The 140,111-nt window shown below is 40.0% G+C and overlaps 1 protein-coding gene, 1 long non-coding RNA gene and 2 pseudogenes across 3 annotated transcripts; 2 read left to right on the top strand and 2 right to left on the bottom strand.

Annotated features, from left to right (window-relative positions):
• Positions 1 to 27,237: 27,237 nt before the first annotated feature.
• LOC101974981 (stathmin pseudogene) lies at positions 27,238 to 30,596 on the bottom strand (annotated as a pseudogene).
• A 6,258-nt stretch (positions 30,597 to 36,854) lies between these two features.
• On the bottom strand, positions 36,855 to 37,943 carry LOC144368969 (uncharacterized). Its single transcript, XR_013428375.1, has 3 exons — positions 37,883 to 37,943; positions 37,209 to 37,274; positions 36,855 to 37,001 (listed from the first exon to the last, which is right to left on the bottom strand). It is a non-coding gene; the product is annotated as an uncharacterized LOC144368969 (long non-coding RNA).
• A 68-nt stretch (positions 37,944 to 38,011) lies between these two features.
• On the top strand, positions 38,012 to 86,800 carry LOC101974706 (uncharacterized). Of its 2 annotated transcripts, XM_040270676.2 has the most exons (4): positions 38,012 to 38,192; positions 73,956 to 74,082; positions 76,547 to 76,624; positions 80,621 to 86,800. In XM_040270676.2, exons 1-4 carry the CDS (start codon positions 38,190 to 38,192, stop codon positions 82,573 to 82,575), a joined length of 2,163 nt encoding a protein of 720 aa, XP_040126610.1. In that variant the 5' UTR covers positions 38,012 to 38,189; the 3' UTR covers positions 82,576 to 86,800. The 2 variants fall into 2 exon arrangements, with proteins under 2 accessions (XP_040126610.1, XP_005338519.1); XM_005338462.5 differs by lacking the exon at positions 76,547 to 76,624 and having other exon boundaries at positions 38,014 to 38,192.
• Positions 86,801 to 110,326: 23,526 nt separating this feature from the next.
• LOC120885107 (5S ribosomal RNA) lies at positions 110,327 to 110,445 on the top strand (annotated as a pseudogene).
• Positions 110,446 to 140,111: the final 29,666 nt, after the last annotated feature.

Raw genomic sequence — 140,111 nt, 5'->3', positions numbered from 1 at the left:
AAAATTACTAATGAAGCATATGTACTTTTGGAACCATATCCCTAAACTCACTGGATTTTAACCTTCTAGGATATCTTATTTTGCAGCAAACACATTTCAGATATGACTATTATAGGCCCCCTGTTTTCTGAAACATAAAGAGCCTGGTCCCCTGTTTTTTATGCCAGAGATGACAAACACAGTTCCTTAATAATATTTCTCCTCAGACCCAACATCCCAGGGAGACAGTACCCTGAGTGAGAACAGGGAAGTGTCCAAAGCAGGTCACTCTTTCCCACTAGAAGATTGTCACAGCTCCATTCCCATTGCAGCTATAAGACAGCAAACAAAGGAAAATGGGGTCCCAGGAAGTGGAGGACACATGTCTTCAGATATGTCCACAGGCTTGACTCTATTGTTTCAAACATGAAATGAATACTTCTTATTTGGCAATTTGGCCTTAGACCTAATGGCCAGGCTATGATGTCTGTTTCATCCTGTGGTCAAAGCCCCACAGCTAATTAGCAGCTGGACTGGGACTCAGCATGAGCTGTACCTTATTCCAAAGCCAAAACCCCTCCACCAAACCAAAGGACTCATGCAACATTGCTTATTCTCATAAGATTTGGAATGTGACAATTATTTTGTAAAGCAGCATTTGTGATTATATGTATAGAATACAGTACCATGTATTTCATATCAAAACACAAACAAAACTGTTATGAGGAACCACTTCAGAATACACTCTAAATTCAAATTCAAATCAAAGAGAGCATTATTTACCTGACCAGGGACTGTCACCCACCCATAGAGACTAAAGCTCTGTGGGAGAACAGCAATTTCCTGGTCTGTGTCTTGGAAATTTAAGGATAAAAACCACAGCTTAGGGGCTTCTCTCAGTGTCATGCAAGCAAGCCAATAATAAGAGGGACCTAAGCAGGACTGGAATTTTCCAGTTAGCAAGCAAGCAAGTTACAGAAGCTAAAAACAGCAGATAGCTTAATCACATCCGGGCTGAACAAGTGTTAGACAACTGTATCCTGAGTTTCAGCTGAGTTGGGGGAGATAATCTATTTTAAAGTCCCATAGACCCATAAATGTACTTAAACTCAGGATGTAGCTCACCACAACTACCATTATATCTTGAGTTGGATACATTCTGTGGGGTACAAAGTACAGAAAAATAATTTTGTTTAAAAGGAGACAGCTTTCATTTTTGTTTCTCAGAAATGGGTACTGCAGTTCCCTTTCACAGGAGCAGTAATAGGAGAACAAAGATGGATTCTAAAATAGCTATGGTGGAGTCCCTATGGCCACACTTGTGTTTGTATAGCCACAGTGACTCCACTGCAGTTATCCCAGTACTAGAAACTTATTTGATTATTGCAATTGTACTCATCATTTTAGTACTGATATCTATAAGCCATATGTCTAACATGATCAAACTAATACAATTATTCACAATTATATAGATTTCACCTTGTCTATATCTATATTAACCTATCAGCATTTATTTATCTATAACTATGCAGGCATATTGACTTATCACCATTCACTGTTCCATATCTTTTTCCTCTGGCTTAAATCCTATGTGTTACAGTTACATGATTTTATTACTATTACTTAGGCTTACTCCTGATGAACTTATCTATGAACTTATGTCTTACTGTTGCTTATCTATGTTACACTACCTAATTCCTATAATCTATGACCTATGTCTATGATTTATTGATTATATTGACGAGTTCACACCACAACAAAGATTTCTCATATACCTGAGTCATCATGAGACCCCCAATTCAGGATCTAGGGAATCTTGGCTCAGTTTACATCAAGGGCAAACATCATCTAGAAGTAATCTCAACTCTCTTTTGCAAATAAAAATGTAGGCTGATTTTTAAAATGTGGTAGGTTTAATCAGGGTTTATAAATTATTCATCAGGCTTCTCTAGAGGGATATAAAGGACCACTGAGTCCTATGATTTCAAATACAGATAAACATAGGCTATAGAGAAATGTAGCAAATAACTTCTTTATTGTAGACATAAAATAAGAGGAGGACAAAGAGGGACCTGTGATTATTGGCAGTGCCATGAATCATCTGATATAGGAATCTATCAGACCAGGAAGATTCAAAATGTTGTATTTGAGCATGTGGATGGCATCAGTGCCTGTGGGAAAAGGTTATAATAAACTTTCAAAAGAAAACTGGTGTGAGTGGCAGATAGTGGCTAAACAATTAGTATCTCCAAGATGTCTTCCAGGGTTTTGTCAGTGCTGGAGCCACAGCACATATGTGTTTAATAGCCTCCATGAGGATCTTCATCGACTGAGTCCTCCAAGAACATCCTCAATACAGGGAAAACGTAGGCTTCTACATATCAAATGGCTTCTTGGCAGTATGTATCCCAACTGAGAACTGCCCAGACAGGACTGTATGAAATTCCTTCAAACCTGCTCCTGTAGGGAGAAAACCTCTCTCCTCCTAGAGAAAATATTCCAGGACTTAAGAGACACAATTTCTTGTCCTTTGTTTTGTTTTGTTTTGGCAGGTCTTTAGAAACAAAGCTATTAACCACTTGTTCCTCCTAGGGCCAAATGCTTATAGACTACAGAATAAAATAAATAAATAAATAATTCTTTTTTTTTTTTTTTCTTTTTAAAGCACATCACAGGACTCAGAATCTGAATCAGGGAATAACAACCTTAAATGACCAAGAATCAACTTGAAAGATGACTCAAGCTGATCAACTGAAAAATTAAAAATGAATGGAACAGGGCTGGGGATGTGGCTCAATGAGTAGTGTGCTTGCCTGGAATGCGTGCGGCCCGGGTTCAATCCTCAGCACTACATACAAACAAAATGTTGTGTCTGCCGATAACTAAAAACTAAATATTAAAATTAAAAAAAAATGAATGGAACAGTGTGACTTTATTTGCCACATAGATGAAAGAACAGCCAAAAAAAAAAAAAATGCCAACACCCAGGAAATACTGGCTTCAGAGAAGCGGCTACAGTCAGAGATTTCTGGTGGCAGTCTAAGAGCTGCAGCTTCAATGTGACCATGCTCTGCCTGTAGCTACTTCAATGTTACATGTGCATATTCTTTCAATCAGTATTTCATTTCCTCAGATTCTATCCTCATTAGGAAACCAGTTTGTTATCAGATAAATTGTGTCCCTTCCCCAAATCTCATGTTGATGTTCTAAATACCCAGTGCCTCAGACTGTGACTCTATTTGCACATATGTTGCTTACAGACAAAACTAGTGTTAATCCCAAGTATTTGGTGTGGGGCCTAATCCATAAAGCCACTTGGTCCACTTATAGGAAGTGAAAATAAGGACACAAATAAGCATAGAAAAATGTTGTGCAAACATAGAGAGAGAAGATGGCAATCTACATGTCAAAGAATGGGCCTCTGGGCTGGGGATGTGGCTCAAGCGGTAGCGCACTCGCCTGGCATACGTGGGGCACTGGGTTCCATCCTCAGCACCACATAAAAATAAAAAATAAAGATGTTGTGTCCACTGAAAACTAAATAAATAAATAAATAAATATTAAAAAAATTCTCTCTGTCTCTCAAAAAAAAAAAAAAAAAAAAAAAAGAGTGGGCCTCAAAAGAAATCACTCCAGCAAGCATGTTGATGTATAGCCTCTAGAATTAGGACAAAATTAATTTCTGTCCTAAAGCCCACAATTGCAGCAGTGTCTTATGACAGCCCTCTGAAACAGATGTAGCCCTCTAGAACACACATACACTGTCCCTGCAGCAGGGCTGAGTGAAGGTACAATTGGATCACATCACCTTCCACCAACATTGAAAGGCTGAACTGCTGCAAGAAATGGCATTTCTTTCTGGAATATTCTGAAGGCAGGTGAGAAATCAGCTCCTTACCTGGTGGAACCATAGTGATATTGCTGTGGGCCTGCTATACGGGCAATGACCAAACAGACTCCATTTACCCTAAGACTCCATATCATGTAAGAAATCCTTCTCCCATTGGAAAAACCTGTCTCTGTACCCATTAATAGTTACCTAGCACAGCATACTTGGCAACACAAAATGGCAATTCTTATACAATGTAAAATTGTTCTCTTTGGTTCCTATTTTTCTTGGGCAATGTACCTTCAGAGATTGATTATCTAGATGTTAATAAAAATTTTCTAACTTGTATGCAACTAGGGTCATTCTGACCCACTTGCCTTCTGCTTGCTTGCTGCCATGCCAACCTGGAAAGTCCCTTGGGGAATACCAGTGTACCTATTGCATTGTTTTGCTAACTGCTCGATTCAGCTTCTGTTCACCTGCTTGCTGCTATATCAGCCCGGATGGGGTTTTTGTGGTTTTTCCTTTAAATACCCTAAAGTGCTGAAGCTCTAGGCTATTTTCTGCAGAGATGACTTGGTTCCGTAAAAAACAGCCCCAGCCAGTTGGAATAAAGACTCTTCAATTTGGACAAAAGTGGAACTTCTGAGTGACCTGCCTCACAGCAATATATTTTGTGATAGGGTATAGTTCCAAAAAATATGTAGCAGAATTTAACTTCCTTTGTGTAATACTCATGACTCTTCATGTAAATACTTTCCTGGTAAGACTGTTTTTTTTTGTTGTTGTTGTTGTTTTGTTTTGTTTTTTTGTCTTGTAGAAAGACTAGAAGAACAATGTAGTCAACTGCTACATGGGCTACCTTGGGACCAAAACTAAAGCAAAAACCAGTAACAGTAAAAAAATACCCATTGCCCAGTACAAATTTAAAATGATGCCAAATGCTTTCTCTGGTATTTCTACAAGTATGTAATCTGGAGCTTTATTCCTACTAGGTTTCAAGAGGTAGTAAATACAGTCCAAATACTTTTGGGAATGATTATGTAGATCATTCAAATGGTAAAGTGCTAGAACAGAGCTTAGAGCAGTTGCTATACTTGGGTATTTGTACTGGCTCTATCCTGACAATCTGAAGTACTTGGCTATAGAAACCCTTATGTGGTGCATTTCATTTTTTTCTCAAGGAGACACACTTAATAAATGGCTTCCTGATGATTTGCATGAAACTCTGCAAAGAGATCACCTGATATTCAGTACAACATATAACTCTGACCACCCTAGCTGGTACCATGGGGATGCTTCCATTCAAAAATTGTATACCCAGATGTGAAATATATAAAATAAATATAGACCTCCATCCAGGGGTAACACCAGATTACAGAGTAAGATCCCTGGATAAATAACTCAGTAGAAAAATTATGATCCAAAGCCTAAATATCCCCCCTGGCCAGCCATGCCCAGTGGTATTAATATGAAAGACTGCCAGAGTTCTAACATCTAGTAATATCCTCCCATCATTGCAGGTCCCCTACAATTCCCCTCTACACACCCCCACATAAATGTAAGGGGAAGGTGAAAGACTTCTCACATGTGCTCACAGAAAGGGCTTTTCTGGATTGATTTTTCTGGACTGCCATCTTTTACCTGTGGGTGCTTCCTGATGAATGGACATAGGGTCTGATGTTTGGCTTTGTCAACATCTATAAATGCTCCCACTCTGAACATTTTTTGTGGCTACAACCTTGGAGCTTTTGGACACATCAAGAAACAGATTTCTCTCTTGAGTATCTTCCTTCAAGTGAATTGGATAAGGGACAGTTTCTAGAATGTGTGCCTGGTTAAAAGATTTCTAATGCCAAAAACTTTAGGCCACATCTTCAAAATTTATTTCAGTGAACCTCTTCCAATAATTAGGCCTCCCCAAGTACTCCTGGGGATACTGACTTTTCATCTTCTCAACTGTATAAAAGTATGCAAACAAAGATGGCCTTTCAAATTCTTTGGGTAGCCATCAAGGCAGCCAAGGGCCTTAGTTTAAGAAGACAGATTTGGCTTCAGAATTTACATTTTATTACCATTCCTGTGACCCTAGAGAAGTGATCATGCTTTTCAGGCTTTACACACCCACACACGATGGGGATCACATTGGCATCTACTTCCTATAAGATCATAAGTGTAAATTAGACCAAACCCATGCAATTTACATTTTGGTGTCGACCATAGAAAACCCTGAAACTTTGACATGAGAATAACAATGGGTGAGAGACACCAGAGGACAACCTCTAGGAGACCTGAATTCCAGCAGATCTTGTGCAGGTCCTTCTCTTCTGGGACTAACTGCACTCTGCATCAGCAACATGCTTGTTGAAATCAAATGAACCTCACATGTGGTTCGTTTCTGATAATAAACCTTGCCCTGTTATCCTGCTATGTTTAGAATTAGATAGATGTGTGGCCCGGCACACACAGTGGGTCCCAACACTAGGCAGTTAGTGACTCTATTCTTAACAATAGCGTGCAATAAAATTGAAGGAATGCTGCTTCTCTATCAGAAAATACAGTTCACTGCAACACAGTTTCCTAGGCTAGGTGGCTTAAGAACAACATCAATTTATTTTTAACAATTCTTGAGCATGGAGGGGGTCCATTTGATGTGTTCCATGACTAAAACACTCAGGGTCACCCTAGGTGAACTAGGCTGCACAAAATAATCACACAAGAGACAAATATTCCTTTTTCTTTGGGTCCTATGATGGCTCCTCTGACCTTTGAGGTCCATGGAGAGAGAGATATTACATGCTGATCTCTATTTTATTAAGGAGAAGCCATTCACATGAGGCAAGGGGTCAGATTTCAGGGGGTTGAGTGTAGCTTCATGATGTCTGGTGTCAGCAGATTGACTGACATCTAGGGAGGCCATGCCTATCTCATGAACTGAGTGGGGATCATGGCAGAGTAAGTGAAAAGACCAGAGCAAGGAGCACCCAAACAGAGGGGCAACAGTGGTTCCATCCACCCTGTGAGGTCAGTACCCATAGTTCACACACACACAGCCCATGCTGGCTTGCCACATCTCCACACTCTCATCACTCAAGGTTAAAGGGTGCTCAGTTCCTGTGTGGCAGCTCCTGACATATTTCCCCTTTCTTAATATAAAAAAAAAGGCAACTGGGGAATTATATCTTTCAGTCACTGGATTCTTTTTTTTTTTATTGTTGGTCGTTCAAAACATTACATAGTTCTTAATATAAAGTCACTGGATTCTTGATCTGAGATCATCATGATCTATTATTGAAATGCAAAAAAAATTAGTGGAAAACATATCACTTTAATAACATAATCAACTTGGAAGACCCAGGTTATTATTATTACTCTGCCAAACACTCATCAGAAGATTCTTAATCTTTTCCCAATTTTATTGGAAAGCATTGTGTTTGGTCATAGAAATATAAACATTTTTATTTGGCATGGCATTTAAGCCTTTCCACACCATAGAGCAGAGGGCTCATTTACAATATTTATTACAGTGGCTTCTTAGAGCATTTTAACTTAGTTCCAATCCTTTCATCAGCACTTATTGACTATGAAGGATCTTGGAAATAATTTAAGTCCATTTTTAAGAAAATCCATATATTTTAAGTTTTAAGACATAGCTACAAGGCTGTAATTGTAGAAGCATGGAATAATATTTAAAGAACTCACGTCAAGGATCATGACACTAGGAGTTGCCTAGGTCTAGTTAATTGGCTTGCACTTATTTCAAAGCCTGAACATTAATTTCAGCATATTATAGCTCTGAAATATTAACTGGCAATAGCTAGTAATATAATAAGATAAGTTGTATTTTACATGCTACAGGATATTCATCATCCTTCCTCTTAATTCTCACATATAAGGACTTTATTAGGTCTGTAAGTAATGTAAATATTCTGAAGGTAGAAGTCAAACATCAAAACATCCTTTTGGGTGCCATCTTGCTGAGGGTTAGGGTATTACCAATAAACCTCCAGGTGTCATGGCATCCTTGCATAATCATCTTTGTCAATTCTGGGAGACAAATCTAAAATATTCCCATTATTTCTAGATATCTTAAGTAGTACTGGAAAGACATTTGCATAATCTATCCACTTAGAAAAGGTATTAATTTCTATTATAGAATTATTAGGGCAATAATACATTGGTGGATATTTTATGTAAATAACTGGCCTGAATAGGAAAAATCTATTTTAATAATCTTTCTGACTATTGTACAGATAAGTAAATTTAATCTTAATCTTTAAGGACCAGCATGATTGACTGGTTTAGGTTTCTTATATGCTGTCTTTTTCTCAAAAGATATTACCAGACAGCCTGTTTACCATAGAATCAACCTATAGGTATAACTGACAATTGTAGTCAGTACAATTAATCTAGTTTCATGGGTGGACTTTCCAGTCCACACTAAAGACATATTAAACGTGGATCTGAGAAATGGGTTCATAGAAGTTTGTTCATAAATTTTTACTTAACCTGACAAGCTCATGTAACTGCATGGCTATAAACTCTGCAGTTGGGAGATTTACCTTCCTGTGTTGGGTTTTTTCAGTCATTTTTACAGTGACTGGTTTAAACTCTCCTTTGAAATGTGATGGTCATCATTATAAAAAATTTATGTATGAAGACTTAAATTGGGTGTCAACATACCTTATATACAAACAGAGATATGAAAAATTGTGATATATATGTGTAGTATATACCTTAAAGATTAAGACTAAATTTACTTATCTGTACAATAGTCCTTTTATTGTAATGCAAAAAAAAGTACATGTATAATGGCATAAATTAGCGTGAACATACTTTATATACACAGATATGAAAAATTGTGGTCTATATGTGTAATAAGGATTATAATGCATTCCACTGTTGTTGTGTATTTAAGAAAATAATAAAATAAATGAAAATAAATAAATAAATAAAATAAGATAACTGAGGTAAGGAAGTTGAGGTTCTAGATTAATGTCCAACAATTGTGACTGGGGGAACTGGGCTCTAGACTAAAAATTACCCTAATATGAAACACTGCACTTTATTTTCTAAATACTCTAAATTAAGAAAAAAGTAAACTCTCCTTTGAAATCTGAGTTAATTTATTGAATCATGTTCAGCAGCAGTGAGATTCTCAATATTATAATTAAGGAAAAAAATTAAATACTTTGCAAGCCTCTGGGGTCCTGTTTTCCTACTTTTCTTTTCTTTTTTTAAATATTTTTATTAGTTGTTGATGAACCTTTATTTTATTTACTTATTTTTATGTGGTGCTGAGAATTAAACCCAGTGCCTCACACATGGTAGGCAAGTGTTCTACCACTGAGCCACCCTCCCCTTTTCTTTATTTAATAAAATTGAGTAAAGGCTTGGCATAAGCCATAGTATCATCAGTTTAAGTTATAAATAGTACAAGTATTTGAATTATAAAAAAGATTAACCTTTTATTGATTATTGTAATTTCCCAATACAATTTAAAAAGAACCCTCAATCTCTTTTTGAGAGAAGGTCTTAAAATATCTCTATATTTCAGATTTTATCCTTTAAATATTATTCTTTAAATAATATTAGTTATCTTTTAGAAAATATTATTAAGGTTACTTCTCAATGTAGGGAGTAATATATAAATCTTATCATATTTTTATGGATAATAGGTCCAGAGAACTTATATAATACCAATGAATTTCCAACAAGGTTTTCAACTTTTATTATTCAAAACTAGTATTCAACTTTAATTTGGAGAACTTCAGTCCGAATAAAATGTTCTCCTAAATCTCATAATTATCCAACAAACAAAAGTAATATGCAAGAATCAGCAGTGTCTTTGAATCAATCAAATTTAATTTCCAAGGAGAATTGTCAAAATTGGGATCTAAGGGAGCAGTTTAATATATTTAGTGTTTAATCAAGGATATGAACTTATTCACCCAAATTAATCCTTGCCTTAAACAGTAAGAATCATTATTCAATAAAGACCTTCCTTAAAGGAAATAAACTTAACATCTTAATAGGTCTTTATCATGTCAAAATATGGACAAAATCTTAGCTCATACTAGCATAGTAAAATCAGGAAAATAGCCTGAAATATCCTTGAATTAATCAGTTAAAATTTTTAAAGTCAGTTTAGTACATACAATCTTTTTCTCAATTGTTTTAATTTTCTATATCACCTGTTTAGATAATGATATAAAGATCTCTCTATTTAGGAAAATACTTTTATCATTAAAATATAGAATATAAAGATATTTTTTACCCAAAGATGATTTCTTTCTTCTTCTTAGGACCTCCAATGTGTGTTTTCTCTCTGTTGAAGCATCTTCTTTTCCTTTCAGAATTCTTCCGGGTTATACTTTAGAATAATCTCTGAAAACCTTAGAATCTAAATATCTTAATGAAAATATAGTTAAAGCTCTTGGATATTCCTGTAGATAGAATTATATTTGTTTATCATTTTATAGAGTTTGTACAATAATTTGAGATTACTTGATTATCTTTTGAAAGTAAATTTATAGTAAACTACATTTATCTCAGATATCTGTAACTAAAAGGCGTAGCATCAGATAAATTCATATTAATTAAACAATTAGACATATGTGCTAATTATTTTATGTATAAACAACAATAGGTTATCCAAATACCTAGAAAAATATATATTAAGAAAAAGCACATAACTTATAATTGTAGTAACTTTATGTAACCACGTGGATTTTAAGATATTTGGATCCATTTCAATTTATTTTTAACTAGGAGTGCACTCTTATATGTGACGTCACATGATGTAGCTAAAATAAGATCTTGGTGTACACATTTATTCATTTCTTATAATTATATAATCAGGAATGAGGAAAGGATTTCTTGATTATCACAGGAATATTGCCAGCTTTTGTTCCTGTGACAAGCAAATGCATCCTCATAACCTTCAAAATTAAAAGCAAAATATAAAGAAGCATATGTATTTCTTATAATTGTTATATTACCTCTGCAATTTCTCTTAATAATACAGCTATAAAGAAAAAAGATTATTTAGCTTTGAAAATAAGTCAGGCTCAGGGCTGCAACTTAGAAACTTGTGGAATTATATTTTGTCTGAAAAAAATATTTCATTAGCATTTACAGGAGGGCATTCTTAAAAATGCAGGCTCTGTGTAGTTTCAGCAGCACATCTGTATGGAACAGGAAGTACAGGCTAGCAGCTGGAAGGCAGGACCAGATGTCTTGACTGAGTTACAGTGGAAGGACCAGTGGGAAGCCCATGAAAATGCAGGGGGCAGGACTAGGAAGCCTGCTCTGGCCAGGCTTCAGGTGTTTACCATGGTGATGGAAACAGCATGAAGCTGGCTGCCCAGCACTGTGGCAAAGGCCCCCTGAGCTTCCCTAGCCAGATGCATTCTGGCGGTGACTTATGAACAAAGCACCAAGCAGCCCGCCCCCGCAAAAGAAACATCAATCAGGCGCCCACGGAAACGCCTGTCAATCAGCGGGATGTCCTGGTCAATCCTGAAGTTCAGCCAGTTCCCCTGACCAACTCCAGTGGGACAAAGAATACTAAAAATCCCTTTTTCTGTCCCAAGCCCTTCCCTTCCTACCATAAGCCCCATAAAATCACAGTCTAGTTGAGCCCCCACGCAGTTTCTCTTCAGACCCTCCTCCTGTCCACTCAGTCGGACTGATAGAGTTCTGCCCGGGAGTGAGTCTCCATAAAGCCTCATTCAGAGGTCTTTTAAAATCTGCCTCCTTTGGTTGCCGCTTGTTGCCTGACCTCACAGTGCCAACCTTAGAAGTTGTGCAGGTGTTCTTTATATATATGCACACACATGTATGTTTGTGTGCCCATGAGTGGGTAAGAAGTGAAAAATGACTCATATGAAGAGATACAGGGAAGGAATTTGCAGAATAATAGGTATTATCATTCCAAAATAAACATTATGGGAGGGGGCAGAACCCTACTGAACTCTGCTCACCTGTGGGCTAGACCAGTCCCTTTCTATGTCTGGGCCTCAGTCTCCTAAAAATGCAATGAGAAGTTCCATGTGAACCAGCATATGTATGTACTGAATGGGGACATAGTTTTGAGCTCCATAAATATTGCACAAGGTACCAATGTGGGTCAGGCTTGCATGTGAAGTTTTACCGACTTTCTGATATGGCTTCTGCAGATGTACATGAGGCTTGGAACAGCCAGATTTTTGTTACAGAACCATACATTTATGCACAATACACAAAGGTCTTAGCCCTTAGGGCAATCCCCATGCATTTACTCCACATCCAGACTCCTCCTGCTGTGAATAATAAGCAATAATTTGTAAGAAAAACCCAGGCAACTCACAGTGGGGAGGAAATGAATGAGTATCTCACTAGCCATTTCAAAAAAAGGTACCAAATGACCCCCATGTATATGAAAATGTGCTCCACAATATTAATAATAAAACTCAATTTTAAATTGCAATGCAGGGCTTGGGGTTTGGCTTAGGTTGCAAAGCTCTTTTTTTGATATATGTAAGGTCCATTTCAATTCTCAGTGCCAGACTCATTTAAAAGACAGACCACAATGCGATACAAATAGGCAATAGCTTAAGACCACTGATGAGAGTTATAAGGATGTAGAGCAAGTGAAATATTACACATAGATATGAATTTAAATGGTCACAACCACTTCCCAAAACTCTATGATGGCCTTTTTTGAGATGAAAATAGACTGTAGCTATTTCTCAGAGATCCTACTCTAAGACATACACCCAGTGGATGTGTTCTCATGCCAACCTGTGTTCTCCATGTGAAAGAACATTTACCTCAGCATTATGTACAAACTGGAAACCATTCAAGTATGTATCAGCAATGATAGGATAAATAAAATGGTCTAGATTAGTTTTAAGTAGGATTCCAAACAGAAATTAAAATAAAATATCACCAAAAGTATGTAATAATTGTTATTCTCATTGTGGATCTCATTGATTCATAATGACAGGATTGGGTGAGGTCCAAATATCCTATATCCCAGGCCACTAGTTAACTCCACAGTTAGTGCATGGCATAGGATCCTTTTATCCTGGATTGATCCATTAAATTTTATTAATTTTTGCCTGATTATTTGTGAACTTGCAGGAAGAATAGTGATTGACTACATAATAATCTCTGATTGTTCTTTTAAAAGACTCTTGTGGCTAGATAGCCATGCAGACTCAGGTTTAACTTTCTCTAAAAAAACCTATAAACAATTTAAATATGACATCATTGCACACCTTGGTAATAAATATAAAGTTTCAAATTGTATCCTGTTATGAGGAGAAACACATGCTTTTTGGATTTATGTAAATCAATGCATACCACTGAAATAATAATTATGAATAATTTTCCAATCTTAGATAGATCAAAGATGGACTTCAGGTAAATATTTCACTTTTGTTCACAAAAGCATACCTGTTAGAATAGTTTTCTTTATTGTTTGAAGCATTATTTTTAGTTTTCAATGGATCTTTATTTTTTTAAAATTTATTTTTATGTGGTACTGAGAATTGAACCCAGTGCCTCACACCTGCTAGGAAACCACTCTACCACTGAACCACAACCCCAGCCCAGAACAGTTTTCATTTGTGTAAATTACTCAAGGCAAGCCAACTTTATAAAGAGAAGGGGCTTACATAGCTCACAATTTTGAAGATTCAACAGCATGGCACCTGGACCACCTCAGCTCTCTCTCCAGTGATTTTGGAGATTGAAGCAGAAGGATCACATATTCTTTTTTTTATTTTTTTATTAGTTGTTCAAAACATTACAATGCTCTTGACATATCATATTTCATACATTTGATTCAAATGGGTTATGAACTCCCATTTTTACCCCGTATACAGATTGCAGAATCACATCGATTAAGGATCACATATTCCAGGCCATCCTCAGCAACTTAGCAAGGCACTAAGCAACTTAGATATACTCTATCTCAAAATTAAAAAAAAATTAAAAGGGCTGGGGATGTGGCTCAATGTGCCCCTGGGTTCAATCCCCAGAACCAGAAATAAATAAATAAATAAATAAATAAGAAATTTAGACGGATTATTTAACCTTGCATTTCAATACCCTTGGCATCAATACTGTTTTGAACAAACGCAGATGAGGCCCAGGAAAAGCATCCTGTCCCAGCTCAAGGATTGCTGTTTGAGGTGGGCAGGGATGGGTTTTCCACCAGAATTATCTTCTCAGTTTGGCAGCAAACAATGATGAAGTTCAGAAAGTGGGCACTTGGGGGCAGTGGAGTCCCACTAAACAAAAAGCATCTCTCAGCACAGCCCAGCTTTGGAAGGCCCTTCAGGTCCGTTTCATCATCTATTCTAAGGATTTCCCAGGCGGCCATGGGAACTGGGTAAAAGCCTCTCTGGGACCAGGGACCCGGTTCTGGCGCCAATTCTCTCATTCTTTGGCTAGGATCTGAGGGAAGTGCACACCACTCCTGCTCTCTCCCTGACCTCTCCTCTCCTCTGAGAAAGGACTCACAACCAGGAGTGGGCCAGGGTCCTAAGTGGCCAAGGCTGTGACAGCACCTAACTGCAGAGCCAGGGGTGGGATGATCCCAATGAGCCAGGCTGAGGAGCAGCCTCCAGCCAGGCCAGGAGGAAAGAGTGGTGGAGATGGCTGGTAGGACCTGGCCTGCGAAGGGCGCACCAGCTGGTAGCTAGCAAGGGCCTGCAGAATCTGAACCAGCCAAAGGGCAACTTTGGCCTCGCCCACGCAAAGCCACGCCCCCTGCCCGCTTTGCCCCAGCTGGTTGGGGAGATGCTGGGAATGGAATCCAGGACTCGCACAGGCTGGGCTAGTACCCACCCCACACCCCAACCCCGTCCTTGCCCAGTTCCTCCAGAGTCAGTTTCAAACCCAGAACCTGATTGAGGAGGCCGCAACTGCAGAAGGAGGAATCCTGACTGCGACCCCAGGGCTGAAAAACCTCCAGGGTATAGTGAACTTGGAAGACTAGGCAGAGTCTCTGGACATTCAATTACTCACGCATTTCTTTCTCAGCATAGGGCCGGAACGACGTGGAGGCTCCCAGGGCACCTGCAAGTGGGGACAAGTGTCAAGACCCCTACTTCGCTAGAGCATTTAGGGGCTGCCTATAAAGAGCCTGAGTTCTGGCCAGAGCAGGTCTGCTGAGCATTGTGCCTTCTCAGTGGCCCTTCCCCAGATCCTAAATGCACTTTCAGAGTAGAGACCCTTGGAAGTTGGACTAATATTTACAATTACTTCAATTACAGCCATTTGAATCAGTGTATCTCAAAGTGTTTTCAGTTTGCTTTTCCAAGTTGACCAGTGATGTGGATCACCTTTCATATGCTTAATAGGCATTTATACATGTTCTTTGGTGAAATGTTTACTTTGCCCTCATATTAAGGGTGCTTTCCTTGATTCTTCTCTCATGACTGAGTTGAATTTTTTTTTTTTTTTTGTACTAAGGATTGAACTCAGGAATGCTCTTCCACTGAGCCACATCCCCAGCCCTTTTTATTTTGGGATAGGGTCTCACTGAGTTGCAGAGGCTGGCTTTGGACTTGTGATCCTTCTGCCTCAACCTCCCAAGTCACTGGGATTACAGGTGTGCCACTGCACCCAGCCTGAATCTTTTATATATTCTAGAAACAAGTCCATATCACATATGTGATGTGCAAACACTTGTCCCTGTCTGTAGCTTACCTGTTTATTTTTTAAATAATTCCTTTTGCAGATAAAAGAGGTCTTTAATTTTGATGAAGCTCAAATTTTTTTAGATCATTTTTTTGGTATCCGTCCTAAAAATTCTTGCCTAATGCCAGATCATGAAAAGGTTTTTGCCTATGTTTTCTTCTAAAAGTTTTATAGTTTGACTTTATACATTTGTAACTATACTCAACAATGTTTTACCACTAAATTCTATTACATCACAAAGAACTATGCAACTGTATATTTATTGCATTTAAATTCACTCAACAGCTGGATGTGGTGGCTGTTAGGTACAGGACAGGCTGAATTAAGTTGTATGCAGGGCATGCCAAACAAAGTTAGCTGCAGAGTGACCTGGCCACTCAAACCCTCTGTCTGGTTCTTTATCACCTGTTTGCTTCAAGCCCAAACGCCCAAGCCCCCCGCTCAAGGCTGAACATTTAACCCCCCTTGTGCCAACAAAGCAGCTTGCAGACCCAGAGACCCCATTAGATTTGGGCTATAAAAACTCCCTCCTGCCGGGCCCCTCTCTCTCTTGCTCGCTTGCTCTTGCTCTCTCTGTCTCTCTTGCTCTTGCTCTCTCTGTCTCCCTCTCTTGCTTTTGCTCTCCCTGGCTCTCTCTTTCTTCTCTCTCTCTCTCTCTCTCTCTCTCTCTCTCTCTCTCTCTCTCTCTCCCCTCTTTCTCTCTTCCTCTCTCTCTTTTTCTCCTCTTTTGCACTGCTGCAATAAAGATCTCTTGGTCACTCTGAGTGTTGTGGTCACTTTCTTTTCAGTGGCCATACCTGTAATCCCAGTGGCTCAGGAGGCTGAAGCAGGAGAATCAGGAGTTCATAGTTGGCCTCAGCAACTTAGGGAGACCTTAAGTAACTTAGCAAGGCCCTGTCTCAAAATGAAAAATGGAAGGGGCTGGGGATGTGGCTCAGTGGTTGAGTGCCCCTTGAGTTCAATTCCCCATACCAAACAACAACAACAACAACAACAACAAAACATGAACTCTAGTGGTGGACACCACTGCTCAAGAAGCACAAGGAGAAGATGCTACCTTCTACATGCAAGGATAGCACAGGTGCTCCTTGACAATGAGGCTCCATCACTAAAATACATTAAAGCTGAGTAGATCCCAAGTCCAATATGCATAGAACACCCCAATTAGCTGCATACCAGTAGCTGAGCCCAGCCTGCCTGAAACAGGCTCAGATCACCTTGCTAGCCTACAGAGGCAAGGTCACCTAGCAAAAAGTGAGTTTTGTAATCAAGGGTTGGCCCTCACCTGTGATATGTGAACACCTTTTTTCCAAAACCACCAGCTGTGCTGTGTCCTCTGTGGTCACATGGGATCTGAGGCTTGTGCCTCTGCCCGGCTGAGAACCTGTGGCTGCCTCTCCTGTCCTGTCCAGCTTCCCTCACTTCCTGACAGGTTCTTTTGGGAGTTCTACCTCAACAATTCATAGACACAAGAACTCCAAGGGCTGTTTTGAGGGATTCTGGCCTAAAACAGCATCCTTTTGCATAGGTTAATTATATGTGATTATCCCTGTGCTGGCTTATTTAAAACTGTCAATTTCCTCCTTGTTCAAGAATGGTATTTTTATGGGGTATGCACTTTTAGACTGGTATTTATTAGACTTTTTTTAGAATGGAAGTTTATTTCCTCTTAGATGTTACTATATTTGGAGCTGGAGTGTCTCCCAAAGGCCAGGTATCATACATGTTGAGGTAGGCATTGTAGATGGTGCAGTGAGGCCCCTTGTGAGGTCTTTAAGGAACTACAGTGCCACCACAGAAGTCACACCTGGAGAAGCACACACAATTAAAGTGCTGATTGTTCTCACAGGTCCTAGCACAGCATGCACAGATGGCTACCCAGTCATCTGAAAGAGCCTGGCCAAGGCAGGTGGAGGGACAGCACAAGGGCTGGTGGTCTTCACAGAGGGTCATTGGTAGGGAACTTGTGGCCAAAAAAAAAGCATTCTTGCTGGGCTTTTTTTTTTGTTGTACTGAGGATTGAACCCATGGGCGCTTAACCACTGAGCCATATCCCCAGCCCTTTTTTATATTTTATTTAGAGATAGGGTCTTGCTGAATTGCAAAGTGCCTTGCCAAATTGGGTTTTTTTTATACAGCTCTAACAAAACTCCTAAGACTGGATCATATAACAGCAGAAATTAGTTTTCTCACACTTCTGGAACTGGGCCATCCATGTTTAAGATGCTGGCAGGGCCAGTATCTGTTGAGGGTTGGTCTCTGTCTCAGAGAGGATGCCTTTTGCTTCATTCTCCATGGGGATACATGTCTAGGGACAAGAGCATAGAGTACTGCATACATGGCATACGTTAAAGGCACTTGAGTGGCAGGTCATTCCCCTAGTGCTAGGCACATGAGCAGCAGGCCACTTACCCCATAGGCATGGCACTGGGTGTGAGGCCACATGTTGCAGTTCCTGTGCTTGCTCCTCATCCCTATCCTCAAATGGTTGCCACAAGGACAGTTAGCAAGAAATTGCATTGGTGGCCGCCTGTAATCTGCTTAGCTCCTGCCCGAGTATATATACATGATAACTGCACAATATAATCAGACCTGATTCCACCTTGGTCTCTGCAGCCACATTTTCCTCTACCCTGTTCCATGGACCTCCTCACCGGATGAGAAAAAGCCCATGCAGATGCAAACACTGTCCCCCTGTGGCAAGGGGATGGGAAGGCAGAGGGAAGGGGCCTACACTGTTTCCCTAATTCCCTAATGGAGAGAGTGTTAATCTGTTCAAGAGGCTCCACTTCCTGGAGGTCCCACTTTTAATACCACCATGGGGCATTAAATTTCAAAGCATGAATTTTAGAGGAAACTCACAGCACAGTATGGGGGAAAGGATGAACCCCCCTACGTTAGGGCTGAACCCTCAGAAATGCACAGTGACCAAGTGGAAGTCCAAAATGTGTCACAGAATCCACAAAGAGCAGCATAGGTCACATACACTTAAGCCAGAGAATGGACAGGTGAGCTGTGGTAGGTCCTTGCAATGGGGTATTATTGGGCAATGACATCAAGCACTGATCCATGCTGCTATAGGAGGAAACACATTGTGCCAAAGAAAAGGAGTCAGTCAGCAAAGACTGCCTGTGGCTGATGTCATTTATAGAAAGAGCTCCCAACAGGTGGATCTGTAGAGACAGAGAGCAGAGGAGTGGCTGCGGGGGGCTGGAGGCAGGAGGCAGGAGGGCTGATAGGGAGTGACAGGTAAAGGGAAGGGGTGCCTGTGGTTCCTGCTGCTATTTGGAGTAATATGCAGGGGGAGGAAGGTGTATTGAAAGAAGGACAGGGTTTTTATTTGTTCTCATTAGTTATTCATGACAGTAGAATGCACTTTGACACACCATACATAAATGGAGTATAACTTCACAGTCTTCTCGTTGTTCATGAGGTAGAATCACAGTGGTCATGTAGTCTTATATGCACATAGGGTAATAATGTCCAATTCATTTTACTGTTCTTCCTATGCTCTCTTCTCCCTTCACTCCCCTCTGCCTAATCTTGAGTATTTCTATTCTTCCCTAGCCCACCTCCCTCCTTATTGTAAGTTAGCATTCACAGATCAGACAAAACATTCAGATTTTGTTTTTTTGGGGGAAATTGGCTTACTTTGCTTAACATGATAATCTCCAGCTTCATCATTTACCAGCAAATGTCATCATTTCATTCTTTTTTTAATGCTGAGTAATATTTCATTGTGTATGTGTACCACATTTTCTTTATCTATTCATCTGTTAAAGGGCATCTGGGTTGGCTCCATAGTTTAGCTATTGTGAGCTGAGCTGCTATAAACATTGATGTGGCTGTATCACTGTAATATGCTGACTTTAAGTCCTTTGGATACAAACTAAGGAGTGAGATAGCTGGGTCAAATTGTGGTTCCATTCCAAGTTTTCTTTTTTTAAATATTTTTTTGGTTGTAGATGGACACAATACCTTTATTTTTATTTATTTATTTTTATGTGATGCTGAGAATTGAACCCAGTGCCTCACACATGCTAGGCAAGTGCTCTACCACTGAGCTACAACCCCAGCCCCCATTCCAAGTTTTCTGAGGAATCTCCATACTGCTTTCCATACGGTTGCATCAATTTGCAGTCCCACCAGCACTGTATGAATGCACCTCTTTCCCTACATCCTTGCCAACATTTATTGCTGTCTATTCTTGATAACTGCCATTCTGACTGAAATGAGATGAAATCTTAGTTTTGTGTTCATTTGTATTTCTCTAATCTCTAGAGATGTTAAACTTATTTTCATATATTGCTGATTGATTGTATTTCTTCTTCTGTGAAGTGTCTGTTCAATTCCTTAGCCTATTTATTGATTAGTTTTGTTTTTGTTTTGTGTTAAGTCTTTTGAGTTCTTCATGTATCCTGTGTATATATGAAGGTTGGCTGCATATATATATTAGTGCTCTATCTGAGATGCATGTAGTAAAGATTTTCTTCCATTTTGTAGGCTCTCTCTTTATGTTATTGATTTTTTTCAGTTTTATTGATTTTATTTTTTTAAATACACGACAGCAGAATGCATTACAATTCTTATTACATGCTATTGATTTTTTTTCTTTTGCTGAGAAGCTTTTTAGTTTGAATCCTTTCCATTTACTGATTCTTGATTTTACTTCTTGTGCTTTAGAAGTCTTGTTAAGTAAGTCAGATCCTAATTCAATATGGTGAAGATTCGGGCAAGGAAGGACTCTTTTTTTTTTACAGGAAACTGAGGCGGTAGTACATGACTATAATCTCAGCAGCTTTAAGAGGCTCAGATAGGAGGATGAGAGTTAAAAGCAAGCCTCATCAATTTAGCAAGGCCCTAAGCAACTTTGAAAGACTCTGTATCAAAAAGTATAAATAAATAAATAAATAAATAAATAAATAAATAAATAAACAGGGATGTAGTTCAGTGGTTAAGTACCTCTGGGTTCAATCCCAGGTCCCCAAAATAAAAAGGGGCCAGAGGCAGGGCATCCTGATCTGGAGTGCTCTGTCTCTCTGGAGAGCTCTGTCTCCCTAGAGGCACACTGTACTAAAGTCAGGAAGTGACTTCTGGGCACCATCAGAAGCATCTGGTCTATTAAGATCTCAGCCAGCCCTGGGTGCAGAGCATGTGCTCAGTGTGTGTGGAGCCCATGCATTCAACCCCAGCACCCCTCAAATGTTAGAAAGATCACCAGAGGCAGCTGGCCCCTGACTTGTGTTCTCCAGGAGTATGAAAGTGCAACATGTACCCTACACAACAACTGGGTGCTCCTTTTCAGTCCGCGTTCACACCCTGAGTGATACAGTAAGTACTTTGAGAGCTGGGGAGACGCTCAGTGGTAGAGTACACTTAGCCTGCACCAGGGCCTTGGTTCCATCCCCAGCACAGAAACTAAGACACTTAGTACTGCAGTGAAAGGTTGGCTGTGTTACTGACTGCCCTAATGCAGCCTGCCGTGGGTGTTCTCAGGCAGGCTGGGACAGGCTATGGAGGTCATTATGTTAGAAATGTGATATCCATTTTGCACTCATGATAGATATGTGTGTGTGTGGCTGGGGATACACCCAGGGCTGCACCCAGGCTAGTCAAGCCTTCTATCACGAAGCTTCATCAGCGGCCCTTTTTTTGGTTTTATCTCTATTTATTTGCTTATATTTTGTGGTGCTGGATTGAAGCCAGGGGTGCTTAACCTATGAGCTACAATCCCAGCCCTTTTTATTTTTCAGTTTGAGCCAGGGCCCAGCTGTCCTTAGCCCACAAACTTTATTCTCTCCCTAGAAACCTCATACTCAACAGAGACCCTCAAAAGGAAGGCCATTTGGGGGCTCCTGGAAGTCTGATTTTTGGGGTTCCAGGTCCCTGGAGCCCATGGCTCTCACACAGGCATGCCAGGCCTGGGTCACTGCCCTCCTGCAGACTGCTGTGGGCCCTTCTGTTTGTACAGCCTCTTTCTCCTGCAAAGGCTGAAGGCAATGTTAGGCTGTGCAGGGAGCTGAGCTTCTTAAGTGAGTTGGGTGGGCATCTAGAACAACTCATTCTCCCCCACCAGTCCCATACTCAACCAGTGAGTTGGGGGTGCCTCCCAGGCTTGATATCCTCTGTATCCACCATCTGAGACCCTAGCTGTGCCCACTGCTGAGGGCCAGACTCAGTTCCTGAAGGCCCAACAGCAGGCCTGGAATATTCATAAATGCCTAGGTCTTCCAGCCTTGGGCTGTGGAAACCTGAGAGCTCCTGGCACGTGCCCATCACTGCCTTTCTCTCCCAGACTCCATGAGCTTCTGGGCACTCTCCCAAGCCTCCCTCCTGTGTCCCAATTATCTCAGTTTCCCAGTGTTGCCACATGCTGTGCATATGTTGCCAGTGTTCCCAGTGTTGCCACATGCTGGGTTACCATTTACGTTTGCAAATTTAATCTCCAAAGATCTGGCCATACTATGTCATGTTGAAACCAGAGGCAAACACATCTGTGTCCAACATGGGCTAGTGGACAGTCATCTCTTTTTCTGTTTATGATCATTTTTCTTTCTTTCTTTCTTTCTTTTTCTAGTACTGAGCATTGAACCCAGGGTGCTTAATCTCTTGGCAATATCCCAGCCCCTCTTTTTTTACTGATGTTTTATTTTGAGACAGGGTCTCACTAAGTTGCTTAGAGCCTTGCTAAATTGCTGAGGCTGACTTTGAACTTATGATCCTCCTGCCTCAGCCTCTTGAGTTTCTGGGATTACGGGTGTGTGCCACTGCACCTAGGTTATATCCATCTATCTTGATCAAATATTTTTATGTCTCTTCAGTTACATTTCAAACCAGGAAAAGCAATACATATTTTCAATTGGAAAGAGGGGAAAGGCCATCATTTCCTTCTCAGGTGGTCAGGAGGAACTATGGAGCCAGGATGACTGTATTTGAATACCTATCCCAAGTGATACTGGGCAAGTCATTCAACCTCTTGGTGCCTTCAAGTTTTCATGGGCAAATAAAGTTAAAACCATCCATCCTTCAGAGGGTTGTGGGAACTGAGTTACTCTACATAAATCAATAGCCCTTAATTAATGCTTGTTCAAATGGCTTGCTACTCGGGAGGCTGAAACACAAGGATCACTTGTTCAAGGCCGTCTGGGCAACTTAGTGAGACCCTGTCTCAAGCTAAAGTTTAAAAGGGCTGGGGATGTAGCTCAGTTGTAGAGAACCCCTGGGTTCAATCCCCAGAACTGGGGGGGGGGCGGAAGAAGGTAGGAGTTTTTATTAGTGGTAGAGTCTGGACTTAGCCCTATGCTCAAGTTTTCTTTCTTCCTTCATTCTTTCTTTTCCTTTCCTTTCCTTTCCTTTCCTTTCCTTTCCTTTCCTTTCCTTTCCCTTTCCCTTTCCCTTTCCCTTTCCCTTTCCCTTTCCCTTTCCCTTTCTTTCTTTCTTTCTTTCTTTCTTTCTTTCTTTCTTTCTTTCTTTCTTTCTTTCTTTCTTTCTCTCTCTCTCTCTCTCTCTCTCTCTCTCTCTCTCTCTCTCTCTCTCTCTCTTTCTTTCTTGTTAAATAAAATAAAGTTCAGCTTAGCTTCCTGGGAAAGGCAGTTGGAGGGTCACAGTGTCCATGGAGGGCTCTGCCTTGGTCAAGGCTGCTCCCTTCTCTCCTAACCAACGTCTGGTCCCCTCTCTCCAAGGCTCAGATGTCAGAATTTGTGCTGGTTCTGATTTCTGCTCCAAGCTATTGGCCTAGAACATGGCCCAAGTCCTAGGTAGGTCCAATGAACTTTCAGCCACTCTCTCCTCTGTGAGTTCTTTCTTAGGACAGGATGCCCACACCACAGCTGCCCTCCCAGGGTTGCTGAGTCCCTCTCTCTCCCTCATAAGCCACCATGGGGCAGTAGGACTGCCCAGTGCCCAGCCCTGACTGCAGTCTCTGGTGCTCCAGCAGCCCAGTCAGGTCTCCAGCCGACCAGCTGTACTGAACCTTCACCAAGGGACAATGACCAAGGATCAAGTCCCAATCTCTTAAAGCCTTTCCTGGCCAGTGAACCTGAGGTTCCCTCTTGAGGAAACCTGTCCTCCCAGCTGTGCTCTTCTTCTCTTGGGACAGAGACAAACCTAAGGGTTCTGGAGGATTTGCACATCACTAGATAAGGTCTCTGTGGGGCTCAGGCTGCAGAGACTGGTTTGTGGAGACCAGGGATCAGGTCTGTGGGCAGAGCTGGGGGAAAGGATGGAAATGTGGAGTGGTACGGGGTATTTCTAATGGAAGAAGAGGCAGGGTGAGGGTTACATAAGGCTGGGGCTGGGAGCAGGACAGTAAGCAGAGAGAAGGTGGGTGGGGTTCTTCCTCACAGTGCTTTGTGCCTGAGCATCAAGGATGGTCCACAGGTGGAATCTACAAGCAGCTTCTGTTTGGCAAGTATCTCCAGACAGTTACCAGCCTCATCTATGACATGGCACCCTAGCAACTTCCTCCAAGATCTATTGGCAATCCCAGGATATGATGAGGTGGCTTCAGAGTGCTCAGCATGTGCCTGACATGGTAAGTGGCTGTTTACAGCCCTGGGTCACTCTTGGTTGTGAGTCCCTTCTCAGGGGAGGGAATAGGTCGGGGGGAGCAGAAGTGGTGCACTCTTCCCTCAGATCTCACAGCCCGTGAATGTGAGAGGTGGCATCAGAACCTGGCCTCTGGTCCCAGACACACTTTTACCCAATTTCCATTGACCACCTGCCAAATCCCTTAAACAGACATGAAGGACCTTCCAAAGCCGGGCAGGGATTCGCTTTTCCTTTCATGGGACTCCACTGCCCCCAAGTGGCAAATCCTTGAACATCATTCTTGTTTGCTCCCAAACTGTGAAGACCTTGCTCTGGTGGAAAACCAAACCCTGCCCACCTCAGACAACAATCTGTGAGCTGGGACAGGATTCTTGTCCTCTTGGGCCTCACCTGAATTCTTTTAAAAAATGAGATAATTCCAGGTGAATTGAAATGTGAGATTAAATAACCAATTTATTTTTTTCTCGTCCTGAGGATTGAACCCAGGAGTACTTAACCACTGACCCACATCCCTAGCCCTATTTATTTATTTGTTTTTGAGATGGGGGTCTCTCTATAAGTTTCTTAGTGCCTTACTAAGTTGATAAGAATGGCCTTGAACTTGAGACCCTCCTACTTCACCCTCTGGAATCAGTGGAATGAGAGGCTTGTACCACTGCATCCAGCTCATCTATGTTTTCTGATTGAATTAATAATGGCCTATAAATGTTAGCTCTGATTCTGTCAGTCTCAGACCCTTTCTGCCTAAAGTGGGTGGCATTAATGTCCCCTTATCTTTGCCTTAATGAATCAAAGGAAGCTGCAAATGCTAGGAAGGGTGCCCAGCACCAGGCCACAGACCTGGAGCCATGCTCTGCACACCATATGACCTAGAAGGTGTGAGGGTAGAAGAGCTGGCTTTGCTGAGATGAGAGTGGTCTGGCCCTGCATGCTCCCTGCTCAGACTCAAAATCCTCTAGAAGGAGCATCCCTCATTTTACAAGGGTCTGCTGCCATTAAAGCTGGAAGTACAGAGTCAATTTCTCATGGTGGGGTCATGGGTGTGGATGCTCCCTCAGACCCCTTTTTCATGGACAGGAGCATGTGCCTACTACATGTGAAGCTTCCAGGTACCAACATGGACATATCCCTGCTCATTGACAGCCAGCTGGCACTCACAGGGCAGGTGCAAGGCTCAAAGTTGAGCTGGGCCAAACTCAGGTGGAGGACTGGGCCTGCTTTGGGATTTGTCCCCAGGTCTGGTGCTTCCCAGGCCTGGTCCTGTGTCACCAGAGCAGCCTGTTAACAGCATGGAAGTGCTTCATGTTGCTGATCCCATCTCACAAAAAAATGAGGAGAGCAAGTCCCTTCCCTGCACACTCTGCTCTGAACACCCCCTCCCTGCACCCCTCCCTTAATACCCTCCCTGCACACCTCCTCCCTGCACATTCTGCTCTGCACATCCCATTCTGCACACCCTCTCCCTGTACACTCCGCCCTGCACACCCCATCACTGCCGAGCATGTCTTCGACCACAAATGCAAGTGGAGGCATCTCAGGGTCTGTTGCCTCTGGTTCCCAGGAATGAGTCTGCTTGTCATCTTGAGGACAGAGGATGTACTGCAAGGTCAGGGTGGCAGGGGAATGTTGGGTAAATTTCCAGAGTTCCAGTGTCCCTCATGGAGGAAGGCTTCTTGCCTTGGAAACTGACATAAATTTCCTGACAACACTGGTTTTGTTTTAGAGATTGGTGGATTTATTTTATAATTCTATCTTCTGCTAGATAGAGAACAAGAAAGTTTGTTGGATAGTATTTCTATCATCTCTTGTGCCTGGCAATGTGTGTTTGTGGAAGCTTATGGGCTTGTCTTCTTGAGTTCTGACTTAGAGGGACTCAGACTTTGGCTGAGAGTCTCACCAGTTAATGGAATGATGGCCAGCATCTCATTGGGGTTTTTTTCCTCCTGCTAAGGAGGAAAGCTTAAAATCTAAAATAATAAGTGAAGAACAAAAGACAAAGAGTCAGAAATATATTACAAAAGCAGAGCCCCTGATACATCCAGTCTAAACAAGAGCTGGAACTAGACAAAAGAAAAATGGCTCTGGTTTATTTAAGGGAATACATCAAAGGCAGGAATAAAGTTTCAAGGGTGGAATCTTGCTTTGTGATGTCTTGCAGTCAGCATGTTGATTGGCATTTTGGTAGGTCACACCCATTTCAGGTGCTATTTGGAACATGGCAGAGTTGGATATACTTCACACTGTCCCTAGCATTTGACCAAATAAAATGTGTCTGGTCATTCCCAGACACCAGATGTTTCTGTTCACTAGGCTTTGATGTGCAGTGACCAACCCACAACCCATGGACGGCTCATGAATACCAGTATGTCTGACTTTGTTAAAGTCAGGGGTGTTGTAACTTGCTTATGTTTCCTGCTATGTCAGCTGTAGTTTTTCTCAATGAGATTTAACATAGAAGTGTTTTTAAAGTAGATTTAACATAGAAGTATTTTTAAAGTAAAATAATATGACTTTCATATTATTACAGCTTGGCTCAGAATGAGGTTTGGACTTGGAAATGTGTGTTACTGTATCCATTTTTATGGATGAGAAATGTCTGTGTCATTGGTGAGCACCATAGGCAGAACTGCTTGCCTAGTTTGTGACAGAAATTTGCAAGACAGGGCTGGGGTTTTGGCTCAGGGGTAGAACCACAGCACGTGTGGGGAAATCCTCAACACCACATTAAAAAATAAAATAAAGGTATTGTGTCCAACTACAACTAAAACAAAATATTAAGGAAAAAAGAAATTTGCAAGACATGTCAAAGTTCAGAACGATCTCTGTCTCTATATTTCTACACACACACCAAAATAAAAACTAAAGTTATTATTGATGGATGAAGTAAACATGAGGGTTTTGGGCCAAATAATTGGAACACTTACACTGAAAGTGTAAGTTTGCAGAAAGATTATGAATCACACATCTCCTATCAACCTACTGTTTTATTTCTTTGTACAAGAGCAGTTTTCTGTGTAATAGAATCTACTGAAGACTCCCATATTTGTTTAGTGCTTGACAGATTCAAAGAGAATTAGCATACTATTATCTTATTTATCATCATATTTAAAGCAAAATAGGGATGTGATTTTATTTTTCAAGTTTTAGATTACTTCGTTTCAGTTGGATAAAATCAGGCCAAGGAGTATAGTTCCCTAATTTACTTTATTCCTTGTTTCTGTCTTTTGTTGTAGAAATTTAACTTGTGTAACAATATATTTAGCATACATAAAAAGAGAAAAATTAGTGCCATAGGTAAACAAAGTATGCATCAGACAGTATGTTAGGTATTCACAATGGTATTAGTATCAGTCACAAACAAAAAATGAAATCCTGTAATTTTCAGCAAAATAGATGGATCTGGATGATGTAATGCTAAAAGATGAAAGACAGACACAGAAGAAAATGTACCACAAGCTACTATCTATTATATATGGCAGGTAAAATAAAATTAATGTGAAAGCAGAATATTGACTCTGGCCACGAAGGATTCTGGGCATCAAGAGTGGAAGAAGTGGGGAATTGAATATTATCAGTACATGTGCATGCATATATGAAAATATCACACCAAATTTCATTACTATGTATAGTGAATATGTCAGAATAAAATCCATCATCACACATATTTATTGATTCTGCAGTAAGAATACCTAAAATTCTACTCTTTGGAATTTCTAGTATATGATGCAAGGATTATTAACTAATTTTCTCTAATAACCACTGTTCTCTATACATGCAAATGTTTTTGCCCAGATTACACACATAGAGTACGCAATAGATTTCTTTCTGTGTCTGGATCATTTCCCTTACCATGAAGTCTCCAGCTTCAGCCATTTATTTATTTTTTTAACAGCTTTGTGTAGTTTTGTTAACCATTCAAGTTCAGTAGCATCTATAATGATTTGCACAGAACAGGGATTGAAAAGTAAACAGATATTCAGCATCTAAGAGTTTGAAAGAAGCCACTACATACTCTTCATAAAGATGTTTTTACAGAGCCAATATGGTACCTGCCATTTACTCAGTACACCAAGTGCACTGAAGTAGAAAATATGCAAAAATAAAAACAGCTACACCAAAAAGACTAACACTTTAGAAACAGATTAAATCACTTTCAGTTTCTCCCCCTTTATCCCCTAAAACAACACCTTATAGTCTGGATCTACATAAGCAGTCCTACATCAGCTTCTAGAATATTTGTGAGTAGGGAAAAAATAAAATGACAATGGCCGGTACAATCTAAGGATATTTAGGAAGGGAAGGAGAGAAAGTCAGTTCTTAGAACAAATTAGTCAGCTTCCGTCTCATCAGCAGGGTCTTTGGATTCTTTGTTCTTCTGTACCTCTTCAATGTGCTTATTTCTCTCACTAATGCTCCAGTATGGCAGCCATTTGTGCATCTCAGTTCTCTTTGTTAGTCAGTTTCTCTTCCTCCATTTTATTGAGGTTGTTGTTTTTTTCTATGGCTTTCTGAAGCACTTCTTTCTCATGCTCTTGACCTCAGCTTCACAGGACTTAATCTTTCTTCTACACTTCTAATTTCTTTTGAATTTCCTCCAAGGAAAGATGCTTATTTTTAGAGGGGAAAGGGGTAATCTAGGACAGATTATTTTGACAGAGAGCTTAGAATCAGCTCAAAAGCCTGGCCTGAGTCACATTTCCAGTTCTTTCATCTGAATATCAGAGGCAGCCACGGTGAAAAGAAGATAGGAGACTGGCAGTGTATTCTACACAATCCATAGGTAAGGAGAGCACTGCTGACTCCAAGCCCCCTGGCCACACCCTTATCCATGTTATTTTAAATGGCAACATATTCTTTTCTTTCTGGGGTTTGAACCTAGGGTTGCTTAGCCACTTACATGTATCCCCAGTCATTTTTATTTTTACTTAGCACCTTTGCTAAATTGATGATGCTGACCTTGGACTTTTGCCCACTTCCACCTCTAGCATCCTTAGAAGTGACTGGGACAACCCACAAAGCCTTTTTTTTTTTTCAGTGTTTCACTTCTATTATGAATGATACTTTAAACTGTAATATTCAAAAAGTGAGCATGCATCCTGGAACATGAAGTAATTAACTACATGTATTCGATTTTGGCTATGCTCTTATCCACACTCATGGTGAGTGTGGAGAATGACTTAACTTCTAATCTCTGCTTCAGATCAGTGAGTGGCCAAAAGCAGGATTCCCTTTGGACCCTGAAATCATTCTGCCATGTCCTAAGCCACTTTGGTCTGCTGGAGTCCAGTCCCTCCTTCAGCTGCCTGTATGGAGTGAGGATGTAGATTTGGACCCACAGTTGCTGAACAGTGATGGGTTACAATCTGGCAGGTCAGGAGCCCTGCCTCTTCTCCTGGCATCTCTCACCAAGTGCCCCAGGAAGAGGCTTTCAGAGCAATCCTTAGCCTTCCTCCCAGGCTTTGTACATATAATCAGCCACCTGATTCTTCTTCTTTAGAATGGGCCCCAAAATCTATTCTCTCTAGCCCCAGGGAATAAGATAGAGAGTAAAATGGTCAGGCTGTCAGGATAACGGCCCCCCCGATTTAAGTTTTGTTGCTATTGTTGTTTGTTTGTTTGTTTGTTTTGTTTTGTTTCTTTTCCCCCTAATGCAAAAAAAAAAAAAAAACCCAAACCAAACCAAACCAAACCAAACCAAACCAAACCAAAACAAAAACACCACCACTCCATGAAGTCAGCCTATAGAAGCAGTCCAAATATTAACAGCCAAGCCTCTATCCCAGAGCAAGGGAAAAATGAAAGTAGGGGCAGATTCAAATGGAGGTTATAGGTAAGTTCAAACTAAAAGGGCACAACCAATAGCCTTGATGCTTTTCCAATACCTGTTTAACACAGAGTTTAACCAACAGCCATGGTAATTTTACAATATGTATCTGTTTAGCACAGATTCTGATCAGTTTCCCTACCCAGAAGGGACATAAGCCCCTAGATTAGTACATGTAAGTGGAAACCTACTGCCAGATTCCCTTCAGCCCTGCAAGACTTCTCTTTTTCTTTTCACTGAATAAATCCTACTCCTTTCACTCTTGCCTTCCATTATTATCCAAGGATCTCCTTCATATTCGTGAGAAAAGAAGACCCCAGAAAGAAATTGGCAGTCAGCTGCTAGGGCCCACAATTAAGAGCTGGAATGTGCCACTCCACTTAAAGGAATCCCCATATCTATCACAACCCTGTCGTCAAATTGGTCTAGAAAGAAACACAGACGAATGAGTCCATCACGCAGCCTCTCTGGACAAGGACGCCTCCTTCACTGACTACACAGAGAGGCCCAACCCATCCTTGCCACAGGTACCTTCACTGCCTCATTGATCACTTGGACTTTGTGCAATGGGCAGAACTTTGGAATCAGATTTCTGAAGAAGGCCAGTGGTTCAGTGGTGCTCCAGGGCTCACAGGAACCTGCGGGGTCAGGGGGCGTGTCAGAGAAGCGCAGATGGAGAAAGACAAGAGCCAAACTGGGGGCGGCTGAGTGATCAGCCATATCCTTCCCATATGCACCTGGGAAGGAATATCTCCAAACTGCACAAACCGCTGTTCCCAGCGCCCCTCACCCCGGGAAGGTCCAGGCTGTTCCTCTCAGGCCCCACTGGGGCTGGGAACGTGGAGTCCCAGTCCGCTCCACCACACAGGAGTGCACGTGCAGCAGCTCTGGGGTCAGTGACCAAGCTCAACCCAGCACAGCCTGCTAAGGGCAAGAGGTCACGGAGAGCAGGGTGGTCCGGCGTGTTCCTGACCTTCTCCAATCTGCCAGGAGGAGCTTTTGGCGCGCTAGGCTACGTGGGTGCAGCGGGCTATTGCCTAGCAATCCACGCGAGCCCAGCACCAACGCGCGGTCCGCGGTGGACGCGGATGCGCGCAGCCTCTCCCATGAGACGCCATCAATAGGCGCCATCATCAACTGCTAGGTACTTCGCGGTCCAAGGTCCCCAGAAAAAGTCGCCCACCTTGCCATTGCTCCAAGGCCCTGCGCGCACGCTTTCTACGTCACGGGGCGGGGCCTCGGGTTCGCCACAAGGCAGGGGCTGAGCGCGGAACAGACGGAGGTCGGTAGCAGCGCGGGTGTCGCGGGCTTGGTCCGTTCTCACAGCAGCAGCTGGACGGCATCCCTCGGGGTGAGAGTGCTGGCGTCAAATACCAGCAGCTTTCGGGGTAAAACCGAGCTCAGTGACTATCTGTGGAAGCCCAGGGACGCCCGGCCGCGGAGACCGTGTTAACACGCGGAGACTGAACAGCGCACTTCTGAATGATGAAGGGCTGATGGAAGAAAACTGGGAAGCAGCTTTAAAAGCGCTCAGAATGTCGGAAATGCTAGAATACACCTGTAATCCCAGCAGCTCCGGAGGCTGGGCTGGAGGGTCGCAAGGGCAAATACAGCCTCCGCAATTCAGCGAGGTCCTGTATCAAAATAAAATATATTTTTTTAAAGGGCAAGGAATGTGGTTCATTTTAAGCACAGCTGAGTTCAAGCCCTAATACCACAGAGGGAAAAAAAGTCTTAGATTTTAATGAGAGTAGTGTTTCGATGTAGCCCCCCCCCAAAAAACCCCAATCAAAATCATTAGCTTCTTTCCTTGTCAGCAAGATTTTTACAAAAAAATATCAGTGGCTGGGGTTGTAGTTTCTGGGTAGAGCGCTTCCCTGGCATGTGTGAGGCACTGGGTTCAGCTCTTAGCACCACATATAAATAAATAAATAAATAAATAAAGGTGCATCAACAATTAGAATAATAATAATAATAAAGTCAGCAGGATTTCTGCAGAAAGCTCCTTGTGGTTTCAGGTTTCCTCTTGTGAAAGTTAGGTCTGCAATCAAGCTTGTTGCTATGCAAATGTTATTTCTGTTTTCTTAGTAAAAACTTGTGAAACTTTTGTCCTACCTAAGAATATGAAACAAAAAGTAACTGCTATGTTAATCACCATGTAGTGTAACCACCCACTAGGTATGTTTTATCTCCAGGCTGGAGGTCCAGAGATTTTTCAGCTTTAGCCCCTCTGGACCTGTGTAGGTTAAATAAACCTGCTTCCTAAAAATTCCTCAGGTGTATGGCATCATCTGTCCTACATCAATAAACCTTGCCAGCACCTCTGGGACACCTTAGGATACCAATTCTAAGATGACAGTTTATAGCTTTGAAAATCAGAAAGATCCCAAATCAAAACCTCAAGGCCTTTGTAAAATAAGAACAAACCAATTCCAAAACCAGTAGAAGGAGATAATTAAAATCAGAACCAAAGTCTATAAAATAGACAATAAAATAATATAAAGGATCATTTAAAGCATCAATGAAATTAAGAGTCGGTTCTTCTTGGGAAGCCAAGCAGGAGAATCACCATTTCAAAGTCATCCTCAGCAACTTAGAGAGGCCCTAACAAACTGAGCAAGACCCTATCTAAAAATAAAATGCATAAAGGACTGGGCATGTAGTTTAATGGTTAAGGGACCCTGGGTTCTGAAGGGTTATGGAAAATAATATTCCTACAAGATAGCCACCCCCACCCCAGGAAAAATGGAAGAATAGTGGGCTCAGGAGGAGGGGAAAAAAACTAGCCAAATATTAAACCTCTCCCAATACATCCTTTCCCAGTAACAATTGCCTGGAAAGAAAAAGCAAACTTTCATCCCTTTCTGGGTTCAGCCCCAGCATCTCCACCAAAAACCAACATTTACTTCTTCCCAACCACAATGGGCCCTGAAGCAGGGAAGCAGATACTGAAAAGCTGGGCCCTGGACTTTTACCTTTTCCCATTGCAAATGGGTCCTGGAAGGAGAAAAGCAAATAGTGAAATCTAGGTAAAAAAAATGGGTCTCAGAGTAAGAAAGATAAACAGTGAACACTTAGTTCGGAGCTTTCCCCAGGGACAATGAGTTTCAAAGTTTTTACAACTGCTTTCTTGAGTTGAAATTTTAACCTGCACAACTAGGTTCCTGACTGTCTGAACAGAACAGTGTTCTGTTATAATCTCCAATGATATTAATTCACCCTCATTGTAAACTATAAATCCCAGACTTCTGTACCCTGTAAGCCATTTCCATACCTAGAAAATAAACCCTTTCTTGCCTGATTGATTGACTCCACTGCAGGGAAAAAAAAAAACAACTTGCTGATCTTTTTGAAGTCTGCTTCCATCCCAGTTATTTGTATTTTCATTATGGTGCCAAATTATTTTTGCTTACAAGTTTAATTCCTGGTACCAAAAACAACTGTATATACAGTTTGCTCTTTGAAAAGATAAAGAAAATAGATAAATCTGTAGCCAAACTAACAAAAACAAAACACTCAAATGAAAAAAAATTAGAATTGAAAAAGAAAAAAAATCACCACAGACATCATAAAAATCCAGGGGATCATTAGAACCTATTTTGAAAACTAATATTCTAAGGTTGGGGTTGTAGTTTAGTCGTACAGTGCTTTTCTAGTGTGTGTGAAGCACTAGGATCTATCCTCGTAACTATATAAAAATGTAAATAAATAAAGGTATTGTGTCCATTTACAACTAAAAATATTTTGAAAAAACCAAACTTATACTCTAATATTTTAGAACACCTAGAGGAAATGGATACATCTCTAGACATACATAACTTGCTGAAATTTAATCAAGAAGTTTTAGAAAAACTAAACAAAACAATTAGAAGCAATGAAATATAAGCAGTAATAAAAACTGTTCCACCAAGAAAAACCAAGGTCCAAATAGATTCTCAACTGAATTCCACACCAGACCATCAAAGAAGATATCATGCCAACTCTCCCCAAATAATTCCATTAAATAGAAAGGGGTAAAATTCATCAAATTAATTCTATAAAACTAGTATCATCCTGATACCAAAACCAGATAAAGATACATCAAGGAAAGAAAACTATAAACCAATATCCCTGATGAAATTAGATGCAAAACCCTTAATAAAATATTGACAAGTCATAATCAACTGATTTTGGAACTCATTTTGTTTTTGTTTGTAAGAGCCTTGAGGTGCATCCTTTATATAGGATCTATCTGATTTTCTCAGGTGGGCACTCAAAGCTATAAACTGTCTTCTTAGAAAAGCTTTCATATTTCCCCGTGGTTTCTGGTATGTTTTATCACTATTTTTGTTTGAGTCTAAGAATTTTAAAAGTTTCTTCCTAGTTTTCTTCTATTATCTATTCATCACCTAAAAGTGTATTGTTCAATCATATTCAATATTAAGAAGATTGTACATCAATCTTCTGGGTTTCATACCTGGGATGCAAAGATAGTTTAACATATGCAAGTCAATAAAGGTAATTTACCACATAAAGAGAATTAAGGACACAAAGCATATAGTTATGTCAATAGATGAAGAAACAGCATTTGACAAAGTCCAGCACCTATTCATGTTTAAAACACTAGAGAAACTAGGGGAAGAAGAAACTTACGTCAGCATCATACAGGCTATCTGTGAAAACCCCAAAGCCATCATCATAGTGAATAAGGAAAAATACAAAGCATTTCCTTTAAAGTCTGGAACAAGATAAGGATGTCCATTCTCACCACTCCTGTTTAATACAGCATTAGAACTTATAACCAGTGTGTGTTAGAAAGAGAAGGAAATAAAAGGATAAAAATGGGAAAGGAAAAATAAAATCATCACTATTGATGACATGATTGCATACATAGAAGGTTCAAAAACTCCACAAGAACACTGCTGGAGCTAACAAATTCAGCAAATTCACAGGTTACAAAATCGACATGAAAAACCAATGGTTTTCCAGAAGGGGCACAGGGTTTCAAGAATCAGTATCTTGAGGATGAATGTGACCTCTGGAAGTAGATAGATGGCACTCAGTTTCCATCTCCACCAGTGACCATCATGGTGACCTAAATGAACTAACTCACTCTTGTGTTGCTTCATGCATCACGGTTATGAATTCATTTTTCTCTTAAAACACCCTTGTCTTTTTTTTAACCTTTCTTTATATGTAATTCCTATGTACTACCGGCTTCTATCAGTATCTTATTCAAATTTATCTGTGTGTGTGTGTGTGTGTGTGTGTGTGTGTCTGTGTTATACATTGCTTTCATTCTTTGTGATGTTTTCTCCATAGCTCATATTTGGAGATAATCCCCTGCAAACATATTTAGATTAATTCCTTGCACTTAAGCCTCAGAGTGTGTTCCATCAATACATAGGTGTTACCTTCCTGCAATCCCCTCCCAGTTGGAGACTACTACAAACCCTCTGAGCTGAAGCTAGCCACATTGGCCTTCACAGTTCTTTGTGAAGACATGTTCCCAGGTGATGTTTTCACTTGGAGATTTAGCAAGTTCTTTGATCTATGCTCTATATTTTAAAAATAAAATATTTTTATTTTTTAAAAACACTGTCTTACTCTATGACATCATATTCTTTCCTATTTGATGTTTTAAGTTGTTCATTTTTAGCATTGTTGTGATACAGATGAGGCTTCTCTTTGCAATTTCCATAGTGTGCTTTTTATCACCATGCTTGTGGGTGCATGATACCTGTTTTAAAATTTTTCTTGTCATAGGAAATATAATATATTGTTGTTTCTTAGTTTTCTTAATTCAATGCTTAGTCACTTCCCAAAAATTTTCCAAGAACTTCCCAGAAGCTCCAGAGGCATTCACTCAAGGAATTATTCCCACTGGAGAAGAGCACTGGGGTGTTGATCTAGTGCTGATGTTCTAAGTAAGTGTCACTATCCAACACTTACATTATAAGAAAAGGATAGGTCATATGGTTTAGTGGAGGCATTTTGATTTTGGAATCAGGCAAAGTGGACCCCAAATCTCAGCCCAACTCCTTAATAATTGTGGGACTTTAGACATGTTCCTTTATGTTAAACAGTTATATGAACCACACTTATAAGAAAATGCAGAATGATACTGAGGATCAAAGTATAGGCAATTCTTCAGTCTTATCTGTATCCACAAACTTGATGATGTGCTCCTACTCCTACTCTTGTCAAAACTCAGAATCTCTTTCCCAAACCTTGAATCTGAGCTTTTCTTATTTTCTATGGCCTATCGAGAGCTGTGATCATGAAAGTGTATTAATTGGATAGATAAGATCAAAATTCCTTGAATGGTTTTGCTTTTGCTTTCATACCCTGTCATCTCCATGAGATGAAGCCCACATTAGCTTTTTGGAGGATGAAATATCATGAGGAGGAGGACCAAGGTGCTCCAGTTGATAGCCAGCCCACCCTCTGAAGTCCAGCAATCTTATAAAAAATCAGCTAACTATATGCAGCATTCAGACCCCAGCTGAGTCTAGCCTAGATGACCAGCCCAAATCATGAGCTAATACACTTTAAAGTATTTATATCCAGTGATTTATAACTAATATATTCACTATCTTAATGCCAAGATTAAATCACATGTGACTTAATGTTATTCAGCAAATAAGAGGTGCCATACATGTGCTGATTTTCTTTTCTCCTACCTTAAAAGTTAGATCTCTCATTAGATAGTGTTGAATTATACAGAAATATATGCAGGCATATATTGGTGCTAAACTCTCATAGTGTCCATCCCACAGAAGGAAACAGATTTCACAGCCTGGCCATTAGGTCAAATTTCAAAATCATATGTTCCTTTATCTTCTTTAAATAGAGCTTAACTGAAGAGATCTAAATTCATGTGACCCCCCACCTCCCTGGACACCCACCTTCCTTTGTTTACTGTGATATAGGAAAGGAAAATGGCTTTGTGCCCAGCATCAAATGAGAAATAGTGGGAGAAATAGTGGCCTACTTTGAATACTTGTTGGTAGGAGCTCCTTGCTCTTTCTGAAGGTAGTCTTTCCTGGGCTTTTGACCAAGGAGAAATATTACTAAGAAGTTTTATTCTTTTCCTGTGGTGCTGAAGTCAGGGGAGCCATAGCTCTGCAAGCTGGAGTGTGACCACTGTGAATTGAGATGTGTTGAAATAAAAAAGAGTGAGTTTTCAAGATACAGCTCCAAAAATATAAATAATTAATAATTTTATATTGGTCATATTTGATAATATTCTGCATATATTGCTTAGGGCCTCTCTTAGTTGCTGAGGCTATTTGAATCTGCCATCCTCCTGCCTCAGCCTCCCAAGCCGCTGAGATTACACTTGTGACTCACATTTTGCTTGACTCCGATATTGCTGCTTTAGGGTATTGTTTCCCAGTTCAGAGATCAAGATACTTCCTGATAAGACCAGAGAGCAGAAAAGTATTTTAAAAATTAAAGTAATTGCTAATCTTTTATATTCATGAATAATATATAAACATATAATTAAGGTTGATATGAGACAGGGTTCAATGCACATATCTTCCTGGATAGGATAGATTCCGCTACTCAGAGGAAGTCGTGTCTTAAAACATCTGCAGTTTGAATTTCTGGGTTCAATATATAGATCCTCAAAAGAAAAAGAAAATAGTGAGTCATGGTGGAGCACAACAGAAATCCAATGTAGAGGCCATTCCAAGTTAGAGGCCACCTTGGGATACAGGAAAAACCTCATTTCAAAATGAGAGAGAGAGAGAGAGAGGAGAGAGAGAGAGAGAGAGAGAGAGAGAGAGAGAGAGAGAGAGAGAGAGAGAGAGAGAGAGAGAGAGAGAGAGAGAGAGAGAGAGAGAGAGAGAGAATATGAATATAAAAGTATAAAAGGACTGGGGATGTAAATGAGGGATAGAGAGTCCCTGGGTTATATCGCTAATACTGGAGGAAAACAAACCAACCAACCCACAAAAAACAAACAAACAAACAAAACAACAACAATAACAACAACAACAAAAAAAACAGGAGCCAAGAACCTGTCGCTCTGTTCTCATTCATCCTTGGTTGGGTGCAAACTACTGTCACTCAGAGCGTTGGCTCACTGGGCTGCGTTCGAGGGGGCTGGCCCTGAAGTCCTGTCCAATCAGGGGCAAGTGGGTGAGATCTGTCCAATCCAGCTCAGAGCCCGTGACGAGGGGACGGATTTCTGCCATCTAGCGCCGCTGTTCTTGGAGCCCACCATTCTTCCGGTCCACTTGCAGCTTCGTTGTCCTATGTCCTGCGGTCCGCGTCGCTCTACTACCGAGGCGCTGCGGAGAGCGCTGCGCTCCCGATCGCCGGGTAATGGTGAGTGAGCGGGGGGCGTCTGGAGCCCGGGCGCTGCGTGGAACTGGCAGGACTGGCGCGGCGGGAACCTGAAACGGTGGGTGGGACGGCCGATCCTCTCCAGTCTGCAGCCCCCAGTCCTCCTCGGGGCAGCGCCGCCCTCAGCCACCCTGGCCGTCCTAGCCGAGCGCAGGTCCGCCGCGGCGGGAACCCAGCCCCCTCTCGGGTCACTGCGTGGTCGCCTCGGCCCTGACTGAAGCCCTGTCTGGGCAGCAGCCTGCCAGCACCCCGACTTCGCCCCAGCTGTGCGGTGAGACCAGGGACCATCCTCAGGAAGGGTCCACCTCTGTGCGTGGTGTTCCTGCGTGAGAATAGCTGGGGTATGCGGGGACCCCCAGCTTCCCCACTTTCTGGGCCTCCCGAATGTGCGGGAAACGGCACGTCCAACCCAGAGGAGCCTGTCCTGTAGCCTGGCTCTTTTTAAATGCCTAAGTTATAGATAAACTCCTAGGTTTCCAGCTCCCTGTCTGCATGGCAGTGCCGAATTCCCCTCTCTAGGTTGTGAACTATTTGTTTCCCATGCTACATTTTAAATGGACACATTTTTCTCCAAGTATTGAATGGCACTTTTTAAAGATTTTGTGTTCTGTTTTGAGGGTTTTTTTTTTTTTTAATTTTATGAGAGAAGAGCAGAAAATTGCTTGAGCATTTGGGGGAAAAATGTGTGTGCTTTTCCCTTTCTCTTTCCTAAGCACAAAAACTTACCACTATTTTTTTTTGAGTTGAGATTCTCCTCTGTAGACTTCATTGTGTGAAGTGTCCACACTCCATCCTCCCATCTTTTCTTGGCCCTGGATTTCATAAATACCTGACACAAAGTGCCACAACCTCCTGTCTAAATCCTCCTGGAGTGTCTAGTGTACACATTCCCTGGGTCTTGTGCTCCTAGAGAATAGCTGGAATTGTGAGGGTGAAGCTTATCAGAAAATAATTGAATGTCCTGTCCTGATCTTTCTTTCATCTAAAAGGCATTTCAATTGTTTCTTTTATTAGCTACTGTGAATAGCACTTCAATGAAAATGAGAGTACAGTCATTTCTTTGACTTACTGATTCCAATCCCTTTAGATATGTACCCAGAATTATTGTTACTGAATTATATGGTAGCTCTATTTTTAGTTTTTTGAAGAATATTTATGCTATTTAAAATACTGTACAAGATTTATATTCTAAGCAACATTCTATAAGGGTTTTGTTTTCCTCATATGTGTGTACTCTGAAGCACTTGTTATCCTGCAACTTTTTGATAATAGCCACTTTAACAACACTGTTCAGGCTGCAGGAGGTCTGCTATTGATTGGTGCATTAAGTCCCTAATGCAATTTAGAATCCAGTCTGTCAAGTTGCCACTAGAAGAGTGTGCTGTGACTTTTTCTGAGATCTGTGGTTTTTAACCCCTTTTCTTCACTACTAGTGGGGATTGTGGCCCTAAGGAGTACTTGCATACCAAAGTAAAACCACTTATTTATGATCTATGGAGATTTACACATGTTCAGTTACCTTTGCTCACAGAAGATTAGGATGAAAACCCAGGAAGAAAACGTGTTGAAGTTGAGGCTCACAGTGCTGGACAGACTCCTTCTAAGAAGAATTGGAGTTATTACTAGAGTGAACTGTGGGAGAGAGCTCAGGAAGTGCCAAATTCCCACTCAGGCTGCTAGTGGGAGCCTATTCCTTTTTAACTTTATAATTCTGGCTAGACGAGCAGTTGGCAGAGTATGCTGGCAGATGGAGAGTCAAGTCTATGGATAAACTGAAACCTTCAAGATTTAACTAATTGTCATCCCTGGTCCCAGACCACTCATGAAAGTGGTCTTGATACTTGTATATATGTATGAGGTCCCTTCCTCTCTCAGCACTAGGTAAATAAGATGCAAACCAGAGAAAACTTTAGAGTTCAGATATATATATATGGTCCCAATCTTCCTCTCCTAAGTGTCTCAACTCATTTGTGACCTGACTTTGTCTAAGGTCTTGAACATGTAGATATTTATGGAAACAGTGTATCCATAGAGAAAGGCAGGAGTCTTCTATTCTGCTGAATTTCCAACATTATCCTCCATTAACATCTGCCTTTTATTGTGGTGCTGGGGTTTAAACCCAGACCTTGCATATTCTGCATGCACACTCTACCAGTTATCTGTGTGCTCCCAGCCCCAGCACCTAGTTTTAGATTGGATTGGTCATCCTTTCAAACTGATGTAATTCTTGATAAGTTTTGGATTGGTATTTGGCCTTTCTGTTGCTCTTGACAATAGAAAATTTACATACATGTGGATTCAGCTTTGGGTTTTGTTTTTATTATGAATCCTTAGTCACTATTAATGCACAATTAGAGTTTCAAAATATATATTAGTGTCAAGTAATGACAACTACTTGTTTTGCTCTTAGAAATCAGAGGGGGTTTTGGCTAATTTTGTATGTATTTTACAGATGAATTGTAGGGTGTTTTGTCCTTTCTTTCACTAAAAGGAAAGCATGCTGAAATTTTGATGGATAATGTTGGAAATTAACTGTGAGGAAAATGATAATCTGTAGAAGGATGAGTTTTATCATCTACACATTATGTGTGTGATTGAGTCTTTTATTTGCTTTTGTAAATTTTAATTTTTTGGTAAATTATAAATATTTCCTTTGAAAGCATGCATACACATGAAGTATCACATGGATGAGACAGCTCTCTAAATACTTATCTGATGTTTTCTGTAGTTAAACTGAATGTAATGTGACCAAAAATGTGGCTCGGTCCTAGAAATCATTTTTCCCCACTTTATTATTTATTCCTAAGATGCAAACCAGAGAAAACTTTCCCCTCCCTCTAGATTTCAATTGTTTTGACCAGAATTGCTGGGTCCTCACATGTTTTTATGGTTCACACATGCACTGTGCTGATGGTGTATCATGTATCTTCATAGCCAGTTTCTGTAAGTACAAATTACATTTTCTCTTTAGTTCATAATCCATTTATTCCATATGTTTTTTTATTATTGTTTAATTTTATCTAGCTGATGTGACTTTTTTTTTTTTACATTTCTCTAAGATTTTTTTTTTTTTTTTTTTTTTTTTTACATTACTCTAAGATTCCTTAAGATTTTTGGAGCCTTTTTATCAGTATTAACTATTGAGATATCTGCTTTTTTTTTTTTTTTTTTTTTTTGGTGTCCTGTCTTTTTCTTTCCTACTAAAAATGTTTGGTTATATGTGATGGAATTATTTTCATCCACTGTGTCACTTCTCTTTTTACCTTTTAATGGTAGCATTTGATAAATAAAATTTTTATTTTAATGATGCCCAATTTTATTATTTTTTAACATGTTGTTTTGTATAACTTTGAAAATAACTCCCTTGTTTTGGTTCTTAGGATTAGAACCAAAGGAGTGCTACCATTGAGCTACATTTCAACCCTATTTGAAATTTATATATTTAGATGCATATAATTTTTATAGCTTTATTGTAGTATAATTGACGTATAATAAGACAGGGTCTCACCAAGTTGCCCAGGCTGCCATAGAAATTTCTATCTTCCTGTCCTAGCTTTCCAGGAAAGCTGGTATTATAGATGTGTACCACCGTGTCCACGCTGTAACTCCTTTTGTTATAATAATTTTTGAATATTTTGATTTGCTTTTGTATTTAAGTGTCAGAGAACAATGATTTATCATGTGATATGAGGAAAGGCTACAATTGCATTTATTATCAGTCACACAGATACCCCATTTTCCCAGCAGCTTTCTTTGGAAATGATGCCATTTTTCTACTTTCCTGCAGTGCAAACTCTTGTAACTTATCATTGTCTAAATTGCAAGTGTCTCTTTAAAGGTTCTGTCTTTAGATCAACAGGTCTATTTATTCATCTTTTATGAGGTGTACATTGACTGCTGTAACGTTATAGCATACAGCCATGTGTGGCACAATGACCCTTTGGTTGGTGATAGACCGCATGTACAGTGACAGTTATCACATATAACCTAGGTATGTAGTAGTGTACCATGTAGGTATCAGTGCTCTGTGTGATGAATGCAAAATAAAAAATTACTTTACAGTGATTTACAGCATTATCATCTACACATGATATGACTGAGGTTTTTGTTTGCTTCCATAAATTTAAATTTTGTAATAATTTTACATATTTCATTTTTTAGTTGTAGATGAACATAGTACCTTTACTTTTATTTTATTTTTATGTGGCATTGAAGATCAAACTCAGTACCTCATACATGCTAGGTAAGCACTCTATCACTGAGCCACAACCCCAGTCTACATATTTCCTTTTAAAGCATGCATACACATGAATTACAATGACTCACAGTGTTTCCCAGAAAGTATATCAACATTAGATGAGGCAGCCTTGAAAAAATATATAAATATATATTAGATATATATGTATAATTGATACATAATTTTTTTTCTGAAGTTTAACCTGAGTTCTTTAAATTTTATTTGTCTTTTAAAAGCATGAAAATTTGGGGATGGGGCTGTAGCTTAGTGTTAGAGCACATGCCTAACATATGTGAGACAATGGGTTCAATTCTCAGCACCACATAAAATAAATAAATAAATAAATAGAAGATAGATAAATAAAAGTATTGTGTCTATCTACAACTAAAAATATATTTAAAAAAATAAAATAGTAAAATAAAAGCATGAAAATTTGACGTTGCTGACAACTCTGTGCATGTGTTCACTTTCAATATGTTTAAATTTTGCTCTTTTGCCTAAGGCTGTCTTTCTATACTCTCCTTTTCATAAAATTTGCCTTTTCCAAATTATTGAGACTGATTATTAGTTAATGAATTCTTAGGCTCTTTATTAGTTTAATTCTTAGGCTCTTTATTAGTTTAACTATTGAAGAATGTGTGTTTCCTTTCTTACTTCAGCTTTAGATGCATACAATTTTTTTAGCTTTCTTATGGTATAATTGACATATAATAACCTGTACATATTTCAGGTATATACTTTTATCTTTTGCATATATATCCTTTCATGAAACCATCACCACATTCATCATAATTAATGTGTCCATAACCCTAAATTGTTCCTTGGTCCTTTTTAAAAATCCTTCCTTTCTGCTCTTCACCACTTTTTAAAACTAATTTTGATCTTATTGGGCAAAGTAAAAATAGGATTAGTTTTAAAATTATATAGATCAATGAATTATCACAAAGGGGACACACCTTGTAGCTAGGGTCTCCATTAAGAATTAGAACGTTGGACTGGGGATGTAGCTAAAGTGGTAACCGAGCTCGCCTGGCATGCGCGGGGCCTGGGTTCGATCCTCAGCGCCACATAAAAATAAAATAAAGATGTTGTGTCAACCGATAACTGAAAAATATTCATATTCATATTCTCTCTCTCTCTCTCTCAAAAAAAAAAAAAAAAAAGAATCAGAATGTTCCTGTACATGGTAGCACATGCCTGTAATCCCAGTGAGTTGGGAGTATGAGTCAGGAATTCAAAGCTAGCCTCCCAGCTTAGAGAGGCCCTAAGCAATTTAGTGAGACCCTGTTTGAAAAAATAAAAAGGGGAGGGGATGTGACTCAGTGGTTAAGCACCATCCCTGGCACGCACGCACAAACACACACACACCCATAAGGAACCAGAACATTAATGAACATACATAACCCCCCTTTGTGCCCTCCTTGTCTCCCTGTCCACTCTGTTGTCCATACTTGTGCATTATTTGTAACTACAGAAACTACCTTTCTGTTTTAATGTATACCGCTCAAGTGTTCTTTACAGCAAAGAAAGAACAGAAGTGTAAATTTTCTTTCTTTTTTTTAAAGAGAGAGAATTTTTTAATCTTTATTTTTTAGTTTTTCGGCGGACACATCTTTGTTTGTAGGTGGTGCTGAGGATCGAACCTGGACCGCACGCATGCCACATCCCCAGCCCATAAATTTTCTCTCTTGAATTATAAGACAAGTAGCCTAGTGGATGCAGCTGTGGGTCCATCATCACTTACCTGCTGTATTAGGACTCACATATACACATATCATTTTATTTTCACAAATTTGTAAAGTATGAGTACTTATTTTTAATTTAAAAATGAGCAAAATTATATTCCAGGAGCTCAGGGTTCTGCTCACAATTGATAATTACTTGTCAAGAAGCCTGTGGGCTCAATGGACAGCAATGACCTCAGATGCATCCTCTGGGGATTTTCTTCAACTGTGAACGTCATCATTTCCTAAGTGTTGCATGAGAAATGCAATAAAAATACCTAAGATGTGTTGAGGAAAAATAGCTTCAGCAGCAATATTAAAATAATGTTACTAGAAAAAAAACCAAACAAAAACAAAACAAAAAATATGAGATGTAACAGAGAACTCCCTTCTGTGACCTCCAAAATAAGATTGGCTTCCGAACTAAATTCTCACACAGATCAAATGCAAATTTATCCTAAATATTAGAGCTATTTGTAGGTTTGCAATATTTGTCAGCCATAGAACTTAAGAGATATATTTGGAAACAAACATGAAATACTCAGATTGGGAGGTTTCTCAAGGGAAAATGTCATATTGCCCATCCCAACACATTCCAGAGGAGAGATGGAAGGCTTGTTGAGTCCAGCATCAAGGACTGGGCTGGCCAGTAAAATAGATTAGTCTTCTAAGAAAATATTTTAAAATTTACAGGCAGAGTAAATTCAGTTGACCTTCATGGATTTACTTATTAGTTGAAGAGAATATGATGTAAAATAATACATCAGAGACCACAACATTTTGTGAGTATAAGGTTTTTTTTTTAATTTCAATTTTTCAATGAGTTTAGGTGTGTACTTGGATTTCATACAAAATGTATTTTTTACCATTGGCTGAATTCCAAAAATACCTGAGAGCCTCACATTACTCTTACTTCTCTTAGCTACAAAAGGTCTTCACCACATTGCCTCTTGTTTATAATTTGATTGTCACCCACATCTCCTGTGAGGAGGTAAAGTATTGGCCTCAGTGAGTCTCAGCTTTCTGTGCCTGTGTGTGTGTGTTTGACATTCTCTTGTGTCTTGTACTGCATACAGACTGTTTCATGGCCGCAAGCCTGGAATAAAGATCTTTACATTAATATACTTGATGCGATATTTAAATCAAATTGCTAGGGGTGGTATACTAGGAATAAATTGGACAATGAAAAGATGGACTGAGAAAGCTCAGGTTCCTGATAGTGCAGTGGCAACAAGGGCAGAGTCACATGTCTAAGAAGTGCTCCTTCCCACATAAGGAAGAGCTTTCTAGTCCCTGCATTCCAGAACTCTCTCTGGTCTCACCTTTATGACAACTTTCCTCTGACAAACTAAACCCTCCACCTTTCTCCCTGACCACATATGGTTGCATGTCTGCCTTAGCTCAGGGCCAGGTTAGTTTTCTGCCTTCTGATATCTGTCTTCTGTTGCAGTCAGGAAAAAAGAATATTTATTTGCGGTTTATTCACTTTTTTCTTGTTCAGTATGTCAGAGCAAACTTTTTTTGTTGGCTTTCTGCATCTGCCAACTTTACTGAGAAACTGATTATTTTAAAATATATGTTTTCTGGGGCTGGGGTTGTGACTTAGTGGTAGAGCACTTGCCTAGCTCATGTGAGGCCCTGAGTTCAATCCTTAGCACCGCATAAAAATAAATAAATAAAATAAAGGTATTGTGTCCAACTACAATTAAAAATATATATATATATATATATATATTTTAAAAAGGTATATGTCTAACTACAACTAAAACATAAATATATATTTGTGTGTGTATGTATGTATGTGTGTGTATATATATATATATATATATATATATATATATACACACACACACTCACATGTTTTCTATTTTAGATTTATTTTAGAACTAGATTAGTGATGATCTCCCTACACTAGTTTCTGTTAAGTGTTTAACATGGTTGAACATCTTTTTCTCTGTTTTAAAAATCATATTTATTCCATGTTCACTTTTGGTTCTGGCATTAAACCCAGATATACTCTACCACCAGCTACATCTCCAGTCCTTTAAAAAGTTTTTAATTTTGAAACAGGGTCGAGCTAAGTTGACCCAATGGACTTGTCCCTGCAAACGTTTGAGTTCAGCCTCCCAAGTCAACAGAATTACAGATATGCACCACCAGGCCTGGACTATTTCCTTCTTTATTGAATTCACTACTTTTCTGTTTTCTTCTATTTCATTGTGTTGCTTTAGTTATTTTCACACATTAAGACATTAACGTTTGCTTTAGGGAGACATTTATAGAATGTCTAACTTTACCACTGACTTTAGCAGTTTAGACTTGATTCAAAACATAGCTGAAAGCCAGGCATGTTGCACATACCTGTAATCCCAGCAACAAGGGAGACATAGGAAGGAGGACCATAAGTTCAAGGCCAGCCTCAGCAACTCAGTGAGGCCCTGAAAACTTAGTGAGACCCTGTCTCAAAGTTAAAAAAAAAAAAATTAAAAGGGCTGGAGATGTGGCTCAGTGGTTAAGTAACTCTGGGATCAAACCTCAGTATCAACTAACAAACAAGCAAAAAAAAAAAAAATAGCTGAAACTGACCAAACACTTGTTTTTTACTCTATATTATTATTCTTAGGCTTTGTGGAACTATATAATGAACTAGATGAAATCCATGTTGCCTGGCCTCAGGAGAGTGTAATTCCTTGGCTAGTTTAACATCACAGTTCTGTAGACCTTTAAAAAAAAAAATCACATTTCTATTGTTTGAAACACCAAGTTGTCATTTTACAACAGAAACCAAAATTGAGGCTAAAGAAGGTGAGGTCAGATTTTTCTGTTAAGAACCTAGGGCTGATTTTGATTTCATATACTTACAATGTATTGGAGATAACCATTCTGGCAACATTGCAGATATTGGATTTTAAGAGAGAATTGGAAATAAAATGAACAAGTATAAAGTCTATGTATGTTGGAGCTTTAGTCAGTGTGTACATTTACACCCTGGGTCTTATTTATTTATTTATTATTTTTTTAAACCTTTTTTTTTTTTTTTGAGAGAGAGAGAGAGAGAGAGAGAGGGAGGGAGGGAGGGAGGGAGGGAGGGAGGAGAGGGGAGAGAGAGAACTTTTAATATTTACTTTTTGGTTTTCAGTGGACACAACATCCTTGTTTCTATGTGGTGCTGAGGATCGAACCCGGGCCGCACGCATGCCAGGCCAGCGCGCTACCACTTGAGCCACATCCCCAGCCCCCCTGGGTCTTCTTTATGCTCAAGTTCTTTGTTCTCAGGGTTTGTTCTGTCTCATGTTGAGTGGCATGTGGCTCCCTTCTCATGCAGCTGAGTATCCCTTTGCTCAGTTGCTTCTCTATGAAAACATGGCTATGAGAAGAAGATGGATTCTTGTTATTCCCCCACATAGTCTTGTGTCTAGTGTGCTAGATGCAGCCATAGGCCCTTTGCCCTGGTGCAGGTAGGAGAGCCAAGGCAGGAGCCAGTAGGCTGAGGTGGCCAGGGACCTGAGCATCTGGTGAGGTTGAGCACACTGAGGTGCAGGGAGACCAAGGGTAGACCCTAGATGAAGTAAACAGGCAGCACTACAATGCACATGCATGAAGCCCTACAAGGTTGTGGTTGGCCACGCAGAATTCTCAGCCTATGTCAAGAAAATAATCATAATAGTAAGGATAATAGAATGTTACTTAAGATATGAAAAAAGGTCATTTTAACAATAACAAATGATATAGAATAAATATGAGAAAGAGTGGTATTAGATGATCTTACAAAAAGATTATATATATACAAATATAGATTTGTGCCTGGAATGTGGCTCAGTGGTAGAGAAGTTGCTTGGCATGTACAAGAACCCAGGTTTAATTCCCATCACTACAAAAAATGAAAGAAAAAGAATAGTCTTTTTTTAATTTCTATTTTTTAGAGTATTATAGATTTTGCCCTGTTGGTAATCAAACACAGGGTTTTTGCACAAGCTAAATAAGTACTGCACCACTTAACTACAATGGGTCCAGAAAACACTATTGTTTTAATTGTGTGTGGGTAAAAAAACCCTTATAGAATATTCTATATTTATGTATAAATTATATATAATCATATTATACATCATTGCATAATTAATGACTTATTTATATGTAATTCATTATATATAATTCATTAATATGTCTCTTTGTATGAAGTTCTGTTTAGAAAATATGTTTAAACTATGCAATTATGTAGTACTATATATGTATGTGTAAATTATACATATATAAAATCTGTACATATATAAGCAAATGTAGATACAGATGCATAAATCATATCAATATATCATAATTCAAGGTATTCATACATTTGTTGTGAAAACTATTTTTTTTTTTTTAAGAGAGAGAGAGAATTTTTAGTATTTTATTTTTTAGATTTTGGCAGACACAACATCTCTGTTTGTATGTGGTGCAGAGAATCGAATCCGGGCTGCACGCATGCCAGGCAAGCGGGCTACTGCTTGAGCCACATCCCTGCCCCTGAAGACTATATTTTCTCCACTGAAATTCCTGCTATCTCTTGTGAATGAACAGTTATGTTTGTTTTAAGTTATTTCTAGGTTTTCAGTCTGTTCCACCAATCTGTTGTATACTCCTCACCAAATATATCACTGTGTTGATGACTGTGACTTCATAGTGAACCTTAAAGCCAGATGTGTCCATCCTGTAAGTTTCTTCTACAGTATTGTTGACCATTCTGCATGCTTTGCTTTTCCATATAGCCTTTAGGATCAAGTTTCTTGGTATTTGTGAAACAGCTTATAAAGATTTTTATCATAATTATATTCAATTCATTTATTATAATCGGAGGTAATTGATATCTTAATATTGAATCTTCTTATCTATGAAGGCTAACTTACCATTTATTTATATCTTAGTTATTTTTTTAATATTTATTCTTAATTTTTTTTAGGTGGACACAATATCTTTGTTTTATATTTATGTGGTGCTGAGGATCGAACCTAGTGCCTCTTGCATGCTAGGCGAGCATCTACCTCTGGGCCACAACCCCAGCCCCTTAATTAGTTATTTTTCCAGAAATTTGGATATTTTGTTATACCAACTTGTCAGATTCATGTTTTTTTTTTTTCTTGGTGTTCTGAAAGTGGTATTGTGTTTTTCATTTCAAATCCAAGTTTTCACAGATACACAGAAAAACAATTGACTTGTGTATTAATCTCTTATTCTGCAAATTTGCTATAATCTTGTTTCAGGACCTTTAGATTTATTTTTTTGATGTTCTACATAAATAATTATGCCATCTGTGTAAAAAAAGGAAAACCAGTTTTACCTTTTCTTTCTTAAACGGAATGCCTTTTTCTCCCTTTTCTTTCCTTGGAATTTTCTGTAACTGTTGATATGAACAATTCTTTATTCTCTAACTTGTTAGTGTGATGGATTATGTGGTTATATGAATTTTGAATCAGCCTCCCTTGTGTGAAAAAATCCCTATTTGGTTTTAGTGTAAAATTTTGGAATTGCAGTATGGAACACAAACCAGTATATCTTGTGCTAGAAGATACTAAAATTCTTTTAAAATAAATTAAAGTTTTGAATATATATTTTTTAAAAAGATATTAAAAAGTCCCTTCATGACTCAAACTTTAAAAATGTGGGACACAGAATAAATAATCACATTGCTTTGCTCTCACCCAAGTAAAGCAAATATCAATGAATTAACATTCAATAAAACATAAGGAAGGTAGAAAGAAAACAAAGTAGGGACAAATCATCCTTAGAGAAAAATTCCAAATAAATACAGGCGGTTTGGGGCTGGAGTTGTGGCTCAGTGGTAGAGTGATTGCCTAGAATGTGTGAGGCACTGGGTTTGATTCTCAATACCACATAAAAATAATAAAATAAAGGTATTATGTTAATCTACAACTAAAACATATTTTTTAAATATATAGGGGATTTATACACAATACAAAGTCATTGATCAAATAGTGTAGGAATATCTCCTGTAGGCATTCTTCACTGATGATTACAATACTTGTGGGTGAAACAAGTGAGAATATTATATTATCTAGCTTCATGTGAATTCTCTTTAACATTCATTAATACATTTTTCTCTTAATTTCTTTGAAACCTATGATGATATAGAACAAAAATTATAACACTATATTGTGGAATTTATACTGTGCAATACAACACTTATAATTCTTATGCTAAAAGAGAAGAAAAACAGTCTAATATATTATTATATTAATATTTTATTTATTAAATTGATACTATAATAACTATAAAATTATGATATGTTAAGATACATATTGTAATCCATAGAGCAATGGGTAAAAATAAATAGCTATGTCATTTAAATACTGATAAGAAATTAAAGTGAATAGAACAGCTATTTTTTTTAAAAGTGCTTAGGCCCTCCAGTTCTAATGGTGAAAACCAGGAAGTAACCTAGATGTTTTGTAATACTGAAGTGAAATGACACATTGTCATGCATTCACACAATAACATACTGCTCAGCATTATAAAGGAGCATGTTACTGAAGCACAAACCCCAGTTAAATCTCACCAACATTGTGTGCTGATACAGCTAGACCTAAAATCATGCTGGTACACTTCTATATGATTTCAGGCACAACAAATGTATGGTTCAAAAATTCTAACAGTAACTTGCATGTGGGGGGATAAAACTTGACTGGGAATATCCACAGGTATTTTTCTTGAAATATTTTAAATATTCTATGCTTAAACACTGTAAGGTTTTATTGGTGTGTTTGTCAAAACAGGACGGTTAATATTTGTTATATTCAATATGTGTACACATGAATTCACCCACAAGTAAATAAGGTGGGGTTTGGCTGGGGAGTGGGTAGGCACACAGGGGAAGGGAAAATGGCACATAATAAGCAGATGCTGCATCTAGGTGGTTGGTATATTGTACTATTTACTTTATTTTATATATTTTTTAAAAAATTCATATAATAAACCATTTGTATAAATGCATATTTTTATACAAATACATGCATGCTTTCTGTATGTTTTGTATGCACATTGTATATCAATGTAAATGTTAAATATGATTGATTTGCCCAAAATTCAGTATCTTAGAATAACCGTAGCATTTGGTTTTTGTTTTAGAGTAGGACATGTTTGCTCATCTTATGGATTTTAATATTATGAGAAATTTATCTATGTCCTATGTCTTTGGGTGGCTCCCTACATCTTTTTATTTTGGCCCCAATTTGGTAAGTGGCCTTGTTTTTATTTATTTACTTACTTATTTTTTCAGTGTAAGAGGGCTTTAGTACTGAGTTGTCTCTACAGGGCCTTTAATGTTGTTATTTTTATTTATTTATTTGTTTGTTTATTGTTTTTTCATGTGAGAAAGGTTTTCACTAAGTTGCCTTTTGGTTACTGTGGAATTGGGAAAGTTTTCTTCATTTGGAAAACTCAGACTTCATCTGAAAAGAAAGACAGAATGAAGGATTGCAGACACAGCTACATTTCTTTATGCTTTATAATATCCACCTCCTTGGCATTGTTATTTTTATAGCTGTTCCCTTTGAGTGGCATAATCTCCTGAGCTTTTCATCTAAAATGGCTCATGTACTTCACCAACAGAATGCAGTGAGTATAGAAATGTACCAGTTTTATTCCTAGGCCTAAAAATGTCTTCAGTGCTTTTGTCTTTCCTTTTCCAAACTCCACTAACTCCATGGGAACAAGCCTACATTAGATTTATGAAGGATAAGATGCCATGAGGAGGAGAATGAAAATGCCCCAGGGGACTGCCAACTGTCCCCCAGAAGCAGATCCACCAAGTTAAACTGCAGAACTTAGGACTGATGGAGCCCAGCTAAGTCTAGAAGAATAGCCTAGATAAGCCCAGCCTACATATGTCTTAAGGTGATTTAACAATTTCAATCATAAACTGTTAAGCTTGAGGGTGGCTTATTATGCTTGATAGCTATTCAACAAACCCCCATTATAGTTTGCCATCTGGGGATGTGGAACACTTTGAATGTACCTGGTCTGTATTGAGAAGTCATAGAAGCTTAAAACATAGAGTGAGTTTTGAAGGTTTAGTACCAAAAATATGTAAAATTAATTAATAATTTTATATTGGTCACATGTTACAATGAAAATATTTTGGATATGTTGGGTTAAAGGTATTATTACAATTTATTTCACTTGTTTCTTTTAATTTTTATGTGACCACTACAATTTCAAAGTTACACATGTGGCTCAGTTTCATGGACAGTGCTGTCTCCTTTTGTAGAGATCAGACTCACTCTTTAAATTATGAGAGGATGAGCTGGATGTGGTGGCTCATACCTGTATTCCCATTTGCTTGGGTGCAACAGGAGTATCACAAATTTGAGGTCAGCCTCAATATCTTAGTGAGACCCTGTCTCAAGATAAATCTTAATAAAGACTGGGGATATAGCTCAGCGACAAACTTCCCCTTGATTCAAACACACACGCACACGCACACGCACTACCAAAACACAAAGGTTATAAAACTTGAAAATTAAAATTAATTTTGCCTGTATTATTTACATTTGTGAATATATGTTATTGATAGTCTTATTGGTAAATGGATATAACCTTAGATTCCAGGTGAATTTCACTTGTCCCTTTGCAAATTCAGCTATTCTTCAAAGTAGGAAGTAGGAGGCTGTGTTTGAAAGGGGTTGTACGCAACAACCTAGCAGTCTTGTGTTCTGTAGCCAGAGTTCGGATTTCTTCACATGCCACTTGGGGCCAGAGGTATCTGAGCCTGTAGTTTTGTTCACTCCTGGTTGATGAGGTGATTATTATCCAATCAGAGGCATACTCAGATAATAGGATGTGGGCTTCATAATGTGGAAGATTTTTATCTCTGGCTCAAGCAAATCTCTGAATACATCTTCAGGTTCTCTGATATGTGAGTGGCCTTGTCATTCTGACTTTTAGGTACTGGAAGATTTGTACACATGTTGCCTGGACACACCAGAAACCAGGAAATGGTTATGTCTGCCCAGGGTTAGTGTTGTTTGGAAGCAGCCAGAACTGGCTGTGGGAACCTGGGCTTTTCTAAGGTCAGGGATTGTATCTGAATTCCATTTCAATGCTAGGACAGCTTAGTGTTTTGTTTTTTGAGGCCTTATGGTTAGGCTGGACTGGCAGCCAGGGCCCTGGTTGTTTTGTCCTGTGCCCAATTGAGTCATCTTTGTGCAGCTCCTTCTCTATACCTCACACTGGCCCAGAATGGGTGATGAAGACAGGCAGGGGATCCTGGGAGAATACTGACCCATGTAAGGGATTCAAATTTGGAGTAGCTGTGGTCTGTAGCATTCCTTGACACTCTTTTCTACAGTGAGGTCATCCATTCTGTACCATGCTTTCCAAATCTGTGGAGAGCATGCTCTTTCTAAATGCTATATTCCTCCATTCAGTTCACTACTTTTTACATATTTGCCTATGCTTCATTTCATATGACAAAATATTTTAATTCATTTTTATTGAGTTATTTATGACATTTTAAAAATGAATATTCATATGACAGGAAAGCAGATTATAATCACCTGACACTCGGATTTTAAACATCTTTTTTGTACCTCTTCTCCATTTATCCTCCCTAGGCACAGTTGCCATATTAGAATGTGTTTTTGTTGTGTCTCCCCTTAGGAAACTTGACAAGGTGAAATTTCCTCAGTCACTGCAATATCTTTTCCTTGTCTTGCTTTTAAAACCTGCATGAGACTGACATAGGTCCCTACAGGTGCTTTGTCCCTTAGAGTTCCTAGAGAATATCAGGCTCTGTGTACTCCTCTCCTGTACAGAGCAGCTTGAGTTTTGGAGATGGAGGCTCTTTTGGGAGCAGCTGGATACCCTGAAGAACACAGGAATACACTGGTATAGGTTTCATCTAAGGACATAATGGATTGGGGCATTGGGATTATCTTCCCCAAACTCTAGCTTCAATTCCTTGCAGACACATTGTTTGTCAGCCATTTATCTTCTAGTAATGAAAGAAAAGGCAAAGATGATCCATGTTCTTTGGATCTTCAGAGTTGTGAAGGAAGATTAAAGTATTCCAAAGAAATAGGAAGATCATTTCTAAATTGTTATTTCCAGGGCAAAACTCACTTCATGCAGATACAAGGGTACAACACAGTATTTCATGGTAGGGATATTTATGGGAAGAATTTCCTATTTGGTAGGATGACCTGACTCTTCCCTAAAGTCTAGCATTTTTTTGTTCAACCCACCCGTACACCCCCCCTCTCCAAGTTTGTCAATTTGAAAAACATGTTCACTAATTTCCAGCTCAGTTTTTTATGAGCTAAGTTTTTTGTTTGTTTGTTTTGGGTACTGGGTGCATTTAACCACTGAGCCTCATCCCCAGCCCTTTTTCATATTTATTTTAGAGATAGTCTTGCTAGTTGCTTAGGGCATCACCAAGTTACTGTGGCTTGCCTGGAACCCAGTGACCCTCCCCCTTCCACCTCCTGAGCCAGTGGTACTATAGGCGTGTGCCACCATGCCCATCTAAGTTTTTTGTTGTTGTTATTTTGTTTTTTGTTTTTGGCACTGGGGATTGAACCTAGGGGTGCTTAATAACTGGGCCACATTTCCAGCCCTTTTTATATTTTATTTAAAGACAGGGTCTCACTGAGTTACTTAGGACCTCTATAAGTTCCTAAGGTTGGCTTTGAACTCATGATCCTCCTGCTTCAGCCTCCTAAGCCTTTGATATTATAAGAATCTGCCACTGTGCCTGGCTAAGTTATGTATTTTATCAATAGTAGTAGAAAGATGATATTTCCTAAGAGGCAAGATACAGGTGGATTTTAGCCACTCCAAAAGAAGAAGTTGTAAACTGAGGCCAACTTTTGAACCTATAAAATGATATTGTTGAGGCCTGCTCTCTCTCAGGAGCCTCCTCTACTGCTGTCACATTCTTCTCACATCAAGCATGTTAGGGCCCTCCATGAGACCAGAAAAATGGAGGATCTTTGTTTCTAGTTTTGATGGAATGGTGAATTTAATGACCTTTTTGAGAGTATAATTTTTAGTGATACTGTACTCTGTCATATGTGTCATTCAGATTTGAATAACAAGTAATTTTATTTTAAAGATGCATTGACATACTAGGAAAGCAAGCATCTCTGGGTTACACAGAGAAGCACTTGCTTTCTGTCCTTGTCCCCATTGCTGATCCAATAATGAGGAAAAAGTTTTGAGGAAATGGAAAAAATAAGTTTTATTGCTGTGCTGTTCAAGAATAAACAGAGAGGAATCCTGTCCCAGAGGCTGTGATTCTAACTACTCTAGGGGAAAATGTGCCGTTAATGAAAAGTCTACACTCTAACTGTGCCCTATCAGGAGTTATTCTTAAGAGATAGTTACTTCTTAGATCTTCTGGTGTCAGCCCTGAACTCTTGATGTTTTTCATTCCTGTGGTTCAAGAGCTGAAGGAGGGATCATTGGCCTAGGACAAGAAGAGGGTTAACCTTTCTCCTCTCATGGTTTCAAAGGTGGAAAGGGAGAATTTTTTTAAGTAAGTTTTATAATAAGTCATAGAGTTTGTTTTTTTTATAATAAATCATTGAGTTTTGGAGATGGAGGCTCTTTTGGGAGCAGCTGGATACCCTGAAGAACACAGGAATACCCTGGTGTAGGTTTCATAGAGGCAGAACAGCAAATGTTATTTTTCCCACAGTCAATTTTTATTAAAAAAATAAAAAAAAAAACACGGGTGACTATATCTCTAAGCTGTTTTCTCCACAGACTAGGTGGTGAAGGGGTTCCTAGAATAGAAAGTATTTACCAGTTGTTATAATTTTTCCTTTTACATTTTTACTAGAAGGGACAGAGGGGCAATTCTTCCAGGTGACCTGGAAGAAACATGTTCTTGTACATCAGTTTTTTTTGACTGATGGTTGTACATACTATTTTAACTAAGTTTTTGTTGAGGGTGTTGTGCTATTGCCCTATTTTCTGTTATCCCATCATGGTGTGAGGAAGGATCTCTAATACACTGTTTCTTTGTGAGTTCTATTTAATCCAGCTGCTATGAATACTGTTTAGTGGAGAGCATTTGAAAGACACCTATTCACAATGCACATGGGTTTCTTGACATAATTTAGACTCCATTTTTTAATATATATTTTTTAGTTGTGGGTGGACACAATGTCTTTATTTTACTTATTGATTTTTTAATGTGGTGCTGAGGATTGAACCCAGTCCCTCATGCATGCCAGGTGAACACTCTACACTGAGCCACAACCCCAGCCTTAGACCACATTGTTTTTAAGGTGAGATTTGTCTTTTCTATTTTCTTGTTCATTGGGATCTCCAGAGTGCATATAACTTTCTTTGGATATGCAATGTGTTCCTTACATGTTGAGCTATGAAAAGGTTGAGTATGAAAAGGTTTGCATTGGTCTGATTCAAGCTGAGGTTCAAGGCCCTAACAAAGAGTTTGTTCTTTCTTGACCTTTCGGTTACAGCCCAATTTCTCTAGGTCACCTAGATGTCAATCTTCTGATGACCAGGATAGTGTATGATTGCCACCTGCTTTGGTGTGCCCACAGCCTATATTAATGCCAGTATTTTCAAGGGCATGCTTAATGCATTGTTCTTAGCTGCAAGGACTCCTCTTTCCTTGAAGATAGCTCCATGTGCCTACACTCTCATGAGAGCATATTTTGAGTCCATGTAAATGCTTACCTTCTTTCTTTTGGTCAGTGAGAGCTCTTGTCAGAGAAATTAGCTTGCCTTTCTTGGTTGATGTTTTAGCAGCAGGGCCTCAGCTTTAAATATCAGTTGTTCCTTGACTACAGAGTATCCAGGTATTCACTGGCCATTGACCCTGAACTTGCTTCTATCAGTGAAGGCCCCCAGTCTGGCTCAATGATAGGCTACTGAAGATAAAAGCACTTGTGAAGAGTCTCCAAGCTTTCTGAGGAGTCATGCTCATTAAATCTGCTGGCAACAGGGTTGTTGATTTAAAGTGTCATGGGTTTTTTGAGATTGACATTTGGACTGTCTGATAAGGTGGCTTTGAATCTCCCTACCCTCCCAGCAGTCACCTGGCACCCATACTTCTGTTTGAGCAGCACCACAACTTGATGAAGAACACAGAAAAATGGGTTGTCCTGACCAGGCATTACTTTAAAGAAATTATCAATTAGCTTTGAGGGGAGTGTGTCAGTTTTCCCCCTCCACCCATCAGAGCTTCTTTCCTATGTGCAGGGTACTCTGTCCAATGAAGGTCACATTGACTGTACTATACCAGGGATTAAATCCAGGGTCCCTTAAACACTCAGCCATATACACTAATTTTATGCTTTATTGTGATACAGGGTCTCCCTAAGTTGTTTAGAGCCTCTCCAAGTTTTCTGTGGCCTCCCTAATTTGCTGAAGCTGGCCTCAAACTTCTAATCCTTTTGCCTCAGCCTCACAAATCACTGGGATTACAAGCATGCACAACAACAGCTAGTCCATACAGAGATTTTTAGGGACCTACTTCTGCAGAAACCAGTGGGACCAAGAAGCAGATGCCTTCATAAATTGGGACTTGAGGCGGGTATTGTATATGCTGAGGTCTGTGTACAAAAGTCTGGACTTCATTCAGAGCCATGTACTTTCAGGCGCTAGGGAATAGGATTATGACACAAAAGTTGGGGGAGTTTGCACTGGAGGCCTTGCCTCTCTTCATCCAAGCTGACCTTATATCTACATGGGCACAAGCCCTGCTGCTTCACTAGAGCCTGGCTAGTCCAGGGCCCAAAAGGTCACAGTTTTTTTTTTCTTCTTCCCTCTAGCCATTTACTTTTATCCAGACCTGTTTTTTTTTTTTCTTTTTGCCATTGCTTATGCTGTCCATCTTAAACATTTAGGATGATGGGGTATTGCCATAGGGAAAATTGCTCTGCCTTGGGGATGAGTATCTTCTGAGCAAATGAGTTGTCTTTGAAATCCCAAAGCAGAGACTATCCCTGTCCCCAAGTCATAATTTAGTGGTTACAATACCCCTCCCATGTCTTTTGTGTGTGTGTGTGTGTATCTTTTCCCAGCTTAGGCAAAGGAGGCTGAAGACATGGCACAGGCCACATCCTCTTCACTTACTTCTCTAAACCCAGAAGCTTATCTGGGAATTTTCTTCTGACATAGGGCTGGTTTTTCTGACCCACAGTGGGTTGATCTGCAGCTGCCTGGGACTGCGCTGAGAAACAGTGCTGGGCACACTTTTGTTTTCTGGTGTCTTGCTATCCTTGCACACCACAGGCAGTGCCTTTCTACACCACCATCTTGTTTCAGGCCACTCAGACTCCTCATGCAACTGCGTGAATACCTGCACTTGTATTATTTCTTCTATTTACCTATCTCTGACAGACCAATTCCAATAGCAAGATCATAATAATTAAGAAAGTCATTCAGTGATCTGATTGTTACAGTAAAACATCAGCTGTTTTTGGACAGGTTTATACCTAGTTTTGGCCCTCTCAGCCAGGATTTTTCTCAAGAGTCTGCAGGTGAGATCAATGCAGCATTGCCCATGCCTTATAGGACCAGCAACATTCAATCAAAAGCATAGAGACAACCAGAAGAGATCCCCAAACTAGGACCAATAGAAGGGAGCCTTTAAAACAGAGCTGACAGGGGGAAAATCTCCTAAGTTTCCTACTCTCACTGAAGCACAACTCTGACACCAATGGTCCCATAGATGTCCACAGGGATCAGGTGCTGAGAGCCATTACCAAGTAGGAATGATGCATCGTAATCCTTGCCAGCGTACCCCATGTTAAATGGACTTGCCTTGGAAATTTGCTGCGACCTTGCTTGTGTGTTTGAGAAAGATGACCCTGCTTAATCACCAGGGTGGATCCAAGATTAGGGTGTATCTTGCAGGAAGTATCCCCGTCCTGGGGTTTAGGGCGTGACAATAGGAGTTTTAGGGAAGTTGGAGGTTGAAGATTATTCCTGCTGGGAGTAGGGCGTGCCTGCTGCCTGAGTTCCCGCTGAGTTCTCATGGAGAGAAAGTATTTAGGATGTGAATTGTGCGGGAGATTGGGATTGCCCCTGAACCTGTGTGGAGGTGGTGTGAGATCGGGAATAAAGAATTGCTGTTTGAACCTACAAAGCTGTGTGGTGGCTCATGATTCTGTGTCAAGCCAAGACATTGGCATTTGGCAATCCGGTTTTTACCCCCATAGGGGGCCAGATGTGTGGAATCAAGGGTCTCAGTGTGCACACTTGGGGAGCTCTTCGGATGTCCAATTTGGCATCACTTTACTGCATTTAGTTTCCTTTTTTCTATAGTAGATCCAAGGTGGAGCAACCCACAACATTCAAGGAGAGAATCGGGAGATCCCAGAAACCAAGGAGACTTGGCAGCTTCTGGGAAGGCCTCTCAGACCCTCTCTTTATTTAAAGAAACAGCTCCTCCAGGACAACCTGAGGCAAACTTACCTGTCTTCTAATTCTCCGCACTCAACTGTCAATGAGATGATCAGCCACCTTGTATCCTCAGTGTGGATGTGCACTCATAGTGCCAGACCTACCTAAGAATGCTTGAACACGTCACTGTCGGTTTTCTTCATACAACCAAATTTGATAATGAGAGCTTGGTCCTTGTCTCCAATAGTAACCTAATAATTAGAATAAGGTTTTGAGAGAAAGGAACTTTTATTGCTTTTCTATCAAAAGAGAAACAGAGGGGACTCCTGTTCCAGATTCTATGAGTCTAATTGCCAGGTGAACAGAGTGCCTTTAAAGCGGTAATCCAAGCCTTTTCTCTAGCTGTACATTGTCAGGAGTCGTAATTCCCTTGTTGTCTGGATCTCTTTATTCCTGTGGTACATGAGCTGAATGACACATAACCAAGTTAAGTCCTGACTTAAGATAGGAAGGTCAATCTAATTTTCCCCATGGTTATGGAGGCATAGAGGGAAAAGGGAAAGAAAAACATAAGTCAGTTTTTTTAAAACCCACAGTGGTAGAGCAATGAAGGTTATCATCAAAGCATGAAGTGGACCACTGTTATATTCATAGGAAAAAGCAAATAGAATACTTTGCAGGTGGGAATTGGGGAGCTGATAAAGAATGGCACATTTCTATCCAGGTGGGCATTGTGGTGGATGCCAGTATTCCCAGGTACTCAGACATGGAGGCAAGAAGGTCACAAGTTCAAGGTCAGCCTGGAGAATTTAGTAAAATCACGAAAGATCAAAACAATGGAAAAGGCTGGAAATGTAACTGAGTTGGGTAGTGCTCTGGGTTCAGTTCCCAGACCCCCCCCCCCACACATACACACACAAAATTCAGATGTAAGATGAAAGAATCCTTTGCCATGAAGCCAGAATGTGCTTAGGAGAGTATAGGAAAAGAGTGAGTGTTGAATGAGGCTGAGGTGGGTCACATTCCATTGGGTTGTTGGCAGGAGGGAAATTTAAGCCAATGTTAGTTAATAAATAGTTGTTCTGACCACTAAAAGCAAACTGTTCAGCTAATTGTTTATGAATGTTTGGATTATTATAGTTAAGAAGGACTATCTAAGTCATAATGAAATAAGTGACTTTTTTTTATACCAGGTATCAAACCCAGGGTTGCTTAACCACTGAGCCACATCCACAGTCTGTTTTATATTTTGAGACATGGTCTCACTGAGTTGCTTATGACCTCACTAAGTTATTGAGGTTGGTTTTGAACTTGAGCCTCCTGCCTCTGACCCCCATGCTGCTGGGATTATGAGTATACTACCATACCCAGCTTGTAACTCTGGAACAGGGAGCATTTCCACACTGTGAAAAAGGGACATATGGTGCATTGGCATTCTGTGTCCTGAATGAAGATATAGGAGTAGCCCACTAAAGCAGAGTGGAGACAACTCTGCCAATTCCTGATGGCCAGAGTAAAACTGTGCCAAAATGCAAAGGTTTTTTATGAGCAAGAAACTGGCTGAGAAGACCTAAAGCCAAGAATATGTCATTCTCCCATTATTCACCCAGAATTTGAATTGCACTTCCTGGCACTCTGTGCCACAGTGGGGCCTGATACTTTCTTCAATCATGGATTCTGGGTGTGAATTGCCCAATCAGGCCTACAACCAGAAAGGAGGTGGTGTTCTTCCACAGTTGCATAGAACTTTGTCTTGGCTCTAGAACTCTGGAGTGTCCTCTGTTTGTGAGGCCCAGGTGGCTCTGCTGGGGCCTGTGATACCCTCTGAAGTGCAGGTCATACAAGAACTCTAGGAAGGTGCTAGAATACTTAGAATGCCAGCAAATGTAGAATCTTTTTGGTAAAAGAAAAAAATCAGATGTGGGGGGACTGTGTCCTACATAAAATTAGCTCTGGAAGCAACTATTCTAAATTCACTACAATGCCATTATGTCCCTTTGACCTCTGTGGACCATGCAATGGGATATCAGGAAGTAGCTTGAACCCAGGGCATTCTGTAACTACAAAGAGCCATCACTGGGTATCCCTAGGTCTTCTCAGTTTGTGCAGAGTACGCCAGCATCACCCTGTGAGAAGCCAACTTTGTAGATATGGTCCTTATGTGAGAAGTACTTTGTTGACAGCAGACATTAGCTCATCCTTTCTCCCCAGGGTTATTCATTTTCTGTGATTCTTCCACATTACGAGAGGCAGGATCTCAGAACTTAGACACTGTTTTCTCTATAGCTGTTCACAGAACTGATAACAAATCTTTCTTTTTTTAGTTTTCTCCACAGATTCCAAAATATAATTTTTTTCTCTGCAGTTCACAGGATTATTAGCAATGTTTACTTATGCAATAATTGAAACTGACACATTATCTTAGTTGTCACATATCACTATGTAATAGATGATGCTTTTGAAATGTTTGTTGTCAGGAATTTAATGTTTCACATGGGAGAAGAGCAGAGAATAATCATCAAACGCTGCTTTAAAAAAAAAAAACAAAAATCTTTGTGCCTCATTTTTTCTTCCTTAGGAACAGTCATCTTATCACCATATCTTTGACAAGTGTTCAGGTTTATAACTGGCATGTTTACAAAATCTCACGTGTTGAGACATAGTCCCCAGTTTCAGCAAGGTGTTTTTGTGAAGATGCAAGAACCAAAACAAGACTCCTCCCATATTGAAACCTTATACCTACCAATCCCCTTGGATCTGTACCACTATAAAGCAAGAGTGGGCTCCATCTTTGTTAGACACCATGCACCTCTGTTCAGCTTAACCCATGACTGCCCTCACTCTAAAAAAATTATTTCTAGTCTCTCATGTTTATTTAGTGTTACTATTTTCATAGCTCTTATTTCATAGCCAGCCCATCACATGGGATGTGAGTAAGAACATTCTTCTTCCACAATGTTTCTTTCTTGGAGTGCATCTACTATGGACTGATTCCTCCGAGACTGTGAGCTAAAATAAATGTTTCAACAGAAATAAAAAGGTCAGTACAACAGAAATATTACTAGGTGCATGTTCTTATCCAGTGTCCTATTTTTTCCCTGGTGATAAATTTCAGAACTGCCTGGAGATGACACTTAGTACCCACAGGGGTATTTCTCTTAGATTGTCTGTACACCATAAGCCTCCTGATCATCTTTTCCTAAAGGACAAATTGACGGTTGGGATAGAAGACTTGGGGGGAATACTGGTTGTCCTGGGGCTTAGACACATCTTCTTATATCAATTTCATTTACATTTGGAACATGAGGGTTTTTTTTTTTTTTTTTGGTAACCTCCATTTCATAGATTTTTGGTGGCCTAAAAATTGGGTTATGGTGTTAAGGGGGAAACACAGAATTTATTCTCCTCTCTGCATTTTCTCTGAATTATGAATGCAACAAGAATATCCTAAAGTTCAAGAAAACCCACACCCTTTAGGGTGTGAAGAATCCACAATGTACTTAAATGAATAAGAATAGGAATGGGAAAATGTCCAAGGTGTCAGGATGTCTTGACTTTAACCTTGTATTTGTCATGACTATATTAGAGCCAGCACTGCTCTTCCTGGGCTTATTAACTTGAAAATATTTCCTTACTTACTTCAGCTTCAGCTTTTTCCTAAAAGTAAAGTGTATTTTTTTAGTGGAGTTTCAAATATAAGAAAATGTATCCAAAGATACAGGACAGAGTAGGATTTTAGAAAAGGAAGTCAGCCTTACATTACTGTATTTAAATGTTTTATTGCCTTTCTTCTTCAGAGTCTTCTTTGGGTTTTTTCCATGGCCCTGTGTTCTGGGAGTGATTTCAAGTGAAATTCCAGGGCTTAGCTTTGGAAATTCTACCAGAAATAGTAAATAGGGAAAATATCTCTCCCATTGTGGCTGCAGAAAAAAATGAATACAATTTTAAAAAGTTGAGTGGCAGCAGCATAGTTGAATTCCAAATTTACCAAGTTATCAGCTTCTTATCCATGAAAGCCTGTGACTGTCAATAAGTCATTTATCTGGGTTTTTGAGCTTAATACTAAATCATGTGATATAAGTTTTGGCAAATCCTAGAGTCATTTATATGATTTACTTTTTAGCAAATTATTTGTTATGAAGATAGCAATAAAATTTTACTTTTATTTTCTGAAAAAATGGATGCTTTTGTTTTTCCTCTTGAGGAATGAAACATAAGTGCTTTACACATTTGTTGCCTCCTGTAGACATAAACACTGAGTTTTGCTAGGCATGGTGGGTAGTGCATGCCTAAGATGCCATCTACTCAGGAGGCTAATGCAAAAAAAGATAACATTTGGAGATGAAACTTGGAAGCTTAGGGAGAATGTGTTTTAAAATAAAAACTAAAAATGACTAAATGTAAAATGAATTTTATTACAACTATGAATGTTGCTACTGGTAAATTGCTGCAGTCTGGTTGGGCACAAATCACGAGCCACTGAAGCAGGAATAAACTTTATTTCTGAACTCCACCAGCACACTCCACACACGCTCCCGGGAAATATGCCGAACACGCTGCCATGAGGCTCCTCCCAGGACCCCTACTCCAACAGGAAAAATCCCTCCTCCAGAAATCCCTCCTACCGCACTCCCCCAACCAATGGGAACTCTCTGGGAGTCCCGCTAGAGCTCCAAAGTAGCAGGCCGAGGCAGACAGCAGGGGTCTAATAGCCAATTGAATGCAGATCTTAACATAATCATCTCAATGGCTTGCTGGCATCACCTTTCAACCAAAAATGCCATTCATCATTCCTACTTGGCTATGGCTCTCAGCATCTCCCCCCTTCTGTTTAATTAAGCAAGAAGCAATGTGGCTTAGGGACTGTGCCTGTTAGGTTGTCCAATACAACATATGGTCCTTACCCTTCATGGGAAAAACTGACCTCTAGGCATCAGCCTCCTGTCTTAGGTTGGTACCACTGCAGTTGGATAATACCCGTCACTGACTACCGGTCCAGCATACAGCCATACTTGTGGATAGGCCTATGCACCAGTGTGTGTGGGGGGTGAGGTTCTTTGCCTCACCTCTGTTGCTCCCCAAATTTGGCCTTTGCACCAGTGGGGGGTGAGGTTCTTTGCCTCACCTCTGTTGGCCCCCAAATTTTAGACCATCACTAGCAGAAGGGAGGAGGATACAGAAATGCCATGACATTAAACCAATTGACAGCTCCTATGAAAAATTGTACCACTGATGACACCATCAGCAAAGATACTCCAGCATCACCACAATTCGCTGCACCAACAGATAGTTCACAATGTATACAAGTGATACATAGTCCAGGCAAGTTCTGCAAGCAGTTCAAAGCGGAGGAATCTGTCAATATGTCCATTTTCTCCCAAAGTAAATCGACTCCTTGATTGAGCATTACTTGTTGAGTTATTATTCATTGATGCATCAGTTTATACAGTTTACTGTGATAGCTATCGAAGAAGCTGTAGTTTGGTTTTATCATTGTCTTCACCGGCACTGGGATGAAGATAGGAATTCTGGCAATGATGGCTAAAAAAAATATGTAACATTCCAACAGGCACTAAGAAAACAATTTTCTGAACAGTTTACATTATCCTGAACAGAATTATTAAATATAATGAAAAGGAAAGGTGAAAGTAAACAAACATATCTGTTAACCTCCTTATTTGTATACATATTAAAACAATCCTCAACATCTATTTATGCCGCAGGCTGCGCGGCTGCCGGGCTCTGAGCCGCGCTTCAGCCTCGCCACCTCCCTGCTGGGCGCCTCGGTGCTCGCGCTGCTGCTGCTAGCGCGCGCCGGCTTGCAATGTTGCAACCCGGCTGGGCACAGAAACACAAGCCGTTCGAATAGAAGCAAAGTTTTATTTTTAAAAAGGCCGCCAGTGGTCCGTGTGCGTCCCGCTAGCGAGCCGGTCCACACATGTGTGTGTGTCTACCGGAACCGGGGGGCCGCACTTCCCCCGGAAAACCCTCCTACCATCCTTCCCTAACCAATGGGTACTCTCCGGGAGTCCCGTAACAGGCCGAGGTGAACAGCAGGAGTCCAATTTCCATATGAATGTAAATCTTAACATACTCATATCATCTCAATGGCTAGCTGGCAGTTACCTAAAACAAAACAAAGGTGCCATGTATTATAATACTTTTGCTGTGGCTTCTAGCATATTTACCCAATTTAAATTAAACCATTAAAGTCACGTGATTAAAAAAAATTCGGATCCATTTTTTCATGAGCGATCTTCATATATGATATATGGACATATGCACACACAGACATACAACACAAAACACAAGAGTGCACACAAACGTACAACACATAAGACAATAGTAAAGGCTTTGTAGCTTTACACAGGTTTAGTCTCCATTGCAATGTTTAAAAACTCCACAGTCAAAAAATAAAACTGATCAGAAAAACATTAACCTATGTCTGTATGAGCTCAAAAAATAAAATAGAACTTTATGATGTGGGAAAAATGCAATAATAAAATAGATATTGAAAAAAGCATCCTGGTTAATCACTGTCTCAGATGTAAGAATAGCCAAGCTGGAGCTCTGGATATCAGCTGTTATGGATTTGAGTCAAATCATCTTCTTTTTGGTCTGTAAAAATTGCTTTGGTTAGTCTCTGGAATCAAAATCCACTGCTGTTCTCCCTGTGGAAACATACAAACAGAACCCCGACTCCAGACAATCACTGGGTCAGGACCTTTCCATTGTCCTGTTAGAATATCCTTCCAAAGTACCTTAGGCTTATGTACATTTTTTTTGGATACATATGCCTTTCTGCAGCACTAAGCCCTGATGAATCCAAATTTAAAAAGTTTAGAGTAAAAAGGGTTATTTTAAGTTTATCTTTGGGGGATATATACCCCTTTCCAATTCCCTCTTTTTGCTTTAATAAGTACATTTTAATAGTTTGATGAGCTCTTTCAACTATGCCTTGTCCCTGTGGATTGTATGGAATTCCTGTTATGTGAGTAATGCCAAATGATGAGCAAAATTGTTTAAAAGAGGTAGAAGTATAACCAGGACCATTATCTGTTTTTAACTGTTTTGGAACACCAACAATGGCAAAGTTTTGTAAGCAATGAGCTATAATATCTTTAGTTTTTTCTCCAACATGAAGGGAGCCCATCAAAAATCCAGAAGAAGTATCAACTGTAACATGCAAATATTTTAATTTTCCAAATTCTGGCAAGTGTGTGACATCCATCTGCCAAATATTGTTAGGTATCAGTCCTCTAGGATTGACTCCAAGATTAACTTGTGGTAAAAAGGTCACACAATTTTGACATTGTTTTATTATATGTCTGGCTTGTTCCTTAGTTATTTTAAAACGCTTTTGTAAAGTATTAGCATTGACCTGGAACCTTTTATGAAAAATTGTAGCTTCTTCTAGTGTAGAGAAAATATGTATGTCATGTGTAGTTTTATCTGCTAAATCATTGCCCAAACTAAGGGCTCCAGGCAATCCTGTATGTGCCCTGATGTCCTATAAAGAATGGATATTTTTTGTCCCAGATTAGACTTTGTATAGTGGAAAACAAAGAGAAAACAGTAGAGGAAGGGGAAATCCTACTGGCATCTTCAAGGGATACTATAGCATTAACTATATACTGACTATCAGAAAATAAATTAAATACAGAATCTTTAAACATACAAAAGCTTATAAAACTGCATTAAGCTCTACCTTTTGAGCTGTTTGTTTGGGTACTAAAAATGTAAAAGTTTAATCAGGGGTAACTACTGCTGCTGTACCCATCAGTGAATATATTTGGAGCATTCATGATAGGTGTTTTTCTTGTCATTTTTGGAAAAACTGCAGGATGCAAGGACCAAAAAGACAATATAGGATTAGATGGTAAGTGATTATCAAATGAAACATTAGATTTACACATGATTATTGCCCAAGTATTTAACTCATTAGCTAACTCATCAATTTGATCCATAGTATATGGAGTAATAATTTTATTGGGAGAAATTCCAAACACTCCCTTTGCTGCTTTTATTCCTTTGAATATTAATGGTCTTACAGCCTCAGGATACCTAGTAAGAATGGTGTTAGGAGAATAAGATACATGTATCCACAATAATGGGCCTTCTTGCCAAAATAATCCTGTAGGAATATTTTTTTGTTAGTGGTACAATAAATAATAAAGACAAACTTATATCAGTTCTATCTAAATGCATATTTTCCATATATGTTTCAATAATTTTTAATGCCTTTCTTGCTTCAGGCATTAACATGTGGGGTGAATTTGGATCTGATGGACCTATTAGGATATCAAATAAAGGTCCTAACTCTCCTATTGGTATGCCTAGATAAGGCCTTATCCAATTTATGTCTCCCAATAAATTTTGAAAGTTGTTAAGTGATTTGAGTTGATCTACTTGTATTTGAATTTTAGGTACTTGGAGGATGGTTGAGGATAATAGAACTCCTAAATAATTAATTGGAATATTTAATTGTACTTTATCTATTGCTATCTCTAGATTATAATTTTTTATAAATTTGTAAGTGTTCCATAACATTCTAGCATTGTGTTTTTATCTTTATGTGCTAATAATACATCATCCATATAGTGAAATGTAGTTCAGGATTTTGATTTCTAAGTTCCTGGATTGCTTTGTTAACATAAATTCAACACATAGTTGGGCTGTTAGCCATCCCTTGAGGGAGTACTTTCCATTCATATCTCTGATCAGGACCTTCATGATTCAGTGCAGGGATAGTAAATGCAAAACGTGGACTATCCTTAGGATGAATTTGGAATTGAAAAAAAACCAATCTTTAATATCTATAGCTAAAACATACCAGGTTTTTGGCAAAGCAGACAATTGAGGAATCCCTGATTGAGGAGGTCCCATAATAATCATCTCATTATTAGTGGCTCTTTAATCTTGCAATAATCTCCATTTACCAGATTTATTTTTGATGACAAAAATGGGAGTATTATGGGGAGATACGGAAGCTTGTATATGTCCCTCCACTAATTGTTGTTTGACCAAGTCATGGGCTACTTGTATCTTTTCTTTAGTCAGGGGCCACTGAGAAACCCATACTGGTCTTTCTGATTTCCAAGTAATTTTTATTGCCTCAGTGACCCCTTCTGAAAACCCAGTTCATGTCTATTTATTCCTTGTTCTATTTGAATTGGTGCTGCTATACCTTGTTCTTGTTCTCCTAATCTGTTTTCTTTCCTAAAACCTTGTCTAGCCCTAGTAGTGGGCACATTAGGATTGATGTTATTTGTTAATGTCAAACCTAATTGATCTAGGACATCTTGTCCCTATAAATTTATAGGAAGATGATCCAATACATATGGCTGTATAGTTCCTTCACATCCTTCAGGATCCTTCCAATCTAATACCATTGCACTTCTATGGGGATTAGTTGCCACTTCTAGGCCTCAAAGCGTTTGAGTGGCTTGTTGTAATGGCCAATGTTTTGGCCATTCTTGACGAGAGATGATGCTAAAGTCAGAACCTGTGTCCAATAGCCCATTAAATTCATGTCCTTGAATATTTAGTTTTAGCATTGGACGAGAATCTAAATGTAAAGACAGCATAGCCCAATCTACACCTGTGAAGCCTAATCCCCTGGAACCTCTTTCTACAGTACAACTGGAAAATTTATCATGCAGGCTGGGTATTATTAATAACTGTGCTATTCTATTTCCTGGTGAAATTACTGATATACCTCTTGGAGAACTAGCTATAATTTTTATTTCACCTTCATAATCGGGATAAATTTCCCCAGGACTTATCATAAGTCCTTTTATTGTAGAAGAACTGTGTCCCAATAATAAGCCTACTGTTCCTTGGGGAAGAGGTCCTTTTACTCCTGTGGGAATGATTTCAACTCATCTCTGGAGTTAGTACTGCTCTGGCGGAGGTGCAGATGTCCAACCCTGCCCTCCCTCTGGTTCGTCTGATGAGGGATTTAATGGATAATGTGTCCTGGGCACTACCCTTATGGTATTGCTGGGGTCCCCCATTGCCCCTTATATTTGTGGTTGTGGGCCTCGGAGCATTGGGCCCTCCAGTCCGTTTTTTGGCAATGAAGCCTGATACTTTTCTCCACGATATCATGGGTAAACACCTGGTTCTTGTCCGTTTTTTAATAATGGAGTACCCTCTATGGTGGTTTGAGAACGGCATTCATTAGCCCAATGTCTCCCTTTACAGCATCATGGGCAAATACCCGGTATTCTATTCCTTTGATACTTAGTTTTGTTAAACCCTCCTCCTATGGGGCAACTCCTTTTAAAAATGTCCTGTTTGTTCACAAGTGTACCATGTTTTTGGCCTGGCATCTAAAGCTTGTTGTACTGCATCTGCCAAAACTTGCCTTTGTTCATTAATGTCTCTACATAATTTGATATATGTGTTTAAATCTCCATGTTTCCATGGTCTAATGACCTTTCTGCACCAACGATTTTCTTTCTCAAAAGCCAGTTGTTTTATTAATGGCATTGCTTGTTCTGTATCCCCCAAAACTTGGGCAGCTGTTTGAAATAAGCCTATCTACAGATTCAGTGTAAGGTTCATTAGCTCTCTGTATTACCTTAGATAACTGACATTGTAAATCTCCATGTCCTTTTAAAGTCTTCCATGCCCTAACTGCATCTGTAGCAATTTGTGCATATATTGGAGGATCATATTCAATTTGTTGCCGTTGACCCTCATAAGGTCCTTTTCCTAACAACATATCTAGATTTCTTTGAGAGTAACTGGCTTCTGCATTTCGCCTAGCTGTCTCCGTGCAAAATTCCTCATTGGCAACCTTCCATGACAAATATTGTCCTTCATTTAGCACAGATTTACACATGCTAGTCCAATCTGCTGGTGTTATATCCAAGTTGGTAATGGATTCGACCATGCTTACAGTGAAGGGTACTTGGGGACCATAGGTTGTTACAGCCTCCTTTAACTGCTTCACTGTTTTTGAAATCTAGAGCACGGTGAATTCGCTGCCCTCCTGCCTGCTCAAGTACAGGGCATGCTAATCTTTGAGGTCCTATCTCAGGATTCCATCTATCAACTATGGGGGTTGAGGGCCATTCAGCTGTCTCTATAGATGGAGCTGTTGGTTGAATTATGCCCTCTGGTGATAGAACAGTGTTAGTAGCAGCCTCCTGTTGTAGTTTTTTCCCTAATAGCCCCTTTTCCTTTAAATTTTCTTCCTCTTTCTGAGTAGCTCAAGAGATCTTCTCTTTTACTTGATCTAAAATGTCTTTCTCCATGGTCTGAACCTCTAACAATTTACTTAGCACTCTTTGGTTAGTTTTTTACTAATTTCTAATCTACTATAAAGAACGCAACCCAATAAGATAACACAAAACAAAACCGAAACAGAATGAAACAAAAATGGAACAAAAAATCATTGTATCAATTTTCTCTTCCATAAGCTGAACAACTTCAAACCTTGAGCCAACCATTTTTCCCAGTTTGCCTGAGAAAGTTCTAGGGATAGGCAGCTTGAAACAAAAACAAAGTAAATCAAAACAAGAACACATTAGTTTTTGAAATGGTCACCCATTCTCTCGCCTTCCCTCAGGGGCGAGCAATTTCACTTACCTCCAAGCTTCAGGTGTTCCCCGTACGGGCCACCAAATGCCGCAGTCTGGCTGGGCACAAATCACGAACCACTGAAGCAGGAGTAAACTTTATTTTTGAACTCCACCAGCACACTCCACACATGCTTCCAGGAAATATGCCGAACACGCCATCACGAGTCTCCTCCTGGGACCCCTAATCCAACAGGGAAAATCCCTCCTCCGGAAATCCCTCTTACTGCACTTTCCTAACAAATGGGAACTCTCCGTGAGTCCCGCTAGAGCTCCAAAGTAGCAGGCCGAGGCGGACAGCAGGGGTCTAATATCCAATTGAATGTAGATCTTAACATAATCATATCATCTCAATGGCTTGCTGGCATCACCTTTCAACCAAAAATGCCATGCATCATTCCTACTTGGCTATGGCTCTCAGCAGTAAATCTGTACATATCCCCTGGATCCCAGCAACCACTGATATAAAACAAAATCCCACTGAGTGTGAATACCTTTACCCATTAAGTAATGGGTCCTTTCTCATCTAAAACTAAGTGAATAAAATTGGGAAACATAGAGATCTGAGCTCAGTGACTTGTAGTTAAGTTAATCTTGAGGCTTCCATAAAAGGTCTTTGTGACCCATGTATTTTGTTTCTTGAGACCCATGTTTTGCATTTATGGATTTGAATTGTAAGCAGTCACTCCTGAGAAGGAAGTTTAGAGAAGGAAGAGAACGATGTAGTTGGTTTCCAGGTATGTGGTCCACGTTAGGTGTGGCATTGTATTTTTCTCCCAAACTACGTTATATTTGAAATATGCAGACCTGTAATTTTCTATCAATCAGGTTTGGGTTTAACATGTTTTAGCCACTTTGATTCCTTCTCTTCTCATGATAAACAACTTTATCTGTTTAAAATATATGTGCCCTTATATACCCCCTATACCAGGAGCCTTCAGTTCTTATACTTTCGTCTAAGCCATGCCATGCCTGCAGGATTGAAAAGGTTTTCTTTTTGGTAAATGGATATTGGAAAATCTTGGTGTCCTCCTATTGGGCATGTTTTGGGGTCATTAGATGTTGCTGAAGAATGGAACCATGCTTTGTTTACTTTCCATCTTGATGCTCCATCATCTCTACATACATAGTGTTAGTAAAATGTACATTAGTTTCCCCTTAGAAATTAGTATGTACTGAACAAACAGAATGGTTAGAAATGACTCAATCTTTAGAATGCCAAAGAAAGTCTGCTGCAATTCTTATTATGTCATTTTGTTTTGATGGCCACTGATATTACAGTACTGATGATGTGACCTTTTATGTTGATGCAACTTTGTTAAAATTTGTTCTATTTGTTCTACAACTGTTTTAGCCTCATTTGCTTGGTATAAATGCTGTCAGCCAAATTAACTCCATAAAATTAATTTTTTCTGTTTGTAGGCATCTTGGTAGGATTTTTCTAAATAATATACTTGAACAATCATATTTGATACATAAACTCTTTTTTTCTGAGTAATTTTCCCTTATGTTTTGCTTTGGGCGAATATAGCCTCTGCCTTTTGTTTACCAGAGTACTGACTTTATTACTGGAGCTCCTGAAGCAGACCACAGTCTTGTAGGCTTTTATTTTATTCTACCTCCAGCTCACAGACCTAAACCTCATAACCTCCTTGCATTTTCTGTGAATGAGACAAGAGTTATAGCTTTCCAGTTATCTGAAAATTACAAAGTATACCTCAAAATTAAATTTCAACAACAGGGAAAAAATGAAAAGTGCAAAAGACCAAGTAAAAGTAGCTCTTATTTTATTTGCTATCTTTAGATATTTGTATCTCAATAGTGTCTTTTAAAATAGCATCCATCCCAAATTAGTTTATATGTGTTAGAAAACAGAATATGCTTCTTATTTTTATTAAATGAAAAATTGTTGTTTTAATGTGTGAAGTTGACATTTCTGTATGTGTGTACATGAAACCTAAATATCATTTGATCAGTCTGATCATGTTTCTTCTTAAATACTTTTATTAGTCTTCACATTTGTAATCACTGCCATGCTATAAAAATTCTTCTTCTAACATTCACATTTTGACTTGACTTTAATGCTCCTTTTTTTTACTGAGTTACAGGACAGATAAACTTGGGTAAAAAGCAGGCTCTACCATTTACTGGATATTTGACAAATGTGATAAAGGAGGAGTACCACTACAGCTATCACATCTTTTGGGTTTCTGCATTAAGACATGAAATATGTATTTGAAATAGCTAAAAAGGATTGTTGCCGATAGTTGGTATTTTAATAAAAGTACATAAATCACTTAAAATACTTGAACTCAAATTCATTAATTATTTTTTTTCCTGTAGTGGCCTACCTCATTGCTATTCAAGAGTGTCTCGGCCCTCTGGCACTAAAATCACTAGATTGGAATTACTGTACATATTCAGAAAACCAGGTTCCATCCAATAACCACTGAATCAGAGTCTGCATTTTATTAAATCTCTGATTTATGGTTATATACTTAATATTTTAATGTTATTACCTTTCCTACCATAACTTTCTTGTCTGAGAAGTAGACAATTTATATTCTTGTGTTAATGCCTTAAGTTTACATTTTATTTTATAAAAGTGGAAAATATTCACTTGGAGTCAGGGCTCTTGACACTCTTATGTCAGTTTTTAAATAATAGAGAATATCACTGTTACAATGTATTTTCTTGAATAATTAAAATCACCCACTTTCTTGTCAGCAGTTCTACTAACTCTCATTTCATCTTCAGTCAACTTTGAAGCTCTGTGAATGATCAAATTGTCAATGTGCCATTAATTGACCTATTCTTATTTCAGGAACTGTTGACATTCGGGGATGTGGTCATTGATTTCTCTGAAGAGGAATGGGAATGCCTGGAGCCTGCTCAGCAGAATTTATACAGAGATGTGATGCTGGAGACCTATAGAAACCTGGTCTTCCTGGGTGAGCAGAGCTTTCTTTCAGAATTCCTAATTATATAGTTTTCTTCCCTTGCAGAATATCTTTTGGGAGATTTTTTTTTTTTTTCATTAACGAGTTTAAGATTTTTGCCTTCAAGAAAAAGGATTGGGCAGTTTGTGCCATTTCTTTTAGTCCTTTATCTCTTCATTTCTTGCGGTGATATATACTCTTCACTTTAGATTAGTGCTACTTACAGTAATTCAGTGATATACAATGATTTAACCTATGTGTCAAAGTATAATTTTTTCCCTTTGTGGTATCATCAGTACTACTATTAAGCATCAGTAATCACAGGAAGAATTCAATGAACACATCTTATTATCACTAAGCTCTATTTGGGCACCTTCCTCTGGAGCAAAGGAGAGAGCCCTGAGCCATATTCCCAAGTGGATAGAAATTCAAGAATCAGAGGACACAAGTAAGAGATCCAAAAGCCAAGGAGGAAGCCAAACTTCCAAATGATGGTGGAGAAGTTATTATGCCACAGAAATTGTTTTCCAGAAGCTTAAGTTTATCTCTCTTGTTGTTCTAGATGCTCTGTGTTTAGCATGCTTTCAACTTCTTTAGTCTCCTCTTTCTCCTGGGTTGATGTCCCAAAATGTTCAAATTAATTGCTCAAACAGTCCCTTTTGCTTGTGAGGTCAGCATCATCTGTTGGCATTTTCATTATTTGGTGGAAGTCTCTCAGAAATCCATGCACATTTCTGGAGACCTCTACATGGGGGCAATTGTAATATATTAGTGTCATAAAGCATATTCTCTAATATTACGTATATATTTATTAATTGAAATTGCCTTATTAGAGCTCCTTTGAATATTATAATGGATTTTCTGCAGATTTTTTTTTTTTTGCGGGGGGGCGCAATATAATGAATGTCAGTGATTTACAGTGGCTGCTTACTTTGGGTAAATAGTCATAGTTGAAAACTGTAGTTATATAGGAGTTTGTAAAATAATACATTCATAGTTATTCAGAATTTTGTTAGTTAAATTTCTTTTTTCTTTTTTTTCCTTCTCTCTGTTTTATTTTATAAGATAATTTCATGTTAAAGTGCAGGTTTCCTCACATCAATCAGTAATGCTTTCATTTTTTTTTACCTACATTTATGATTTTATGGCATTTTCCAATATTTCACAAATTATGGCAGTGTGAGATGAATTAAAGTATGCCTGTTCCTTGTTTCTGTTGCCAATAAAATTACATTCTTTCTTATTTTTTATTTTTGTTTATATTGCCAATAAAATTACTTTGGGGATAAAATGTATTCTTAAGTTTTTATTTTAAAGTATGTTTTGTACATGATAATTATTGCTACATCAGGTTTTGGTCATTGTTGTGTAATATTTTTATGTGCCTTTTCCTTCACATTGTATCCGTAGATTTAGAGTCTCCTGTAGACTGCATATAGTTTTTGTTTTGTTTTGTTTTGGGTTTTTTTTTTTTGTAAGTTTCCCTTGCTTCTTTTATTTCTTTTACCTTGTTTTCTTATTGCTTTAACTTGTGGTCCACTGATTTTTATGGTGAAATTCTTTGATCTCTCTTTCACTTCACTTCATTCTACGTATATTTGTTTTGTCATTTACGTTGGGATTTTATAAAAATATTTTAAAATTATACTATATTTTAAACTGGCAATAAATTAACTTCAGTTTTATAACAAAATTTAGTATATTTATATGTTCTTTTAAAATTATTTTATTGATGGTACAGTTATTCTTTTAGTTTTTATTTATTTTTTGCTATAGTTGTTGATGGGCCTTTATTTTATTCACTAACTTATATGTGGTGCTGAGAACCCAGTCTAGTGCCTCACACATGCAAGGCAAGCACTGTACCACTGAGCCACAACCCCAGCCCTGGCATAGTTTATATATATATATATATATATATATATATATATATATATATATATATATATTACACATTAAAGTTTATGATGTTTTTTTTGTCTTAGAAATCCTATTGTAAAGGTGTTTTATGATATATCATTCCAGTAAAAATGAATGTATATTGCTATATGACTTTTTCTTGCCAAGAAATCTTTAAAATTTCATATGACTTTATGTTTTTGTGTACATTTATTTTATTTTTTAACATGAAATATTCATATTGTATTAACACCAGAAGTAATTAACCACTGAGCACCATTCCAAGCCCTTTTTTTTATTTTTCATTTTCAAACAGCATCTCACTAGTTAACTTATGGCCCTACTAAGTTGCTAAAGGTAACTTTGAATTTAGTTTATTCATGCTTCAGCCTTCCAAATTGTGGGGATTCCAGGCTTGTACCCCCATACTAGCTAATGTATTGTATTCTTGATGAATGGTAATAGAATAATTGCAATGTTTTCTAAGCACTAAAGTGATAATTATATGAAATAATAAATTTGATAATTAGCTAGATTTAGCCATTTCTTTTCTTTTTTTAAAAAATTTACTTTTTAGTTCTAGGTGGACACAATATTTATTTTTTTTATTTTTATGTGGTGCTGAGGATCGAACCCAGTGCATCATACATGCTAGGTGAGTGAGCTACCACTGAGCCCCAGCCCCAGCCCCTAGGTTTAGTCATTTCATCATATATTTATATTTTAAAATACCAATACTTAGTAAATAATGAAATTTAATTTGTCAATGAAATGAATCAGTAAATAACCAAAATCACAAAACTTAAAAAGCAAGGCTGCTACAGCTGCTGCGTAGAGGTGCATTCTTTGGGTGCCTTCAGGTTTCCTCGCACCCAGCCTCTTCTCTCTTGGGACACTGGTTGTTTTAGTCAGCTATTTTGCTGCTGTGACTAAAGGACCTGACCAGAACAACTTCAAGGAGGAAAGGTTTGTTTGGGGGCTCATGGTTTTAGACATCTTAGTCCATAGAAGTCCAGCTCAGTTCTTTGGGTCTTGAGGTGAGGCTGAATATTATGGCAGGAAAGGAGAGCAGAGGGAAAATGGCTCACAGATACAATACATGCTCCAAAGCATGCCCTGATTCCTACCTCCTCCAGCCACATTGTATCATTTCAGCTACCACCGGAAGTCTGATATCAGAGTGCCATCTAGTTTGCTGTTGCCATCTTGGGTCCCAACCACCTACATCTGGGGACACAGGCCTGGAGGACCCAAATCAAAGTGCCTTGAGGTTTTGTTGTAGCTGAGATTTTTCTGTATGTGCTGGTAGCCACAATCTTACTGCTGCATCACATGGTCACATCTTTGTGTGTAAATTAAAACAACATTGATATCTTGGGTCTGCACCACAGCAGAGCGTAAAGAATTTGAAACCCAGATCTGTGAGTTTACAGCTAGATCTGCTTGGTCCAATCTGAGTTAGCAATCCTGTGGAAAGGTCAGAAACTAGGAGTATTTTACTAAGGGGAATCACAGGTTAGAGAGGCCAGAGAGAGCCAGGCTGTCCCCAGCTCCATGAGTCCTAAAGTGTGTGGGGATAGACAAGGTTGGCTATAATGGGTCAGAAGTTTGATAAAGGGTATTAGGGTATATTTTTATCAGCTTGCTGAGCCAGCCAGTTTAGCACCCACCAGATCAGAGTCAATCAATCTCCAGACTACCACACATATCGGCTGAGAAAGGAAGCTAAAAAACTTGAACTCCAAGAGAAACAATTGTTCAATTTTTCATTGAGAAAAAATTTTAAATTATTATTTCTCTCCCTTTTACTTCTCTACCATTTTTAAAACCAAGAATTTTTATGAATCAGTTTATTGAGGACTGGGATGTCTGAATAGTATATTACAGTTTTCTTGTGTATTTTTATATTTCTCTCTCTATCTCTCTCTTTCTCTCTACTCTGTATATATTTTTCCTTATCTGTCTCCCTGGAATCTTTCTTTCTTTTCTACTTTTAACAGCTAGCCTCTATTAATACCTCTTTCACTCTTTCTATGAATTTTTACTTCTAACTTCTCTAATACTTCCTCATAAACATCACATCCTACCACTTCTCTCTTTATCCACCAGTTGAAATTGTAAAACCTTTTTGCAAACTTACAATAATTGAACCATTATTTCTGCTTATTGTGACAAAACTCTAGATGTCTTAATAGGAGCTATTTTATTAAGAGGCTGCATATTGTTTGCATTGGGTGCTGTTAATATTGCTGTCTCCCTTAAAGGCAAGACACTGGAAACTGTACTGCCTCAGATCCATAGTGCTAAATGGGAAGACATAAAAACAACATGAAAAAAACAAGGGAACTAATTGCCCCAAACAAACCACGATGCTCCAGTAACAGAATCCATTGACCACACAGTAAAAGAAATATCAGAGAAGGAGTTTAGAATGTACTTAGTTGGACTGACCCACAATGTAAAGGTGATGCAAAGAGTGAAATCAGAGATAAATTTCAGGTGATGAAAGATCACATCAATAAAGAAACAGATTTTGAAAAGAAATCAAGCAGAAATCCTCAAAATGAATTTTAAAACCCAATGAAAAATTAATGGAAAGTACCCACCAACAGATGAGGAGAAACTATATCACCTTGAAAATTAACCATGCAGAGAAGATTATGAGAAACCATGAATATAACTTCTAAGAATTATGGGATAACATTAAAAGAATAAATTTAAGATTTATCTGGATAGATGAAGGTACAGAGATACAAACTAAAGGAATGCACAATATTGTCAATGATGTAATATTAGAAAATTTCCTAAACCTAAAGAATGAAATGGAAAATCAAATACAAGAGGCTTACAGGACCCCAAATGTACAAAATTACAACAGACCCACACCAAGTCACATTATAACAAGAATGACTAACATAAAATATAAAGATCAAATTTTAAAGGCCATGAGAGAAAAATATCAAATTATATATAGGGGCACAACAGTTTGGATCTCAGACCCACTAAAACTAAGTTTCAGATTTGAAGATGAAATAAAAACCTTCCATGATAAGCAAAAGTTAAAGAATCTATAACTTTTTAAAAGTGTGCACTACAGAATATTCTCAAGAAAATATTACATGAGGATAAAATGAAAAAAAAAGTGAAAATGAGCAAAGGACAGAAATACACTAAAAGAATCATCAATCAAAGAAGGAAGTAAGTCATATGAAAAAATAGAAATAAACCAAGATGTCAAGGAATACACATCACATATCAATAATAACCTTTAATGTTAATGTCAATCAAAAGACATAGACTGGCAAATTGGTTTAAAAATCAAGACCCAACAGTATGCTATCTCACCTCCTAGCCAATTAATTCCACAGAATGAACGTGAAAGGATGGAAAAAACACATCACTCATATGGATCATGTAAACAAATAGAGGTTTACAACCTCATATTAGTGAGGATATCATACAGTGACACAGCCACATTCACGTTTATAGCAGCTCACAATAGCTAAACTGTGGAAGCCTGCTAGGTCCCCTTCAACAGATGAATGGATAAATAAAATGTGGTACATATACACAATGGAATATTACTCAGCCTTAAAGAAGAACAAAGTTATGGCATTTACTGGTAAATGGATGGAGCTGGAGAATATCATGTTGAGCAAAAGTAAGCCAGTCCCCAGAAAACAAATGCCAAATATTTCTCTGATATGTGAGTGCTAATTCACAATAAGGAGGGGCAACTAGGGAAGAAAAGAGATACTTCAGATTAGGCAGAGGAGAGTGAGAAGGGTTATAATGTATGGTGTAAGAAGGATAGTAGAATGCATCAGACATTATTACCCTATGTGCATATATTACTACATGTCGAGTGTGATTCTACATCGGGTACAACCCGAAGAATGAGAAGTTACACTCATGTATGATGTGTCAAAATTATTCTATCATCATATATAACTAATCAGAACAAATAAAAGGGTATCATAATAGAAAATAGTTTGTATTTCTGTATAATAAAAATAAATTTTAGAATTGAAAAAAGTTAAAAAGCAAGTCATTTGTCTTGATCATCTTGTGTTGACTTCATCCAAGTCATACTAATATAGGCTGTGTGTGTGTTTGTTTGTGTATTGTTCCTATTAAAATGATATATCCATATTTCTCCTTGGAGATCATAGGCTCTCTACTGCTATTAAATATCTGTATTGTTGTCATCTAAAAATCAATATCTTAAATCCATTTCTCTATCAAGTGGTTTTCAGATCTTCCCCAAGAAAGTCAGAAATGTTTAAGTTTCACATTTCCTTTTGCAATAGATAGAGAAGAAGGAAATTGGTGGATTTTTCATAATTGTACTAAGGTGTATGCTTGAAGAAGAAGACCTGTAGTGGATAAAAGTAACACACTTTCCTTTCCTCTATTATATCACTCTCCTTAATGATATGCTCATCTTGGATACTGTGAACTCTCATGTGGTTTATAATTCATACAAAGTAATTTTTTCTGTCCACTGTTATATATTTATGGGGTAATAATGGCCTTTGGTGTACTATTTAGCCACCCTGCTGATATACTGACTGCTATAATTTTATATTATATATGCAAAGCATATTTCTAGTCTAATATGTAAAATAACTGTTATTTTCATTTATTTCAGGCATGACCTCTCATCATACCCAGAAAATTTCATCAGAACCTGGCATAGAATATTTATTTAAAAAAGTTATAAAGAGAAGATATGGAAATTGTGACCTTTACTATTTACAACAAAAGAAAGTATGTGTCAGTGTAGGTGAGAGTGAAGGTCAGAAATCATATTATAAAGGACAAGACAAATTAGTAGTTACTGTCCATAAAGAAAATTTTAATGTCAACAGACCTCAAGAACATTTAATAGCTCAGAAAAGTATTCAATTTATAATTGAAGGACAAGTTTCTAAAAGGGATCGTTTTGAAACTGTTCTTACAAACTGTTCATTATTCTGCAATAAACAAAGATTTTTTTCTTGTGACAAAACATACACCTTTAATGATTCTGGGAAGGCACCTATGCACTCATTACTGCCTACTAAACATTTAGATATCTGGAAAGTAAACAACACATGTAATAAAGCAAGCAACACCTTTAGAGAGGTCCCTATCTTAAGCAATTACCAGTGTACTTCTATTGGAGAAAAAAATTATGAATGTGACAAGACACATAAGAATTTTAGCTCTGGTTGCAATATGAGAGAACATCAGTGTGCTCATTGTGTACAGAATCTTTACAAAGATGATAAATGTGGGAACGTCTTTCCTCAGTGCTCAAAGCTTATGATCTATCCAAGTACTCAGGGCCAAGAGGCACCTTGCAAATGTGAGGAATGTGAGAGAGCTTCTAACCCAGCTCCTAGCCTTCCTCAACACAGTGGAGCTCATCCTGGAAGGGAGCCCCATAAATTTAAGGAGTGTGTCCAAGCATGGAGTTGCTCACCCCTTTCTAAACACCACAAGTTCCATAGCAGTGATCAACACTACAAATTTATAGAATGTGGCAAAACTTTTAATAGAGAACCATGCCCTGTTAATCTCCACACAATACATACTGGAGGGAAACCCTACAAATGTAGAGAATGTGGCAAACCCTTTAAGAATTGCTCAACCCTTTCTAAATACCTGAGATGGCATAGCAGTGAGGAAACCTACAAATGTAAAGACTGTGACAAAATTTTTAAAAATTTTTCAACTCTTACTGAACACCAAAGGATTCATACTGGAGAGAAGCCCTACAAATGTAAAGAATGTGGGAAATGTTTTAATCGTAGCTCAAACCTTATTCTACACCAGAGAATTCACACTGGAGAGAAGCCCTACAAGTGTGAAGAATGTGGCAAGTGTTTTACTTTCAGATCAAACCTTATTAAACATCAAAGAGTTCATACTAGAAAGCATCCCTACAAATGTGAAGAGTGTGGGAAAGGTTTTGCTCTCAGAGCACATCTTACTCAACACCAGAGAATTCATACGGGAGAGAAGCCCTACAAATGTAAAGAATGTGGCAAAGGTTTTACTCAAACACAAAAGCTTTCTGAACACCGGAGAATTCATACAGGAGAGAAGCCCTACAAATGTAAAGAATGTGGGAACGCTTTTACTCAAAGAGCACACCTTACTCGACACCAGAGAATTCATACAGGAGACAAACCATACAAATGTGAAGAATGTGGAAAAGGATTTACCCAAATGCGAAAACTTAAACAACACCAGAGAATTCATACAGGTGAGAAGCCCTACAAATGCGAAGAATGTGGGAAAGCTTTTACTCAAAGAGCACACCTTACTCGACACCAGAGAATTCATACTGGAGAGAAACCCTATAAATGTGAAGAATGTGGGAAAGCTTTTACTCAAAGAGCACACCTTACCCAACACCAGAAAATTCATACTGGAGGGAAGCTCTACAAATGTAAAGAATGCAGCAGTGCTTTTAAGGATGTTTCATCCTTTATCAAACACCAGAGAATTCATGCAGGAGACAAGGAAAGTCCCAGTCATAGCACCCCAGAACACCTGTTAGATTTCCTGCACATGCTACATGTACCCAGAGCACTAAATTGGAATGTATTTCCCTAACAGCTAAGCACACACCTCCTTCCAGTGGCAAAGCTCTGAGTCAGAGTGTGGGGAGTTTTTTCTTCCTCCCTTCCTCCCCTCCTTCCCTCCTCCCCTTCCTCCCCTTCCTTCCCTTCCTCCCCTTCCTTCCCTTCCTTCCCTTCCTTCCCTCTATTGAAGTAGGAAAAAATGCTGACTTCAAGAAGCTGTTAAATATTTCCTGTTTGTACTTTTTATGTTACCAGACCCAATCTTGCAATCTCTGGATTAAACAGTAAAAGCTGGGATTATTCACATAGGATTCTGTTTTACTTTACATCAGTTTCTTTGCTAGCTGAGAAACTTTCTGCACATATAACTTCCTTATGTCCAAGAAAAGCTGAGCAACAGTGGGATATAATGTGGACCCTAGCTGAGATTTGGAAGCCTACCTCAACATAGGAAAAAAAAATGACCATATAAGCTACACCACCAATAAAAGAATAGCCTTAGCTTATTTTCATAATTCTTGATGCTGATTACTTGACAATCATTTGATTGGCCTTAAGCCCTATAGAACAGTTTTCTTTGGTGCAAGGTCCTGTCATTCCCTGAGAGACCTCCAATAGAATACAGAAACATCCCAAACCTGACATTGAAGCTGGATAATTGGAATGTGGATAATGGTTCTCTGTGCCAATAAGAATACATGAAGAGAGCTGGGGATGCTGCTCAGGGATAGAGTGTCTGTGGGTTTTAAGGCCTAACATTATAAAACAAAGAAGGCAAACCTCCCTCCAGATGCAAAAGAAGAAGGAGAAAACTGGACATTACATTCTAGGACTTGACATATTCTTCAAGACATAAAATATTGTAATGCCTAAGCTGGGACTGAACTAAACACCATGAAAAGTAAACTTGACTTTGTGTCTTGAAGGATCACGTGTAGAAATTAAACAGATTTCCTACAAGTTCCAACTCCATCTTCAGCAAAGGGCTCAGAGGAGCTTTCTGTCCCCACTGAGTTTTCAGCCCCCGCAATGTGGTCTGAAGGAGCTCAGAAGGGAAGACCAACAGACCATGGGCAGCCTGGGCTTTGTGCCTATAGAACTGGGGGTGAACAATGATTGCAGAATAGTCACAGCTGGTGAAAAAACCTAATGGCACCAGGAGAATGGCAGATTATGGAGAACTGACTGAAGTGGTGCCTTCTCTGCATGCAGAAGTTCCCATGATGCATGAATTGTATGGGCATAGCCAGACACCTCCTCCATCAAATTAGGGCATATTTGGAATAGAGAAGTGCTCTATGCCCTAGCCATTTATCCCATGATCTTAAAAAGGTTCTATGGCCAGTGCAGTATGCCCCTGAGGATGTACCAGACACTGGTGATGAATGTAGCCTGACAGAACCATCATCCTTCCAGGAAGAAGCAGTTCTGGTGGGCAACAAGAGTGCTTGGTACACTGACTGGTTCAGCAGAGACCCTTGGGCCATTGGACTGCCACTGCTGTACAGCTCAACGTGAACACCTTGTGTGAGTCTGGTGTGCAGCAGAGCAGCCAATGGGCTGCCCATGTTGTATATGCCAGAAATACTGGAAGTTCTGGGCACCCCAAGAGTCAAAGAAACACTCATGAACTAATTAGCTCAGTTGGCAGGGCAAGAATTTTATTTCCTTGTGCAGATGTTGAAAAAAAAAATGCTGTTAATGTTCATCTTTGGCAGAAAAAAGATGACTTAAAATGTTAATCAGGTTTGTTTGATATCTTGGTATTCATGAGTAACATAAACTGAGCAATTAAAAATAGAACTCGCTGGACATTTCTCTGGGACTCCCAATAAAACTGGAGCACAGGAGGAATGCACTATCTTTGCCTCTGAGAGGACCCATTCCCTCCTCTTTCCTCACTTTTAAACTTTTTTTTTTACTGGATGTTGAACCAGGAGTACCAATCTTTTGTAAATATTTTCTTTTAAGATACTGTCTGGCTGATTTGAATAGGGACTTGAATTCACAATCCTCCTGCCTTAGTTGTGTGCCACTGTGGCCAGCTTTCCTTTTCTTTTAAATAAACTTTGCTGTTGTTTTAGTAAGTGCAGCATCTTGTCTGGAGTCCTATCCAGCAAGAACACCAGAGTCAGGGATGGGGACCTCCAAAAGTGCCTCACTCTGTCTTGTTTGCAGCACAGTCAACACTGATTCTTGCCTTTCACTTGAAAGAGGGGGAAACTAGCTGAGGGATGCCACGTGATCAATTGATGACAGGTCCAGCCAGACTGTTTCAGGACTCCTGTCACATGCCTGGCCTTCTCTGGCAAGAGAAGGATCAAATGTTTGCAGGGACAACACCTCCCCCTCCCATCTAGCAGCATTGCAAAAGTAATAATTACTTTAATTGTCCCAGCTGCAGAAATCCCTTAGGCTTAACTTTCTTATTCCTGCAGTTGCCCCATTTACCCTTTGCTAACATCTTCCCTCCCCACTGTTCTTATCAACTACCCACCCAATGGGACATCTAGAGTCAGAAGAGGAGTTAATTCTGCCCCATAAAGGATTCATTAAGAATACCTGTTTGGGGGCTGGGGTTGTGGCTCTGAGGTAGAGCACTTGCCTAACGTGTGAGGCACTGGGTTCGGTCCTCAGCACCACATAAATATAAAGATATTGTGCCCACCTATAACTAAAAAATAAATATTTTAAAAAAAGAATGCCATGTTTTCTCACTCAAAAGAATAATAAGTAGGATACATAACCCTGAGGGTATAGCCCAGAAGGAAATTTTCTAAGGTTGGAGCAACTGCTTCTAAAATTGCTCAGCACAGCCTTTGAAGGCAGGAAGAAAGTGAAAATTTGAAGGGCATCCCTTCACCTCTTCCACCCCTCTGCAAGGCTCTGAAGCCCCCATCCCTAAATACACTGTGAAGGGTCCAGCAAGGGTAGCAACCCCAATATGTGTAGATTTAATGCACTTGAGGAGTAGCAGTGACTAGCCTAATCCAATAGCAATGCCACCTAACTCAGGATGGCCTGAGTCCTGGAGCATGCTCCTATGCTGGAGAGGGGGACCATCCAGTTACTCTGCATAGGCACATGGACTGTAGGACCTGACCTTGCTTTCTGTATGTTTGGGGTTGCTGCTGGATGTGTGTTCAAGGAAGTGTTCTTGAGGGAGGATACAGAAGGGTAACAGCTCACAGGGGCCCTGACAGTGGGCAGCTCAAGGACAGCTCATCATTGTAGTCCACAGGCTACCTGTGGGAAATGGAAGCCTAATTCTCACCTCACCACAGCTCTTTGCCTTCCCAATCTGACACCAAGCCTCCATGCTTCAGTACCAGCTCCTATCCACCTCAAGTTTTCTGGACAACTACCTGCAATATGGTGCCAGGGAAGTTTGGAAGGGAATCAGGAGCCAAGGGGTCACTGGCCTGTACAGTCCTGTGGTCCACCTCCCTCTTACCCTGACTCTGCACACGATCCTTTTTCATAGGAAGTGTGCAGTTTCCACCCCTGAACCCCAGGGAATACTACCCAGACATCTACAGCTGTGTGCTTGCACCAGCCTCCACTTTCTGATCCTTTTAGTCTCCTGCCCTCTGCAGAAATTTCTTCAGCTTCTGAAGCCTTCCCGACATATCTGCTCCTGGCAACCAGCTGAAATGACCGTGTTTCTGATGGAGTATTTCCTGCAGACCCCTCTTTTAACCCCTCTGAACTCTGGCTCTGCCATCACTCTGCAGTTTGTTAAGCAGCTTGGCTGCCCTGGGCTCCATGGATTAGGTTGTTTAAGATGTTAGATTTCATCATTTCTCCGGTGAGGCTGTCACATTTCTCACCTTGCTGAACAAGTCCTCATTGTATCATGCACAAATGGTGATATAGACAAAGGTTCTCATTTAAATTTCTTAGAGACTATATTAGATTGGTTTCTAAAATAATGAGTTTGGCATGTAGCCTGAGATTTTTGCATTTTTAAAACGTGTGCAGGTGAGGTGTTTTTGCCACTGAGTGGAAAGTCCTTAGGTGAACTCCTGGTGCTAATTCATTAGCACAAGCAGGCTTGCCTTGAGGGCTTCATTAAGAAACACTGTGTGGGCCCCCCACCACATTGATTTTCAGGCTTAAATTCAGAGGTTCCAGAGCTTTTCTAACAATCTTTCTGGAGACATCATGCTGGTCCACTGGTTTGTGGGCCACTGCTAAAACTTCATGAGTGCTCAGCAAAATAAATATGTAACAAATAAACATCAAAATTAGCATTTTCTAAGATCTACATTTTTTTCCAATTTCATTTCCAATGCATTTCGATTCATTGTACAAAAATGAAGCACCACTTTTATTTCTCTAGTTGTACATGATGTAGAGTTGTACCATTCCTGTAATCATACACATACCTAGGGTAATGTTGTTGGTCTCATTTCACCAGCTTTCCTATCCCCATTCCCACTTCCTTCCCCACCCTCCCTTTTGCCCAACCCAAAGTTCCTCCATTCTTTCCATGCCAGCCCTCCCATTATGGATCAGCATCCACTAGTCAGAGAAAACATTTGGCCTTTGGTTTTTTTGGAAGTTTTCTTGTGGAATCTTTTGGGTCCTCTAAATATAAAATCATGCCATCAGCAAATAGTGATAGTTTGAGTTCTTTACCTATTTGTATCCCTTTAATTTATTTCTTTTGCCTAATTTATTCTGGCTAGAGCTTCTTCTATGATAATGTTGAATAGTGGTGAAAGAGGGTATCTTTCTCTTGTTTCAGTTTTTAGAGGGAATGCTTTCAATTTTACTCCATTTAAAATTATGTTGGCCTTGTGTTTAACACATATAGCTTTTACAATTTTGAAGTGTATTCCTACTATCCCTAGTTTTTCTAGTGTTTTGAACTTCAAGAGGTGCTGTATTTTTTTCAAATGCTTTTTCTGCATCTATTGAGATGATTATAAGATTCTTGTCTTGTATTATGTTTATTGATTTTCATATATTGAACCTACTTTTCATTCCTGTGATGCACCCCACTTGATTGTGGTGTACTATGCTTTTAATATGTTATTTATGTGATTTGCCAGAATTTTGTTGACAATTTTTGCATGTATATTCATCAGGGATATTGGTCTGAAGTTCTTTTTCCTTGATGAGTCTGTCTACTTTGGGTATTACAGTGATATTAGCCTTATAGAATGAGGTCAGAAGTGTTCCCTCCTTTTCTATTTCATTGAATAATTTGAGGAGTATTCATATTATTTCTACTTTGAAAGTCTTGTAGAACTCAGCTGAGAATCCATCTGGTCCTGTGCTTTTCTTGGTTGGTAGGCTTTTGATGGTGTCTTCCATTTCATTGCTCAAACTTAATCTGTTTAAATTGCATATGTCCTCCTGATTCAGTTTATGCAGATCATATGCCTCTAAAAAGTTGTCAGTGTCTTTCATATTTTCTGTTGTACTGGAGTATAAATTTTGAAAATAGTTTCTAATTATCTTTATTTCAAAAGTGTCTGTCATCATATTTTTGTTTTCATCACAAATTTTAGTAATTTAAGTTTTTTCTCTTTTTTCTGTTAGGCTGGATAATGGTTTACCAATTTTATTTATTTTTTTAAAAAACAGCTTTTGTTTCGTAAATTTTTAAAAATTGTTTTTTTTCTTTCAATTTTATTAATTTTGGCCCTGATTTTAACTATTTTCTGTCTTCTACTACTTTTGGTGCTGATTTGTTTTTCTTTTTCTAGGGCTTTGAGATGTAATGTCAGGTCATTTATTTTGTTCACTTTTTATTCTTTTCATGAATTAGCTTGATGCAACAAATTTTCCTCTTACTACAGCCCTCATAGTGTTCCTCAGATTTTGATATGTTGTATTGGAATTCTCATTTACCTCTGAAAAATTTTTACCTCCTCCCTGATGTCTTCTGTTATTCATTCATCATTGAATAGTATTATTTAGTCTCCAGGTGTTGGAGTACCTTCTATTTTTTATTTTATCATTGATTTCTAATTTCATTCCATTATGGTCTGATGGAATGCAGGGTAGTATATTTATACACTTGATCTTAGCCAAAAGGCCGAGAAGCGATAATATATTTATATTTTTGTATTTACTGAAACTTACTTTGTGATGTAATATATAATCTATTTTAGAAAGGGATCAATGTGCTGCTGAAAAAAGTGTATTAGTTCATTGATGGATGAAATATTCCATATGTCTGTTAAGTCTAAATTATTGATTGTATTATTGAGTTCTATAGTTTTTGTGTGTTTGTTTTGTTTTGTTTGTTTCAAAGATCTATCCAATGTCAAGAGAGATGTGTTTAAGTCACCCAGTATTGTTGTGTGTGGTGTATTTGGTTCTTTTTTAAAAAATATTTATTTTGGGTGGGGCTGGGGATGTGGCTCAAGCGGTAGCACACTTGAGCCTGGCATGCATGCAGCCTGGGTTCGATCCTCAGCACCACATACAAAGATGTTGTGTCTGCCATAATAATTTATTATTAAATTATTATTAAAAAAATATTAAAAAATTCTCTCTCTCCCTCTCCCTCTCTCACTCTCTCTTTAAAAAAAAATAAATAAATAAAATTTATTTTTTAGTTGTAGTTGGACACAATAACTTTATTTAATTTATTTATTTATATGTGGTGCTGAGGATCGAACCCAAGACCTCACAAGTACAAGCAAGCACTTTACTGCTGAGCCACAACCCCAGCCCCCGTGTATTTTGTTCTTGAAATTGAGAAGTGTTCATTTGATATACACTCATGCTACATTGTTTGGGGCATAGATATTTATAATTCTTATGTCTTGTTGATGTATTATTCCCTTTAGCAGTATGAAATGTCCTTCTTTATCCCTTCTGACTTCTACTACGCGGCCTGCGCAGTGGTTTCATTAATGAGGTTCTAGGCATAAAGTTAGTTAGAAGAGATCGAAATAAAAACACAGACTCAGTTACCTTATTTCTATTGCTAGGTCTGAGACGGCTCCCCTCTGGTTCACTCCTCTAAACTGCCAAGCAGGGCAGCAGGGATTACTCAGGGCTAGCAGGAGAGAGAGAGAGCGAGCACGCCGGGGAACAAGAGATTCAGGGGAGAATTCCATCCAATGAAGGTTGGGGGGGGCTGCACTCCAAGGTCAGGGTCAGTGATTGGGTCCCTGGGGTCAGTGGTGAGGCACACCCCCACACGGATGGGCTCTCTCATCAGGAAAGGGTCGGGAAAACGACTTTGCCAAAGTGACTCAGGCCCTTAACGGGAGTCGCCCAATCACGTGTTAGAATGGCTTCCCACACTGATTAACTTTGGTTTGTAGTCTATTTTATTTGATATGAGAATGGAAACCCCTGCTTGTTTATACAATCTATGTGAGTGATATTATTTCCCCCATCCTTTCACCTTCAGGCTCTGGATGTCTTTGATTATGAGTCTCTTCAATGCAGTATTTTGTTGTTGTTTAATCCAGTATGTCAGTCTGTGTCTTTTAATTGATGAGCTTAGGCCACTAACAATCAGAGTTATTATTGAAATATGATTTGTATTCGAAGTCATTTTGGTTTATTTTTTGTTTTTAACTTAACTTCGTTTCTCCTTTTATTGGATTTTTCTTTAGTGTTGTTCCTCCCTTTGTTGATTTTCATTGGTGGTTGTATTTTCTTCTCATGAAATATTTTACTGAGAATGTTCTGTAGTGCAGTCTTTCTTCTTGTAAATTCTATTAAATTTTGTTTGTCATGGAAGTTTTTAATTCATCATCAAATCCGAAGCTTAATTTGCTGGATATAAGATTCTTGGTTGGCACTCATTTTCTTTCAGAGCTTGGTATATGTTGTTCCAGGATCTTCTAGCTTTGAGGGTCTGGGTTGAAAAGTCTGCTGACATCTCTATTGGTTTTCTCATATATATATAATCTGACACTTTTCTGGCTTTTAAAATTCTATCCTTATTCTGTATGCTAGGCATTTTCATTGCAATGTGACTTGGTGTGGATCTCTTTTAATTTTGTACATTTGGTATCCTGTAAGCCTCTTGTATTTTATTTTCCAATTTATTCTTCATATATGGTAAATTTTCTGATATTATTTCATTTAAGACATTGTGCATTCATTTGGTTTGTATCACTGAGTTTTCCTCTGTCCCAATAATTTTTAGATTTAGTCTTTTCTTTTTTAAAATTAGTTTATTTTAATTAGTATATATGACAGTAGAATGCATTTTGATTCATTGTACACAATTTAAGCACAACTTTTTATTTCTTTGGTTGTATACGATGTAATGTCAAACCATATTTTCAGTCATCCATGTATCTAGGGTAATGATATCATCTCATTCCACCATCTTTCCTGCCCCCATTAGATTTGGTCTTTTCATGTTGTCCCATGATTCCTGGAGGTTCTATTCATGGTTTCTTACTATCTTCACTGTGTGGTCAACTTTATTTTCAAAGTTTATTTTATTTATTTTGTCTTCATTGCCTGAGATTCTGTCTTCCAAGTGATATAGTCTGTTGGTGATGCTTTCTATTAATTTTTTTACTTCCTTCCTTTTACCGATTTTTGAGTTTTTTTCCCCTTCAGAATCTCAATCTCTTTCTTGAAGTAATCTTTTAAAAAAAATCTTTATTTTATTTATTTTTTATGTGGTGTTGAGGATTGAACCCAGTGCCTCACACATGCGAGGCAAGTGCCCAACCATTGAGCTTACAGTCCTAGCCCTTGAAGTAATCTTTTGCTCTTATCTCTTTGTTGGAGTGATCAATTATTTCTGTATTTGTTCTCTTATATCATTCTTTGCTTTGCAGATTATTTTAATTGTGTACATTCTGAACTCCTTCTCTGACATGTCACCTACAGTGCTGTCAATATAGTCCATTATTGTAGCATCTTGGTTTGTTTGGGGCACTTTCTTTCCTTATTTTTTTCTTGGTGTCCATGTGCCAACCTCTCCAGCAGTGCGAATCAAAGATATTATACATTCTATCCTATAATCTTGGGGTGTCCCTGCAGGTTACCAATACCTTTACTTTAAGGAAAGATAAATATTTACACCACCCAATTCAAACAATATGCAGCTTCAAACCATATAACTCCTATTTGGACAATTACAGTTTTGTTGTAATAAACAGAAATGTGTTTGATTAATATTTACAATATAAATCATAGGTTTGCATAAGAGTCTACAGTTTTTTTAATATGTATTGTTTAGTTTTCGGTGGACACAACATCTTTATTTTATTTGTATGTGGTGCCAAGGATGGAACCCAGTGCCACGCACATGCCAGGTGAGCACGCTACCACTTGAGCCACATCCCCAGCCCCTAGTCTATAGTTTTTAATGGTGGACAAAGACAGTAGGGGGTGTAGGATGTGGGGTTTATGAGGTAGGAGTGAGATTACAGAGGTATTAGATCATACGAAGAGTAAAAGAGAAATCATGAGAAGTAGGCTAACAGGGATACCTTTCATGCAATCAAGCCTGCAGCATCCTTGGTGATGGTGTACCAGGTCCTCACAGTTGTCTCCAGATAAAAACAACCATGTTCCTAGTTGGTGGCAGCAGAAGCATCTAATCTGTAGATATGTTGGTGTTAGGCTTCCAGGCCCTACCTGGTGTCCTAAGTTGGAAGCTGCTCCAAGTAAAGATGGTGGTTGTGGCAGTGGAGGTAACCCAAGATGGTGGTGGAGGTGACCACTTTCAGAGATGGGGCTGAGAGGGCAAGCCATGCTGTGGAACTGGGAAACCTGTTCAGAGATGCAAAGCCATGGTGTGCAGTGCTGCAGTAGGCTGCTGTCTCCAGGCCCAAGGTGGAGGACAATATGTGTGGAGGGGCTATTGAGAGGCCTGCAGTGTCCCAAGATGGAAGTAGGCTAGGGGAGCCATGCATTGGTAGATGGGGTACTGCAGCAAGTTGCTCTCCTCTGTGTGGGTGCAGTTGTTTGTAAGATTTCCATCTTGAAGCCACTGTCACGTTTGCTTTCCTAACCAAATGAAAATTTAATGGTTACTTTAGCAACTCTTGGGGGCCATAAGGAAGTGTGGACTATGTTTGCCTGAGATAGGAATTTGGAATACAAAGAAGATATGCTGAGTCTCAAAGTAGAAGGCTCATAAATCACTACAGTACAGGAAATGCCAAAAAAAATTGACATTAAAAACAAGCAACTCCTAAACAATCTAGAATTCTTGGTAGGCCAGAATTCTGGCTCACAAAATACTAACCTGATAACCAGTCTATAAGAAACCCCTGGAAAAACTAGTGTAAAATCATGTATTTCTGCTCCAACTGCACCTTTGGTGCAGCCCCATCCCACCCTGTCCTACTATGAATAACACACCAAAATAGTGGTTTGCTCTATCTCTCTTGAAAATGTTTCACATTTTCCTTAAATGTGTACCCACTTTCCTAAATAGATATGACCATATCTCTGATTGACAAATGCTGGAAGTCTATTCTGCCATGCACACTAAAGTTCCCACTTTTTCCTAGTTGATCTCCCTCCCTCCCTCCCTCCCTCCCTCCCTCCCTCCCTCTCTCTCTCTCTCCCTCTCTCCCTCTCTCCCTCTCTCCCTCCCTCCTTCCCCCTTCTCTTTCTTTCTCCCTCCCTTTCAGGCATCTCCATTATATTACCTCATATAGCAAGATTTAGATTTTTAACACTAGAATTGTGTTTTTTTTAAAAAAATAGTCTGGGGTCTGACATCACATATATTAACAGTGTGTGTGGGGGGAAACCAGCAGCTATGGGAATTAAAAAAAAAAAAACTGGCAAGGGACCAGATTTGATGGCACATGCCTGTAAGTCCAAGTATTTGGGAGGCTAATTATGACTAATTCAAGTTTGAGGACAGTCTTGGCATCTTAGCAAAACACTGCTTTGAAATTGAAAAGTAAAAATGGCTGGGTAGAGAAATGAATAAATAAATAAATGATAAGGTTGAGCCTCATCTTGGAGAAAGACCTGAATGTCTAAACTACAAGAATAACCCATGGGAAATAATTAAAGATTTTCAGAAGGAGAATGATATTTTGGACATAATTACAAAATCACTCACACAATCAAAAAAAAATTACATTAGCCAAAAAGCTGATGCACAACAAAAGAAAAAGCCCAGAGGGGAGAGAAAGGGTATAAAACTGGAGCAAATCTAGTCATTCTATGCAAGACTAATACACAAGTTATGTCAAGAACTTAAAAATCTTTACACCATAAATAATACAATTCAAAAGGGGGCAAAACATCTAAGTAGACAGGTCTCAAAAGAAGAAATGCAAAGTTTCAGTAAACATAGAAAAATGCTCTATATAATTAGCCTTCAGGGAAATTCCAATCAAAAATATATTTAGTTATTATCTCATTCCCATTAGAATGAATAATTTGAAAAAGTAGCAGTGTGATATGGAGAAAAATGAACTCTCATGCACCTTTGTATAAATTAGTGCAGCCAATGACTCAGATTATTGCTCTAGAGTCGAATGATCCCTAGCATTGTGGTAAAAGCACAACAGATCAATCTGAGGGCACCTTCACTTAAGTATATTTGCCTAGATGAGTTAAATTAAAGCATCCTGGGTCTGACAGACATACCTGGTATTCTTTGAGGGTGGAGAGTGAGGCACATTCTTGTCCTCTGAGTCACCTAGAGGGTGATATGTACACACTCAACCACCCTCAGTCCCTGTGGAGTCCTAGTCATCTGAGGTGCCATCCTAGACTTGGCTCAACATTCTATTGAGTCCTTCTTGGGATAAGTGCCTTGAATATGTAAATGGCCAACTTGGTCCCCCTCCTGCTCTGCAGAGGGTCTGTGACCCTCTTTCATCACCTTCTCTTTCCCTGCCAAGTGGGATTGACCAGTTATCTCCAGAGACCCTGGTTATCTTGTTGCTGGAGTCACAAGAATGTGGAGGGACACAAATGTGGTGGGCACAAATCTATTCTGAGAGTTCAGCATGGACAGTAGACCAGTCTCCAGTTGGTCCACAAGGGGGAAAAGGGGAATGGGGATAGTAGAACTTGCGTAGACTAGAGCAGAGGCCTAGGGGACCTCTGCTATTCTTTTCCCCACTGAAGTACATTATGATTCCTTAAGTTCTTTAGCCATTGTGAATAGAACTACTGTATGTAATTGCATGCTATTATCAAGATATGTGTTTTCAAGGCAGTTGTTTTTATTTTTAGGATCATGTGGTGACACTGTGTGTAACACTGGGAGGGAAAAACAAGGCCACCTTTTTTATAGTGAATTGTATGCATTCCTCCAGCAATGCATGAGAGTGCCTGTGGCTGCTCATCCTCCTCATGGTGGATATTGCTCTTAAGAAAAGACCATAGCAGCTTAGTAGTGTAAGGGTCCGGTGAAACGTTGGAGGAAGAGACCACAAGAGACTGTCTTATGCAACAGCAGAAGGGAGGGTTTATTTGGAGACCAGCATGCTAGGGCCCAGAGCTCTCTATAACAAAGAGAGATAGAGCCCTGAGAACAGCTTAAGCAGAGCTTATATACTTTCCTTGGAGAGGGCAGGGAGAGAAGTTACATTTTGTAGTTTGGCAGTTGGGGACAGCTCATTCTGGGAACAAGATTAACAAACAGTTCACAGTTGGGGACAGCACATTCTGGGAACAAGATTAGCAAACAGTTCTTAAGATTTCAACAGTGTTTTGTTAAGCATATAGAAAAACGGAGTGACAAGTACCTATTTTATTAACCTTTCATTCCCCACTTTTTCTTCTGGCTACTTTTAATCATAAAAGTGATCATTGGGGGATGTAACATTTTATGTCTGCTAGTGGGGTATATTGTTGTCTGATTACCATAAGTTTGACTTGTCCAATTTGGGCTTGGAGAAAGGAAATTACACGGTTGAGCAAACAGGGTCCTAGAGTTAGCAACAATATAAGAATTATTAAAGGACCAGTCAGGGCTGATAAAAGCGTAGTTAACCGGGGGGACTGTGTGAACCAAGACTCATATCACCCTTTTTGGGCCTCTCTCTCTCTCTCTCGCTGACACTCTTTAAGGCGTCTTTTTAATTTACTCTTAGATTATTTTACAACTCCAGTATGGTCGGCATAAAAACAACATTTTTTCCTCAATGCAGCACAAAGGCCCTCTTCTCTCATGAAGAGGAGGTCCAACCCTCGCCTGTTCTGTAAAACAACTTCAGAGAGAGAGGTTAAAGATTCCTGCAAAGCTGTGATGGAGATTTCTAATATTTTTAAGTTTTGGTCCATTGCTGTTTCTAATTGGGTCATTTGTTGTGTCCCACGGACCAGGGCAGTGGTCCCCGTGCCCACCCCTGCAGCAATTCCCATTCCTAATAAGATGGCTAAAGTGAGGGATACAGGTTCCCAGCGAAACCGGGTTGTATGCCCCCCTATTTGATCTTTAAATGAACCTGCATCATGATAGAGCACTCTCAGAAACATCTGCACCATTATACAATTAATTACATCTGTTAACCATTTTATGAAAACATGAATAATGTTTAAGTATATAGAATTATACTGTTGTAGGGACGGACAAGGCAAGGCACCTAAGATAGCACTGAAGACAGGGAAACAGTCCTATTTGGTTGCAACCAGATTTAGAGGGCATTGTTTCTGTTGTAATCAATTAATCCCCTGAACCCCAAGTTTAGGTAGTTTCAGAATTTTGTACTCAACATATAAGAGAAGGGGCTCAGAAGTTCACAGTCTGCAGAAGTTCACAAAAAGCAGTTTTTGTTTCTGTTTTTTCCTGTTCTGGGCAAGTTAACTTTTCAAGGATACCTGGGAGGGGAAGAATTTTTTCTTTTTTTTTTTCCTTGCCAGCTTTTACCATGGAGCCCAGTTGATAACTTTTTTATCTTAGAAATGTAGCCATCTCTGTGAAGCCCCAGCTCAAGGCCAGAGGCCTTGTTCACATATTTTGTGAAAAACTAGTAAGGGGGTGTCTAGCTTAGGAGTGCTGATTTTTCCAGCCAGTGGCCAAGTAGAACAGGGCAACAAGAAAAGAGGAAGTTTATCCATACTGAACTCTTTTATAGGGACTCTTTTGCTGAAAGTCCTAAAGTCAGCCATAGTGAAGACTTCTGGAGAAGGTCAGTTAAGACTTTTCTGTGGGCCTGGTATAGAGGGAGAGGATGGGGAAGGCGGTGCTGAGAGCAGTTCTGTGGATCTGAGAATGAGGAAGGAGAGATGTAAAGAATAATGGGAAAAGGGTTTGGGATTTTTCTAGCAACAAAAACTTGAGAAGTAGAACAGGTATAGCAGAGGGGAAGACTGGAGTGAGTATCCCAAAAAGCCTGTGAGGGACTTTAAATTTTTAGTAACCTGTTTTCAGTGATGACAAAGCAACTTTAAAGGCCATTTTCATTACATCTTGGATAGGGGTCTGAGGGCTCTCCTCAGCTGGTTTGAGCTTTGGGTTAGCTGGTAAGAGGACCTGGTGGGACCTGGTGTGGGCACTGACAGGAGAAGAGAGGAGTGAATGGGTGGAGAGATACCTCAGTACCTGTTACTTCAGCAAGGGGGCAATAATCTGAGAACCGGCGGAGGTTTGGGTTCCATCAGGTAGCCCCTGTATGTTTACATCCTTATGACTTACAGAAGAAGTCGGTTTTCCCCCCACACAGCTGTGACTGTTTGTGGCTTTGATAGTCCACCGGGCAAACATAGTAATCTAGGTTAGCCAACCTGCATCTGGCTCGCGTGTCCCTACATCCATAATGTTTGTTTCTATTATCTATGGTACGAAAGGGATTTAATGGAATTTTAGTGGATTTTTTTTTTATCAGGGATACCCAATAGGAAAGGCTTATAGCCAGCTGACATGATTTGTGATTAGCCATCACTGTTGTACTGGCTGATGAGGATTAGGACTACTGGTGGTCAAGGGGAGAGTCCATAGCCTTATCCACACGGTGAATACACAATTTGAGAGGGTTACCAGTCTTTTTCAATTTCCAGCCAGAGTCTGGACAGGGTGCAGGCTTGAGATGAGAGGCATGGATCCAGGAAGTGATTCCATTTACCTTTACCACTGTAGGTGTTATAAGTAGCACCTGGTATGGTCCTTTCCAGCGGGGTTCTAGGGATGACACCTGATGTCGTCTTACATAGACGAAGTCTCCCACACCACTTGATATCGGTGTGGAATCCCTTCGTCCCCAGGTTGGTAGGCAGTGGCTAGTTGTTTCCACAGGTATCGCTGGGATCTTTTAAGAGCTTTAAGTATGTCAAGCAAGGGGGTGTGATAGGAATCGTTAGGTCTTAGAGTTGGGGTCAGGTCCCTTACTGGAGGAGGGGAACCATAGAGAATTTTATAGGGGGTGAGGTTACACAAAGAAACAGAGGGAGTATTTTTTTGTACAAAACAGTGCATAGGGCAGAAGCATAGTCCAATCTTTTATGCCGGTCTCCAAGCTTAATTTCGTCAAGGTCTCTAATGGTTCTATTTATTTTTTTACCTGTCCTGAGCTCTGGGGTCTCTAAGCGCAATGTAACCTCCAATTAATCCCCAGAGTCATGGTTAACCCCTGACTTACTTGGGCCACAAACGCCGGTCCATTATCAGACCCTATTACCTTAGGCAGGCCGTATCTTGGAAAAATATCTTTCAGTTCTTGACTACCATTTGCGCCATTTCTTTTTTTTGTGGGGAAGGCTTTAATCCATCCTGAAAATGTATCTACAAAGATTAGGAGATATTTAAGTCCATACCTTGCTGGCTTAATTTTAGTAAAGTCCACTTCCCCAAATTGTCCTGGTCTGGTTCCTTCAAGGCGTCTTCCTACAGGAAGCTTGGAGGGGTAAGCATTAACCAATTGACAGACCCGACAGGCTTTTGTTACTCGTTCAGCTATTTTTTTTTCGCTGTGAGCCAGTTAGTAGAAAACTCTGTTCTTGATCCTTTAGGAATGCCTGCAGTTTCTTTGAACCAAGGTGAGTGAGTTGATGTACATTTTTAATGTAGTGGAGGGCTTTCTGAAATTGCAAGCTGGGTTCAGTGTAGTCAAGGAGTTCAGTGTCAGTGTCCTTAGATGTTAAGTTGTCGGGGTGCTCTGATGTAGTTAAATCTCCTGACTCATATTTCCCCGTATGGAAAGTGTTAACATGGTTATTCTGTTTAGGGCTGCCAATTTAGCTTCTTCATTTGTCCTCTTGTTAGATGTGGGTAGTATCTGCACAATGGTTTGTTTTCTGGGCTCAGTGAGCCATCGTTTACTGCCCCTAAGGGAATAGTCCAGGAAGATTACTTCTTGCTGGCAAATTTGGGCCTTTTGGCAGAAGCTCTATACCCGAGTTGAGCAAGCTCGGATAATAGTGCTTGGGTCCCAGACTTACAGTTTCTCTTGGTATCGGCTGCCAGTAGCAGGTTATCCACATATTGAAGCAGGGTGACCTCGGGGTGTGTAGTTCTGAAGTTGTTGAGATCTCTGAGGAGGGCTTCATCAAAGAGAGTGGGGTAGTTTTTGAACCCCTGTGGGATTCTGGTCCAAGTTAGTTGATCAGATGTTCCAGTTTCTGGGTCTACCCACTCGAAAGCAAACAGCAACTGACTATTTTTATGCAGAGGCAAGCAAAAGAAAGCATCTTTTAAGTCCAGGACAGTATATCAGTTTTGTTCCGGGTTAAGGGTGCTAAGCAGATTGTACAGATTAGGTACTGTGGGGTGAATGTCCTGCACTCTGTTGTTGATCTTTCTTAGATCTTGAATGGGGCGATAGTCCCCGGTTCCTGGCTTTTTTACTGGTAGCAGGGGAGTGTTCCAGGCTGACTGACAGGGCCTTAGGACCCCTAAGGCCAGATATTTCTGAATATGGGGCCTTATCCCATCTTTAGCTTATTAGCTCAGAGGATATTGTTTAATATTAATTGCGGAGGCTGAGGTTTTTAACTCCACCATTATTGGAGGTTGTTTTATGGCTAGGCCTAACCCAGCAGTTTCTGCCCAGGCATCTGGGTAATCTGTTATCCATTTCTGGGATAGCTTGCCTGTTTGATCAGTCTTGGGAGGTGTGAAGAGTTGAGTTCATCTTCTACTGACATAGTTAAAGCCATGACTGTAGGAGTTTTTACTGAAGGATTTAGAAATTTTATTTGGGGGCCTTCAGGGTTAAAAGTTATTTTGGCCCAGAGTTTGGTGAGCATATCTCTGCCCATCAATGGGACTGGGCATTCTGAGATCCCTAGGAAGTAGTGATGGATTTTTCCTTTCCCCAGGTCCATGGTCCTCCTAGTTGTCCAAGCCCGATATTTACTGCCATTAGCCCCTTGAACTAGAGACTTTTAGTTGATAGTGGGCCCAATGGGGCCTTAAGGGCTGAGTATACTGCCTCTGTATCCACTTTAAAGTTTACTAGGGTCCCCTCCACTTCAAAAGTTACCCTGAGCTCGGGGAGGGGATCCGAGCCCCGACTTTCTTAGTCATCCTCCAGAGTTAGAATGGCTGGCTGGCATGGATGTTTCTTTCTAGGGAACTCTTTGGCCCATTGTCCTTTTTTTCTACAGTAGGCACATTGATCTGAGGCCAGAGGTGGCTTTTGGCATGGGCCCAGGTATCCCTTTCTGTCTCCCTGTCTCTTAACTTCTGGCCTATTTGTTGTTGTGACCAGGATTTAGTCAATGCCTTAGTCTGTCTTTTGTTTCTTTCATCCTCCCTTTATTCCCTTTCTTTCTCCCTCCTTTGTTCCTTCTCTTCCTCAGTTTCTCTCTTATAGTATACCTTCTCAGCTTCTCTGACCAAATCTCTCAAAGTCATGTCTTGTAATCCATCTAAGCGTTATAATTTTCTTTTAATATCCAGGGGAGCTTGCCCAATAAAGGCCATTGTAACAGATGCCTTTTGATCCTCTGCCTGAGGATCAAAAGGAGTATAAAAGGAGTATAATTCTCTCTAGAAACATAGAGGGAGATTTATTATGTCCTTGAATAATGTCTCTTACCTTGGCCAAATTAGTTGGCCGTCTAGCGGCTGCTTGGAGACCCACTATTAGAGCCCGGCGATAAGTGGACAGATGCTCCCTACCTTTATAGGTGTTGGGGTCCTAGTTGGGTCGGTTCAAGGGGAAGTTGTGTTGGTCGCCCATCTGGTCTGAGGATATTTTTTCTTGCTTCCAGGAGGATTCTCTCTCGTTCCTCTGTCATGCCTAAGAGTTGTTGGCAGTCATCCCAAGTAGGCTGGTGTGAAAACATCAATGACTCGATCAGACTTGTGAGCCAGGTAGGGTCCTCAGAAAAAGGGGGATTGTTATTTTTCCAGTTATATAGATCTGAAGAGGAGAAAGGCCAATACTGGTAGGCTTGCATTTCTCCACCATGGCCATCCTCTATCATTGGCCCATAAGGACGGAGGGGAAGTATCACGGGGGCTTCAGGGTTTTTAATCATTCACTGCCGGCGAGTTCCTTTAGCCGGGCCAGCTTCCTCCAGGGGAGGATGGGCTGTGTGTGCCGTGGGGGAGTCATCTGGAGGGCACTGGGCCGGCTCAGCTTTCTCTAATGGTGGAGAGGATGAGTCAGCAGCAGGGGAATCACTTAGAGGGTGTTGGGGGTTGGGGAACAAAGGCAGAAGATAAGGAAAGGGAGGAGAGTCCTGCAGACTCAAATCTTGAGACTCAGGGAGAACAAAGGGTGGAGGAGGAGCAGAGGGTTTGAGAGATAGAATCGTGGGGGGAGAAGTAGGAGCAGGAGCAGGGACAAGAAAAGTCTTCACCCATGGAGGAGGAGATTCACAGAGGTCCTGCCAAGTTAAGATATACGGCTGTTGATCTGGATGACTATGTGGCCCCGGCTGAAAAACAGTATCTCTGATTTTCGCATTAGCGGGGAGTAGAAAGATCCTTCTGGAGGCCATCCAATTTCAAAGGCGGGCCATTCTGAGGCACAGAGAGTCTGCCAGGTCCGGCGCTTTACTGAAAAAGAAAGATTATGAGTCCTTATGTGGACTTCAGTCCAGTAATCAAGGGTCAGGGACAGAGGCGTGGAATGGCTCTGTCCCATAATGAAAGTTACTTGAACAAAGACAGGGACAATACAAACGTGACACAAACATGGACACACACAGTAAACGTGTAACACAAGTTCAGAGGCAAAGATTAAAAACAGTCAGTGAATTCAACCTGAGAGAAAGAATTGCCGGCAAGACCAGATGGGTTGGCAGCAGAATATACCAGATGAGGGCACTTCCATCCCTCCCAGATGAGGGCACCTCCGTCCCTCCCAAAGTCTTTCAAGGCATCCCTGTGGCTTCAGGACACTTCTGTCCACCACTGCCAGGGGGAGCTCATGCTCTCCGCTGGCAACCACACTCTGCCAACCCAAACCGAAAAACCAGAAGGCTCTAAGAGCTCACGCTCTCCGCTGAGCCAAAAACCAGACTCTGAGCGATCGCAAAGGAAAAACAAAAAGGAGAAGAAGGAGGAGGAGAAGTAGAAGAAGAAAAGGCGCCTTACTTACCCCCCTAAAGGAGTCTTGTTGAGGTCTCCCTGTCCGGCGATACACATTTCCCGGCCAATGCACCAAATGTAAGGGTCCGGCGAAACATCGGAGGAAGAGACCACAAGAGACTGTCTTATGCAACAGCAGAAGGGAGGGTTTATTTGGAGACCAGCATGCTAGGGCCCAGAGCTCTCTATAACAAAGAGAGATAGAGCCCTGAGAACAGCTTAAGCAGAGCTTATATACTTTCCTTGGAGAGGGCAGGGAGAGAAGTTACATTTTGTAGTTTGGCAGTTGGGGACAGCTCATTCTGGGAACAAGATTAACAAACAGTTCATAGTTGGGGACAGCACATTCTGGGAACAAGATTAGCAAACAGTTCTTAAGATTTCAACAGTGTTTTGTTAAGCATATAGAAAAATGGAGTGACAAGTACCTATTTTATTAACCTTTCAGTAGATGTGCAGTGCATCACACAGTTTTAGTTTGTGCTTTTCTCATGACAAGTGATGCTAAGCATTATTTTTACCTCTTTGTTTTCTTGTATCTCTTCTGTGAGTTGTCTATTCAGATTTGTACCCACTGAGTTATCTTATGACTGAGTTTCCTATTGTATGTTGGACACAAGTTTATTTAGACACATACTTTCCAAATGTTTTACCCAGTCTTTGACTTGTCTTTTAATTTTCTTCATATGATTATTTTTTAGAAAGTAGTTTTAATAAAGTCCACATTTCATTTTTTGTTTTATAAATGTATTTGGGGGCTGTATTTAAAACCTTATCATGAAACATATGGTCCTGCACATCTAGAATTTACAGTTTGATGTTTCAAATATAAATCTATGTATGGAGTATTTTGATGGGTTCTGGAACCCAGATTTATATATTCTTGAAGTTTACCATTTTGAAGTCAGTGCTAGCTATTCTAGGTTTAGAAACATCTTGTTTTGAGGAATTTTACTGGAACTGCAGTGAATCTGCAAATCAGTTTTCAGGTAATTTAATCATAACTATTTTGAGATCTGAATGTTGTATTTCAAGATTCTCTGAAAGTATGTTATTTAAAACTTACATGTGCTTCAATTGTGGAGCATATTTTAAATTTTTCTTATTGTAGTTTTAAATTTTTCTTATTGTAGTTTTAAAATTCCACTGTTTTCTATTCAATATTTCTGACAAATAGGAAATCAGAGGAATTTTATTGATAGGCCATGCACTTTGACCCAGACATATGATGGTGGATTCTGTTTCTTTTTGATCTCAAAAATCATGACCCAGAATTATCAGACTTATGGATTACAGAGCTTCAGTGTGACTGGCACCATGGGAACAGGGGCAGCTCTGAACAATTGTACTCAATGTTATGTGCTGCCCCTGGAGGCCAGCAGGTGGTGCTTGGAGCAATGTTCTCTGACTATGGTGGAACATCTGCTTTAGGAAACTTGTGTTCTCTGTTCTCTGTAAGCTTCCTTCTCCTTAGGAGCCACCCAGGGAGATTCCATGGCCTGGGAATTCCTAGAGGCAATGTCTACACTGAGGATCAGAACTCCCTTTTCTTCAGGACACACCTGGAAGTTGCCACAACTTGGGATGCCTGGGAGCTTTAAAGTAAGTAGCAGAGTTTTATTCTCCTTAGTACCTATTCATGGAGACACCACAGTGGATTCAGGATGACTGAGGTCTATGTGAGGAAACAATTAGGAAAAGCTTACTGAGTACTGCCCAGCATGTGGAGGAAGAAGTTCTGCCACATTCTTTACTTTCTCAGGTAATATTTTAGCAACACTAATTTTACAGAAGTATTCCTTACTGAGACTTTGGCTGCTCATCATCATAGCATGTCATGGTGTTATGTGTGGATTGGATATATTTCTGGAGACAAATACAAGGACACATAAAGGAAAAGTAGATGCCCCCTCAAGATGGTACAGGGAGGGCCCAGTATCTGGAGTCTCACTGGAGCCTGAACAATAGGGCAAAGGGGAAGTTTACCTCATTGCTTGCTCTTATTTATGTTTTGATGACTCATTTGTCTTATAGTGTTAAAGTATTTGAGAAATATTGAGAGATAAATGTGTTAAAATTCAAAATAACTTTAAGTTTAAATATTATATTTGTGTCTATTAAAATAAGAATCAAGCAGGTGGGCTATAACTCTGTGGTAATGTTGTGCCTATTATGTGTAAGGACCTGGCTTCAATCCCAGGTACTATGAAAAGAAGCAAAACAAAGAAAGAAGCAAAACACAGACTTGGAAATTCAACAGTATAAATTACTTTTGTTAATAAGTAGGAGGCAAGAAAAAAAGACTGAATATGTAGTAATCAAATACAATGGGTGCTCCTACTTTGAACATAAATTGTTTGTGCCTAACTACAAAATTATTTAAAATATCTGAAGTAATCAGTATATTAATTGGGTATATCCTATTAAAGAATTACTCATGAGTATTTTAAATTATAGCTGTATTAAAGTGCCACAGTCTGGCTGCAGCAAAATAACTGGGGGGGGTGATGAACAACTTGTGTACTTTGATACAGCAGGAGTGGGAGTCATTTATTGTAGGATAAGAGCGGTATTTATACATTCCACACAGCTTATCTAATTAATATAAACTAGATACAGCAGTCAACCAATAAGAAATCTTCACACTTAATGGCTTGCTGGCCTTACTTCACAAACCACTCCCTCTGGCATTTTGCCAGGCACCATCCTGACTTGTTTACAGACTCTAATATTCCCCTGGCAAAATGCCAGGTGCCATCCTGACTTGTTTACAGACTCTAACATTAAAGAATTCTTTCCATTACATGACTACAGTTTTTATTTTTTATTTGTTTTAGAAGGAACAGTGCTGGGGCTTCCTGGGTGAATCTCTTCACAGTGGAGTGGATCTTTTGACACGTTCTGGGGCCACCATGAATGTGGCTCTGTGGACAGTCTCTAGGCTGCAGTACATATAATCTTCAGGGTACCAGGGTCAGTATGTGCCCCGCAGCTCTTATGGATCCCCAGGAAGGGTTGGATGGGGGAAATGCTGGGTTATGTTACCTAGAACTTTCAGGGGCTCATAGCTCCCAGGAGCCTATGTCATGAAAACTGCACAGGTGGAACAACCACTACTCAGAATTCATGAGTTACTGGGCAGTTATGTGGCTTCAGTTTCCAGAGCACTCTGTGGAGGGTTCTTGACTGGGCAGGCAGTTCTTGGGATACACTACCTCAAATCCTCATGTACCATGGAAAGCACATGGCTTGAATCTCCCAGGAGCCACCATGGTGAGTGCTGGGTAGCAGAATGATGGACTGCACTGCCCAGAGTTCTCAGGTGTGGCTGGTAAGAATGAGACAGGAAGCTCCCAAGAGGTTCTGAGATGAGGGCTGCAAAGCTTATGAGGGTCGTCACTACCCAGATCCTTTAGAACCTGCAGTTACCAGAGCACTGTGCAGTGAGGGCAGCATGGGCCAAATCTACCACTGCACTATCTGTTAGAGTCTGTAAACAAGTCTGGATGGCGCCTGGCATTTTGCCAGAGGGAGTGGTTTGTGAAGTAAAGCCAGTGAGCCATTAAGTTTGGAGATTCCTTATTGGTTGATTTATGTATCTAGTTTATGCTAATTAAGATAAGCTGTGTGGAATGTATAAATACCGCTCCTGTCCTATGATAAACGGCTCCCACTCCTGCTGTATCAATGTACACAAGTTGTTCGTCACCCCCCCCCCGTTATTCTGCTGCATCTGGACTGCGGCAACTATCTATAACTCTGGGGGACATGCAGCTTGTAGAGACCTATGCACTGAGGGATGTAAGGGCAGAAGACAAACTATGCTACTTGTAACTCTTGGGTGTCTACAGTACTCAGGAGCCTCTGGGGTGAGGGCTACAAGTACCAGACTTCAAAGCTCAAATTCCTTGGGGATGCCTGTACCCTATAAACCTGTAATTTGTGATACTACATCATGTACAACAATAAAAATGTAAACTTGTGTTGCAATGTGTACAATGAATCAAAATGCATTCTGCTGTCATATATACCTAATTAAAATTAATTAATTAATTAAACCCCCCCACCCTGTAACTCCCAGAAGTTTCTGTGGTCAGGAATGCACTGGTAGAGCACACCACTTAGTATCTTCAGGGTACTAGAAAAAACATGGGATATGCAGCTCTGTGGTCTTCCTGGAATGGCTGTGCAGGCAAATACTGGACAACATGATCCACAATCCTCAGGGGTTGCAACTCCCAGGATCCTGCATGATGATTAAGTAAGAAAAATGCATTTCAATACCCCACAATGCTCCGGGGCTATGGTTTCCATAACCTTCTGTGGTGAGTGGAAAAATAACTGCACTGCATTACCCACAACCTTAGAGGGAAATTTAGCTCCATGAATCTTCTGCAGTGAGTGAGCAAAACAATGGACTACATTATTCAACATTCCAGGGGCTTTATATTCTAGGGTCCTCTGCTATGAAACTCAGGACTGTGTTAACAACAAACCTTAGTACCGACAGTTCCCATGAGCCTTTATGGTGAGGACTGTAAGGCAGAGAACTTAACTGCACTATTAAATGTCCCTGGGGTGAGGTGCTGCTGAGGTGGATGTGCAGCCTGCAACTCCCAGAGGCCCCCACAGTAATGGCATGTATGCTGAAAGTCAGACTACATTACTCATTAACCCTGGTGAATTTGAAGCCTGCAGTTCCCAGAGGCCTGCAGTGAGGTTTGCAGTACCAAGGTAGATATGTGGCCTGCAGTTCTCATGGTCCTTCCAGCAGGGGCATGCAGAAAAAACACTGGAGTACTTTACTCATAGTAATCAGAGGACTGCTGTTCCTAGGACCCTCAGTGGTGAGGGCTACTGGATTGAGAAGTGAATTGCACTGCCCAGAATTCTTGGATGTGTCCAAGTACCTGTGTAGACTGCAGCTCACCACAGTGAGGCTGTGCAGGCAATCTCTAGGAGTTTCCACTTCCTATTGGATAGCTGTATGTGTGAGCTTCGTCTTGCACTACCCAGACTCCTCTCTCAGGTGGCCGGGCAGTCTTGTGGTATGTATATTTTGGGAGCCTTGATGGTGAGGTCCTCTTAGTTTGGATGGAATGCACTACCCATTATAATCAGTGGAATGCAGCTCTCCCAGAGAGCACTGAGGCCTTTGTTGACACAAACTACAATACCAAGAATTCCTGGGAATCTGAAGCTTCAGGGAGCCATCATAGTGTGGTCTGCATCAACATACCATCAGACTACATTTTCCAGAGTCCCTAGAAATGCCTGTGTCACTGCAGCCAGTATTTCAACAACCCCCTGCAGTATGGATCTGTTATAGAATACTGGACTATACTGTCCAGAATCATGGGAGTATGTGCTATGGCAGCCCCCATTGTCTTCTGTAGTGATGGCTCTGTGGGCAGAGCACAAAACTCCACTACCAAGATGGTCCAAGGTGTCTGGCCCAGCACAAAGTACAAATACCAATGATACTTGCTTTCTTTTTTTATGTTTCATAGTTGTTGAAGGACTTTTATTTAATTTGCTTATTCATATGTGATGCTGAAAATCGAATTCAGTGCCTCACACACGCATACCAGAAAAGGGCTTTATGACTGAGCTACAAATGCAGACATTTCCATAATCTATTGATGCAAGAACAGTATGGGCAAAATACCATACCAACTGTCCAGAATCTGGGAATTATGAATGAAGGTGTAGACTAAAGAACACAGCTTGACCTCCATCTGGGGTCCTCGAGGTAGATGAGGTGTGCCTGCATCCATCTCTGCATCTGCCTCTCTTGGCTCCCTGCTAGCATAGAACAGGACAATAGGATAGCGTGGTAATCACATCAGCACAAGAGGGTGGGAATAGGATGGGGAAGGTGGGCCAGTAAGGGGTGAGGCCATGAGGTTTCCAAGGACCAGGAGAGGACTTGGCAATGGGTGCCCTGTAGAAGCTAGCAAGGCTCCCAAGGCTGGAGCCATGTGAAAACCTGAGGGCATGCAGCAGGAACACATCCCAACACAACCCCACCCACACTACCAACCCTTTGGGTATAGCTCCAGCAGAAAGGTCCACAGGCCAGGCCCTCCCCAGGATCGCCAGAACACTCCATGAGACCCAGCGGGGAGCCTAGCCAGGTCCAGGCCACGACCTTCCCTGTGCACCCTGACCGACCCACCCCACCCCTCAGCCTTCAGGATGGGGGGTGGGGGGGACACCTGCCCTTCCCCAGAACACAGGGCCCACCTGCGGGGGCCGCTCCCTCACCCGTTACTGCCACACAAGCAGAACCTTGCCACCCAGATCCTGGGAGTGGGAGAGTCCATCCAGCGTCTCTGCCTGGGTCCGTCTCTCTTTGCACCACCTCCGCAAGGTCCCTCCTGAGTCTCTGCCTCCTTTCCCACTGCCTTCCTCCCTGAGGGTCCCTCTGAGTCTGTCTCTCTGCCTGTCTCTCTCTTTCTCTCTCATCAGAGCAGCAGATGTCTGTGTGTGTCTCTGCTCATCCATCTCTCCTTCTCTCTTGTGCCTCTCTTGGCCTGTGAGGAGGCATCCCTGTCTCCATCTCCCACTCAATGCCTCTCTGGCCTTGGCTCTCTTTTCTCTCTCTCTCTCTCTCTCTCTCTCTCTCTCTCTCTCTCTCTCTCTCTCTCTCCCTCTCTCTCTCTTTCACACACACACACTCAAAGAGACACACACTCACCCCTCCCTCTCTTCCCCCCCTCCCACCCCAGCCACTCACTCTGAGCTGCAAGTCATAGAGTCCATGGTAGCCTCCAGACTGGGCAGTCACAGGTTCTCTCATCTCCCATTAACTTCCCCAGATGTAAGAATGGATTCAGACATCACCCTTGAAGTGTGCACACCACTTCAGGGTGTGTGCTCGGCAGAGGCTGAGAGAAAGCCGAGGAGGCCACAGGGTCTTGGGAGTCTGCGCTGAGAGCCAAGCAAGAGAGCAGATGGCAAAGGAGGGCAGGTGCTCCTGGAAGAGGAGGAAGCAGCCTTCAGAGCAATCAAGTGGTTCGGGGCCAGGGGTTGCCCGGGAGGACCAGGAGCCAAGGAGTGCCGAAGCCCTGCCGCTGGGGACAGGGAGGCAGAGGCCCCTTGGTTGAGGTGACCCGTCCACCTGGAGACGACGGGACAAGACACAGGGCCTGACAACCCCGTGGGCGCGCGTCTCGGCGACCACTGCTCCCCTCCCTCCCCCTCTCCCCCACCCCCCACCCCCCGCAATGCTTGCAGGTGAGGGGGCTTCCCGTCTGGTGAGGCCGCTGACTAAGCTCCGACAGGGGTTTGAATCAGGGTGCTTCTTCCACAGGCGGTCCTTTCCGGCAGCACCGACACTGGACCGAGGGGTCTGTGCCCTTCCTCAGGACCGTGCTGTGCACGTGCTGGACGTTGACTGGTACGAACAAGGCGCAGAGCCCTCCTACCTTGGCACTCGGTCTGAACCGAGTGACTCTGCGGTGCTTTGCAGAGTGAGTCAGGGCAAAGCATGGCCCCAGTGGCACGCTTCTGAGTCTGGCTGGGCGACTGACTGACTGGGAGCCAGCGGGCCGCAGCCCCCTGGCCACCCTCTGCCTGGTTTTCTGTCAATTGGTGTGTGTGTTTCTCCCTCCTGCCCTCCCTGTGCGTTTCTTCATGTGCCAGGCATGCGCAGGAAGTTGTGTGTGGCCGGCGGCTGGCCATGGCCCAGTCCGACTGCATTTCCGCCTGGGGCGCTGGGCCTCTGTCAGGGTCCCTGGGGTGTCCGAGGTGGGTGCCCGCTCGTGTCTCCGCCCTTGGCTCTCTGGGTTCCCGGCTAGGCTAGGCTTGGTTCTCATGAGGGATACTGTGTAGGCTGGGGCTTCTGGGCATCTGCGCCCGGCAGTGGCGGGGTGTTCCTTTCAGTGGGGGGCCGGGGATCTGGCGGGGGGGGGGTCTTGGGGTCGCCGGAGCCTGGGGCTTGGCGTGGAGGGGCAGAGGAGACCAGGCCACTCCAATCTAGGCCGGGGCGGTGGATGTCCTGTGGGTGATTGGTGGGGCTTCGGGTAGGTGGATCCAGGTGGAGAGGGGCGGTGTTGGATGGGGGACTCAGCCAGTTCCAGTCTCCCAGGATCCCTGGGCCGCTGCCACTGCTGGGTCTTGTCAGGGGCGGGACTCAGCCAGTCCCAGTCTCCCAGGATCCCTGGGCTGCTGCTGCTGCTGGTTGAGTCACGTTGGAGCGTGAAAGCCCACAGCCTTGAGTTGAGTTGGGCTGGGCTGCGCTGTTCTGGGGTGGGCGAGGGAGGCCCCCTGCAACCACCTGCTCTGTTTCCCTCCCTCCACCCCCCTCCCCTCCCCTGGACTGAAGGGTGGAACCAGGAGTAGGCTCTAGGGGCGACCCTGGGCGTCCCTCACCTTCTATGGCCATACCACCCTGAGTGCGCCTGATCTCACCTGATCTTGGAAGCTAAGCAGGGTCGGTCCTGGTTAGTACTTGGATGGGAGACTGACTGGGAATACCGGGTGCTGTAGGCTTTTGCACCCCTTTCCCACACTAATTGTAAAATTACCCTTAACTTTATCTTTTGCCCTAAAACATAAAGAGCCATAGCACTAACCCTAAACCTTAAACTAAACCAACACCTAACCCTACATCATGCCCTAAGCCTACTCGTAATTCGAATCCTATCCCCAACCCTAATACTAACCCTTATCCTGACTCGGAACCTAACACTAACCCTAGCTCAAAATATCACTGTAAACTTAAACCTAACCATAAAACTAGACTTAGCCCTAACTGTAACCCTATAATTAGCCCTAATCATAATTCTAGTTATTACATTAGCTGCATCCCTAATAGTAGCCAAAATGTTACCCAAAATATAGACCTAATGCGAACCCAACCCTAGCTTTTACCCTAACTCTAAACCTAAACTCTAAAACTAACCCTTACCCTAAACCTAAATTTAATCATTGCACTATCCCTAAACCTAACACTAACTCCAACACTAACACTAACCATAACCCTAGCCCTAACCCTAGCTATAACCCTATCTATTACCTTAACCCTAATTCTAATTTTAACCTTAATGCTAACCCTTGGCCTAACCCTAACACATTCGCTAACCCTAACCTATTCATTACCCTAAACCTAACCCTAACCCTAAACCTAACCAAACACTAAACCTAGATATAACACTAAACTAAAACTGGCCCTAATTGAAACCCTAGTTCTTACATTAGCCATAGCCCTAAAGCTAACAGATAACCTACCCTAGCCCTAATCCAAGCTCCAAACCTAGCTCTAACCCTAATCCTAAATCTAATCCTAGACATAACCCTAACCCTACCCATAGCCCTAACACTAGCACTAACCCTAAACCTTACCCTAAGCCAAACTCTAACCCTAAAGCTACCCTTGACCTAAACTTAATTCTTAGCCAAACCCAAAATCTAACTCTATTACTAGTCCTAACCGAATTCTCAATCTAGCTCCATCACTATCCAAAACCCTAACACTAACCCTGACCCTTATTCTGACCCTAACACTAACCATAGGTCTAAACCTGACCCTAACCCTAAACTGACCCCTAACATTGGCACTACCTGTATCCATATAACTAAACCTTAACTAACACTAGACCTAGACCTACACTTAATCTATTTTCTAGTGATAACTCTAGGCCTAGCCCTAAACAAAAACTTAGTCCTAGCCCTTATAATAACCCTTAACCTAACCCAAACACTAACCCTATCCCTAGACCAAACCCTAATCCTAATGCTGGCCCTAACAATAAACCTAACCCTAAACTGAACACTGACCCTTACCCTAATGCAAACCCTAGCTCTAAACCTTGTCCTAACAAAACACATAACCCTAACACTAGACCTAGCCATATCACTAACCCTGAAACTAGCCATCACCATAGGCCAAAACCTACCTCTAACTCTATCCATTACCCTAACCCTAATGCTAACTCTAGCCCTAACCCTCACACTAACTCTAACCCTAATCCTCGTCCTAGTCCAAACACTAGCTCAATCCCTAACATATAAACTTAACCTAACCCTAACACTAACCCATTGCCTAAAACCTAAACCTAACCTAAACCCTAGCCCTAATACTTACCTTAACCCTATCCCTAACCCTAGCTCCAAGCCTATATATTACCCTAATTTAACCCTACCCATTACCCTAACCCTAACCCTTACCCTAAATCTACACTAACCCAAAGCCTAGACATAACCATAAACCTAATCCTTGCCTACAGCTAACCCTTGCTCAAACCCTAACCATTACCCTAAACCTAACACTAAACCTATCCCTAACCCTAACCTTAAGCCTAACCCTAACCCCAACCCTAACCCTAACACGACATCAAACCCTACCAATACCCTAAACCTAATGATAACCCTAGCCCTAATCTTAACACTAACCTTGAGACTAACCATAACTATAACCTAGACCTAACACTAAACCTAACCCTTGCCCTAGTGCTAACCATATATATAACTCTAAAACATACCCTAAACCTAAGCCTAACCCTAACCCTAGGCCTAACCCTAACCCTAGCCCTAATAATAACCATAACCCTAGCCTTAACCCTTTCCCTTACCCTAAGCACAACCATAACCCTAAGGCTAACCCTAAGCCTAACCCTAACCATTTTGCTAACTCTAACCCTATCAATTACCCTACACCTAACATGAACCCTAAACTAAAACCTATCATTACCCTAACCAAATCCTAATGCTAATTCAAGTCTAAACCTAGACCCTAACCTAAACCAAACCTGAAACCTAATTCTAACCCTAATAATAACCCTAGCTCTAACCTAACCCTTACTCTAACCTAAACCCTTACACTAGACCTAGCCATAAGTCTAACTCTCAATCTATTCCTAATGTAAGCCTAGACCTGATACTATCCCTAGCCCTAATTCTTGCCATAACCCTAAAATAAACCCTAGTCTTCATCCTAGCCCTAAACCTATACTTATTACTAAATCAAACCATAACCCTAGTCCTAACTGAATTTCTAACCTTTGACCTAGTCCTAAAACTAGCTTTAACCCTATATCTACTCCTAAACCCAACCCTATCCCTAAACCTAAACCTAAGCCTAACTAAGCCTAACCCTAATACAAACACTAGACCTAATCCTACCCCTAATTTAGCCCTAAACCTAACCTAACAATAGCACTAAGTCTACCTCTAACTCTCAACCTAGCCCTGTTTCTAGTTCTAACCCTATCCATTACCTTAATCCTATCACTTGCCTTTACATTATCCCTAAACTTAGCTCTAGCCCTAATCATATATCACACCCTAACTCTAAATCTAACCCTAACCCTAAGCTAAACCTCTCACTAACACAAGCCGTAACACTAATGTTAGTTCTAAAACAGTCCCTAACCAAGCCCTAGCCCAAACAACAACCTAGCCATAGCCCTAACCCTAACCTTTAACATAAATCAAACCCTAAGCCTACATGTAGCCCTAAACCTAGCTCTAATTTGAGGCGTATCCATAACCCTAAAACAAACTCTGACCCTGACTCTGACCCTAACACTAACCGTAGCTCTAAACATCACTCAAAACCTAAACCTAAACCTAGACCTAGCCCTAACCCTAACCCTAAAACTAGTTCTAATTATAACCCTAGTTCTTACATTGGCTGTAACCCTAAACCTTACCCTAACCTAACCCAAAACCTATCTCTAATTGGAGCCATAATACTACCTTTAACCCTAAACATAACCCTAATTCTAGCCCTAACCCTTACCATAAACCTAACCCTAACCCTAACACTAACCCCTGACATAACCCAAAACATAACACTAGACCTAGCCTTAATCATAACCATAAACCTAGCCCTAACCCCAGCTATAACCCTACTCATTACCCTAATCCTAATCCTAATCCTAGTGCTAGCCCTAGGATAACCCTAACTCTATTCCTAACCCTAAACTTATACATTAACCTAAACCTAACCTGAACCATAAACCTAATCATATCCATTAACCTAATCCTAACTCTAATGATCCTAATCCTACAACTATCTCTAACCATAACCCTAGACCTAACTTTAGCCATAGCCCTCATGAAATCCTAATGCTAAAACAAACTCTAGCCCTAATTCTATCCCTAATCTTAGCCTTAAACCTAAACCTAACCCTAACCATAGACCTAAAGCTAATTTTAACCCTCGCCCTAGTTCTAAATCTAGCTATAACATCATACCTAACCATAACCATAACCATAACCCTAGCCATAAACCTAGGATCAGCCTTAATACTAACCCTAGCTCTAATTCTAGCTCTAATTAAGCCCTAATTCAAACCCTAAATATAATCCTTACACTAACTCTAACTCTCGCCCTAACCCTATCCCTAGTTCTAACTCTATCCCTTATAATAATTTAAATCCTAGCCCTAACCCTAGCCCTAACCTTCACTGTAGCCCTAAACCTAGATCTAACCCTAACTCTAAATCTAACCCTAACCCTAAGCTTAAACCACACCCTAACACTAGCTCTAACCCTAAATCTAATTTGAAAACTAGCCCCAAACCAAGCCCTAGCTCTCAAGCAAAACCGAGCCATGTCACTGACCCTAACAATTACCCTGCTGAGGGCCAATGCCAAGTAGGAATGATGCATCGAAATTTCCTTGCCAGCGTACCCCATGTTAAATGGACATTGCATGTGTTTGAGAAAGGCGACTCTGCTCAAGGACGAGGGTGGATCCAGGTATAAGGTGTATCCTGCAGGTTTGAGGAAGTATCCCGCTCCTTGGGTTTAGGGCATTCCCGGTTTAAGGCAAGTTTAAGGCGGTTTAAGATAATCCGGGTTTAGGGAAGTTGCAGGTTGAAGGTTATTGTTGCTGGGAATAGGGCGTTCATGCAGCCTGAGTTCCTGTTGAGTTCGCCTGGAATTGAGAAAGTATTTGGGACGGGAATTGTACGGGCAGAACTGAGATTTCCCCAGAACGTGTTTGTTGAGGGCCGGTGTGAGTTTGGGAATAAAGAATTGCTGTTTGAATCTACAAAGCTGTGAGTGGCTCGTGATCTTGTGCCCAGCCAAGACTGCGGCATTTGGTGGTCCGTACGCAGAATGTCTGAAACTTGGAGGTAAGTGAAATTGCTCGCCCCTGAGGGAAGGCAAGAGAATGGGTGACCATTTCAAAAAACAATGTGTTCTTGTTTTGATTTATTTTTTTGTTTCAAGCTGCCTATCCCTAGAAATTTCTCAGGCAAACTGGGAAAAAGATTTGAAGTCTGTCGGCCCTGTGGAAGAGAAAATTGATACAGCTAATTTTTATTCCGTTTTTGTTTCATTCAGTTTCGGTTTTGTTTTGTGTTATCTTATTGGTTTCTTATTTTTATAGAAGATTAGAAATTAGTAAAAAAGAAACCGAAAAGGTGTTAAGTAAATTGTTAGAGGTTCAGACCATGGAGAAAGACATTTTAGATCAAGCAAAAGAGAAGGTCTCTCGAGCCAGTCAGACAGAGGAAGAAAATTTAAAGGAAAAGGGGTTATTCGGAAAAAGGCCACAATAAGAGGCTGTTACTAACTCCGTTTTATTACCAGAGGGCATAATTCAACCAACAGCCCCACCGATGGAGACAGCTGAGTGGCCCTCAAACCCTGTAGTTGATAAGTGGGATCCTGAGACAGGACATCAAAGATTAGCATGCCCTGTACTTGAGCAGGCAGGAGGGCAGCGAATTCACCATGCTTTAGGTTTTAAAAAAGTGAAGTAGTTAAAGGAGGCTGTAACAACCTATGGTCCCCAAGCTCCCTTCATGGTAAGCATGGTCGAGTTCATTTCTAACTTGGACATGACGCCAGCAGATTGGGCTAGCATGTGTAAATCTGTGCTAAATGGAGGACAATATTTGTCATGGAAGGTTGCCAATGAGGAATTTTGCACGGAGACAGCTAGGCGAAATGCAGCAGCCAGTTACCCTCAAAGAAATCTAGATATGTTGTTAGAAAAAGGACCTTATGAGGGTCAACGGCAACAAATTGAATATGATTCTGCTATATATGCACAAATTGCTGCAGACGCAATTAGGGCATGGAAGACTTTACAAGGACATGGAGATTTACAAGGTCAGCTATCTAAGGTAATACAGAGACCTAATGAACCTTACGCTGACTTTGTAGATAGGCTTATTCAAACAGCTGCCAAAATGTTTGGGGATACAGAACAAGCAATGCCATTAATAAAACAACTGGCTTATGACCAAGCAAATCATTGCTGCAGAGAGGTTATTAGACCATGGAGATATGAAGATTTAAACACATATATTAAATTATGTAGAGATATTAATGAACAAGAGCAAGTCTTGGCAGCTGCAGTACAACAGGCTTTAGATGCCAGGCCAGAAACATGCTATAATTGTGAACAAACAGGACATTTTAAAAGGAGTTGCCCCATAAGAGGAGGGTTTAACAAAACTAGAAATCAAAGGAATAGAATACCAGGCATTTGCCCACGATGCCATAGAGGGAGACATTGGGCTAATGAATGCTGTTCTCAAACCACCATAGAATGTACTCCCTTATCAAAAAACGGACAAGGATCAGGTATTTACCCATGATATCGTGGAGAAAGGCATCAGGCTTTATTGCCAAAAAACGGACTGGGGGGCCCAATGCTCCGGGGCCCACAACCACAAATATACGGAGTAGTGGAGGAACCCAGCAACACCATCAGGGTGGTACCCAGGACACATTGCCCATTAAATCCCTCATCAGACAAACCCGAGGGAGTGCAGGGTTGGACATCTGCGCCTCTGCCAGAGCAGTATTAACTCCAGAGATGGGAGTTCAAATAATTCCTACAGGAGTAAAAGGACCTCTTCCCCAAGGAACAGTAGGCATATTATTGGGACGTAGTTCATCTACATTAAAAGGACTTATGATAAGTCCTGGGGTAATTGATCCCGAGTATGTAGGTGAAATAAAAATTATATCTAGTTCTCCAGGAGGTATATCAGTAATTTCACCTGGAGATAGAATAGCACAGTTGTTAATAATACCCAGCCTACACAATAAGTTCTCTAGTCGTAATGTAGAAAGAGGTTCCAGGGGATTAGGCTCCACAGGTTTAGATTGGGCTATGTTGTCTTTAAATTTAGATTCTCGCCCAATGCTAAAACTACATATTCAGGGTCATGAGTTTAATGGACTGCTGGACACAGGTGCTGACCTTAGCATCATATCTCTTCAAGAATGGCCAAACCATTGGCCATTACAACATTACAAGCCATTCAAACACTTCAAGGCCTAGGAGTGGCGACTAATCCCCATAGAAGTGCTATGGTATTAGATTGGAAGGATCCTGAAGGATGTGAAGGAACTATACAGCCATATGTATTAGATCATCTTCCCATAAATTTATGGGACGAGATGTCCTAGATCAACTAGGTTTGATGTTAGCAAATAACATCAATCCTAATGCGCCCACTACTAGGGTATACCAGGTGTTAGAAAAGAAAAAAGATTAGGAAAACAAGAACAAGGTATAGCAGCACCAATTCAAATAGATCAAGGATCAGACAGACATGGGTTGGATTTTCAGAAAGGGCCACTGAGACAATCAAAATTACTTGGAAATCAGAAAGACCAGTGTGGGTTTCTCAGTGGCCCCTGACTAAAGAAAAGATACAAGTAGCCCATGATCTGGTAAAACAACAATTAGTGGAAGGACATTTACAACCTTCCATATCTCCCCATAATACTCCCACTTTTGTCATCAGAAAGAAAGTGGGTAAATGGAGATTATTGCAAGATTTAAGAGCCATTAATAATGAGATGGTTATTATGGGACCTGCTCAATCAGGGATTCCTCAATTGTCTGCTTTACCAAAAACGTGGCATGTTTTAGCTATAGACTTTAAAGATTGTTTTTTTTTCGATTTCAATTCATCCCGAGGATAATCCACGTTTTGCATTTACTATCCCTGCATTAAATCATGAAGGTCATGATGAGATATATGAATGGAAAGTACTCCCTCAAGGAATGGCTAACAGTCCAACTATGTGTCAAATCTATGTTAATAAAGCAACCCAGCCACTTAGAAATCAAAATCCTGAATTAAAAATATTTCACTATATGGATGATGTATTATTAGCACAAAAAGATAAAAACACATTGCTGGAATGTTATGCCACACTTATGAACTTATTAAAAATTATAATCTAGAGATAGGAATAGATAAAGTACAATTAAATTTTCCAATTAATTATTTAGGAGTTCTATTATCCTCAACCATGGTCCGTCCACCAAAAATTCAAATACGAGTAGATAAACTCAAATCACTTAATGACTTTCAAAAGTTATTGGGAGACATAAATTGGATAAGGCCTTATCTAGGCATACAAACAGGAGAGTTGGGACCTTTATTTGATATTCTAAAAGGTCCATCAGATCCAAATTCACCCCAAATGTTCACTTCTAAAGCTAGAAAGGCATTCAAAATCATTGAAACATATATGGAAAATATGCATCTAGGTAGAATTGATATAAGTTTGCCTTTATTATTTATTGTACTACGAAGAAAAAATATTCCTACAGGAGTATTTTGGCAAGAAGGTCCATTATTGTGGATACATTTATCTTATTCTCCTAACACTATTCTTACTAGGTATCCTGAGGCTGTAGGACAATTAATACTCAAAGGAATAAGAGCAGCAAAGGAAGTGTTTGGAATTTCTCCCAATAAAATTATTACTCCATATACTATGGATCAAATTGATGAGTTAGCTAATTAGTTAAGTACTTGGGCAATAATCATGTGTAAATCGAATGTTTCATTTGATAATCATTTACCATCTAATCCTTTGTTGTCTTTTTGGTCTAAGAATCCTGTAGTTTTTCCTAAAATGACAAGAAAAACACCTATCATAAATGCTCCAAATATATTCACTGATGGGTCTAATAATGGTACAGCAGCAATAGTTACCCCTGACCAAACTTTTACATTCTTAGTACCCAGTCAATCAGCTCAAAAGGTAGAGCTTAATGCAGTTTTATAAGCTTTTGTGATGTTCAAAGATTCTGTATTTAATTTATTTTCTGATAGTCAATATATAGTTACTGCTATTATATCCCTTGAAGATGCTGGTAGGATTTCCCCTTCCTCTACCGTTTTTTCTTTGTTTTCCACTATACAAAGTCTAATCTGGGACAGAAAATATCCATTCTTTCTAGGACATATTAGGGCACATACAGGGTTGCCTGGAGCCCTTAGTTTGGGCAATGATTTAGCAGATAAAACTACACATGATGTACATATTTTCTCTACACTAGAAGAAGCTACAAATTTTCATAAAAAGGTTTCATGTTAATGCTAATACTTTACAAAAGCATTTTAAAATAACTAAGGAACAAGCCAGGCATATAATAAAACAATGTCAAGATTGTGTGACCTTTTTACCACAAGTTAATCTTGGAGTCAATCCTAGAGGACTGATACCTAACCATATTTGGCAGATGGACGTCACACACTTGCCAGAATTTGGAAAATTAAAATATTTACATGTTACAGTTGATACTTCTTCTAGATTTTTGATGGGCTCCCTTCTTGCTGGAGAAAAAACTAAAGATGTTATAGCTCATTGCTTACAAAATTTTGCCACTGTGGGCGTTCCTAAGCAGTTAAAAACAGATAATGGTCCTGGTTATACTTCTACCTCTTTTAAACAATTTTGCTCATCATTTGGTATTACTCATATAACAGGAATCCCATACAATCCACAGGGACAAGGCATAATTGAAAGAGCTCATCAAACTATTAAAATGTACTTATTAAAGCAAAAAGAGGGAATTGGAAAGGGGTACATATCCCCCAAAGATAAACTTAAAATAACCCTTTTTACTCTAAACTTTCTAAATTTGGATTCTTCAGGACTTAGTGCTGGGGAAAGACATATGTATATCTGAAAAATGTACATAAGCCTAAGGTACTTTGGAAGGATATTCTAACAGGACAATGGAAAGGTCCTGACCCAATTATTGTCTGGAGTCGGGGTTCTGTTTGTGTGTTTCCACAGGGAGAACAGCAGCCGATTTGGATTCCAGAGAGTTTAACTAAAGCAATTTCTATAGAAAAAGAAGATGATTTGACTCAAATCCATAACACCTGATATCCAGAGCTCCAGCTTGGCTATTCTTACATCTGCAACAGTGATTAACCAGGGTGCTTTTTTCAATATCTATTTTATTATTGCATTTTTCCCACATTGTAAAGTTCTATTTTATTTTTTGAGCTCATACAAACCTAGGTTAATGTTTTTCTGATCAGTTTTATTTTTTGACTGTGTTTTATTTTTTGACTGTGGAGTTTTTAAACATTGCAATGGAGATTTCACCTAGGTAAAGCTACAAGGCCTTTATTGTCTTATGTGTTATATGTTATGTGTGCACACTTCTGTTTTGTGTTGTATGTCTGTATTTGTATATGTCCATATTTCTTATATGAGGAGCACTCATGAAAAAATGGATCCGAATTTTTTTTTTATTCACGTGATTTAAATGGTTTAATTTAAATTAGGTAAACAGCTGCTAAGGATTATTTATAAATGTGGTTAACAGATCTGTTTGCTTACTAATTTAAATTAGGTAAACAGCTGTTAAGGATTGTTTTTAAAGGTGGTTAACAGATCTATTTGTTTACTTTCACCTTTCCTTTTTATTATATTTAATAATTCTGTTCAGGATAATGTCTCTTTAGCATCACTGCCAGAATTTCCATCTCCATCCCAGTGCCGGTGAAGACTAAGATAAAACCAAACTACAACTTCTACAATAGCTATCACAGTAAACTGTATAAACTGATGCATCAATGAATATAACTCAACAAGTAATGCTCAATCAAGGACTCGATTTACTTTGGGAGGCAATGGACATATTGATAGATTCCTCCGATTTGAATGCTTGCAGAACTTTCCTGGACTATACATCAATTGTATGCATTGTGAACTATCATCTGGTGCAGCGAATTGTGGTAGTGCTGGCATATCTTTGTTGATGGTGTCACCAGTGATGCAATTTCCTTGCCAGTGCACCCCATGTTAATTGTGGTAATGCTGGCATATCTTTGCTGATGGTGTCACCAGAGATGCAATTTTTCCAAAGGAGCTGTCAAGTGGCTTGGTTTCGTGGCATTTCTGTATCCTCCTCCCTTCTACTACTGATGGTCTGAAATTTGGGGCCAACAGAGGTGAGGTAAAGAACCTCACCCCCCCACTGGCACCAAGGCTAAATTTGGGGGCCAACAGAGGTGAGGCAAGAACCTCACCCCCCCCCCACTGGTGCATAGGCCTATCCACAAGTATGGCTGAATGCTGGACCGGTAGTCAGTGACGGGTTGATCTGATTGCAGTGGTATCAACCTAAGACAGGAGGCTGACGCCTAAAGGTCAGTTTTCCCATGACGGGTAAGAACCATATGTTGAATTGGACAACCTATCAGGCACAGTCCTTAAGCCACATTGCTTGTTGTTTAATTAATCAGAAGGGGGGATTACCCTAAACCTAATCCTAATCCTACAGCTCGCCCTAACCCTATCCTTAATTCGAGTTCTAACCCTAACCCTAGAACTAATACTAACCCTGACTCTGACCTTAACACTAACCCTAACTCTACAAATCACCCTATCCCTAAACCTAATCCTAACACTAGACTAGAGCTAGGGTTTGGGCTATGGTTACAGTTAGGATTAGGGCTAGAATTAGGGTGAGGTTTAGTATTTGGGGTAGGGTTAGACCTTGCCCTAAACCTAACCCTAAAACTAGCCATAATTGTAATGCCAGTTCTTAAATTAGCCATAGCCCTAAACCTAACACAAAACCTAGCCCTAATCCAAAGCCTAACCCTAGTTTTAACCCTAATCCTAACCCTGGTCCTAACCCTACCTATTCCTATTCCTAATCCTAGTTCTAACTCTATTTCTTACACTTAGTCAAACCCTCACCCGATTGGTACCCTAGTCCTAACCCTAATTCTATGCCTACCCCAAATCCTAACTCTATTATTAGTCCTAATACTAACCCTCATTCTAGCTCTAAACTTAACCCAAACCCTAACACTAACCCTGACCCTTATTCTGACCCTAACACTAAACCTAGGTTTAATCTGACCCTAACCCTTATCCAAAAACTGACACTAGCCCTACCATTAACCCTACACCTAAACCTAACAATAACACCAGCCCTAGACCTAAACCTAATCCTAAATATAGCCATAACTCTAGCTTTAGCCATAACAATAATCCTTAACTTAAACCAAACACTAACTCTACCCCATAGACCTAACCCTAGTCCTCATTCTGGACCTAACCCTAAACCTAATCCTAACCTGAACCCTGACATTTACCCTAACAAAACCCCTAGCTCTAAACCTTATCCTATGCCAAAAACTAACCCTAACACTAGATGAACTCTAAATATAGCCATAACCATAACTCTAGTTCTTACATTACCCATATACCTAACAGTAGCCCTAAACCTCACACAAAACCCAGCCCGAATTACAGCCCTAAACCTAACCCTAATCATAACTCTAACCCTAAACTTAGCCCTAACCCTAACACTAACCCTCGTTCTAGCCCTGACCCTAGCTCAAACACTAAACCTTACCACAAAATAACCCTACCCCAAATACTAAACCTCACCCTAATTCTAGCCCTAATCCTAACTGTAACCATAGCCCAAACCCTAGCTCTAATTCTATTCATTATACTGACAATAACCCTAAAAATACTGCTAATCCTCACCCTAAACCTAATTGTAAACCTACCCTAGCCCAGGCTCTAAACCTAACCCTCATCCTAGCCCTAAATCTAGCTCAATCCCTAACCCTTACACTTAATCTAACACTACCAAAGGTCAAACCCTAAACCTAACTTCAGCCCTAATCCTAACCTTAACCCAAGCCCTAACCCTAGCTTGAACCTACCCATTACTCTAACCCTAAACTTAACCCTAATGATAACACTAGACCTAAAGCTAAACCTACCCTAACCCTAAACATAAACCTAACCCTAGAACTAACAGTGAGCCTAACCCTAACCCTAAAACTAAGCTAGTTCAAATGCTAATCCTAATCCTAAACCTAAACCTAACACTAACCTAAACATAAAGCTATCTTTAACCTGACATCTAAACATATTACCCTAACCCTAATGATAACCCTAGCCCTAACTGTTACACTAACCATGACTATAACCCTAGACCAAACCATAAATTAATCTTAGCCATAGCAAAAATCCTAGCCCAAACCCTAAACCGTCCCCTAAACCTTATCCTAAGTGTAACCCTCACCCTAACCCTGACCCTAACACTAACTCTAGCCCTAATCCTAACCATTATCCTGGCCCTAATCCTAGGTCTAAACCTATAAATTACCCTAATGATAACTATAACCGTAATGCGAACCCTAGGCCTAACCCTAAACCTATCACAAACCCTAACCATATCCATTACCTTAAACCAAACCTAACCCTAAACCTAACACTATCCATTACCCTAACCCTAATTCTAAACTTAATGCTAATTTGAGCCTTAACACTAAAACTTAACCTAACCCAAACACAAAGCCTGACACTGACTCAGATCCCAATAATACCTCAGCTCTTAATCTGACCCTTTCCCTAATCGTAACACTTTAATTTGACCTTGCCATAAACCTAACACTGTAAATAACACTAACTATAAACCTAGACCTGACATTAGTCCTAACCCTAATTGTTGCCCTAAACCTAACACAAAAGCTAGCCCTAATTCCAGCTTTAAATCTAGCCTTAATCCTAAACCTAACCATAACCCTAGACCTAACCCTAAAGCTAATCATAAAACTAGCTCTAACCCTAATCATAGCATTAAAACAAAACCGAGCAAAAGGCCTAACACTAACCTGAACTTAAACCAAAACCTAGCACTACACCTAGATTTAACCCTAGCCCTAATTCAAGTCCTAATCATAATATTAAAAATAACCCTGTACCTGACTTATATCTTAACACTCATCCTAGTTCAAAACACCACCCTAACCCTAAACCTACCATAATCCTATCCATAGACTTAACCCTAAACCTAGCCCTAACCCTAGCTCAAAACCTAAACATTATGCTAAACATAACTCTAACCTTAACACAAAACCTAGTTCTAACACTAACTCTAACCCTAATGCAAGGCATATTCCTAACCATAACTCTAGTTCTAACCCAATCAATTACCCTAACCATAACCCTTACCCTAATGCTAACCCTAAGCCTAACCCTACCCTATCTCTAGCGTTAACCATATCAATTACCATAAACAAAACCTGAACCTTAAAACAAACCCTAAGTATACCCTAACCCCAATCCTAATGCTAATTTGAGCCATAAACCTAAATCCTTATCTAAGCAAATTCCTAATCCTAATAATTCCCTGAGCTCTAAACCTGACCCTTACCCTAAAACTAATCCTTACACTAGACGTAGCCATAAGCCTAACCCTAAAAGTATTTTTAACCATAACCCTAGACCTGATATTCGCCCTAGTAGTAATCCTAGCCCTGAATCTAAATTGAACACTATCCCTCATTCTAGCCCTAAACCTAGCCTTAATCCTAACCCTAACTCCAATCCTAGCCCTAACCCTAACTATAACCCTCACCCTAAGTCTAAACCTAGCTATAACACCATTCTTTATCCTAAATTTAAACCTAACCCCATCCCTATCGCTAGGCCATAGCTAAACACTAACCCTAGCACTAATCCTAGCCCTAATTTAACCCTATCCCAAACCCTAAATCTAATTTTAGTCCTATCACTAACTCTAACTCTCATGCTAGCCCTAACCCTAATGTTAATCCTAAAGCTAGCCCTAACCCTACTCTAGCCCGAAAACAGAACTGAACCATAGCCCTAACCCTAAACATTAACCTAAACCAAACCCTAACCCTAAACCTAGCCATAATTTGAGTTTTAATCTGAACACTAAAACTAACCCTGACCCTCACTGACCATAACACTAACCCTAGCTCTAAACATAACCCTAACCCTAAACCTAAACCTAACACTATACATAGCCCTAACCCCCTAAATTTAGCCCTATATATAACCCTGGTACTTACATTAGCCATAACCCTAACTCTAGCATTAACTTAACACAAAAATAGCCCTCATCTGAGCTGTAACTCAAGTTTTAATCCTAATTCTAATACTAACCATAGCCCTAAGCATAAACATAACCCTAGTCCAACATTAGCTCTAACCCTATCCATTGCCATAAATATAACTCTAACTCTAATGCTAAACACAGTCCTAAACCTAACCCTATCCCTAATCCTAACCCATTCCATTAACCTAACCCAGACCTAGACCCTAAACCTCACCCTATCATTAACTTAACACTAACCCTAATGCTAATTTGAGCCTTAACTTTAAAACTTAACCTATCCCAAACTCTAACCCAGGCCCTGACTATAACAATAGTTCTAGCTCTAAACCTGACCCTAACTTTAAAACTAACCCTTACACTACATGTATCCATAATCCTAACCATAACCCAAGACCTGATATTAGCCCTAGTTCTAATCCTAGCCCTAAACCTAAACCAAACCCTAGCCCTCATCCTAGCCCTAAACCTAGCCCTAATCATAACCCTAACCTTAATCATAGCCCTAACCTAATTCTAACCCTTACCCTCCCACTAAACCTAGCTATAACACCATCCCTTACCCTAAACTTAATCCTAACCCTAACCCTAACACTAGACCTAAGCTGAACACTGACCCTAGCACTAATCCTAGCCCTAATTTAACCCTATCCCTAATTCTAACACTAACCATAGCCCTAAGACTAACTCTAACTCTCACACTAGCCCTATCCCTAGTTCTAACCATATCCCTTAACTTAACCCTAACCTTAGCCCTAAACATAGTCATAAACCTAGCCATAACACTTGCCTAATCCTTAGTTCTAGTCCTAAACCTAGATCTAACTCTAACTCCAACTCTAACACTAACCTTAAGCCTAAGCCTAACATTAATACTAGCACTAATCCTAACACTAATCATGAAACTAGCCCTAACCCTAACCCTAGCAGTAAAACAAAACCAAGTAATAGCCCTAACACTAAACCTTAACTTAAACCAAATCCTAATACTACACCTAGACCTAACCCTAGCCCAATTTGAGTCCTAACCTTAACCTTAATACTAACCCTGACTCTGACTCATATCCTAACACTCACCCTAGCTCTAAACACCACCCTATCCTTAAATCAAACCCTTACAGTAACCCTAGCCTTCTTTGGAGTCTTAACCCTAACTCAAAAACTAACTTTGACCCTGACTATTAACCTAACACTAACACTCGCTCTAAATATCACCCTAAACTTAAACCTAATCCTAACACTAGAGGTTTAACCCCTAACCATGACCAAAAAATTCACACTAAATGTAACGCTAGTTCTTACATTAGCTGTTGGCTATCCCTAAACCTAACACAAATCTAGCCCTAATCGGAGCCCTAAACCTAGCTTTAACCTAACCCGTGCCCTATTCCATGCCTTAACCCTAGCTCTAACCCTATTCCTAACCCTAAATTAAACCCTAATCCAAATGCTAACCCTAATCCTTAACCTAACACAAACCCTAACCCTATTACTAGTCCTAACACTAGCACTCATTCTAGCTCTAACCATAACCCAAATCCTAACCCTAACCCTGAAACTTATTCTGACCCTAAAACTAATCATAGGTCTAAATCTGAACCTAACCCTAAACTGAACCCTAACAGTAGCCCTTCCGGTATCCTTATTCCTAAACCTAACCCTAACACTAGCCCTAGACCTAAACTTAATACTAAATCTAGACATAACTTGAACCCTAGTCCTAATGAAAAACCTAGACATAGCCCTAACAATAACTCTTAGCCTAAGCCAAACACTAACTCTTCCCCTAGACCTAATTCTGGCTTTAATTCTAACCATAACACTAACCTGAACACTGACCCTGACACTAACAGTAACCCTAGCTCTAAATACCACCCCAACCCTAAACCTAACCCTAAAACTATATCTAGCACTAACATTAACCCTAAAACTAGCCTGAATCATAACAAGTTCTTACATTAGCTGTAGCCCTAATTTATTGCAAAACCTAGCCCTAATCCAAGGTCTACACTAGCTTTAACCCTAAAGCTAATCCTAATCCTCACCATAGCCATAACCCTAAGCCTAAGACTAAGCCTAGACCAAATCCTTCACATAACCCTAGCCCTAACCCTAGCTCTAACCTATCCATTACTCTAATGATAACCCTAACCCTTATGCTAACCCCAGGCCAAACCCTAAACCTATACCTAACCTTAATCCTATAAATTACCCTACACTTAACCTGAACCCTAAACCTAAAACTATCATTACCCTATCCTTGACAATATTGCTAATTCGAGCCCTAAACCTAAAGCTTAACCTAACAAAAACTCTAAACCTGACCTTAACCCTAATAATACCCCAGGCTCTAAACTTGACCTTAACTATAAACCTAACCCTTAAAATAGACATAGCTATAAACCTAACCCTAAACTATCCCTAACTGTAACCCTAGACTTGACTTTTTCCCTAGCTCTAAACCTACTCCTAACCCTAACACAAATCTTAGCCCACATCCTAGACATAAACTTCATTTTAATCATAAACCTAACCCTAAGCCTAATTATAACCCTCACCCTAGCCATAAAACTAGCTGTAATCCCAACCTTTACCCTAAACCTAACCCTAACCCTAACATTAATTCTAGCCCTAACCCTAGGCCTAACCCTAACACTAACCCTTGCCCTAAGACTAACTCTAACTCTAACTTGCCCTAGCCCTATTCCGAGTTCTAAACCAATCCCTTGCCATCACTGTAAACCTAGCCCTAAACTTAGCCCTAACCCTAGCCCTATCCTTCACCCTAGCTCAAATCCTAGATCTAAACCTAACTCTAAATCTAACCCTAAACCTCACACTAACACTAGCCCTAACCCTAACACTAATCCTACAACTACCCCTAACCCTACCCCTAGACCTAAAACAAAACCGAGTCATATCCCTAATCCTAACCCTTAACCTAAACCAAACCCTAACCTTACACATAGCCCTACACCTATCTCTAATTCCATTCCTCAATCTAACCTGAAAAGTAATATGGACACTGACTCTGACCCTAACACTAAATCTAGCTCTAAATATTGTCATAACAATAAACCTAACCCTAACACTAGACCCAGGCCTAACCCTAACCCTAAAACTAGCGCTAATCATAACCCTACTTCATACATTACCTGTAGCCTTAACCCTAGCCTTAACCTAACCAAAAACCTAGCCTTAATCCAAGCCCTAAATCTAGCTTTAACCCTAAACTTAAACCTAAGCCTAACTTAAACAAAAGCCCTAATCATATACATATCCCTTGCCCTAATCTTAGGTCTAACCCTATCCATCACCCTAATGATAACCCTAACCATTATTATAAACATTAGGCCTAACTTTAACTCTATCCATTACACTAAACCACATCTAAACCATAAACCTAACTCTGTCATTAACCCTAACTCTAAACCTAATGCCCTAAACCTTAAATCTAACATAAACCAAACCCTAAACTTGAACCTGACCCTAATAATAACCTTAGCTCTAAACCTAACCCTTACACTGGACCAAGCCATAAACCTAACACTAAATCTATCCCTAACTATAACCCTAGACCTGGCATTAGCCCTAGCCCTAATACTAGCCCTAAACCTAACACAAACACTAGCCTGCATTCTAGGCCTAAGCCTAGCCTAAATCATAACCCTAACCCTAACCCTAGCCTAACCCTAATACTAACCCTCGCCCTACCCCAAAAGTTTGCTATAATCCACTCCTTTACCCTACAAGTAACCCTAACTTTAACCCTAACCTGAGGTCTAAACCTAACACTAACCCTAGCCCTAATTTAGCCCTATCCCTAAACACAACACTAGCCCTAGCCCTATGACGAACTCTAACTCTCACACTAGCCTATCACTAGTTCTAACCCTATCCCTTACCATAACCCTAACCCTAACCCTAAACCTAGTCCTAACCCTTGCCCTATCCTTAGTCCTAGCCCTAACCATAGATCAAATCCTAACTCTAAATCTAACCCTAACCAGAAGCCTAAGCCTAACCATTATAAATACATTTCTATTTAGATTCTATGTCTACAGATGTTGGCTTCAATTATTATTTAGAATATAATCATTAGTTTCATAAAAGGCATACCATTTCTAGTGGTGTATAGGGTACTGAGAGTCAGGGGTAGGATGCTATGTTAAGGCGAAAAGGAGTGAGGGTATGGGATTAATCTATCTTAGCAAATTGGAGGAGAACTGTAACGAATAGACAGGGGTAATTTATGGAAGAATGTATAAATTCAAATTCCTTATCTGTATTCATAAAATTATCCTATGTATAAAGAGTAAAAGTTTGGAGGTTGCAAGTGGGATAGAGGGAGGAAGAAAAAAGAAGAAAAAAAAACAAGACAGAAACAGAGGGAGAATGAAAATCATATAAAATAAAGGGGGGGTGAGATGGGCCCATGCAATTCCTTTATATTAAACAATTCTGGTGATTGAGTTCTTAAAGTCCAATTTCATGCAAAGTTCTTGGTTTAATGTATGTTGAGATTGTGAGGGCCAGAGGGAAAAGGGTAGAGGAGAATAGATGAGAAGAGCGAGAATAGAAAAGTCTCTCAGAACTCTGTTTTCTTCCAGTAGGTGGAGTTGTCTATTCCTAGCTTGAGTCTTTGTGCTAACGGTGGTGGAGGTAGCCAGTTTGAGAGGGCTTGAGCTTCTACCTGGAGCCTCCCTACTCTTAGTCTCTGAGTTGGAAAAAAGGTACCTGTACAGTTGCTGTTCTGCATTAATAGCTATGCCCCCCAAAAAAAGCTTGTGAGAAAAATCTTGATTTATCACAGCTGGAGGTAGGGGAGTTGGAAACCAGGTACCTGAGAAGCTGCAGAACGAGCTGGTAGCCACGGCCACTGATAGATGGTGAGTAAGGTTTTCTAAGATTGATTCCATCTGTTACCTGTGTAGGGTGTTTGGTGAGATGGGTGGTTCTGGGGTTCCTTTCGCTGTGTCCAGAGCTTGACAATGGTGACCCACAAGCAAAGCCTCTGTGTTCTGTGTCACCTATCCTCTGCAGCGAGAGCGCCTCCATGGCTGAGATTTCTGTCTAAGCCGAGAGAGAACCCGCAGCCAAGACTTCCCTCTGCACCAAGAGCTTACACGTGGCTGAGACTTCCGTCTGAGCTGAGAGCACATGCGCAGCCTAGACTTCCATCTATGCAGAGAGCCCATGCACCGCCAAGACTTCCGACTTCCGACTGAGCCGAGAGCAACCACACAGCTGAGCCTTCCATCTGCACAGAGAGCTCCAGTGTGGCCCTAGTTTTCTTCAAATTTCTATGATATTGGGCAAGATTCATCTTTTACTTAGCCTTACTATGGTCCACAGGTTTGGACCTTCTTGGTTCATTGGTTCGCTGTCAGGAACAGTTTGTATTTTAAGATTTTCCTTCATTATGGTTTATTGATGTGAATGAAAATGGAGCTGGAAATCAAACAGGATTGGTAGTAGGTGCTTGAAACTTCACAAATCACTTCTTAGTGGGCACACTCAATCAGTTCTCTACAGGCATTCTCTGGTTTATTCTTTGTGAATGTAGCCCTAAGTGGAAGCATGCAAAGCAACTTTATGTGAGAGCACTTTAGGAGAAAATGGAAATATGCATGTGCTGAACTACCTCCCCCAATTATTTGGTCAGATTTCTTTGATACTGTGAAAGCTTCATCTGTTAGACTGCCCCACATGGCTCCACAAGTGTGGGACTTCTAGGATCAAAGGGACACTAAACAGGTTAAAGTTAGTGTTAAGGTTAGTGTTAGGACTAGGATTAGACCTAGTGTTAGGGTTAGAGTTACTTTTTTTTTTTCAATTTTCTATGATACTTTGCAGAATTCATTTTTTTTTCTATTTTGACTATACTCCAAATGTTTGGACCTCCTATATAAAGGGTTTGCTTTCAGGAACAGTTTCAATTTTCATGTTTCTCTTCTTTTTGCCCTGTAGGGGTGAATGGAAATGAAGTTGGAAATCAAATAGGTTTTGGGCTAGCTGCTTGAATCATCACACACTCAATCAGTTCTCAGTGAGGATTGTTTGGTTTGTTTCCTGTGGAAGTAGCCCTAATCTGAAGTAGAAGGAAACAGCTTTATCTCTGAGTCATTTAGAAGCAAGCAGAATACACATGTACTGAAAGAGCTTCGAATATTTTGGGTCAGATTACTTTGATATTGTACCGGATTCATTCTTGACCTATCCTTAATAGGCTACAAAGTTTGGGCCTTCATGATTCAATGGTTCACTTTCAGGAACAGTTTCTATTTTAAGGTTTCATTTCATTTTGACCTAAATGGAATTGGAGCAAGAAATCAAACAGGGTTGGTGCTAACTGCTTCAAACTTCACACACTCAATCAGTTCTCTGTGGGCACTCTCTGGTTTGTTCCTTGTGAATATAGCTCTAAGCTGAAGCATGGAAAACAAGTTTATCTGAGCACTTTAGGAGAAAGAGGGAAACATAAATATATTGAAATACCTTACCCAATTATTTGGTCATATTTCTTTAATACTGTGCAGGATTCATCTACTAGCTTGACCCACTAGGGTCCCCAATTTTGGGACTTCTATGACCATAAGTTCTCTAAACAGCTTAGCATTAGGGTCGGGGATAGAGTCAAATCTAGCATTAGAGTTACAGTTAGATTTGTTCAAATTTATTTGACACTGGGCAGTATTCATCTTTTCCTTACCCTTGTTAAGTTCCGCAGTTTTGGACCTTCTCAGTTCAAGTGTTCACTGTCAGGAACACTGTATATTTCAAGGGTTCACTTCATTTTGATCTCTATGGGTAAATGGAAATGGAGCTCGAAATCAAAAAGGTGCTAGGTGCTTGACACTTCACATACTCAATCACTTCCCTGTTGGTACTCTCTGATTCCTTCCTTGTCAAAGTATCCTAAAGCTGAAGCAAACAAAAAACAAAACAAAAACAAAAACAACAACAACAATAAAAACTTTATCTGAGAGCACTTTAGGAGACAACAGGAAAATATGCATGTACTGAACTATGTCCCCCAGTCATTTGGTCAGATTTCTTTCATACTTCACAGGATTCATCTGTTAGCTTGCCCCACTAGTCTTCATAAGTTTGGAACTTCTATGATCAAAGGTTCTCAAATCAGGTTAGGGTTAGGTTTAGGGTTAGGATTAGGGCTAGTGTTAGAGCAAGTGTTAGGGTTAGAGTTAGTTTTGTTCAAATTTCTTTGATATTGGGCAAGAGTCATCTTTTACCTATCCTTACTATGTTCACCAGTTTGGGGCCTTCTTGGTTCAAGGTTCACTGTCAGGAACAGTTTGAGTTTTAAGGTATTGCTTCATTAGAACCTATACAGATAAATGGAAATGGAGCTAGAAATCAAACAGGGTTTGTGCTAGCTGCTTGAAACTTCACACACTCAATCTGTTCTCTGTGGGCACTCTTTGGTTTCTTCTTTGTAAAAGTAGCTCTAAGCGCAGTATGCAAAAACAACTTTATCCAAGAGCACTTTATGAGAAATCAGGGAAATGTGCCTGTCCTGAACTACCTCCACCCAATTATTTGGTCAGATTTTTGTGATGCTGCACAGGATTCATCTGCTATCTTGCTGCCCTGGGTTCCCCAAGTTTGGGACTTGTATGATCAAAGCTCTATAAACAGGGTTAGTGTTAGATTTAGGACTAGAGTTAGAACTAGTGTTAGGGTTAGAGTTATTTTTGTTCAAATTTCTTTGATACTGGGAAGTATTTCTCTTTAACCTAGCCTTATTATGTCCCCCAGTTTTGGGCCTTCTAATTTCAATTGTTCGCTCTCAGGAACAGTTTGTATTTTAAAGTTTCATTTCAAGTTGTCCTATATGGGTACATGGAAATGGAGCTGGTAATCAAACAGGTTTGGTGCTAGCTGCTTGAAATTTCACACACTCAATCAGTTCTCTGTGGGTACTCTCTGGTTTCTTCCTAGTGAAAGTTTTCCAAAGCTATGGCAATGAAAAGAACATTATCCAAGAGCACTTTAATAAAAATACAGGGGAAATAGGCATGTACTGAAACACAACCCCAATTATTTTGTCAAAAAAAATTTTTTTTTTTACTGGGCAGGATTCATCTGTTACCTTGCCCTACTAGGCACCCCAAGTTTGGTTCTTCTATAATCAAAGGTTCTCTAAACAGGTTAGGGTTAGCATTAGGGTTATATTTAGGGTTAGGTTTAGGGCTAGGGTTATTTTTAGTGTTGGGGTTAGAATTAGTTTTGTTCAAATTTCTTTGATACCAATGAGGATTCATCTTTTACCTAGCCTTGCTATATTCCCCATGTTTGGGCCTCCTCAGTTCATGGTTTGCTATCAGAACAGTTTGTGATTTAAGGTTTCACTTCATCTTGACTTATATGTGTAATTGGAAATGGAGCTGGATAACAAACAGGGTTTGTGTTAGCTGCTTGAAACTTCACACACTCAGTCAGTTCTCTGTGGGCACTCTCTGATTTGTTCCTTGTGAATTTAGCCCTATGCTGAAGCATGCAAAGCATAGGTGTAAGGTGAGGGCGATGTATATGGCTAGGTTTAATGTTAGGGTTACAGTCAAGGTAAAGGTTAGTTTTAGGGTTAGGGCTAAGTTAGAGCTAGGTGTAGGATTAGGGTTTAGTTTAAGTTAAGGTTTAGTGTTTGGGCTATGGCTCAATTTTGTTTTAGGGCTAGGGCTAGATTTAGGGCTAGGATAAGCCCTGGGGTTTGTGTTAGGGTTAGAGCTAGGATTAGGGCTAGTGCTAATGTCAGGTCTAGGTTTACATTTGGGGACAGATTTAGAAAGTTTCATGGCTAGGTCTAGTGTAATGGTTAGGTTTAGGGTAAGGGTCAAGTTTAGAGATGGGGAATTATTAGGGTACGGTTCAACCTCTGGCCTAACCGTAACCCTAGCCTTATCCCTAACAATAACCCTAACCCTAGTTTTAACCCTAACCATAACTCTAACCCTAACCCTATATATTACCCTTATTATAACCCTATTCCTAATGCTAACTCTAGGCCTAACCCTAACCCTATCACAAACCCTAAATCTCTCCATTACCCTAAACCTACCCTGAGCCCTAAACCTAGCCATATTTATTACACTAAACCTAACTCTAACCTTAATGCTCATTTGAGCCCTATCCCTAAATCTTAACCTAATACAAACCGTAATCCTGACCCTGAATTTAAAAATAACCCTAGATCTAAAACTGACCCTTACCCAAAACTTAACACTTACAGTAGACTAAGACATACACCTAATTCCAAATCTAATTCTAAATGTAACACTAGACCTGACATTATCTCTATCCCTAATTCTAGACCTAACGCTACAACAAACCCTAGCCCTCATATTAACCCTAAACCTAGCCTTAATCATAACTATAACCCTAAACCTAGCCCTAATCCTAATTCTAACCCTCACTCTACCTCTAATCCTAGCTATAATACATCCCTTACTCTAAACCCTAAACACAGTCCTAATGCTAGGAGTAAGCTGAACATTAATCCTTGTTCTAATCCTTGTCCTGATTGAGCTCTATCCCTACAACTAACCATAACCCTAGCCCTAAGACTAACTCTAACTCTCGCCCTAGCCTTATCTTTAGTTCTATCCTTATCATTTACCATAACCCTAAACCTAGCCCTAATCCTTGCCCTATTATTAGACCTAGCCCTAACCCTAGATCTAACCCTTACTCCAAGTCTTTACATAACCCTCAGCCTAAGCCTAACAAAAACACTAGCCTTAACCCTAAAACTAATCATATAACCTAGGACTAAAACAAAACTGAGCAATAAAGGCTGAAGATGTGGCTCAAGTGGTAGCGCATTCACCTGGCAAGCACGGGGTGCTGGGTTTGATCCTCAACAACAATAAAAATATAATTTAAAAAAAGATGTTGTGTCCACCAAAAACTAAAAAAATAAAAATATTTTAAAAAATCTCTCTCTCTCTCTCTCTCTCTCTCTCTCTCTCTCTCTAAAAAATACTGAGCAATACTACTAACATTAAATCTTAACATAATCCAAAGCATAACACTACACCTAGACCTAACCCAAGCTCTAATTGAAGTCCTTACCATAACCTTAAATTAACCCTGACCCCGAATCATATCCTAACACTCACCCTAGGTCTAAACACCACCCTAAACTTAAACCAAACTCTAACAGGAACCCTAGCCTCAATTAGAGTCATAACCCTAATCTTAAAACTAACCTTGATGCTGACTCATATCCTAACAGTCACCCTAGCTCTAAAGACCACCCTAACCTTAAACTGAACCCTAACAGTAATCCTAGCCCTTATTTGAGTCCTAACCCTAACCCTAAAACTATCATTGTCTCTGAATCATATCCTAATACTAACCTAGCTATAAATATCACCCCTAACATTAAACCTAACCCTAACACTAGACCTACACCTACCCCTAACCCTAATTGTAACCGTAGTTCTTATATTATCCATTGCCATAATATTAGCCCTAACTGTAACACAAAACTAGCCCTAATCTGAGCCTTAAACCTAGATTTAACCCTAACCCTAACTCTAGCCCTAACCCTAGCTCTAAGCCTATCCCTTACTCAAAGTGAAACCCTAACCCTAATGGTAACCCTAGACTTATCCCTAATCCTTAAGCTAATCAAAACCCTAACCATATTAATAGTCATAACTCTACCCTCACTCTAGCTCTAACCCTATTCCAAACCCTAATGTTAATCCTGACCATTTTTTCACCCTAACAGTAATCCTAGGTCTAAACCTGGCCCTAACCCTAGACCAAACCCTAACACTAAACCTAGACATAAACCAAATCCTAAATATAGCCTTAACTCTAGCCATAGACCTATACTAAAACCTATCCCTAGCCCTTAAAGTAACCCTTAACCTAACACAAACACTAACCCTACCCCTAGACCTAAACCTAATTCTAATTCTGGCTGTAACCCTGACTCTAATTCTAGCCCAAACACTGACCCTGCCTTTAAGAGTAAACCTACCTCTATACCTGACCCTAATAAAAAATCTAAATGTAACACTAGACCTAGCCAAAATCCTAACCCTAAAACTAGCCCTAATCATAACCCTAGCTCTTACATTACCCACAGCCCTAACCCTAGGCCTAAACCTAACAAAAAACCTAGATAATCCTAGGCCTAAGCATAACCTTAACCCTAACCTAACACTTGATTAGTCATAACCATAGCTCAAAGCCTTACCCATATCCGAAACATAAACCTACACGTGTCCCTAAATATACCCCTAACACTAGCCTTAATCCTAAACTTAATCCTAGTCCTAAACCTAGCTCTAAACCTACCCATTACCCTAAAACTAGCCCTAAACCTATTGATAACCCTAGGCCTAATTCTAACCATAAACCTAACCAGAAAACTACTACTAGACCTAACCCTAAACCTCACACTCACCATAGACCTAACTCTAGCTGAAACCCTAACTCCTACCATAAACCTAAACATAACCATAGCCCTAAACCTAAACCTAAACCTCAATCTAACACTAACGATAACCCTATGCCTACATCTAACATATCAATTACTTTAACCCTTACCCTAATCATACTCTAATCTTATCCCTAGATCTAACTCTAAATCTAACCCTCGCCCTAGCCCTAACCCTAGCTGAAAACCTAACCCTTATGATAAACATAACCCTAACACTAACCCTAGTTCTAATCCTAACCCTAACCCTAACTCAAGACCTATTCCTAACCATAACTCTAGCCGTAAACTTGGCTCTAACCCTATCCATTATCCTAACCATTACCCTTACCTTATGCTAACCCTAGGCCTAACACAAACACTATCACTCAACCTAACCCTATCAATTACCATAAACCTAACCTGAACCATAAACAAAACCTATCATTACCCAAACCCTGCCTAATGCTTATTTGAGCCCCAATTCTAAACACTAACTACAACGAAACTCTAACCTGATCCTGACCCTAATAATTCCCCTAGCTCTAAACCTGACCCTTAGCCCCAAACCTAACCCTTACACTAGACGTAGCCATAAACCTAATCCTAAAACTGTCCTCTCCTCAACTGTAACCCCACACCTGATATTAGCCGTAGTCCTAATCCTAGCCCTAACCCTAACAAAAACCGAAGCTCTTTTCCTAGCCCTAAACCTAGATTAAACTTAACCCTAAACCTAACCCTAGCTCTAATCACAATACTAACCCTAGCCCTAATCTTAGTCTTAATTTCACCCCATCTTTAAACCTAACCCTAACCCTAGATATAAGAATAAATATAACTCTCACACTAGCCCTGTCACTAGTTCTAACCCTATTGCTTAACATAACCCTAACCCTAGCTCTAAACTTAGTCCTAACCCGTGCCCTATCCATAGGTCAAGCACTAAGATTAGATCTAATCTATCTCTAAATCTAACCCTAACTTGAAGCCTAAGCCTAATCCTAAAACTAGCCCTAATCCTAGCCCTAGCTCTAAAACAAACCCAAGCCATAAGCTCTATTCCTAACCCTTAAACTAAACCAAACCCTAACCATACACCTACACCTAAGCCTAGTCCTAATTCGAGTTTTAAGAAGAACCCTAAAACTAACCCTGACACTGACTCTGATACTAACACTAATCCGAGCTCTAACATCACCCTAATCTTAACACTAACCCAAACACTAATGTTAGCCCTAAACTTAACCCTAAAATTAGCCCTAATCATAACCCTTGTACTTACATTAGCCATAATCTTAACCCTATCACTAACTTAACCCAAATCCTAGCCCTAATCTGAGCCCTAACCTGAGCTTTAACTCTAACCCTAACCCTGAACCTACCCCTAGCCCTAATCATAACCATAACCCTAGCCCTACCATATACATTACCAAAAGAATAACCCTAACCCTAATGCTAAGCCTAGGCCTAAACTTAACCCTATCTCTAATCCTATTTCTATCCATTTCCCTTAAGCAAACATGAATCCTAATTCTAAGCCTCTCATTACTCTAACCCTTACCCTAATGCTAATTCAATCCCTAACTTTAAGCCTGAACCTATTCCAAACCCTAACCTAGACCTTCACCTTAATAATACCCCTAGCCCTAAACCTGACCCTAACCCTAAACCTTACACTAGACATACCCATAATCCTAACCCTAAAACTATCTTTAAACATAATTCTAGACTTAAAACTAGCCATACTCCTAATCCTAGCCCTAACCCTAAAACAAACCCTAGCCCTCATCCTAGTCCTAAACCTAGCCTTAATCCTAACCCTAATCCTAACCCTTATACTCAACATCACCCTATCTCTAAAACTAGCATAAAATCATCTCTCACACTAAACTAAATCCTAAATCTAACCCTAATTCTATGCTTAAACTGAACACTAACCATAGACCTAATCCAAGCCCTGATTTAGCCCTATCCCTAACCCTAAGCCTAACCTTAGCCCCAAGACTAACAATAACTCTCATACTAGCCCTATCACTAGTTCTAATCCTACCCCTTACCATAATCATAACCCTACCCGTAACCCTTGACCAATCATTAGTCCTAGCCCTAACCCTAATCCTAAACCTCACACTAACACTAAACCTAATCCTATCTCTATTCATAAAACTAGCCCTAACTCCACCACTAACAGTAAAACAAAAACAAACAATTGTCCTAACCCTAAACCTAACATAAACCAAACCCTAACACTACACCTGGACCTAACCATAGCCTTAATTTGAGAACTAAACATAACCTTAAAAGTATACCTGACTCTGACTCATATGCTAAACTCACCCTAGCTTGAAACACCATCCTAAACTTAAACCTAAACTTAACAGTGACCCTAGCCCTTATTTGAGTCCTAAAACTAACTCTGACCCTGACTCATATCCTAAAATTAACCCTAGCTCTAAATATCACCCTAAACTTAAACTTAACCCTAACACTGAAACTACGCCAACCCCTACCCCTACCCCTAACCCTAAAACTAACCCTAATTGTAATCCTAGTTCTTATATTAGTGATTGCCCCAACCCTAGTCCTAACCCTAACATAAAACTAGCACTAGTCTGAACCCTAAAGCTAACTTTAACCCTAACCCTACCCTAAGTTTAGCCCTAAACCTAGCTCTAAATCTATCCCTTACCCTAAGTGAAACCCTAACACTAATGGATAACCTAGACCTATCCCTAATCCTTAGGCTAACCAGAATTTTAACACTATTAATAGTCCTGACACTAGCCCTCATTCTAGCTCTAATCCTATACCAAACCCTTTCACTAACCCTGACCCTTATTTTGACCCTAATAGAAACCCTAGGTCTTAAACTGATTCTAAACCTAGAGCAAACCCTAACACTGGCCATACTGCTAACTTATACCTAAACCTAACCCTAACCCTAGCCCTAAGACTAACTCTAACTCTCACACTATCCTGATCCCTACTTCTAAGCCTGTCCATTACCATAACACTAACCCTACTCCTAAACCTTGCCCTATCCTTAGTCCTAGCTCTAACCCTAGATCTAACTCTAACTCAAAATCTAACCCTAACCCTAAGCCTAATCCAAATACTAAAACTATTCCTAACCCTAATGCTAATGGTAAAACTAGCCCTAACCCTAACCCTAGCAGAAAAACAAACTGAGCAATAGCCCTAACTATAAAACTTAACTTAAACCAAAACTTAACACTAAAACTAGACATAACCATAGTCTTAATTTGAGTCCTAAACCTAACCTTAAATCTAACCCTGACCCTGACTAATATCCTAACACTCACCCTAGCTCTAAACACCCTCCTAACCTTAAACTGAAACCTAAAAGTATACCTATTCCTTATTCGAGTCCTAACCCTAACCCTGACCCTGACTCATATTCTAACACTAACCCTAGGTCTAAATATCATCTTAACCTTAAACCTAACCCTAACACTAGGCCTACCCCTAAACCTAACCCTAAAACTAACCCTCCTTGTAACCCTAGTTCTTACATTAGCCATTGCCCTATCATTAGCCCAAATCCCAGC

Source organism: Ictidomys tridecemlineatus, chromosome 12 (assembly GCF_052094955.1).
Source record: "Ictidomys tridecemlineatus isolate mIctTri1 chromosome 12, mIctTri1.hap1, whole genome shotgun sequence".
In the NCBI taxonomy this organism is placed as follows: Eukaryota; Metazoa; Chordata; class Mammalia; order Rodentia; family Sciuridae; genus Ictidomys; species Ictidomys tridecemlineatus.
Note: the sequence above shows the minus strand (reverse complement) of the source record. Positions and strands in the feature narration are given on the sequence as shown.

Coding starts and splice junctions, on each gene's coding strand:
- LOC101974706 (XM_040270676.2), top strand. Junction 74,083..76,546: donor TAGAAACCTGGTCTTCCTGG/GTGAGCAGAGCT, acceptor TTTACTTTTTAG/TTCTAGGTGGACACAATATT. Junction 76,625..80,620: donor CAGTGCATCATACATGCTAG/GTGAGTGAGCTA, acceptor CATTTATTTCAG/GCATGACCTCTCATCATACC.